The sequence below is a fragment of the Anas acuta genome, chromosome 1 (assembly GCF_963932015.1).
Source record: "Anas acuta chromosome 1, bAnaAcu1.1, whole genome shotgun sequence".
Taxonomy (NCBI): Eukaryota; Metazoa; Chordata; class Aves; order Anseriformes; family Anatidae; genus Anas; species Anas acuta.
This window is the reverse complement of record NC_088979.1, coordinates 152,899,113-153,043,291: the sequence shown is the minus strand read 5'-3', so window position 1 is coordinate 153,043,291 and position 144,179 is coordinate 152,899,113. Positions and strand designations below refer to the sequence as shown.

Sequence of the window (144,179 nt, the reverse complement as noted above, 5' to 3'; positions counted from 1 at the left end):
GAGTTTATGAAATGTGTTCAGAGTTTGGCAATGGGCAGACCAAAATACACACAGACAGCAGAGGGCAAGATTAAAAACAGAGGGAGTGCAGGGCTGGAGTGGGCTTCCTGCTGTGGCTGTGACCATGGCCAGTACCCATTACACATGATTCTCAGTTTTCTGGTTATGTTCCTCTTGGGGTGCTTCTCCCACTGTTCTTATCTCAGGCCCCAGCACCTTGGGACATTTCTGAGAGAATTTAGTGAGCTCAGAATTACAGAGACATGTCAGAAGTCCCCAGTTTGCTGCATAGCTGTTAAAAATCATGTCTTCCTAATCCTTTTGTCAAAATGGAACCAGACAGGTCTTTGCCACAACTAATGCCTTGCATTTTCCACAGCCCACTTTCCTTATGAAGCAAAGTAATGAAAACTGTTGAGAAGGCCTATGAAGCTGAGCAGCAAGCTCAGCTGTTCATCCCAAAACTAGAATGCACTTACCACCACCAGAAAAAGTAGTTGCTTGCTGCAGTACTTTTAGAAGATTGTAAATGCCCAGAGCACTGCACTGCAGCAACAACCTTGTTCTGCTTTAGATGAGAAATAACTATATGTGGCTGTACCATTTTAGAGGGGAGCAAAAATTACCTTTTTTTTTAAATTTAAAAATAGCACAGAAATTTAAAAAAAGAAAAAGAAAAAGTAAAAGAAAAATAAAAAGAAAGAAAGAGAAAGAGAAAGAGAAAGAGAAAGAGAAAGAGAAAGAGAAAGAGAAAGAGAAAGAGAAAAACTTAAAATGCTTCCAAACTAACCTTTATTACAAATGAAGGGAAGTGACTAAATAGAGTTGAGGGCATGGTGGCCTGCCCTTTGCATTAATCACTTCAGCTGGAAAGGTAGTGAGGGGAGCACACAGTCATTAATCCAGAAACAGTGAGGGGATGGCATCCTAGGAAGGGCACCAAAGTCCCGGATCCAGAAGTCCCTGGGATACAATGCAGGATGATATCACTTCAGTAGAGAGCTGCAGTTCAATGGTGCAGTCAAATCTTATTCTGTAAGTATATAATGCAGCAGACCAAGAAAGAAGCATGTTATTCTTTCTAAATCATAGGGATTGAAAGGTAATCATTTCCTCTGTCTGTCTTTCTTTCTTTCTTTTTGATTGCAGCATTCTCTCTCCTCAAATACTAAATAAAGGCACAATAAAGCCAGTGGTTTAGAGAGATTTCCAAAATGCCTTTGAAGAATTTTAGATGAATTGATGAAGGAGTTTACTTTCAGGCGGTATTTTAAGTTAGAGACATTTCATAACAAAAAGAGACCATGTTTGTTAGCAGGTGCAGAGGATAACTGTCTCTTTTCACTCAGAGGCTCCCCATCTATTTCCAATCTACTTTCAAGTTTGTTTGGGATTATTTTACCAGTGCAGGGACTTAGGAGGCTTTAGAAAGATTGTATGTTCTTGCAGTTAAGAATATATACTCTGGTTTCGGGTTTTGGATCCAGTGGAATTTGCAGTTGTATTTCTTCACTTTTTCTGTTTATCCTGTTCTTAATCTGCATTGATTTTTCCCCTATATAGCAGGGGAAAAAAATCAATTTTCCATTATGTTTTTTAATCAGTCATAGTAAGAGTTAAACAGTCTTGGGCACTGCAGGTAAAACAGCTGATAATCAGCTCGGGAGTTATCTCATTTATTACTCTGAGTTGACAGGGGGTTAAATTATTCCCTTAGCATCCAGGCTAAGGCAGCATCTTGCATCCAGGTATGGTGTGTGCCAGAGCAAAGCCCACCCCAGAGGCTGTGCCAGCTGATGCTAGTTGCAGTTCTGCCATCCTGGGGGACCTCAGGTAGCTCATGCTGATGGCCACAACATCACACAAGCTAAATGGAGGCAGTGGCATGCTGTCAGCAGACTTTGGGGTGAAAAGGTGATTTTCTGATCTAAGCATTTGCTGGAAGACCTTGATCTGCCACTGCATTACAGAGGAAAGAGAAGTGCTGAGAATGGAGCTGCCCATTCAGTGACTCACCCAGGGCCTGATTCAACTTTCTTTAGAATCAGTGGGAGCCTTTCTATTGGTTTTGCAGCACGAAATTGTTCAACAGTCACCATCGTGTGCTGGGAATTCTTTGTCTGGTGGAAAGTGTGATGAAAAAAATGTTCCAATGTTCATCATCCTCAACTGATAAGAAAAGACAGGACCCTGGTAAAGCAATGCAGATTCAAACTGCAAAAAGACAATTAACAAGTCTGAAGACTGGGATATGCAGATCTTTCTCTTCCCAGATTATTAAAGTACGGGGTCCAGAGACTGCTCTGTGTAATAACTTTCTGTGGTCGCAGCGTCAGTTTCACTACTATGACTCACCCGTGATTGCTCTTAGGTAAGTGCCAGATGCCTTCTTATTGCTCTCAAGCTTCAGTTCAGCAAAACATACAAGCACATGCCTAAACACTTTTCTGAATAACAATAGCCTTTGCACATAATTAAAATTCATCACACATTTAAATGCATTGCTGAATCAGGGCCTAAATGCTCAATATGGGTGATTAAAGGATCATAATCTAATAGTTTTTGCTGACGATGTGACATAATTTTTCACTGTGCCTCTGTAAAACTGGGATAAAAGCTCAAAATGAAATTAAGGAGTACCTTTAAACTAGCTAAAAATTATGGTGCTGAAAAAAATCCAGAACACAGGTTCAGGTCTCTGCTGGAAGCAAGGGAATTTAATTGCCCCATTAATCACACGTTTACACTTCATCATGTTTTAGTATAAAATATTGATCAGTGGCGCTCTCCATTGCTCAAACTCCACAGTGTTAGTCAAGGGACTTTAGATATCTTCTCCAGACCCTGGGAGCCCTGTAACTGTGTCCCACTCCTAGAGAAGGGGCCCTAGCTCAGGACTGAGTGCCCCATCTTGAGTGGCACTTACACCAGACCTGGGGCCATTTTCACAACTGGCGTTTTACTTTTAGGTGTCTGAATGGTGATGTGGAGCTTGTAGGGCAACAGTTCTTAGAAATAACATGACAAAACTATTAGGAAAATGCTGCCCTTTGGTGGTCACTCCTTCCTTATCACGGGGGGCTGGCACAGGACTGGGTACCACTGCCTATCTCCATATCCACTGTGGTCTTTCAGCCATATCCAGCCAGTTTTGTACCAATTTTCAGTGTCAATCTCCTGTCTGACTCACATACAGATGCTGCCTATCCCCCAAACAGCACTCCAGGTCCATTATAAAAGTATTTGTGAAACACAAAGAGAGGTTCATTCTTCCAAGCAGTCTGGGTATAACACATGTCCCTTTTTGATATAACAAAATACCAAATGCTTCTGCTGCACATGGTTTCAGGAAAGACTAAGCTGCTAGTGGCTATCAAAAAAAGCCAATGTTTTTCTTTAGGGGTGTTCTGACATGTCCAATACTGCAGCTTTCCAGCCTCTCAGCCTCCTGAGAGAAGACCAAAATTTATGTTATTAGATGAACATGGTTACTGCATATACTGTGACAGTAGGATTACTTAAGACTTGCACAACAAGGCTACAAATTCCTTGTTCTCCTTACTTTTGCAATATGTAAGTTTTTAACAGAAAAGTATGCAATGCTCGTATGCTCTATGAATTTATCTTGTGCTGGTACACCCAGCGATACCTTCCATTCAGCCCTGTGCAGCTGTTACGCTGTTCCGACACTTCAGTCTGTGGAAATCTGTAGAAAGGGTCACTCTTTCTTCTGGCATTGAGTCATCAGGCTCATGCGAAGTTGTCCATTTGGACGACTTTGGCCCATGGCCACCATGACCCTCAGATTTTCTTCTTCATCATTGGGTAAGGGTGCTCCAGGGTGAAGACCTACAGTCTCCAATCTCTGTCTGTCATAAACCCAAAGATTCCCATTTTCCTTAACTGACAGAGAACCCTCAGCCAGCTGCCTTCCTTCATAAGGTCAGCTGAAGGACAAGCTGTTTTCAGCCTCCAAGTGCTCTTACAGACCAGTCTGTGTGATTGGAGATGCAGAACGGATATTTGTGTCTTGATTTGCCTTTCCCTCCTACCACTTTGCCTTCTCCTCTCGCACACACTCCACCAAGAAGGCTGCTTTCACTGACGGCATCTTTCCTGATCCACCCTTGAGCACAGAGAGCCAGGGTCGCCCACACAATTCCTGGTGCTGTATGAGGAAGTGTCTGGTTCCCTTCTGGACATCACTTGGCCATCACAGTGAGTTTCCACTTTCAGGCACTTCTTTCTCTCTGCCAACTTCTGCTTGAGCAAGGAAACATCACTGCTTTCTATATTTGGCAATTGGTCTAGACCACATGAGCTCTGCTATTGTTTTGCTGCCTTTTTTTAAGACCTTTTGCTAGAAGGCACTTACCACATCTACAGTTTGTTGACAATTTTTCATATCTTAAATGGATACCATTAAGACCATTACCCTAGGTTTTGCTCATGATTCATTTCTGGTCTTGTATTGCTCTCCCTTCATCAGGGAGTTAAAATGATCAGCCTCAAAACTATCTTTATTTCTATTACTTGAATTCTGCTTTGTGACCATGCAGCTCAGCACCTGCTACTGGGCAGGCTGAAGGTGCCACAGGCACAGGCTAACCCATCTCTCTGAGACAGCAATCAAAATGGTCAGAACTTCGTTCTTCAGGTCAAAATTAATCTCACTGTTCCACGGGCAGTTTTCCCAAGCAGATCTATACTACTTGTGGTTGCCTTCCAGCATAGTTTGGAGAATATCCATAGGCTCAGACAGCCCGGTGAAACTCAGTTATTAGTAACTGACATGTCTTGTCTCACTTGCAGGCTAAATAGCTTCCTCGGCTACTCTACAGAGATGCTACATTAGACAAAGGCTTTTTCTCTGGTAACCGCTTTAACAGTTGATAGACAGAGGTGTCCAAGCTTCCAGACTTCTCTGATGAGATGGGTAAATCATTCAGGCTTCTTGCTCCTGGCACCTCTACAGTAGAGTTTTGCTTACTGTGACAGCTAACCTCCTTCTACACACTGGTCCTGTCCTATCCAGTTTGTGGCATCCTTGTACATGGCTGCAGGATCAGTTCTCAGATAAATCACAGCAGCACTGTCAAATGGTTATGGTAAGTAGGGGAGATGATGGTGATGTAGGGAGAGAAAAGCAACATACTCCAGTGGTAGATATAAATTTTCACGGATCAGCACTTCTACTGGGATCTGCCTGGGCACCCCTTGCTGTCTAGGCACAGTGCATCATTCCCTTTTATCTGCCTTCAGCTCTTGTACCCAATCCATCCAAATATCACTGTCTTCCGGAGTGAGTTGAGCATGTAAAAATTTTAGTCAATCTAATATTAATTTAGTCACATACACTCAAACAAAAGCCTCTGCCATTTCCCATGGATTTAATTCCCTAATCACTCTTCATTCCCCCATAAAGAGTAATGCAGCAAAATATATGTGTATTTTTTCAAAATTCGTTTTACTTTAGCTAAGTTTAAGGTGATTTTTTTTGACAGTCAAAAAAAGCAAACACCATTTCCTAGTTCTCCTCTTCCACAGGGAGGTCTAACAGGCAGCAGCCCTTCTGAATTTTAGCCACTGAGTTGTCCAGTTATCAGTTAGAGGCAAGATGTCCAACACAGGTCTGTTTCTTTCCATGCCCAAATTTCAGCTGGGCAGCCCTGTGTAATCTAAGTATGGGCAAAAGAGCTAATTAGAAATGGCTCTTGACAGATGTAAACACTGAGAGCTGGGGTTTCCTCATTATGGGATAGGCCATGCTTTCTTTTCTGATGTGTACGGCACGTGCACATCTCCCTTACTCTTAAAACTGCATGGACCTAATATCATTACATTATGTAGGGACTGATGAAATCCATGCACGACAAACTGTTTAGAGCCATGGGGGCGTCCAAGGAGAGAAACAAGAAAGAAGATGAACATTGGAGTATGGCTGTAGGGGCTTTATGGACCTCTGAAGCGTGGCAGAAGTATGTTATCATTTCTGCATTTCCTGCATTTCCTGGGTTTAGTCTGTATCTATCAAAACCTTACTGACAAATATTCAGCCTAGCAGCTCATTTTCTCTATTAAAATGCAAGTGGCTGGAGTATTTCCTCTTGTACACCCAGATATACTGGCGGTATATCTTGGAAAACAAACCATGTTTTCTAAGGACTGATTCACATTTATTAATGGTATTGTATATAATAATATTTTATATATTGCCTAGTACATATTTTATATATTTATTATATGTAATAGTTTGTATTTACATATCCCCTTTCATCTATCTTCAAGCTTTTTCTAATTCTAACTCCATTTTAATGTGTTAGTTCAAAGGGAGTTATCAATTTGTTATTTTATAGATTGACAAATGGAAAAACTGATAAGTTAAATGACTTGTGCAAAAATTCTCAGGATCCCTCATTATTAATTCTAATATTGATTTAACTTAATAGAACAAACCACTTGATATGCATTATTAAAATTTTTCTAAACTAAGTTCCACTGTAAGAGGTGAAGACAACACTGTGCAAAATTTAGATCTGGACTATTTTTCACTGTTTATTTCAAGTAGAAGAATCAAATGCCCACATTTCCAAAGGTAATAAAATACAGAACAAAGCTGTGTCATCTGTGGTTATCAGAAAACCTATAGCTTTATTATTTACACCAAAATAAAACTCAGTTTATTAACCTGTAGTATTTGTGGTGCATATTACAGTTTTATATGATGTGCTTCATCTTGATTGTTTTTCCATGGAATGTTTACATGGACAGAAGAAGCAGACTATTGTAAAAAAGAATAATAATTTAAAAAATTAACATAACTCTATTGATACTATTTTGAAAGTGTTGAGGAAATGTAAGAAGATGGTGATTTTGCAAATTTATGTAATAACTTCAAAATTCTTGTCATATGATCAGTCTTTTATGTCAAACACATGAAATTTTTCCTGATTCACACAGATTCCACTCTCCAGCTTGCATTTTTGGTTTTAAAATAAAAGAAACAATTTGATGTGACCACAAATCTTTTTATTATGAATCAAATTAATAATTATTACCAGACGTGTTAAATGAGCAAATGTGTTAATAATAAATCTGCTGTGCACAAACACATGCCATTTTCTCAGATATTGTAAGAGTTATTTATGGTAAAACAATTTCTGCCTTCAACCAATTACTGCTAAAAGACTTGACAAATTAACTGATTAAGTGCACACAGAAGAAAAGCACAGAAAAAGCTCTCTACTGTACATTTCCTAACAGAAAATTTACCTTTGCTTTGGACTCATCTGCAGATTGAACTTTCCCACCAAAATGGTTCTGCCATAGAAAAAAACTCATCTCCATCTGTTGTATTAGGAACTACTCTCTTCTTACGCTACACTGATCCCATTTTTATGATCATGGAGTCAAATCCTAAGTAGGCGTTAATGGAAGTTTTGTCTAAATAGGACTTCACTGAGGCCAGGACACTTTGGATATGGCCCAGTTTCTTTTAGTAATTAATAAAGTACTATAGCTACAGTACTTATTTACAAAAAAGTCAGCAGGCGTCAGCAGGCAGCTGTGTGGAAAAGAAGATGGGGGAGAATCAGTACTGGCAGTACTCATTTTCCATCTCTCTGGCCCTGATTCAGCAAAGCACTTAACCACATGTTTAATTTTAGGCGCATGAGTAATCCCATCTCTGCAGAGCAAAGCGTGTGTTTCATTCTCATTGACTTTAATGGAGCTACTCATAGACCTGTCAAATCTTGCGTGCTGTGCTTGACACTTTCACAGCTGATTCCACCTTGCTCAGCCATGCAGCATGGCCTTTGGTCAGCGTCTTTGCAAAACACTAGAACTTCTATGGGCCTTATGGCCTTGTGTCACCTGTGTTTCTCTAGTTGTGTTTGACATGTGGGAAAATGGGCTGGCAGTAAGTGGGAACCATGCTATTTATTCAGAGGATTTGCAGATCAGCACCAACCTCATTTTATTATACAGCTTGTGGAGTCATGCTCAAGTATTTTGCTGAATTGGATTCTATCATCCTAATCAGCTGAGAAGATGTCTAGCAAGGGTGTTCCTTGATCCATTAGGTACCCCAAGCTGGATAAATATACAGTATGTATTGCTGATGTACAGGACATCCGCTGCTCAAGAAGGATCTTTAAAGTAGAATAGGTGGATGCCTAGGGCCTAGATCCACAGTCCAGTGAGCCCTAATTTAGGAGCCTAATTCCACAGCCATGAAAGTCAGTGGATGTTTCCAATAAAAATGGGATCAAGGTAGTAGGCCCTCATTCAGCTAAACATTTAAGCAGATGCTTACTTTAAGAACATGATTAAGTCTCTTTGAACTCCCTGGGAATGCAACACATGCTTAAGTACTTCAATGAATCAGGGACCTGTTCCAGCTTTGGTCCACAGCACTGGAAGGTATCTACAGAGGTAGTGCAGCAATTTCCTGTTGCTGCTTGAGTCTCTGGCTGCAGCTAAATTCTGCTTATTTTGATAAACATAATATTCTTCCCACTTCGGTAATTATTTTTTCTTTAATATGCAAGGCATTATAAATGTGTAATTATTGTTGAACTTTTATGTTTTAAATTGATTTTATGCATGGAAAATGTTTTATTCTACTGTAGTCTTTCTTTAGATTTTCGCTCTGGCCAATGGATTAAATCATGACAAATGATTTCTTGAGCATGCTGATGGCATTCAACTCCAATGACATTTCTAAAAACCTGTTTGTGATGGGTGATTTCATTTTCAAAACTTGCAGGCATTATTTATGGGAGAACAAAGGCCTTTTAACAGATACCTAACAATGCATTTATCTAGTTATTTCATCTACTGTGTAAAAAGGGAAAACACTCAGCATTTATTCCTGCATATGTACTCTTATGAAATACTACATTTACTTTTGAGTCATCTGCTTATCATTCTTTCGTGCCAAATTGGCTTTAGAGGTAAAGGCTAAAATCTTTACCGCAGCTGTTACGCAGTGCCAGTCAGAAAAGAGCCAGCATGGGAGGAATAATTTGGCATTTTGCAGCCATAGAAGGAAGAACTTTTCTCCCCTCAGATTCAAAAGTAGACTTTTTGACTAGAGCCTGGGGGGCCTTTGAAATGTCCAGGATCAACAGTCACAAAAGCCACTTTTTGTTGGATCAAGACCACTGCACATTATCCTAATGTCAGAGGTATAAAAGTGCAAAACTGTATATAGTGCATTGAAAAACTTTTCCTTCACTTGTGCACAGTTGGAGAATTGCTTGACATTGAAATTAGATCTCTTGATCAACATAAAAAATACTTGACATTTTGTTTGGAAATTTACTGTGTATGGACATACACAAGAGGCAATTGCTTAAAGTAAATACAAGTGACTCAAAGTCAATAAGCAGTATTTTCCAGGCTGACAAGGACTCAAGTTTTATAAAAGTAAAGCTGTCTACTAGGCACAGAAAAGGCACTGAAAATTAGGGATGGATGAGATCATTCTGTTTCATTTCAAGTACTACATTTTTGGTTTGAAAGTTCCAGCCTTCACAGGACTTCTCTTTCAGCTTATAAAAATTTGTGGGTATAAAAGGGGCAGAGACTGGAAGAGATTAAGAAAATTATTGAAAAAGTACAGTGCGTACTGTATGTGCAGCCATAAACTCAAGCATGCCAGCCTAGTCAGGGCATATGGCCTCCTTCTAACAAAATAGAAGTATATTTTATACAAAGAAAGGGAGTTTTCCAGCAGAAACTTCCCTCTCCCCTCAAAATAAACAAATAAATATATAAAAATGTTTAGCTATGACAGGAGAGATTTATAAATGTAAACAGATTCTGCAAGAGTAATAATCCATCTGTGAGATTAGTTACACTGAAGACAAACAAAACTATTCAAAATACTTAAATACTTTGGTTTTTGTCTCAAGCTAACAATGGTAGGTAAGGTTTTGGCAAGGACAGGTAGAATAAAAGTGGATAACATCAAACCCACAAGCTAACATTATATTTTCAGAGCTAAAGTGAGTTTGAGACCCTATGCACAAGTTGCAAAGAAGTTTGTGTGTCTCACAGCATGTGGTATTAATGGGTATTATGCACCTAAGTGCTTCTAAAATGAAATGCAGAGATTCAAAGAGTTGTGGTATTTAAATGACATTTAAATTATATTATATAGCAAAGACACTTCCAAGTATGAATTTCAGGTTCCTCTGTTATTCATTTAGGTGCTTTTTAAAACAGTGTCTGATTAGTCACTTCTTCCAAGGCCTGTATTCTCATGTAGATTTCACATCAACTGACTCACTTCATCAATAAATACAGATTTTATCCTTTCTAAATATTTAAGGATGTCATGTTGTTTACTCGTACTAGGTTCAGGGGCAGCTTTGGGTATAAATGGAAAAGGTAGCTTCCTACTACACTAGTACAACTATTGTACCGTTGCATGCCTCGGCTGTTCCAGAGGCAGAAGAAGCTCAAACCATCGATACATGGAGAATCTCTTTCTGCTTTTGCCTCCTTGCACCATTTCTCTGCAGCAGCAGCAGAAATAGGAAACCCAGGTATTTTGTTTCAGTGTTGTATTCAGGGCCTGATGGTCTGAGGGTGAAAGTGCGTTACTTTCAGAAAAATCTCAGAAGGAAGACTAGCTGGAAGACAGGGAGGGAGAGGTCCCTTGTTCTCCCTAAAGTGTCCTAGGATATCCCAAATTACTCTGATCACTCCCTCCCATTGGCATTTTGATGACAATACACGTCATGAGTTTATTGAGCTCATTCTCAACTCAGAGGCTTTGTTTAGAGATAGCTGGCAGAACAGGGAATATCTTATTTTAAATTGTCTTGTGGTAGAGAATGATATAGTGCGAACACCAGAGGAGAGGACTTTCCAAAAGTGTGCTGAGTCAAGAGACACAGACATGTTGTCAAATGCAAATTTTTTTACTGTCTCCTTACCAAAAAAAAAAATAAAAAAATAAAAAAAAAAATAAAGCTGTTGGCAATACACAGACCCTGAAAGCTGGACCAAAAATAACAATAATGCATAGACCCTCTGGCCACAGAATACTCTATGAAATATAGAGAATATAAATACTGGCATTCCTGCTTGGGCTAGGCAAAATGGTGAAAGATATACAAGGAACATAACTCTTTATTCTTAGGCTTTAAAGTATTACAACAAATGAAAAGCGTGCTTAAAATGCTTGGATTTGTTTGGAAACAAAACAGATCTAATTTAAGTGACTTTAGTCCACTGTGTCCCCCAGGGGGAGCAATGAAAGTTCAGGAATGAGGGCTGCACACCCTCTAAAATGTAACCTTCAAAATCTAAGGCTTCATCCTGAGATTTTCAAGCAATGATACATCCACAGCTACCCCATCACTGTGGTATGGGCCCCCCTCAGTTTGGATATGCTCACAGCACTGCGGTATGTACAGCTGTTTGCTTACAGTCTGTAGGTGCAGGATGGTGAGAACCCAGGGAGACAAGAAGAAAGCTGTGAACCCCATCAGCACACACAACAGGTTTTGCGGGCACTGTGAAGGATAGAAAAACATGATTGTAAAGATGAAAAGATATTCACAGCATAGTAAACTGACCTGGAACCTCCAACACAAAGATGGTCCATGTCCCTTGATAAAAGTTTCCAGAGCTCTCCTTCATGGGATAACCTGGTATTTTCTTTCCTTCTGTATGGAGATGTTAATCTGGCATGGAGAAGAAGTTAATCTGAAGCATGGAGGTAGGCTCAGAACAGGCCTAAGAATGGGTCACATGTAGAGGAGATTCTGAGCAGAAAATAAATAACACAAGTCTACATTCATAGACTCTTTGGACTTTCTAGACTTTATACTATATAATCTACTTATTCATTTTCCTTGAAGAGTCCTTCTTCCTCTAGACATGACCTGTGACTTGATACCCCTATTCTCAATGCATTCATTCAGGAAGCAGAATCTGAAAGAAATACTTGATTTCTGTGCTAATCTCTGCCCATTTTGACTAGACAAGAAAAGGAAAGTGATCAGTTCTGATAAGAGGAGACATGAATTTGGATCACAACAAATGATCTGTAGACTTCAGTAACTCGTCTGATTGTGGGGAATGGTGGAAGGGGGAAAAGAAGGAAATAGCGAACTTTGCATATGGAGGGGATAGCCAGGCTGCCTCACTGATGTACCGCTGCCTTTTCACAGCTTCCATCCTACTTCTTCCTCTCCAGGGTGCACAGCAAAGCAAGGCTTTGCCAGACTTCTTACTTGTTGTTGTGCCAGAATGATTATGGGACCTGGTTTCCAGACGAGGCTCAGTGTACCCTCCTCATTCACTGTAAAACTTCTCTGGCATTTTATGCCCTCACTTCAGCTCCCATAGTGTGCAAGCTGGGTGTGTTTTAATGAGTCTCAGCCTCATTACAAGCTTTCAGGAATGTGCAGGAACTGCTAAAGTTCCTGCTACACGAAACATTTTCCTATGTCCCTGCCCAGGAGTGGGCGAACATCTGGATAGCAAGAGACAGTCTGTTCAATCAGAGTGTTGGGCTCTTGGGCCCTGTAATGGAGGGTGGAGAAAAAGGACCCTTCTGGATTTGGTATGGAGCAATGACAGGAACAACGTTTTCAGAGCTCTTGTAGATTTGGTAAGGTCTCACCTTGTCTGCTTTGGGCAGCTTGTTGTCAGGACTTTGTCCTTAGCTGGGCTGTCAGCTTCTCACAGAGGATGCCTGTCCTCCCATGTGAGCAACCTTCCTATGGACTAAGAGACATGGAAGAAACCAGTTAGCATAGGTCGACGAGGGAACCAAGTGGGCAGACAGGTATGAGAATCTGCTCTGGGGTCTTGGGGTGGAGAGCTGCAGGCCCAAGTCCCACCAGAGCTAAGGGCAGAGCACAGGACTGCCACTGGTGCTGAGGGCTGCATGACAGACTCAAGGCGTGTGAGTACTGCCTCAACTCACCCCTTATGCTTTGCCATTGTGACCACCCAAACTTGGTTCTAGTGATAGCACGGAAAGAGGGATCACTTAGGGCTTTGGAGACGAGGAGCCTTATGGCAGCTTCAGTAACAAAGATTGCTCTAAAATTCCAAAACACACACACACAAATCTACAACAAATTAAAAGCCTGACCAGGTATTCCTATACTGACAATCCTGACTGGTAAAAGCAGAAAGTCAGGGACATCCCAGGTTCACCTGGAAGTGATTACTATGCAGATATTTTGCAACCAGTAAATGCAGATGGCTGCTCAGAAGGTGAATCCACCTCAGGAGCTCACAGAAAGAAAGCAGGAGAACCTGTGACTATGTATGAACTAGGCTAAGGACTAATCACTGCAACATAGCTCAGCTTGTACCCTTGCTCAAATGTGTTCTCGGAGAAGAGCCCACAGCAGAAATCCCTGTAAAACTAATGGTGGGTATCAGGGAGAATGAATTAATTAGAAGTATCTTATTGCCTAGTTAAACCTTTATACAACACTAAGATAGTTGTCAATCAAATAAGAATGGTATTCATTTATTACATTTCATGATACAATGTATAAGGTGTTATCAGTGGGACTTCAGAAGGCTGCAAGTGGGAAACACAGCCTAAAGCCAGTAATGTACTAAATAAGGTATAAAGGTATACATTCAAGATGCTAATCAGACAGCTTTGGGGGCTGGGGAGAAGGAAGAAAAGAAAAATGGAAAAGATAATCCTCTGCATTCTTATGGTGCACCCTAGAGTCATCTTAAGAAATAAGAAAGCAAAGTCTTAAGAGATATGTATTAAAGCTAAGGAATCCATGCCAAACACAGAAAAAGCAAAGAGTTGCAAGTCACCTGGAAGAAAGCTCTACAAATTATCTATCCTCCTGGAGTGAAATGGGCTGAAACAGCTCTCACCTAAAGCACAGAGTGCCTACAACGTCCGCAGGTCGTCACAGCTTTTTTTTGTCCAAGCTGGCTTTGAGTCTTGATGGCAGCACCAATGGCCCTTAGCAGTAAGCCCTTTGCACTAAGGCAGTGAAGGTCCACAAATCCCTGTCAGGCTTTCAGGATTCAGTTCATTTCCTAATGGTCATACTCTTAATTGGCCAAAGTCAGTGGATGTGCAAAGCCAGTACTTAGCAGCAGTGAGGTTGGACACCTTATCCTTCCCTTTCCCCCAGCCAGAGATGTTCAAATCACTCAAAAAGGAAGGAGGGCAGCAGTCCCACAAGAGCAAAAAGACTTATCACTGGAGCAGAAGCAGGCTACAGCTCTAATATGGCTAGAAAATATGTGGGTAACAGGCCTTGATAAGCTTAAATTTGTTCTCAAGTCAGAGGTTTCAGTACAGATATGATCCTGGGCATATGTCATTCCTGAGTAGCCTTTCACTGAGTGAAAGAATAATAAGAAAGTTTCTTTGCAGAGGTGTAACCAGGCTTAACGACACCCAGATAATGGGGAGTTTTGCAATGTCTCTGTGTAGCACTGACTTTGTGATGCTCTCTGAGGTTACAGAGCTCTCCAGTACCTCTCACTGTAATCCTTTTCTAAATCAAATAGTGTTATTTTCTAATGCATGAATTGTATGAGTCTATGCAGACTGAAAATACATGTCTGCCCTTTGTGCAAGGAAAAACAGAGATGAAAGAAAAAAATGTTAAGACAGTTCTCTCACTATGGATTCTCTTATGATTGTTTCTTGACAAACCATAACTGACCATGGATGCTTTCAGAGACCTGAGACATCTACAGTGGCATCACAGATGAGACTGCAATGCACTGCTGAAAAAGTTAGCTCCCCTTAACTTTAATTAAGTAGTTCAGATACAGGAGTAGCACTGAAAGCTAGGCATCACCAGTGGATAGTTTCCAGACAAATCTTTAGACAACAGCCACTAGCCTCACAGGAGGTTGAATAAAATTAGCACAATGGACCAGCTTGTTTTCCTTTATTATTTCTTCCTGTTACAGCCTTATGTGTATAAACCAAAATGCTTACTTTTATTCTTTGTTAAAAAACTCTAAATTAAGGAGAACATTAATCTGCATTCATTAAAGATGCAACCTACTTTTCTAACCTTTATTTTTCAACAATCACTGGAACTACTTCAGCATAGCTGAAGGACTGGTGTTCAAGGGGATGAATGGGGCTATTCCCCCGATTTCTTGCTTCTTTGCTGTGGTATTCTCTCTGGGCCCTTAAAGTGGTCCTAGAGACACCATGCCAGATGTCTAGGGAGGTAGGGAAGTCTGGTTCTCTGTGGCTGTCATATCCCAGCTGTGGCAGGTACTGCAGTGCAGAGTCATGGTATAAAGTCACGCCATCCACATCAGATCAGCTTGCATTGTCCAGAGAAGTGTCAGTTCCTGTGGCTTCGTGATTACTCCCATAACTAAGACTTTTAACTGAGAACACAGAACAGGCTTGAACACTGAGAACAAAGCACATTTGTTTCCTTATATATAAATAGTGTCATGTGTAATAATGAGATAATGGGAATAACAATAACATGAATATCATTTGAGAAGTAAATTTTTCAGCCCAGCTATGCATTTTATATCAGCTCAGTTGCTTTAATGGTAATCCTAGAAAAGGTAGTGATTTGTCATTTCTGAATCAGGACTGAATATCTAGGTCAGGTACAGGTCAGCTCCTTTTCTAGAGGCTCTGAAAATCTGACTGCAGAGCCACACTTAGCAATTAGTGGAGCCCACGGCTTCCACAGACTGTAGTATAACTTCACCAGGAGGACATGTGAATAGAGCCAAAGAGAAACCAAAATCGGGGTGGAAATCAGGTCTAGGTCAAGGAACTTTTCAACTATCATTCCTGTAGCTCATCAGCCTGACAACCAAAAATTTAGAATAAAGGCGAAGTAACATAATCATAGAAACATAAGGTTTATTAACACAGGAGCTCAGTCAGATCTGCTGACGTGTAACAGCTGGAGGTACTGAAACCCTTAATAAATAGACCCTCCTGATGAGATTTACAAGAGCTCTTGATCTGTCATCATGCCAGTTGCATCTGTCATTTGCACCTGGTATGAATATCTTAGTTATCTATCAAATATCACTTTCATGTGGTCCAGCAGGACAGCTGGAATCACTTCACCTTTGTGTTGAGGCCTTTATTAACAAAATGTGTTTTATAAGTTTCATTTGTGCCATCACCAGTGTTGTTTGGTGCTGGATTATCCTAAAACAATGGTCAGTGCACATCAGTCCCAAACATTAGTGATGCTCAGTTCACAACCAGCACTGTAAATTTGATGTGTGTTTCTTTCCTCCCTTTTACAGGCTGTTACATTAGGGCTTGGCTTTAGGAAAGGAATCATCTGGATACCTACTTAAGCCATCATGTGAAGCATATATTTTGATTTTAAAATTTTATATACATCTCTTTGTGAGCCACCAGCATTTCACAGGACAGTATTCCTTTACAGGTGTTAGGCTAGATCAGCATGTGAGCTGAGATTGCCATTGTGTTATCTCTTTTCCTATTCTGGTCCTACCATCACTACAAATACATGATTGCTAGGGGGTTTCTATCATGTATCTTTGCCCTGAAGCAAGGAAAATGCTTAGTTTCATAACCATATCTCAGACTGTGCCATCTTGGTCCCCTCACTCAGGGCCAGTTCTGTCTCCTAAAAGTTATCAAAGGCCATGTGAAAGTCAGGAGACTGACAAGGTGCCTCTTGCACTCGTGATCCAAAGGAAAGCAGTACATATAGGAACAGTTGCATAACTTAATAATGACTAGTAGTTAGAATGGTTGGGGCAGCTTTCTGCAAATGGAGCAGCAAGCAGTTATCAACATGGCCCAAGATCTGGATCTCTCTCAGGTTTTTATAGTTATTTTTAACACTTGATGGAGATCCTCAAAAAATGAAATTTACAAGTCTTTAACAAGTCTACCAGCCTATAATTTTGGGAAAGGGACACTACCAAGATTCTCTCTCCAGATTTATGAAGCACTTGCAGTTTAACTCAACATAATTACAAGATATGTCACTTGCAATCAATACAATAATCTGTAAAGCACAATTCGTGGATCTAGGTCACTTGCACTTTTATTCATTTTCCTTTGAAAACTATATATCAGACATAATATTTACATCCTTGCAAAAATTGAAACACCTTAGAAAGTATTTTTTATCTAGCCATTTTTTTTTCTTCTGTAATGTGCCACACAGTAGGCCAACATCTAATAGCAAAAGCTTATGGGCATTTTCAGCCACATAAAAATGCTCTTATCATATTCCCTTTTCCATGTTCATATGCCCTTAAAAATATTCCTTTAAATTTATGTTCCCTCAATGTAAATTCCAGATTCATGTATTATTCACCAGTGTGTGACAATGAAGTGTTGAATTTTATCCCACTCCCCCCCCCCCCAAATGTTTTTATCCTATTGCTTCCCAGTTTGAAATATTTCAGTGTCTCCTGTCTTTCTGTGTACTAGCTTAGTGAAGTCAGAAAAGGATTTTTAGGAGGTTATTTTTGCTTCCATCATGACTTGTTCTAGCTTTTCTTATTCTTTACTTGTCTTTTTTCCGCCCTCACTTTCTCTCGTGTACACACATTCATGTATTCATTTCTTATTCACACAGTGAAGCCTTTATTTTGCCAAGGAAAATGCACAGAAAGAGCTTGTGTCAATGAGAATAAAATCTCATTTTAGGGCAGGCAGAACAGGGGAAGACGGTGAAACCCAAAAAAAGAGGCAGCCTGAAGGATAGGGTGAATCGTTAAGGGCAGCAGTACTCTCCAGAGATGGCAACCAGATGGGCCAAGGCAGAGTGAGGAGAGCCAGAAGGGGCAGGTGCAGCTAAGGCTTGCTGGCTTCTGCCACTCAAGAAAAAAGTGGCAGTGACTGGAAGAAGCCCAAGGAAGAAGGCAGGATAGCTGGAGGAGGTGGGGAGAGGGAAGAGAGATGACAGTGAGCCTGAAAATCTCCCACTAAAGCTCTTGGCTGAGGAAGGGCCTGACTAACCCCTTCCATCTTCCCACTCGTATGGGCTGGTCCTGTCTCTCTCATCCAGCTGGCCTTTTGCATTGGCCAGGAAGTTTTATTGAGATGAGTACTCTATAGCTGAAGCCTTTTCATGAGAAATTTAAATTTAATTTTCAGGACATCTCCCCCTTATCTGTCTCCAAAGAACAGCCATGAAAGAGTGAACAAATTCTTTGATGTATGCTTCAAACTTACCTACCTCACAGTCAACGTCAAAGAAAAGCACCCATAAAAATACAAATGTCAGTGTAATGAGGCTCAACAAAAATGCATTGAAGAAGACAGCTTGGGCCACAGGTGAAATAAAGGAGGAAAAAGGAAGAGGGAGATGTAATAAAGCACTCAAGCATCCATAGAAAACATGTGCAGCTCAAGAACCTGCATGCAATAAGTCTTAAAAAAAAAAAAAAAAAAAAAGAGGGAGATGTTATTGTGCAACTTTATTGAGCTTTTCTAAAGCATTTGGAAATGATACCTGATGAAATAGAATGGAGGAAGAGGCATCCAAGCTCAAAATGGCTATAAAGCTGACAATGTTAGATTACTGCGGTGTTGAGAACAGGAGGAAAAGAAGACACAGAAAGAAGAAATTTCTCATAGAAGATATACTGACTACTCAAACTATCTGCTCTCCATTTACACAAGTTGAGAAGATGAATGAACTAGGGCCTTTCTTGCATCCAGGAGTCAAGCAGGGTACTCTGGTAAACTGCAGGTTTATTTTGTGACTAACAAAAACTGTAGTACAAGAAGGATTATACCCACAGGACCCTGGAAAACCTAATGAAGAAACAGTGAAAAATTAAAAGATATTAACGTTGACAATATGCTTCATTTGAATAAAATAAGATCTATTCATATACTGGAAGCCCTAGCAAGAGATTATTAAAGAGAATAGAGAGTCCTTTGGGAGGCACCTGTCTTTGTGGCATCTCACACTGAATTTCTCGAGAAATTTTTTAGCAATTTTTAGAATTTTTTTTACCTTTTTTTTTTTTTTATCTTTCTAGTGAAAAGATGCAAAATAGATAACAAGGTCACTTGCAATATGTACGTATATATGTTTCATAGAGGATGCAAAGAGACAAGACAATTACATTTCTGCTTTGTGATTAAATCAGTTTGTGGGGATGATGAAAATAAAACAGAAGTGTTGTTATTGACAAATTAAAATACTTGGAACACCCTTACACTTTTTTGACCACTTAAAAGAGAATGAGTAGATGTCTTCTTTCATCTGACCATGCTTGAATGTTACATCTTTTCTTCTAGCTCTTCATCATTCAAAGTACTGTAGGTATCTCAACTGACAGCATTTTTTCACACTATAAACCCCAAAAGTGTACAAGATCACTATGTAGCCAATGTAAATAACAGCAACAATAAGTAAGAGTAGTAATAATTATCACAAGTGAATTAATCTGCTAAACTTGGATAGAATTTTGTATTTTTATCATTTATTAAAGCAACATGTTCAACAGTTGTTGCTGAACTAGCCTGGCAGAGTTTAGGAAAAGCGTATTTTCCTAAACCCTTACAACTCTAGTTAATTTGTTAAAAATGTTTTCTATAAAACAGGCATAGCTTCTTATCAAAGTGATTTGAAAGTGAATGCATTCTCCTGAGCTTTCTTCCATGTCTAAGTAGAAAAATACTTATAGTCTAAAAGATCCTAACTTAAGCCCCTTTATCCATGATTTCAGCTAGAGGATAAGAGGTCTTTGTATGCAGTTTTCCTGCCATAGAAACTCAGTGATGAAATGTGATGTGATGGCAGGAGGGAGGTTCTGTTGTGTCAGAAAAGATTAAAATGTGAAAAGCATAACTATCCTGAAGTCTTTTGAAATCTAGGTCTCTCCTAGATTTCTTTTTACTATTGCCAGGAGATACTTCCTTACTGAGTAGCTGGTTTTGACGAGGGAATTCAAATGATACTTTGGCACATGTTACTCAGGGCTCACACTGAATGCAGTGTCCCTTCTCTCTTAGGGCAAAACTTTTGGGAAATTAGTACAAAAATGACTTCTGGAAAGTACTGCATTCCAGAATTAGAACATTGCTGGCAGGTTTGTTCACTGCCTGCAAGGAAAACACTTTATACCAAATGCTGGTCCAATGGATATCCAGGCTTCCTGATAGAGAGCCACCTTTGTTCAGCCACACCACATGGGCTGCTCCAAGGGAATAGACACCTTCCAAGCCCAGTGAAGAGACATGCTCCTTAAACAGTGATAATGTCTTTGAAGCACTGTGAAGGGATGTGCTTTCTTAGGATTTAAGACCAAAAAGAGAACTCCAGAACCATCTAGTCAAGCCTCCATTGGATCTTACATTTAATTTGCTTATCCCTGGGTCAACCCCAGTAACTGCAGCTTAACACACGCCTAAGCTCCAGACACCAATTTCTCGTGTTTACTATTTCAGTTTTCCTGTGGCTTGCCTCAGACCAAAAGAACCACAGAGTAAAAGTAGATTTCCATATGACTCTTGCCTCCCTTTCATAACTGGAAGAAAATGTCATAAAGTGACAGAGTCATGTTGAAAACCACAGATGAAGAGATAATTTTTTAAAATGTGGTTTAAGTAAATATCTATTTCCTAATTCTGCTCAGAGGCTTACCTAGTACTAAACCTAACTGCACAGATCTGAATTAAAGCAGACTAAATCCAGGGATTTCATTGAGTTCTTCTGTAATACAAGTGTTTTGTTTTTGATTTTATATTGCAGAAGTATTTCATACAAGCCATTGAGAAGAGAATCAGTGTGAAAGGGAGGATTGTTGCACATGCAAGCTTAGCACAAATATAGCAATCATAGCCATATCTCTCTGATTATATTCATCTGTATGGGACTAGAGATATGATCCAAGTATGTCCCATAGCAATGGACATAGAAGTCTCCAATAAAAAGTCAAAATCAGTTGGCAAGGGTACAATTAAAAGATATGATCAAGAAATAGTTGAATAGCCACTGTTTATACATAAGTGAACCCATAGATAAATTAGTCCCTTTCCTGCCTAATGCATATATTTAATGTTATCAAGAATACAGATTTTTTTCCAAAGGTCTACTGAACTGTAAGTCTTACTAGATTAGGTTCACACTGTTATCCCACTTGCCTCATGTGGCTAGGTTATACAGAGGATATTTTCACTAGGAAAAAAAACTCATGATGGATCCAGATATTTCTTCATAAAAGATAGGCAGCAGCAAGGAACACTTCTCATCCTGCACTGTCCAAAAGGCTTTTCTCTCTCCCCTCTCAGTTTTCCCTCTGTCCTCTGCACTTGAGCCCATTTTGTCTTCAGACTTGACCTTCAACTGATGTTTGATATTTCTTTCCTAGACCTGCCCCAAACAGTTTTCCATTGTTCCTTCTTTTGTCATAGTCAAAAAAAAAAAAAAAAAAAAAAAAAAAAAAAAAAAGACAGAAGTTCAGAAGTTGGGCCTCTCCTTTTCTCAGAAGAGGACATGGTCATCCTTTGTGATGGTACTGGCCTGGCAATGTGCTGCTCAGCATCCTTCAGCACCCAACTTATTGTTTCACTTCTGCAAGTTACAGCTTGTAACTTCAGGAATCTTTCATGTACTGTGGTTTCTGTTTGATGCTAATTTATTGAAATATATAGGAAATTGAGTTATTAATATAAGCCTTATTATACCTTTAAAACAAATACATTTCATCTTACACAAAAACCTGATAATGTGATAATTAAGATAAAGGTATTCCAGTTTAAAAGAACCAGAAACCACCATGTCCTTATCTTATGTAAATGCTACATTGTGCAAATCCTCTCAGGCTTAGTCTGACTTGGCCTGTGTAACATTTCAGCTGTTATATTTCAACTGTAATAACAAGCAAAATGTAATCTTAACAGATCTTATCAAATCACCACAATCCTTCCCCTCTGAAGGACGAAATGACTTCTCATCAATGATATATTCTCTGTAAGGGGTTCTTTTGGGCTTGAGACCTTTTGTTTCCCTCTCCTTCCCTTTCTGAGGGAACAAGAGTAATATTTGCTAAAAAATAGCCCAGTCTATGTTCCTAAGAGCCTAAGAACGCTGTCTCCTTGTGGATTACAGCTGGCAGCTGTAAGGTGTAAAGTTTTACAATTTACAGTGCTGGGATTTCTTCTTCTTTTTAATCTCTGCTACTCTAAAACCTTTAGTTTTCTTGGCAAGATGTGAAACTTTAGATTGCTAGTTAAATACAATGTTCTGCCTGCAAATATTATAATGTATATATGGACTAGAGGGAGCATATAGCAAGTGAATGCAGAATGCATTAATACTGTCTAGTTTGGGGATAAAGCTTGAAAGTATTGGAAATTTTTAACAGCTACAAGAACTGTCATAAGGATGAAAGATCACTTAAGATGTGAATTAATCTTTTACTCTATTTATAGAAAAGTCCTGCTACAGCTAATATAGAATTATATTGCACTTTTAGCAGAATGGGTATATTTCACCACTAAAATCTTTAGATTGATTTTAGATGTCTTCAGAAATTAGTTCTATAATCTTTTAAAGTACTAGTTTTATCAGAGAGTATAAATTAATTCCCATGGCAGCGCACTGCATTTATTCCATTAGATTCATTATTATTATCATTATTATTTCATTATGTTTTACAATAGCTGGACCACATCATCCCCTTCTGAACTACAGTCCTCAGGAGGAGGTTCAAATAGAAGAAGATTTTGTGAGGACCTCATTGAAGAGACGTGTACTCTCCCGCTGGAGGGCCCTGGTTTTCCTCAGTCCAAAAAGGGCACTGCACTATTAATTTGTTCAAATTCTTAAGCAGCTGACTTTGTCTATTCTTGCTTGGTTTGGCCTCAGGCAAGCCTTCTGGCTTACTGGCAACGTTGCTGTATTGTACCTGTGCTGTATGGGATTTCCTCTGGCTCTGCCTGACCCTAATAAAAGTCCGAAGAGGTAGAGTAGAAATAATAATACCAGAACCCTAAAGCAATTTTGGCTAGAGTGGATGCTTGCCATTTCCCTAAGTCCCATCCACTTCACTTCTCCTTTAGCCTGTCCTATCTTTCTTTAATCCCCATCTAGGAACCATGTCTCCACTTGTCAGCCCTGTCAGCAAATAAGTGTATAGGGAAACCTATCACTTAGAGAAGAAAACCTCTGTGTAGAGATCCTGTGTGCATAGGGAAAGTACCCAGTCCCCAATCAGAGTTTCCACTGGAAAAACAGACGTTCCCCCTCCTTTCTCTTTTAGGAGAGGGATCCCAATAGCTAATTTCTACAAGTCCAAACTGATTGTTAACAGACTTTGTACCGATCCCAGCTTTACCTTCATTTAAAGGAATGTTTCAGCAGTGTGCAACCTGGGGTTACTACAATGGCAAAACAAAAAACATTGGAGACAGGGGTTCAGAGAGGCTGGAAGCAAACTGTTACCAGCCATTAGGCTTTGCAGCCTTCTGCACTGAGCCATAAAGTAGATATGGAGGAGTCACTGTCTTTGTTAGAACACACCACACACAAACCATTTAATCCTCACCTCCACCCCACCCCGCAAACTAGCCATGGCTACAAATCTCAAAGTTTGTCTATGTGTCTCTCAAATCACTCCCACAAGGCTTCTCACTGAAGCATACTTGGTTGCTCCCTCTTCTTCATCCCTAACTGCTTGGCTTCTGCGCTAGTATCAAAACACTGCATAACCCGGGGACAGAATTTCAGCTCTACTTGCAATTTCCTCATCTTTATGAGATGAAGCCACACCTTGACTTCAGTTTAAAGTTAAATATTCTTTCATCTTATGCTTGTTTAAAATGTTATATTTATGAGCCTCTTTAATCCAAACAGGAGAGATTACATGTAAAATGCTTCACTCTAGTTGTTTCAGAAAACATACCACTTGGACAACATAACATTAATAACATTTTCATGGCTATTGTATTGAAATTACTACATTTCCTTTCCCTCCCTCTCCCTAGCAAAACATAATGAAGAATATATTGCACGTTATACCTTAACAACTGGCATAATTTCAAAATCATGAATTATTATACAATGTGACACGAAAGGAAATAAAACTGCAGCTCCAATGATTTAACCTTCCTTTTATACTCACCACTTCTTAAAACTGCCAAACTCATTTTACCTAATTTTAGGGAAACAATTGCTCCTATGCTCAAACTTTCTCAAAATTTCTCAGAATAGTTGAGCATAAGTTTCACCCCATTTAGGTGGTAGTACAAAGAATGTTCTAATGTTGAAATAATGACACTGAAAGGAGGATAATAAAGGTTTAATACAGACGCACCATTCTTCAAAGAATAAGGTTGAAATTACCGTTCTTTTAAGTTAATCAAGCTTCTGTTGGGTTCAGAGAAGCTCAAGATGCCATTGTATTCATTTCATACATAAACCTATACACTTTTGTTACTGTTATGGATGTGATGTAGATCAGAGCACAATTTATAACTGAAGATATGATAGCAAGAATGTTCTCTATAATTTGTAGATATTTAAAGTCACTGTTGTTCTTAGTCTGAGAACATTTCTTCTCTAGACCATCCATGGAAATATCCAAACACTGCTGAGTATATCCTGGTATCACCAGGAACTTGTACACAGTTCAGAAGGCAAGATGCAGTAGAACAAGTTTTAAACTTTGCTAGATAGTCACCAGCTGGACATCTGCACTTAGTATCATGCTAGTTCATATATTATTGTTGTGCTCAAAATGGAGTTCAAGCTTTACTTCAGAGCTAAAACGACCACATTTGGATTTCACTTTATTATTAATGAGTTTTAAAGGGCACAGATCAGTCATTTTACTTCCCCCACCCCACCCCAATCCCCAGAGGCACTGGATAAATTACAGGGATTTGTTAAGCAGGGGTAGTTTTCCAAAATGCTTCAAATTAATGGTAAGCATCTTGAAGTGATTACTAATTACAATTATTTTAATGTTTGTATTATTTTTCCTGAAGTTAGTTATTCCTGTAGCAATTATAAAGTTACCCCCACCATATGCAGCCATTAGCTCTCTCGAGCTCTTAAGAGTTTTACATCACTTTCAGCCAATGTTTTGGGAATCGTTACCCAGCCCGGTTCCTAGATGAAGCCTTGGAAGTTGGTGGAGCTGGTGCATGGTGACCTCTACTGCTTGTGTAGTGCTATAGGCATAAAGGCTCACTGAAAGAGAGCATTGCACCAACTGTATGTATTTCATTATGGAAATATGGACAAAGTACTTTACTGAAATGCTAGCTTGTACTACACTGGGACTGTATCAGGCAACCAGCTGAACAACAAGCCACTTGAGTTTAGAAAAAAAACAGTGTATATAAGAGGACATGTTCCACTTGCACAGATTTATAACATCACTATATAATTTCAGCTGAAATACTGTTTATTTTAACTCCAGATGTTTGGCTGCATCAGCTGTTTACCACGATGAACACTGTGCGTATTAATTGAACTATACTATCTGTCATTTCACTTTGTGGGGAAAAAAAAAAAAAAAAGGTAAAAAAAAAGTTTATTATTAGTTTCTAAAGTTCAAGTACCAGGATTTAACATGCAATAACATATAGAAGCATGCTAAAACGTATTTTTCACTGTGAAAAATGTTATCAACAACTTAACAGCAACCCACAATTCCTCCATGCAGCCCTCACCCTTACTTCACAAAATGACCATTAAAAGTAAATTTTACCAGTAGACAATTAAGATGGCAAGGACTAATACAAAGCCTAACACAAAGTATGGTGACATTTGCCAGATGCATGATCTGTTTTCACATGTGTTCTGGTGCAATTGTCAGTCCCCCCCTTTAAAAAAAAATAAAATAAAAAATGAAACAACATCTGCACTGGAAGATGGAAGCATCCTAGTCAATATAAACAGTGCTACTATTTCTACCCTCTTCCTGGAACAAAAGACTTTTTCCAGGCTACATTTTGTGTTTCTTGTCCAGTCAGTAAAGCTATTTATAGCCTCTCCCAGAAGGTATGACACCATCAGCCAGATTCAGTAGCTGGGACTGTGACATTTGCCTGGGGCCCTTTGAGAAATTCAAGATTAAAAACCTCTTTTCACATGTAGTATCTTTTCCAGGCATATTTTATAACATGCAAGGCCTGGACAATGTCATTTGATGTTGGTAGAACCCAAGAAACAAAAAGAATTGGATTAAATTTAGTTCAAATCAAATATTGTGAAGAATTGATGTTCCCAGCTTTGACATTTGACAGCTTTTTCCTTCTACCCATTCCTTTTCATTTTTTAAGTGACAAAACAGAAAAACATGAGAGTCAGGAAAGGAAGAAGAAAGAAGAAAACATCTCTAAATCCTGAAATTCCCAGAGATGAGATCTTGAGATGTATGAATGTTTCCACAACTTCCGCAAGCTAGTCCTTTATCTGTGTTTTAACCTCAGCCCCATTTCATCCAGTAAGAAATAATCCTTAAGGATTACTACACCAAAACCTCAAGATTCCTGTAATCCTGCAGACCCCAAAGGCAGGTTTGAATGTGCAGCATCTCTAAAGAGCTAAAAAACATGTCTGGGTCAAATCGTGTCCAATGGGTAATTCCAGGCTGCAACATGGTTCATGGGAGAGGCTTGCCCAGGAGCACTGGCACTGTGTGCTATGGTATAACCCACCCAGCATCAGAGTGACCCAGGGCTGAGAGAATATAAAGACAAAATCTCAAGGAATATACTGTACCCAGAGATAAAGAGTTCTAGTTCTCCTTCAGAGATTCTGCAAGGAAGCTTTAGAGAGAGGGAGGGAAAAAATTGTTTTTCAGCTCAAATCTTGGTGTTTCTATTTTTTCCCCACAGATTGGGTATGCACAGTTAAATCATACTGTGAGAGGTATAGGGGGAAAAAGCCATGTCATACAGCTACGGAGATATGACAGAAGAAACTTCTCACCTAAAGGCACTGTCTGAACAGCAAATGAAAACTAATCAAGAAAACTTGTTTTAGTTAAACCTGCTGTAAACGTACAGTATCACAACTAGAGCATAGATATTTTAACTAGGCTACTAAACAACATTGTATATAACTGTTATTGCCTCTCTCTTTCAGAATAGAAAAAAAAATCTCTATGGTTTTTCATGAATCTTTATATAAGTCAGTGCAAAAATACTGCTCTAAGACACAGCAATTACTTTTGATTAATACTCTGCATTTGAATTAGAAAAAAATTTGGGGAACATGCAGTTAAAATACAAGTGCTCATAGTTAAACTCAACAAACATTTTCTCAAAGAGAATTTCAAGTCACTTTTAAAATAAAATTACTTTTAAAATTAAAAAGATGTATTAGATTGCAAGACTGCTCCTGTTAAGCTTCCCATTCAGACTTTCTCATGCCTGCTACTGTTTAGGCAATGAATATTCATGAACATAAACATGATTTGTAACATCTGTATACCAGTGGCAGAGTGTTAGCAAGACTAAGACACTCTTTTGTTTGGGATATATACGTGTATACAGAAATAGAGACTTTCCCTTGTGATCTTCTCCAGAGATGATTTCACAGTCCAAAGTCTGGCCTTAAAAAATTATAATGCATGTCATATGATTCTGCAGAAACAGAAATGGAAGCAAAGTGTCTCTTAGCCCACAGCCAAACCCTTCTACCTTGCCAGAAAACAGAAATAAAAGTTTAGTCTGTGAATCCCTTTAGCAGCCTTCACTCTACTTAAAAAAAAAAAAAAAAAAAAAAAAGTATATTGTATCTGGTTTGTCTATGCTGAATCAATTTGAGTTTAACAATACAGATGGAAAAAAAAATCTTCAGGATTAAAATTCCCCTTGTATATAGCATTTCTTTACTCCAGTTGGTCCAGTTGACTTAAATGATGTGGCAGGGCTTGTCACATGAGAAAGTCAAACTGATTTACTCAATCTCTTTTAAAATTCATTAGTGAAAAGAGTATGAACAAAACACTTGTAACCCATATGAAGTCTATTATTTCAGTTTTCCTCTACCTTGTTTTGCTTCATCTTAAATTAACTCAAAATTCTAAACTTAATTCACCAATTTAAGTTAATTCCTATCCTTTTGTGCCAGGTCTCATAATCCATTTAAGTTTGTACTTTAGTTAAACTAAGAGCTTACCTAAGTGGAAAGTTCCTTGAGACAGAAATCTAATTGAAACCAATTAGACAACAATCACAAGAAAGGGTGGTACAACACTTCATGGTGTAGTGTGTGTTCTGTGAGGAACATTTCTAATAAAAACTAATACAAAAACTAAGATAACAACCAACTGTGACCTGACAACAATATATTTATGGACATCTGGTTCCCTGCTAAGCACTTCACAAAGCTTTATCAGCTCGATAATGTCTTCTTCAAAGACAGGCATGGATACAGACCTGGACTTCTCATCTGCTGCTGAGTTATTTAAAACTACCTGTCTAGAACAGCATCCTCCTCAGGACACTTTCTTACTTTCTGGTCACTTTGAATTATGTTCCCCTGCTTTATTTGCCTGTAGGAGCATAAAGAATTTTTCCTCTGACTTATTACTTCCCAACTGTTGTTCTAGGCTATAACAGAAAGCATAGAATTGCATATTTGTGCAACGCCCAAATTACATAACTGGAAGTTTCAGTCAGAATGAAGTTAAACTGGTCCTGAGTAAGCTGCATGCCTCAGGTTCCTACCCTAATATATAATTCTTTGTGTGCAGGTCACCCAGCAGCTCAAAAGAAGCTCTAATTTGGCTATTGGCTTTTAGCAGTTCAATTGGTAATGTGAATTGAATCAGTAATTAAAGGTCAGTCACTCAGCTGGCACTTATTTCCAATTCAGAAATAAGAGACCTTGCAAATTCAGGATTCATGGAAAGTGGAATGCATGGAGTTATAAGATACTGCTTGTACACACAAATTTATAGAAAAGTGGAACACTTTTTATCACTTGCTTGAGTAGTATGAATTATAGTCTGTGATGCACCAAAAGGCTTCCACGAGCAATTTGGAGTTTTACTGCAAAATGTATGTTGATGAGATAATATGCAGTCTTCCTGTGGCAGTTTTGTTTGACTTTTTTTTTTTTTTTTTAAACTGTACTGTGTCTTGTATTTTTGTGGTCTACTGTGTCATTCTGCAGTGCACTCATCCAGTAGCCCATTCAATTTCTTTCGAAGGAAGATTCTTTTTGTGCATTAATCTTAATTGGTATCTGAGGCATTCTTCTTTTGGGTTGAGGGCTTTTGCCAATGTGCAGAAAAATGCTATTAGAAAACTCTTTCATCATATTCCTAAATCTTAATCTTATGAATTGTCATATACACAGACCTCTCAGTCAGCATGAAAACAGCCCATCTCAGTCTCTGTGTTGATAAGACAGGTAGTCTTGAGTGGAACATTACATCTTTTGCTGGTTCTTAGGTGTTGCTGCATACAAAATACAGATTGTTAGATATAAATACATGCTATGAAAAGTCAAAAGGCTCCAGTTATCTCACTGTGTCCACATTTCAGAATGACTCAAAACTCTTCTTCTTGGAAAGCCTGTAAAAGAAAGATTAATGGCAAATAGGAAGCTTTAGAAAACACAGACATCTGGAAGTAAAGATATCATAGTGGTGTAAGCCACAGTGGAATAAAACATTTGTTTAATTCAACCTTTAGTCTCTAAGGCCAGTCAATAAGGAAAGACAGCCAACAGTTTAATGGCACACATTTGTTTATGTAAGGTCTGCTGTATAGGAGAGCCATCCAATTTAGTTTGCAAACTCTCCAAAACAGCATGTGCTGGGTGTTCTGAGCTGTCAGAGCACCCAGTTCCCAGGGGCAAATTCATATCATCACTCACATAATCCATGAACCTCTTCTGTCTGGCTGATGATCTGTGTCACCTGGATGAGACCCAGCCTCTCACAGTAATGCAGGAGCAAGGAGAAAGCCAGCAGTGCCAGTTCCATAGGGATAGCACACATCCACCCTCCACTCCTGTTGACATGAATCTTACAACATATCTCATCTGGATGTGCAGCTGCTGCACTATGGCAGTAGTTGGTATAGGTTCCTGCAGAATTTCACATGCAATAGTGTTAATATAAAAAAGCTAGTAGTAAACACTGTGAAGTGTTTTGCTGGTGATGTTTACATTGTGCTGATTTTAATTTCCCACTCAGCAGGTTGAAATACTTTCTTCCAATCTGGCTTTCTCCTTAATCATGTAAGTCTGTTTTTAATTGAAGCTGATATTAAAATAAAGTTGGTTTTTTTTTTTTTTTGTTGTTTTTTTTTTTTTTCTTTTTCTCCCCTTAATGTGATTTCATGCAGTGCATTAGTATTCCCAAATATCTTTGTACAGTAGCATTGTCAATAGGTCACAAAACAGCCTCAAGGACAATATTTCTTATCATTATGGTTTGCAAAGTATTGCAAGAATAAGAAGAATCTCCAAACTCATTTGCCACTGCATCATCCTATAGTGAAGAGTGGAGGTTGAGTTCAGTATTTTGTAGACTTTCTAAAAATGAAAAGACTTTATCTAGTAGATGACTTGGTAATAGAAAGTACATTAGAACATCAATAAATCACACTGATGGATGGAGCCTTGTCAGGTTCTGAATTTAGCTTGTGCTAAAGTTAAATCCAATTTAACTGTATGTATAGGCAAGGTTTGAGAGACCAACCATGAATTACCAAATCTTGATCCTGATTCTGTAATGTAGTGAGTCACCTCCATTTTCATTCAAGTCAGTATAAGTAAATAGTATTTAGCTCTTCACAGAACTGAGTAACATGTAGGATTATTCTATGAGGAAAGAAAAGTAACTTTAATCTCTATATAATTTTTAAAATTTAGCTCCCTGAATGTGCACATCTAAGAAAGAAATAGTGTTGGACAAAATCATCTTTGAGAACTGAGGGACAATAATGTGATAACTCAGTGTCATAAATTAGCCACAGAGTCTCTTTGCAAGGTATGTTTATACACTTACAAGAACCACAGCAGAGTTTCTTTATGAGATGAAGGCTGAAGAACTAGAATAATCCAAATTTCCCTTCTGCAAAAAAAAAGTCTGCTACACAAACAAGCTTTTGTATTTGTATGAAACCTTGCAGCCAGGGAGAGTCAGCTGCAGTCATATAACCAATTGCAAGTTTAGTTATTAAGTTAAATTGGAATGTGTATGGTCAGGTTGGGAGGGAGATTTCAAGGTACAAATACACGAAAATAAGAAGAATGCAACAAAAATGAAGGGAAATACTGGATTGGCAGCAATTTTCTAGCCTGAAGTTTGCAACAGAAGTTAGAAAATTTCCACGGTGAGCATACAAGCATTACATAGACATATAATTCCCATTTCCTTTGTTCAATTTCCTCCCAGCTGATTTTTCTAATTAAATTAGTTAGAGTGAAAGTCTTGAGACTTGATGCACATTGCACATTTCTAGGGTAGGACATGGTTAAACTATGAAATGTCTCTGTGATACTCATCTCTTTGATGGTACTAGAAGGAATGTGATACATTTGAATTTTGAAGTTCAAGAACCCTGGTTTTTACTTTGCTGAAAGGACAGTTCTCATCCCTCAGCCAACAGAAAAGACTGTGAGACCCTGCCTACAAGGAATGAACTGCTGTGTCTTCTGGTGTCAAGCAGTCAAAAACCTTCTCTTGGAAGCAAGTCAAAACTACAATTGATAAATCATAACTTCATGACATAAGCAGGATCTCAGTAGAAATTTTACTGCCAATTTTCTCTGCTGAGTAAAATGTCCAGTTTTATCTCCTTAAACAGACATAATGAATAGATTCTCACCCTCTCACCTCAACTTTTCTCACAGTTCATCTGAGACTGCTGTAAACTAAAAAAAAAAAAAAAAAAAAATGAATGTACTTAGAAATTATTTTTAAACTTCATATTGCTTCATTCCCTTTCCCTTCCATAATATTTCTATCTGCATAAAGTCTTCCACCATCTCTTGAGAGCTATTCTTGGGCTTTATCTTTCTAGAAGTGCTTATATCAAATGCTAATTGGCTTAATTAACTACAAGTCATAACTCCAACAAAAGCATTTCCTATCTAGTCAATGTGACCATTAAAAAGTGATTTGCATTACATTTGGAACAGCAGATACTGAGCTTGTGAAAGGGACTAATGAAGCATGTGTTCTGGGCACACAAATCAGGTGCTGGAAGTGTAGAAAGCAATACACAACCCCTTTGCAAAAGCAATTTAAAGGATTTAACTACTAGTCATCTAATAAGGACTGAAATAACTTTTTGCAATGATAAAATAATTAAGAGAAACGGAGAGTAGCATCTTTAAGCAATTCAACAATTACAAGAAGAAGCACAGTCTTTAGTTGTAGTAATTCTCCAGTGGTTCAGCGCATACTAGGTCAGAAAGATTATGTAAGCTATATCTTGAAAAAAGACTTTGGAAGGGCAAGTGCAGTGGTTAAGTATTGCTAATGACCTGCAGAGGCAAACCTGCACAACCACAGAGCTCTGCTCTTACATTCAGCAACAATGCAGCACCACAGGCACCAAAAAAGGGCATGGTTTCAATTGAAATTTAGGTCACATATAAGTGCCAATATACAAAAATATAATCCTGTAAATCTCTGCATGGCTGCTAACAAACCTTGAAATTGCTTAAGCTCTGTAGGCACTCTTGTTTTCAACACAGACTTTCTTTCCATCGATATCTGTAGCTCTTATTCTTGGCGTGTGCATATGTATTTCACGTTGGCAGGGTCGAGCAGCAGTGCCTGTGCCTGGTGCTAGATCTAAATTAGGATTCAAGGGCTGGGTTTCAGAGTCCCTGCTTTGGGGTCCAGCACTCGTCTAGGAGACTTTGTCACAGCATGTCTGAAATACCTGCCTTCTACACAGCACACAGGTGAATTAGGAAACCCATTCAGAATATGGCCAGGAGAAAGAAGAGTGCTTGGTTGTCTTCCATTGCTCTTCTCTTTCTGGTGTTTTTTGGCAGTTGCCACAGCCCTGCAGATGTGTGGAAAGCCAGACTGAGTTCCTGCTACCCTCTGTGGGACCAAGAGTTCTGGCCACTTGTTCACATCAGAAATGGAGACCGCTGCATTTTCTTCATGTAACTTTAAGGTTAGGTCTGCTTTGGGATTGACCTTCCAAAGCCCCTTACAGAGTAAATTATTACATGATTATATCATCTGCTACTAGCATTTTAAAAGATGGCAGTAGCCCCAACCAATTTTCTGCAAGAATAACTGTAGACCTCTTCTGGGAGGTGTATCCAGAATGAGTAAGAAGCGTGTATGAATTAAGAATAAGAAAGTGCAATCCATTCTGGCACTCCTTAAGTTTCTCAGGTACTGTTTAGGCATTTTCATTTTTATTTATTTATATATATATATATTTTTATTGCTCATGAGCCAGGAAAGCTCTAAAATTCAGGTGTGGCAGTATTGTCTCTGCGGAAAGAGAAAGAATTCCTACCTCCTTCCCCTTCTGCTCTGGTACCAGCTAGTGCAGCTGAGTTTCTTGCAGAGATCAATTACTGAGCAAGTGCTTTTTTTGATTTTATCATGGAAAAGTCTGGCAGAAATCCTGCCCTATTTCAAGGCAAGCAGCAAGGGATGAACCAGCTCCCAGAGCTTAGAGGTTATGTCTCTGACTATTAAAGAGGTGTTTGAAGTTCCAGTTCCTCACCTCTCTTCTTCCCCAGCTGAATGTAAACTGAAAATTAACAACTGAAAAACATTAATACAATAGAAAATTTCAAATCATTTCCCAGTCTACCCATAAACTATCAGCAATATGCAACTTGACTTGTGACCATGTCTGAATTAATCAACATCATTAAGAGGACATAGGTTCAAACTTAACACTGAATGATGTTTCCCTAGAGCTGTTTTGGACCATGGCAGCTGTCATAGGTTCAGACACCGAGCAGAGTGCCAGGGCATGGCAGGGCCAGGGCAGCAGGCTAAGGCCAGGCACTAGGGCCTGCTCCAGCCCCAGAGGGGCTGTGGGGAGATGGAGCCTGGCCCTGCCGTGGCCTGGCTGGGGCAGGGGCTGGCAGCCCTTGGGGGTGTGGAGGGGTCCTGAGCGTGGGGTGGGTGGGGGCGCCCCAGGGAGGGGGTCGGGACCCTGAGGACCCTGATGCAGTCAGGACTCTGAGACAGGGCCCTGGACCCTTCCAAACTGGAAAGGCTGGATGAGATGGCCAAAAGAGATGGCCATCTCTTTTGGTGCAGAAGGGAAGTTAGCCTTGTGAGTACTAGCTTTGCAAACCTCCTTCTGCACAGGCTTGAGCTTTACTTTTCCATAGAATTAAAAACAAAGAGACACAGTTAGAAATATGGACAATGTTGCCATGGACATGTCCCATGACAACAGCTGTTACTAGTTTTAAGTTTATATCCTCTCATCCAGACAAATGATATTCTCTTAATCATCTTCAGGCAATCCAAGCATGTTTTCTTTTAGTCTCATGGTAGCTTAGGCCTGGGCCTTCTGATAGTTTTCTATCATGTTAATCAGATGTTCCTTCTGTGTAATCACCTCAAACAACCATACCTTTAATCTCTTCTTCAGTAGAGGTCAGATTTGCATTTGGCTGTTGGGTTGTTCTGCATAGACACACTCTCCAGTTGTGGCACTGATTAGCTAAACCATGCACAAACTTCTTGGATTCCCACATGCCACTGGACATTATTAGTCTGATGGGGGCCACAGCTTTGCAAGGGTCTGTCTGTGTGTTTTAACAGGTTCATTCTTGCTTCTGTTTCTTGTGCTCAGTTTAAATATGGATGTTTTATATCTGTAGCTTTGGAAATGGCTGACATGATACTAAACTTCTGGTCATGTTCATGTTTTTTATTTCTGCAAGTTAAGGTGTCTTCAATGGATCCCTAACAGTAAGCAGAACTTTGTTGGAGGTGTGAACTGTAGGCACATCTGTAAGTCCTGGCACGCATTCCTCTGAGAAATCTTTTATTTCCTCGAAAGCATCCTTATATTCTTTCTCAGTATTTTCTTTCTTTCAAGAATGCATCTTCTCAAGATAGCCATTTAAAAAGTGAAAACCTTTTTTTTTATTTTTTTTTTCAGTAATTATTTAATTTCTAATATATTTTTAACCACATACTTAGTTAAGATCCTTCCTTAAAGGGCAAAAATCACTCCTTTTAAACCCTGAATCTAACCATTTAACTTCTGTTGACTAAAGCTTTTCGTTCAGTGATAATATCGTTGTTTCTGGCAACACACAAGCTTGTGCACCTGTGTCCAACTTAAAATGAATAAATGTTTCACTTGCTTTTGGATTGATGGTTAATTCATCTTCTGTTGCAATGATGTCCAAAAATTCCTGCTTCTTCATTCCCTCTTCAGACTCTCCTGGCACTGTTAAACTCTATAGAAAGTGATGTAATTACTTACAGTTTCTGCATTTTCTTCTGAAGGCCAGGCATTGTCTTGTTTATTGCAGTGCATGGAGATGTTTCATGTATCCTGATTTTCATCTCCATATGCTATCCTTCTCCTTTATTGCAGTAATTTCTCTTCTTTTCCATCTTCTGTGTCAAAATTGCCTTCCCCCTGCAAGTAGCTCAGCTCAGACTGGATGATAGCTTTGCATGCTCTGTTAAAAGAAAAAATCTAATTTATTTTTTTTAAGAGTTGAAACTACTAATTACGTTTTTTTGATTCAGATTTAAATCATGATTTGGTATACAGGAACTTAACCTTCAAAATTTGAGGTGCTTCAGCTGTCTGTAAGTCAGGAACTTATGGATCTTCTCTTTCCATTCTGTGATTAAGAAAATCCCTTTCTTATTTCCCATTATGTGGAGTACTGTGTTCCTCCATTCTGTAAAAGAGTTTCAGAGACAGCCATCTCTGTCCCGGTGCTTGTGAAGACAGTCCAGTTCCACACAAAGTACCCCACATCTCTCTAAAATTTCAGATCTGGTACTACTTTTTAATTATTTTATTTATTATTGAATACATACACACACACACACACACATATATACATATATATATATATATTTTTTTTTTTTTCCTTAGTTTGCTTCCTTCTTGGCATCCTGCATTGATCAGGAGTCATGAGAATCAAAGAGCTTGACAAATGTGTGGTTTAGGCTATAATATCCCAGCCATTAACACTTGATTGATGCATTCCCAGGTCACACAGTAATATACTTTTGATCCAAATCAGGTGTGGGCATACAACCACTGTTTTTTAAAATTAAAAAGAGTGCACAATAAGGTGCTAATGCTGTCTTTACACTGCAGGATTTTTGATCTCACACTATAGGATCTAAATATGACTTTAATGTGCAGTCAGACCATGACCTCAGAGCCTGAGCTGTAAGCTAACAGCACTGCGTAATGTGAGCCTCAGCAGAACACAATGCATTCCTTGTGGCTTTCGCAAGAGTATCTGAAATGTGTAACTTCCAACTTAGTTTAGGTGAGCTACCCAGAGGAACCATGGTCTAAGATGAAGTTGTATAACAGTACATTTTTGTGCATACATAATGATATAGGACCTCTTGATGTTAAATATAAACCTTTTATTTTATTTTTTTAAATTTTTATTTTTCTAGTATGCTTCTCATTATTTTGTCAGTTTTTTTCTGCTCACATTTTTCAGAGTCCAGAATTGCATCATTCCAATAAGCTTTGGATCTGAAAGCCAATTAACATATGCATTTAATGAATGTCAGTATATATTTATATTGATTTTCAAACACAGATAATTAAAATACTCTTTAAATATTACTGATTTTCTTGTGAGGTATGTCTTCAACGTATATTGTAGTTTTAGTCTATGAAGTCAATTCTAGATATGAGAGAATATTGCAGACTAACTAAAAAGCAGGCTTTACTTCAGAAATGCTGTCATGAAAAGAAACATGATTGTACTTAAAGTGAGCAAGATGACATGTAGGAGGTGAGTGTTTATACTCCATCTGTTCTGCAGACCAGAGTTGATCATATTGGTCTTTATCCTCTCATTTACAATCTAGGTTTGAAAATGTATTTAAATGAATGTGCTTAGGGTTAGAAACTGTGAAGAAACACCTGTGAACATATTCCTTATGTCACTGTGAATTCAAGTACTAGCCTATTATTTCATAATTTATGAATATAATATATAATAATATAAATCCTCAGAAGTAGTTGACTGGGGGGTTGGGAAGATTTGAAACCTCACATTTACCACTTCCAACATTGACAAGGAAATTAAAACTGTTAGAAAATGTTACACTGGGATAGAGATATAAAAATATGGATCTGTAAAGGCATTCAAGGGACTACTTAGCCCATATGCTTCTAGTGGATGAAGATCACCTGTTTGTTAGATTGGATGTGAAGCTTTCCCAGAGGTGTGTTGGCTCTGTGCCAACTTGCCACCATCTATGCCACAGTTTTTTCATGCTAATAAGTTTAAGATGTGCTAATACAGGGACACCTGCATGCCTTTGGATGCACAGGCAGTGGGTTCAGTGGGGCATGAGGATGAAGGGATGGCAGATTCATGAGCAGATGGAAAGTGGCAAGCGGAAAGCAGAGACAATGCTAGGGTGGAAGGGGTGAGCTGGAATAGAATCACAGAATATTCCAAGTTGGAAAGGATCCACAGGGATCATCGAGTCCAACTCCTAGCTCCACACAGGACCACCCAAAAATCAAACCATATGTCTGAGAGCATTGTTTTTTCCTTCCTTCCCCTGTTAGATGGTCCTATAGCATCTCCTTTCCTACTTTCAGAGAAAAGTTCTGCAGAATTTCTCTGAACTTAGCACAGTTATTCTGCCTGGATTTGGGAGAGAGAATTTGTGGATTTTGAAAAGGAAACTTTCAGTTGTGAACAAGATCCATGTTCAAATACTAAAATTTATATTCTTTGGGGAACTAAATGGATTTCCGAGGTCTGCAAACCTAGAAGACTGGGAAATTGCCAGAAACCTGGCAAGGTGATGTGGTCATCATTGTGCTATAGAGGAAAGATTTGTAGAGTTTGCAATTGCTGTGGTACAACACTGCCTACATTTTCTTGAGGGGAAAACAATCCGTACCTAACTTTTACAGTAAGCCTCTGTCAAGCAGTTCCATTTTCAGGAATCTATGGTGCAAACACTGCTTTGAACTGGAGAATGCTACGAGGTTAACAGAGGGCTCCTTAGAACTTGAGACCATGGTTAAACAATTTCCAGTGGACCAAGAGCAATCTCTAGTTCCACACTTCGAATTCATAGTTTTATTTTCCAGTAAGACTTTTAAAGTCCAGGTAGGACTTTAAAAATATATAATAATACCACACATGATCAGTCATACACAGGCACAAATGTGAAGTCTGAAGGAAGGGAAACCTACCAGACAGAATCTAAGCTTCTTTTGTTGGCAGATGTAAGGATTTTGCTTTCCTTTTAGGATAACTGTAACATTCCTTAGTTAATGTGGGATGATGACTTTGAAAGTTGATGCCTTGAAGGCTTGATACTCTGACACTGAACATTTGTTTTATATGGTGAAAGAAATATTGTGCCAAAGGGTTGATTTTCTACTTTTTTTTCTACTTATTACTACAATAAAAGGAACATTTGTATTAATAAAAAAAAAATAATTATTAATCTAACTTCCTGAGAAACTTGTATGAGAACTAGGTTGTTGATGCTTGTTTGTAATATAAAATATACTGGTGTCCATTTAACACTAAATATCTTATAAGTTGAGCTAATGTTGGGCAAATTCTTTGGATTTTCCACTGAGTGAAGGTAGTTTTATGGTCACACAGAGAAGAGCTATGTCCTTATCAATTTTAATGTTTCTTTTGCAAAAGCTGTACAGGAAATCCTGGACGGGTAGGAACACAGAACTGGTATTTCATTGTTTAATAAATGTCAATTATTTGGTTGGTATCTATTTTTATACTAACAAAGGAAAATGTAAAAGTATTCCAAGAAAACTTTAACAAGTTCACAAAGAAAAGCATGTATACAAAACTACATGAAACAAACATTTTTCAGATGCTTTTCAGATTTTCTTTCAGTACAGTTACTTAACTGGAGGACGAACCTGAACTGAGGAAACCATGAAGTTCAGAAAGCAGAAGATACATTGAAATGAAAAAATAACTGAATAACACTTTCTTGGCCTCACCATTTAAAAAATACCGACTTCTGAATGCTTGATAGTCAGAAAATTAGGATGGGATGAAGTAGTCTCTGTTCAGATGTGAGTGTGAGTAACGCTCTTCAGGTGTTTCACACTGTTAGTGCAGAAGGGCAATGTGAGAGCACTCTCTTGTGCCCAATAAATACAACAAGCTAGTACAACAAGGCTAGCTAGCCTTATGATTTTTCACAAAAGTGATTAGGAACAACAGTAGGCAGAAAATACATTCTAAGAAATCCAAACATGGATTTACAACACAGCTTCTTGACTGATCACTCCAGTATTAAAATAGGCTTGCATAAGGAGGTAGGAAATGGGAAGAAAAAGGCTCCTGGGTTACCATATAATGACTTTTAGATTTATATTAATGATTGAAATAATGGATTGTAATTGAGAAGATATTGCTTGCATGTCAGTATTACCTCATCTCACATTCAACAGAGAGCAGTGGGAATATTTACTAAAACAAAACAAAACAAAACGACAAGGTGACTTTCTTTTCCAGAATTGAAACATTAATATATTCGAAAACAGAGAAACATGGGAAAATTCAATGGAAGCATTCCTATGACTTTACCTAAATTGCAACTTTGATCAAATCCTGAATATTTCTGAAAACTGTGAAATATATATCTGGGCAAAGAAAAATCAGTGATAGAAAACCACTATTTTATGCTGTTCAAAGCATTGTGCTGCAAGGTATGTATTTATACACTATGATAGTACAAGCATAATAATTTTTGTAAATCGAAATTATGTTCAAGCAGACAAGTCAAACATGTTGCCTGACATCTTTAACGCCCACTGAGTTGGCTTAGAATTTTCCCATTAGAGATAATTATTTATAAAACTTTGTGTGTGTTGCACATACAATGTGTAAAAATAGATACACTAGCTGGAAACAATTCTCCTTTCCATTCTTTTTAATTATTTTGGTTTACATTTGTGATGTTTCCAAATGGTCACCATCTTTTTTTCATTAATTAATTAAATTGGTCTTGCTTTTGTTTTCTATTGTAGCTAAACAAAGTATAAAAAGTTTCCATTGTTGCTGTTGCTGTGTTTCCAAAACATTCCGTGGTATGTCCAATTCACTATGTATCTGACTATTTTTCATGTGCTTTCTTTGAATGTTCAGTCTGCATGTCATGCAATGTTCTCTCTGGCATCTCATGTTTGAATTTCTTTCCTAGTCTCTCTCTTATTGTTTTATGTTATACTAATTTGATCATGATATGAACATAAATATTAATTGTGTATATTACACATACCAAATTTATCTTGCAGAGAAGTCTGGCATAAATATACTTCAGAAATGTTTACTGTTGATTTGATTTTTAAACCATATTTCCTTGGTTTTGTTTGTGCCTATTTTATGTCCATGTTCCATAAACATTTTAGTAAATGATCTTCATTAAATGCACAGTTATAACAAACTAATTTTGCTCAGATGCTCTAATAGTCACCAGAAATATAGTTCATAATTTATATTCCGTCATCAATCCACCTTCAATTTACCATTCTTGTTGTTGTAGCTCATGATCTTCTAAGATATTCCCCATTTATTTTTACTACAGTACTACAGTGTAATGCCTCATGACCTAAACAGGACTAGAGTAGTGAAACTAAGCAGATGAGCCAATGTCTGCAGAACAGATCTCTCTGCTGCACAAATTATCCAGTGAGGAAACAAAGCAGTGGAAAATGTAAATACTCATTCCATACCATTTGTGAAGCATCTGCAGGCCAACAATTATTCCCTGAAGAAATTAATGTATATTTCAAGTCAATAAATATGAGAGATAAATATGATCTGCTAGTACAATTCACAACAGGGGGAATTCAGCAGTGAGCAATGAGCCCAAAATCAGGTTAGGCATCTCTGCAGCCTGACTTTTAGCTCTTGAAATAAGGTTTATATTAGGCTTAAGTAGAACATGTATTTTCCACCTAGAAGTGGAATTCACATAAACCAAATAAAGAGTTAAATTAGCTAATTAATCTGTCACAATGTTTTTCTGTTCTTTTTATGTAGCACATACACACTCAATGAAATAATATTCTTTTTGCAAAGAAAGATGACATTCAGTCCAGCAAACTGAATACATTGTCCAGCAAACTGTAGTATACTTCTGATAGTGTTTACTGAAGTATGCTTGTTTTGTTATGGGAAGTAATTTATTATCTGTGTTCATTACAGGGCATCTTCTTAACAACAGATTTCAGAGGTATGAAACCTGGCCTTTTAAGACCATTAGACAAATACAGAATTTTTTCAGGAACTGAATGTAAACACCTTAAAAAAACAAACAAACCTACGTTTCTCCTTTCAATGGAAGATATATTGATTAGATGGGAAAAAAAAAAAAAAACCTTTAAAATATTAATAATATTAATATATTAATAGGACTGTAGGTAACTTTCATAACAAATCTTAGGGATTTCATGAATTGTCATTGATAAGTTGTCTTAGAAACTGCCTGTCTAGAATAATTTTCCTCAGTTTTTGGGAGAATGGACTTGTTTTGTTTTTAAAGGCCATATAAACTGAAGAGAAGTGACTGTATGCATTATGTCACTGGAACTTTAGAAATCTAAAACTATTTGCAGCAGCCACAGCTGTTCTGAACACCTACAAAACAAATTTCAAATTTATTTTATATATAAAAGCTTATTTAGATTACTTGAAAATATATGTTGCATACTTTTAGGTCAACTGACAGGGGGCACTTTTCTCTCAGAGCACCACATTATCACACAACTGAATGAGAGTGAGAGAGGAGAGGAGAGCAGAGTAGAGACGAGGAGAGGAGAGGAGAGGAGAGGAGAGGAGAGGAGAGGAGAGGAGAGGACGAGGAGAGTGTGAGGAGGAGAGTGAGAGGAGAGGAGAGATGAGAGAGAGGAGAGGAGAGAGAGGAGAGGAGAGGAGAGGAGAGGAGAGAAGGAGAGAGAGGAGAGGAGAGGAGAGGAGAGGAGAGGAGAGGAGAGGAGAGGAGAGGAGATAGGAGAGAGAGGAGAGGAGAGGAGAGGAGAGGAAGAAAGAGAAAAGAAAAGAAAAGAAAAGAAAAGAAAAGAAAAGAAAAGAAAAGAAAAGAAAAGAAAAGAAAAGAAAAGAAAAGAAAAGAAAAGAAAAGAAAAGAAAAGAAAAGAAAAGAAAAGAAAAGAAAAAGACAAGAAAAAGGAAACATCAGCTGCATTTCAATCTAACCTTTGGGCAGAGCAGATCAGTATGCAGGCTGGCCTTGCATGCATTTCGACAATCACAGAATGCTTGTGGGGTGGAAGAGATCTTAAAGCCCATCTAACCCCAGCCTCTGCCATGGACAGGGACCCCTCCCAGCAGCCCAGGCTGCCCCCAGCCCCATCCAGCCTGGCCTTGGGCACATCTCTTTAAAGAACATTTCAATTTGAAGAGGACTGTCAGAATGCAAATGTAGTGATAATGCAGATAGTGTACATCAAAGGTGCTTTTCTGCCAGCAAGGGGGGATGTTTCTGATTTATCACACATAAAACAAGTTTTCTGAGCACAATTTGCGATTATTTATTTATTTTGTGGTTCTTTTTAATAATGTCCTCTAGGCAACCTGGGAATGACAATATGCACTGCAATGTTCAATGGCAAGTCTGTGAATTTGGTGCTTGATGGAAGCACACTAGTTCAATAAAAAAACACCCATAGTAGTATGGAATAGTATTCCCCACTGTATTCCAAAGCACAGAGTCACCTCTGCTAGAACAGAAGGCAAGTTCTGTAACAATTTTCTTGGGAAATCAAAAGGCAGTTGGAGAAAATGAAAAATCTTCCATTCTTTGCAGTGAAAACTTATCAGATTTTAGACAGTATTTTAATTTACCCCTTGGAAGAGGTCCACTTTAGTTTTGATAATACACAATTAAACTATAATACTGTGACTTTCCAGATCACCTTCCCTCACAGAATGTCACTGTACTTTGCATACTGAGCTCTGGCTGTTACTGCTGATACACAGTAGTGCTCATATCCTCCCCTATACTCCCATGACAAGAGTAAGTAGAAGAAATGTGAAGAAAACAAAAGGAGAACTAATTCTAATGAAGAAATGATGATCTCCAAAATGAAAACTGAGGTAAGGGTTCTTAGACCCATATTTCCCAATGGATACACTAAAGCATGTGTATTCAGTTTGAATCCCACCCTTTTATTCCAAGAACATAATTACGTTTTCTGACATATCACTTTGTTTTTGTTTTAGTGACGGAAAAGCGGTTTGATACTCAGACCTTGAAAATGCTGTAGCTGAAGTTATTTGGGTAAGATTGGGACCCTTTAGAACACCACATGTTCTGATTACAGTTTATTTGTGCTTCTGTCTATGGTGTTTAACTGTTTTGTCACCACCTGGACACAATCACCTGAGTGCACGTATAGAAAGTACAGAAAAAATATATATTAGTAAGGGAGTATGTAAGGTGCTAAACTTTCAGGACCCTTAAGAACCACATGCCAAAATTTTCCTGTAGCTGAGATGCACAAAAAGAAATTACCCTCAACAAGAGTTGAGAACAAGAATAGCTTGGGGAAGTTCAAAGTGGTAAACGAGAACATGACTGACTGCTCATGACTGACTACGTTAATAAGGCTACTCACTGGGATGACTAGACATGTCAGGCACAAATCAGACTGACTTCCTCAACTGGAATTACCTAGCATTTGGTGGCAGTGAATTAATTAGGCAGCATAGAATTAATTTGGATTATCACCATATTAACAAGCTCTCTGGGAACCAATACTGCATTTTTACATGGTGTAAAGCAGGTCCATCATTCTTTTCTTGAGTTGGAGAATCAGAACCTGAAGTTGGTTTCACAGAATCACAGAATAGCCAAGGCTGGAAAGGATCTCTGAAGATCATCAAGTCCAACCACCCTGCCGAGCAGAGTTCCCTATAGCACGTTGTGCAGGATGGCAGGTTTTGCATATCTCCAGAGAAGGAGACTCCACAACCTCCCCGGGCAACCTGTGCCAGAGCTCTGTTACCCTCACAGTGAAGATGTGCCAGCTCCATATTCAGCTGGAACCTCCTGTGCTTCAGTTTGTGCCCATTGCTTCTCATCCTGTTGCTGAGCACAACTGAAAAGAGACTGGCTCCATCCTCTCGATTCCCTCCCCTCAGATATTTATGCACACTGATGAGGTCTCCCCTCAGTCTTCTCTTTTCCAGGCTAACCAGGCCCAGCTCTCTCAGCCTGTCCTTGTATGACGGGTGCTCCAGTTCCCCAGAGCCATTACGGTTTCAAACCTTAACTGACCAGGAAACAATTAATAAAATTGACATTAACTTCCAAAGACAAACCAGTAACGAAACGTGCTTACTGTGAACTGTAGTCCCATTTTCCATGTGCCCAGACTTGTTTTGGCAGCTGTTTTAAGAGAGAAAAACTACATTATTTACTGTTATACAACACTCCAATTTCATTTGATAAAATTATAGAACAATAATGTGTAAAAGCATGCATGTTCCTAGATTTGCCTTTCTGGAAACTCAGGTACAGTTTGCCAAGGAAAAATAAATTAGCAACATATGAAACTACAATATTTCAATAACACACTAGAAATGAATGAATAATTGTAACACATTTTACCAGTAATTAATTTATGTTGTCTTAAAGCTAAATGCTAAATCACAATAACCAGGAAAATTTTAAGAAAATATTCCCATTGACAACCTGACATATTATTTTCATTCCTCACTGAGATCCTACCTCCAATTACATAACTTTTGAGCCCTGATGGAAAACATTTTCAATAAAATCGCATTCTAAAAATATTTTCCATGGAAATTCATTCTGAGCAATACATCTCAAGTGGAATTGTAAAAATAAATCAAAATGTATGTCTCTCAGTCTACATTAATGTGTTCTGTATTGAATTCATGGGCTGTGCATAAAGGGTTAATAATTAACATGACTTTCTTTAGTACATAGTTCATGAATAAGGAATATACTTTCTGCAAAGTGCTGATAGAGGTGTCTAATTGGGGAAATATACCATTTATACAAATTTGATTCTTTGTTATGTCCTATAAAATTTCTGCACAGAGGAAGGGAAGGGAAGGAAATACAAGTTTAGAGTGAAATCTTGTTATCAAGCTAACTCTTAAATTACTGTAGCAAATGTTGCCTTTTGAAGAATTAGGGCTAAATCTTACTTTCCTTTAGTCATAAAAAGTTATAATAGAGTTCATGGGAAATCTACCATTGGTTTCAGTGAAAGTACAGACTCTGACACTTGCCTTTCACTTGAGTCCTTCTTAGGAACAATGAGTGCCATTTAACTCTGTTTTACTGTAATCAGTGCTCTCATTGTTAAAGGACCAGTGAGTGGAGAAAAGAAAATCCTGAGAGTTTTAAAGCATTAAAAAGATGATACTTGAAATAAAAAAAAAGTACACAAAAAGCCATTTGAACTTTCTCTTGCTATATGTCAGGACGATTTCAGCGGTGAACCAGAGTTCACAATAATTTCTATACTGCTCAACTTCAATACATATAGATAAAGGAAGTGTACACAGTTTCCTTGCCTTCACAAATGTAAATTTTGAACTTGTTTTGTACAAAAGATATTTGATCATCGACACTGTTTGTCCTGAGTAAATGCTTTGGTATCCAAGCCCGCTCCCATGGAAATCAACAAAAAAATTGCTATTGGTTCAAATGGTGATGACCCAGGCGTTCACTGTGTAAGTATCTATAAAGGATGTTTTAGTATTAATATCCGTTAGTGTTTTCATCTATGGACATCTTGTACATAATGCTGAATGTTTGTAATTGCTGTTCTTTTCTATACAGAAAAATTACAGCTATTAAAAGGGTATGGGCATCTTGATAAAAGCAATAATTTCAATTTCAGTGCTATTTAAATGTTTGATTTAGATGATCTTTTCTCTTTCCACATAACTAATGATTGCAATAACTGGTGTTTAGACAGATGACATTAAACTTGATTTGTGTGATTAACCAGTACAAATTGAATCCATTACAGTTTTTACATTTTCTGTCACTTCTTTGGTACTGTGCTTAAGGGTAAGCACAAGGACAAAATGCTGTGTCTCAAAGTTCTTTCTTTACATATCTTCTTTTTCTAAATAAATTCAAATGAATTCTGTGTATTAACAAACAAGCTCCACATCACTACAGAAATGTGACTTTAAAAGAAGCGTGACTTGTAAATAACAAAAGAATAATTCTTTAAAGTGCTTATTGGTCAGAAGTTTTTTACTTAAATCAAGAATCCATCTAGAAACAATCTATATGACTCTGTACCAGTCTTCATATTCTCAAATTAAAGCTAAAATATCTAGGAAAGTAAGGGCTTACCTTTTTAAATTGCTTTTGCTTAAAATTTTTAATCATAAACAACATAGTGACAGTTTTAGTGAAATCACCCTTATAACCTTTGTTAGTTATTAATGAGTCTGCCAATAAATAACCATTCAAGAGCTTAAAATGATAAAATTTGGTTTATATGCTACCCATTGTGTATTTTGAGAGTTGTATTTTTTGAATTGATACCCATGTCTTTGAATATAAAACAGTTAGCAACTGGCACATTGATCCAAGTAACGTATAGCTCATTCTACACTTTATAACATCTGTGTGTCCTCTTGATGACTTCAGCCTTTCTAAGACTAACAAGTGAATTTAGGATTTATAGGTGCGAAACAGCATGGCTGCTTCAGCTGCCAGTCTTTATTCATGACTTTAATAATAGGAAGTGTAATAAACAATGTAGATTTATAACTGTACATTTTAATTATAGTTTCTGAAGGTTTATTTAATCAGGAGAGGTAATCAATGCTTCTTCTGATTTGAATTTTTCAAATTTGGTGCCAGACACTACCGAGTTATTCACTAAGCAGACAACTTTGCTCCTTTCATCAATGATTCGTGAAAGAGTTGACAGCTTGCGTGTTAAGGCAATCTGAGCTTCAGTCTAACAATCTGATTCGTTGGCTGAGTAGATTTACTGCATGTTGGTTTTCTTGATAAATTCTATGTGAAACACAATACAAGCTGCCCTAACAACATCTTTATCTACATGAAAAAATTTATATTGCTCCAGGTGGAAAGAGAAGGAGTCTCACATAAAACTAAGAATTTTGTAATGAAAAGTTAAAAGTTAGCACAGTTTTCATCTGAAGTTTTTAAATCTGCAGATAAGCTGTAATAAAATTAAGAAGTGATATTTTGCTTTTGGAAAGTCTTCATTAATTTTGAACAAAGATATTAAACGATTGTATCTCACTAGCATGTGCTGTATACACAAGGAAATTGAAAGTCCTTGCTTACTATACTCAGTGAATATAACTGCAAAGGCTGAAAGAGATAATTAAATTATAAACTTTAAAAAAATCAAAAAGGAAGCATAAAATGAAATTATGGATTATAGAGTAGATATAAAATAAATGTTATGTTTATTATAGCTTTATTTCCTAGGGTGAACAGTGCATCATTTGTTGTCCTAAAAGGATTTTTCACTTTTGAAGTACCGAGATTGTTAGGCAGGTTTAAAATCTCAACCCCCTGTTTAATTACCGAAAACTCATGCTTTCTTCTATTTTCATTGAATTAGATAATTACATTTCTTCCTATAGTTTATAAAGAATGGTTACATATTTTATAGTAACTGCAAGTCTCTGAGGTACTTTGTCTACATAATATTGCCTATGTGTCTTTTATTTGTGAATTTTACAGATTCTGGCCAACAGTGTGCCTCATAATGTTATCTATACATACACTGTTCCTTCTGACCCAAGAACAAATGCAGTACAATTTAAATTTCTACTAAATTTCAATGGTAATACAGAAAACATTTTTTTGATTTCTTTAGAATACACAGTTACTTGAAGTCATTTATTGTTTTGATGAGTGACAAAACTATATTTTGAAAAAGGTCCACCTGAACATAAATCACAAGACATAATTTTGTATACATATTAACAGTAGTCAATATTGACTGAAGTAGTAGTAACTACTGAAGTAGTAGTAACTGACTGAAGAAGTCTGTTAAATTGATTTCAGTAATGATATCTGGATATCTGGAAATATTTTGATGTTGGACATACCTTATGACTTATGTTGCCTTTTAACACAAAGAAAACCAAGAGCAGAGCGCCATTCTCGTGCAGATATCATGAGCAGCATCACTGGGATGTTGAGACGAGTGTTTTATTTATTCCTCTCTAGTTTGATACAGACATTGCAGACAGCCTTAAGGAAGATGTAGGTGAATGCTGGGAAGATTGGTGTAAAACAGCATGTTTTAACAGTTTGAGGCAAATCTTCATTATGTTGGATGGTTTCCTTGGAGGTTTGAGTTTAATGATGCTCTACCCTGGAGTTTCTGTGTAGAAAATGCCTCAGAGCTCTCCAATCTAAAATGACTCATGAAGAGAAGTAAGATATTGTGCATAGGATTTTTTAATACCCTACACCTCTCAGGGTGTCTGTTGGTTATTAATCTGCCTGATCTCCAGGAATTAATTTCAAGGCTTTAAGGGAGAAAGCAACAAGAATTATAACAGTAGTACAACTTCCTTGAGGTATCCTGAATCTCAGAAGGATTTTACACCTTTTCTTAAAGTACTCTGAAAGATAACATTGACAAAGATAACAAACATGGATAAGGAAATTCAAAGAACTTAGGCTTATTCAGCAGTAGTTTGGAGATAAATTATTTACAGCCACTGAACTGAGTTAGTTATTTCAGATGAACATGGTGACGGACAAGCAGCTGGATCCCAAAGAATCAGGCCACGCTCCCACTTGGAAGGAAGCATGGAAATTTTGAAAACTGCAAAATTTGAACAGATATCAGAAACTAAGGAAACTAAACTCAAAGTTCTAAGAGTTAGGTGAACAATTTAAATGCCTGGACAACCAACTACACTTCCATTTTGACTTGATTACAGAAACTGAAATTTCTCCATAGTTCATCTTCTAGCATCAATTACACTCCTTTCAGAGCACTAGTCATAAGTAACAAGAAGGGCATATATCAGTCCATATAAAAAGCATGTGAGAAAAAGGGATTTAAAATGGCAGCTCTTTATTTTTTAAAACTGTCCTAGTATCAGTGATCTCTGACGATATAATGACAGTTATGGAAAGCTTTTAGGAAAAAATACATCTAAACCAGTAAGTACTGACAGGAAAGAATACTCCAATCATCAGAAGGACATAGAACTGCCACCAAGACAGATAAATTTCACATGCTTACTCTGTGCAGACTGACATACAGATTTTGAGTCCCAAGATTTTAACTCCATCATGACATAGCAAAAAGTTTTTACATCAGATGTTGTTTTAGCAATAAATTAATGAATAATGCCAATGAAGAAAATTTGTAATAAAGAAAAAATAATTAAAAAGAGACTTGAAACTAAAATCAAAGAAACTAGATCAGTGCAAACTGTTTTATGACATGATGTTCTAATGCATGAATCTGCATTAGAATTAGGACCGCAGAATTTAAAATAAAATAAAATAAAATAAAATAAAATAAAATAAAATAAAATAAAATAAAATAAAATAAAATAAAATAAAATAAAATAAAATAAAATAAAATAAAATAAAATAATAAAAAAAAGCAGAGTTGGAGATTTTAGGGCTACTACATACTCTCAGATATTAAGGTTCCACACATAGTGTACATATCCTCTTGTTCTTTCATCCAAAAATAGCTTTCAGCCCTAAGAAAAATAAATAAATCACTCAATTTCTGCTACAGAATGCACAGATATGCCACAAACAGAATCAGGCAAGCACCTGAGGGAAAGCACATATATCCACAATTCTTTAGGGATTATATCAAGATTCATAGCTCAATGTCACGGTAAAAGGAAATGCAGATTCTTTTCTATCAAAAGACTTCATCATATTTAAGATATTGTTTGCATTATGGAAGAACTTCTGGCAATAACCACAAAGAAAAATTGTTTTATTCAATTTTATTACTGCTGGGGATTTTTCCATTATGTAAACAGTACCTCATAGGTATTCAGGCATCTCAAGCCTTGAAACAGCTTTGAAAGCAGACAGCAACTGATTTGGCTGCATGCAAACTCTTCATATAAATGTCTTGATAGTTATTATTCTAAGAAGCACATTGCCTCTGTCTTTGCCTGCACAGACTGCAAATTGTGTGAAAAGTAATGAAAAAGCCTGAGAAGTTGCTGGGGGGACATCCAAATTTTTCAGACCTTTTTGAATTCATGGAAAAGCATTTGGGCTAATCCTAGAGATGTGCTTGCTATTCTAAACTGTTCCAAATGTCTTCTTAAAATAGTAATAAGAATTTAACTCTGGATTTAGATATCATTATATATATCAAAATATCATACGCAATTAACAACAGTCAGTATATCCTACGTAATTTGGTCTGTGTTCAAATTAAACCAGGCAGAGCTTGCTGAAATGACTAGTTTTTGCTATGACTGGGTACATTTAAGCACTTGCTTGCAGTGAATAGCTGCGCTACCATTATTTGGATATCATATATGTCCAGCTTTTACTATTTGGGCTGAAAAAAACAGAAGAGTCAATTCATAACACAAAAAAGGCAATTTGATCCCCAAGTTATTTTTTTCCAACAGCACACAAGGTTGAGATGACAAGACTCTTAACACTTCATTAATTAGTCATCATGCTTTAGCAAAACATGATAATAACTAATTTCTTACATTTTTGTTCATCTTTTTTTAAATTATTATTTACTTTAGATTGCTTTCTTATACTGTATACTATTCATTTTTTTCCTTCCAGATGCTTAAAGATTTTTATTTTGATGCCTCTCCTGGGTAAAGAATCTACCAGGTTGTTAGTTACCTCATTACTCCCTATATAACAAAAAATCTCATATATGGAAGGCCCCTTTTTCTTTTCTTAGCTGCACTCCATAGATGCTGTGAGCACCTGCAACTTCTGTTAATTTCCTTGGGTATTGCAGGTGTTCAACAGCTCTAAGGATTGAACCTACTGGGACTAAATAAATATGAGAAGCTCATACTGGATTCATGGAGCTAACAAGGACTGAGAGTCCTAAAATAGACAGTAGTGAACTTACTCTTCTACTAAAAAAGCATTTCTTCCAAGTGAATACATCAAGAGAGATGTGGCTTATTAGAAAAATATCCTACTTCTCTTTTATTGAATGACCATGTTCACAAGCTCTCATTATATTTTGCAGTCTGAAAAAGATTTATTCCTACTAAGATCTGAATCTCAGTTTGATTCTTATGGCTATTACTTTCACTATAGAATTCATATACAATATTTTCTTGTTATTCTCATCTTCTGCCCACCAAAGTTGTACTCTTCCTTTTCTTCTTTAATCAGTATTTTATTATCTATTTGTTGTCCTTTATTTATTTATTTATTTATTTATTTATTTATTTATTTATTTATTCTATGCACTGGTAGTTAATTATGTTTTATATTCAGTGGAAAATTCTAGTAAAAGCACTAGAAGTTACAATAGAAAATTTTCTCTTTTTTAATTGATTGAACATCTGCAAGTTTATTCAGGCAACCCATTGAGATAAAGGCATCAACAAGTAAGTTTCCCACTCATGAAGTCAGTACAACCAGGCAGAAACTGCCTAGCAAGTTTCCACTCACCAAAGATTTATATTTATACCCAACACATTTGGCCCAGATAATAGCTTTCTGATAAAGCCCAAGGATTAGACAGTGAACCCCAGCACAGCAACTGATTCTTAAACATTGGCATCCACTGGACTAGAGCACACACAGTTTCTTGCCTGTCAGGCTAGGAACATGCCTGAAGGAAGAAAGGGTTAATATAAAACCACTCTGTGGGTATTTTTTATCTAGACTCAGAAGGTTCTAGTCTCTGCAAGGTTGCTCTATAACAAGCTGCTTCTGATGACATGAAGAACAGAGAAGTACAAAGTCTACTCACCTCTTGTCTACAGTACAGGTTAATTTTCTGCTTAAACTAAGAAATCCAGAAAAGAAAAAAGCAAGGCTAGTCAGAGACTGCTGATGCCAGCCATTGGAAAAAATTATAAGTTTTATGGAAGAATTAACTTGTGATTTAAAATATCAAGATGACAGGTATCAATAGATAATGCCTTAAAAGGAAGAAATATTTACATTATTTTAAAATACTCATCACATAACATAGCTCATAACTTTTATAATAAAGCCAAATGTTCAACATTATTTAATAACTGCCATGAGGAAACAATGGTATTTATAAAGGAGGTACGGCTCACTATTTATTTCTCATGATTCACAGAGGCATTGCATTTTTTATTTTTGCAGCTGAGAAGTAAATAGTTGGCAAACACTTCAGTATACTTGAGGAATCAATTAAAAACAACATTGAGAAAATAGCAGTATCAGTTCAGAGCTTTCAACCTATCTGCAATTTGCTTCCTCTTAAAAACATGACTATTTCTTCAGAGCAATAACTGCATAGCATCTGGGGGATTTCACAGGATCAAATAACTTCACAAGTCCTGACCAGGCAATGTTGTCCTGTAAAATGATATATGATTGAAGTACATTAAAACGTGTTTGACTTAAAAGTTAAGGCACGGTAATAGGTCCACATTTTGAAATGCAAAATCACCAAAAAAAAGATTATTCTTAATGCAAAGCAGAAAAAACACTTATCTAACAACACAACTATTGAAGATTTGTTGTGAAAAAGGGAAACAAACAAAAAAAAGTATGTATATTAAAGTCAGTTTATTTCTGTCACTATCAAATGACACCTTATCAACCCTTTAATCAATAAAGTTGTCTTTTTTTTTCTTTCTTTTTCTTCTGGTTGAACAAGAGAGAAGATACTAAAGATCAAGTTCTACTTGTTTTATGCAGCACATTCTACTACTGAAGCTAATTAACTGACTTTTCAAATGAGTAGGGCCAGCTGGATCTGGTCTTCATGTTGCATATGGCTTTTATCATTTCTATTTTTTCTTCCTAAACATATTTTGTGAATCAACCAGTACAAGATTGAATCAATGGGTATATTACATTTAGAAAAGGTAAATTAGCTCTAAATGCACAAAGTCTGATCTTCCATCCTGGAAATCGTACAGATCTCTGTGTGACTTATAACTGGTTGGCATTTGGGAAAATATATCATTATTTAAATATCTCAAATTGCTTCTCAGTAAAAATACCAGTTAGAATAAAAGCATACATTTGCTACAACTCAGTTGTTCCAAGTATACTGTGGTAGAGAGGAAAGTGATTTTTTACTTATGATAAAATGGAGCTATTAAAATGAAAGCTTTATAGTGGAAGAACAGTAATTCACATGAATTAATTTAAACTTTATTTTAAAATTTTATTTTGACTGTGGCCGGGCAGAAGCTGGAAAATGCTACCATGTCTTCTGATCACATTGTTACTTATCCAAAAAATGTCTGCTGGTGTAGAGATAGTGTGATTGATGATTCTAAGTTATCCAGGTCAAGCTCAAAATTAGTGTTAGTAGAAACACTGTAACATAAATCATTACAGAGTAAATATAGAAGCATTTGCTTATTAAATCCCACATCTATATTTGTAAAATATATCCAGGCTGTATGCTAGTCAAATATACTGCAGTTGACCCATACAGTTGGAAAAAGTGTACCCTCTCTTATCATAGATCTTAATTAAGAAATGATAACAACAACCTAATGGGACTTAACCTAAAACTTCTTTAATTATATGTTCTAAAACTTATTCTTTGGAAACTCCAGAATGTACGGTATAATGTTTGTTTAGCATTTCCATTTTTTTTTTAATTATTAAATATATGTCGTATTAAAAAAAAATTCTTGCATATTTAAATTATTTATTTTTGTATTGTTTATTGACTTGTAATTACCATACAATTAAAAGAACATAAGTTTTACTGTTGCTGCTTTGCTGAAAATAAAAACATCTGTTGGGCATATGTTTATACTAAATTGAATGAATGCTTATACTTTTGCAAATATGAGAATAATAATTCTGCAACAGAGACTTTTGGTCTGTGCAGTAATAAATTGGCTGAAATAGTCTCATTTCACTGATGTAGCCTTTAGGTACCATAAAACATAATGCAAAAATACCTGCTCCTTGAGGTAGCAAAGACGATCCAGAAGTATCAAAACTTCTATGCAGGGAGCCAGCACAACCTTTAACTGAAAGAAAGATTAGATGCTGTTATGATCTGGGGAAAGAGAGCCAATACACTTCCCAATGGCTACACTTCCACAAAACAATTCCAGGAAGGTCAATCATTTTCTAGTAGTTGTACAAATGTCACCTTGCCAATTTTCCCTGTGGGGTGGACATCTTCTAAACAGATTATATTAAAGATCAAAAATACATGGAATACCATAAAGCTAGAAAACTACGTTACTTAGTTGGTTTTGAGGCACTGTCCAACAAGAAAATGATATTATATGAAGCAGAACAATTTTAAAGAGGGAAATAATGAATTTTAATAAAAAGAATTTTTATGAAATAACTGTGTGGAGACCAGTCTAGGTTTAAAAGGAGACTGACATTTCATTTTCCAGGGTAATAGTCCCTCTTGAAAAAGAATCTTCCATGTGTTCACTTTATTATTTTACTGACACCTAATATAGTTTTGAATAGGATATGCTCCAAAGTTTGGAAGGGGGAGCTGCTTTGTTTTTGAGATTGCATACCTCAGTGTAAGACAGTCCACCTCCACATAAAACTTAACAGGGCTTTGTTCTAGACTAGCATATATATAATACAAGGTAATGGTATTAATCCTATAACTTTTACCATATTAAATGCTTCAAGCTCATTCATTCTGTGCTTGTATTTTTCATAGTAATCCATTATACAGCTGTCTGGGAGCTGTAAAGGATAAAAAAAAAAAAAAAAGTATCAGAGTCATTCCAGTTTTGAAATATGAAACATTTTTTTCCTAATCAAAAGTCATCCTACAAATGAAATCTGTGTTTTGTTTTTGAAATTAGCAGTTTACTGAGGTCTATAATAATTTTCCAATAACAATTTCTCAGTTCTCATTTACAATTACTGTTCTTCAGATGGCATTTTGCACTGACATGAAATACTGAGATATATTCATTATTCAGAAAGCTCTAGTCGTTCTTTAATGAACATTGCACAGCCAAATGGAGATAATATTCTCATTTCCTTTCCCATATGTCTTATACCTTGCACCCCCCAGCCCAAGAGATATATTTAAATGGCTGAAGAGTGGAGTCTGGTGTCAGAGTATCACGCTTAAGTCAGGACCTGGATGGTATTTCGCATTAAAGAACCTACTGTCAGATTCTGGACGTAACAGTTTCACTGTGTCACAAGTTACCCACCTCTGAAATAAAAGTTTCTCTGATTAATTTGAACCACTGCATGTTTCCCAATTACTTGATTCAACACTGCCAGCACTGACATTGTAACCGCAAATTTTGTGACTTTGGGCTGATTTTGATCCAACGCAGCTCAAGAACTTGACTATACCAAATACCCCTTCCCCTTTCAGCCCTTAGTGGCCACTGCACCACAGCAGGTAGCTAGGCCTATGACCATAACTGCACTCACAAAGCATTTTCTCTAAGGGCAGCTGGACCACAACATTTCCCAGGCTTTGTAGGTCCTGATGTCTCTACCCTTCTGATGTCCACAGTCCTGGATGCTAAAGAAGACAGATGAGCTGTCCACTTAAGAAGCCTGTCAGAGGAGTGGGAAGTAGGTCTGCAACATTACTGGTGACAGAGGGTGCTGGAAAGAGTGGGGGTGAAAGAGCCTGATGTATTGGCCTGATGCATTTCAGTATTGGGTGTCTGCAGTATGGCTACTCTGTTGTGGTTATGGAAAGAGCCCACAGCTTAGCAGAAAAGTAATGCTACTGACAAAAGACCAGGAAATATAAAGTGTCTAATACATTTTTGCACACTTTTATTAGCAAAGTCATCCGAGAGAACGTGGCTAATCCAGTCATAAAGGAATAAAATAGCTTAAAATAGGTAAACAAACTATAGAATATTTACATAACTTGTAAGTTTTAAAATCAGGTATGTATTATGAACTTCATCTTACGATAAGCAAGAAGAGAATGAAATGACCTCAGAACTATTACTGTCACTATTACTTTGAGAAGTTCTCAAAGATGGTGTGTCAGATTGCTAGTAGATGTGTGTCTTTCATTGTAGAGCAGTCTGATCCAACCCATTAAAAAATGCAAAGAATTAAAAAACACTAAACAGATAAGTAATGAATTTGTCAAGAATAAATCACAAGTCAGCCTGCTTGTAAGAAGGGTGGAAGGATTCATGTTAGGGAAAACCAAATGTCATATATTTTGACTTCAGCAAGGGTTTTGCACCATTTCACATAACAATTTCAACACCCAATATAAGAAACAAGATTTAGATTAAAGTATTATAAAGTGCGTGAATATTGTTTGGATGACCATAACCAGAGAGTTGTTATTAATGAGTCTCCGAAAAACTGAAAATACAGACCTAGTGGAGGTCTGTTAAAAAAAATGCAGAATGTTTTCATTAAGAACTCAGATAGAACAGAAACCACATTAACTAACTCTGCAAATGTGCAGCAGGAAAGTACAGAATTGCTAGAATTTAAATAATTTTTAGAAATTGGATCATTGCTTAGAAAAGTGTTTGAAGTGCTATATGGAAATGCAGGGGAGACTACACTCAGGCATAAATAACTAGCGGTTCCCTATGAAGAACTCCAAATGACAACCTGGGAGATGTAGCAGATCACAAGCTGAGCAAGAGTCACAGTTGTACTACTGAAAAAAAAAAAAAAAAAAAAAAAAAAAAAAGCAATCACCATACTGCGACATGTATGGGAGAACAGCTTGGACAAGCAGGAAGTAATCCTTCAACCCTGCTTGGCAATGGTAAAGCTCTAGCTGGAATGCTGTATCCATTCTGGTGCAGCAGATTTCACAGAAATAAATGAGCTATTTGAAAAAAAAAAAAAACATAAGAGAGAAAAGAGATCAGAAATCTAGAAAATAGGACCTGTGAAGACAGATTGACAGAACTGGAACCGATGAGTGTAAAGAAGAGAAAATCAAGAGCGGGCATAATACCAGCTTTTACAAAGCTGCCACCAAGAGTTAAGGAAGGTTGTTCTCTACATCTACAGTGGGTAGAAAAAGAACTCATGAACTTGCATTGCAGCAAAGAAAATCAGTCAAAAACTTGAAAAAAAATTATCTCTGTGAGGTTAATTCAGGACGGGGGAGGTTTTAAGTCACCATCATGGAAAAGTTTAAGAAGTTTAGATACTTTTTTCAGGAATGATGCAAAATTCTAGCTCTGCCTTAAAAGAAAGGGAGGGGTTAGAAGAACTTTTGTAGCCTTTGACTCTTTTTTTTTTTTCTTTCTTTGTTTTTAATTTAAAAAGAACTTTTTTTTCCCAAATACAGCAGCAAGGCTGAGAAGTTGATCTGACAGTACTAATGCACTGACTTTTTTGGTCTTGTTGATATTTTATTTCCAGTAAAGCTGTGCAAATATCGAAAGATCCAAACCAACTAAAATACATCAGTCATGAGATAAACAAAATAGTTTATTTGACCTCTGCTCTATAAGCTTTTCATTTCAACTGAGAATTAAAAGCATTTCAGTATAATGGATTTTTGAAATTATAGGCTATTTGGATTAAAATATAAAGATCTGCATTTGTAAAAATATGAACATTAAATCTTTCTACTTTTGCATCCTTTATGTTCTCCAATTTTCAACATGAAACATTCCAATTAACTGTGAAATGTTTCACAAATAAAAAGCTGGGTCAAAAATGTCTCCTAGCTGTAGCCATACTCAAGTACTGAGCCCAAATGCTTTTGCACTCCCTCCTTGCTTAACACATTTTGACAGAATGCATCCTGCTGTCATGGGTAGATTAGGTGGTACTCCAAATTGTAGCTCAACTGAAAGTTTGGTTTGTGACCCAGCTGAATATAACAGGCCAGATGAAAAAGAGAGAAAGCGTCTGCAAAATAATACATTGATAGAAAAGGGCATTAAAAGGAAAATGGTCCTTAGCTCTGTGGTCAATTGACTGGAAAAAGATCAAAACTTGGATTATGGTGGTTTTGTTTGAAACTGCAACAGTTTGCTACCTGGCTTCAGTACTTCCTAGTCACCCAACAGAATCTTCAGCTATCCCTCTGAGGTGAAGTAGGACCAAATTATTTGTTGTGTTTTCAGGAAAAGATTGGACTTACATATGTAAAGCAAGCCCCATTTAGCCACCAGAGTTGTGTGTATAACTCTTCTCCAGAGAAACTTGCCACAGATTTGTCTCTCTCTCTCTCTCTATATATATATAACTTTAAATACATGTACAAAACTTACATTATGATGCTGATACTACGAACTCATGGCATGACTTAAAATGAATGAAAGAAACTAAATACAATATCATGCCCTTGTCTTAATAAGACACTCAAAGATCTAGATTATGCTACTGATGTTGTAGTAAGGAAGACTCGATGCATACGGAGCTTTTTTGGCTAGCGTACCTTAGTTGATTTAGGTCCTGATCTTTACCAGGTTGTGAACAAAAGTGACTCTCTGCACCGTGATGGTGGTGCATCCTTTCTTTTAAAGTAGTTTATTGGTGTGATGGCTGAAACAGCCAAAACAACCAAGAGTAACTAGAGGTCAGTGAGATTCCCATTGTCCTAGTTATAACAATGCCACATGCTGGAGGTGGCACATACAATAGACTCATCTGTAGTGAGCATGAGGAGGCTGTCAACAGATCCTTGAGAGCAACTGAGGTGCTGCATGCTTGAGCAGACCCAAGTTATACTGGAATCTCACAAACGTGCTGATTGAGCACGCTCTGAAAACAGAACATGCAGGCACAAGGTGGGTGACAACTAGTAATCCCACACTTGAAACTTCTCTAGAGAGTGTTTTTTTTTTTTTTTTTTTTTTTTTTTTTGAAGCTGTGACTTTCCCTAGGCTAAAAAAATTATGACTGAATTAAAGAAAGCCTCTTTTACTGCTCAATCTGCACTCTCTCTACAGAAGAGAGCCAGATTCTAGAGACCCTGCACACAGTCAAAGAGACATAATGCTCTTTGCCACCTCCATGGGACTGTTTACCCCTGTGCTGGTTGCACATTTCCATGTTTCCTCTCTCTCCTTGCAGCAGTGCTGTCATGAACACTAGCAAGAGTACCAGAAGCTAATAAGGCAACCCTTTTAGCTGAGCGGTGTCTTAGGTCAGTTCAAAATGCTTGAGAGGCCATACCAGACAACAACTTTTTACAATTTTCCAGTGACTAAGGTAGTTAAAATACATCTTCCTGCTTCTCAAATAATGTAATTACTGAGAAGTCTTTGTTTATTTAGAATTTCATTTGAAACGCATTTCAAATAAATGCAATCTGTATCATTTATAATTGTATCTAACTGAAGTAAAAGTCACACTTCTTAAAATTACGCCTCAGACTAAAATGTTATGCTGCCATAATTGGGACAGTATTTTGCCTGTTTCAAAAATAATTATACTTGAAAACAGCATTATGCAGAGTATATATGCAGTGTATATTTTATACACTTGTGTTACCCACGTCTTCATTCAGTATTTCCCAAACTAACAAATGAACTTCAGAGTTTGAGGTTTTCACTGTCATTTAAAGACCTCAACACAGAATTTGGTGGGGGGTAGACATCAAGATCCTTCACAATTATAAGAAATCTCATTTTAAAAGTCCCTTCCTTTTCTGATTTCTGCAAAAATTCTCATTTTACTTCCAATTATAGTTATATATATTCAAGTTAGTTCATGTCTAATGTACTATGCAATTCCACTACTGATAGTTCCCCAATTCTAAGTATGTGGCTCTTTAACATTTTTAAAAATAACAGTAAAATTAAGCCATACAGTATGACTCCTCCTCTTATCTTGCTTTATTTGCCAACCACATTTTATAATATTCTAATCTATCATGTTAAGATAAGCATTTTTTAACTTCATAGCAGGACACAGCACAATGATGTTTCTAAGAGACACTGACAAATGCCAAAAAATGAGGATGGTGTTCTTATGTGTTTTAGTACAGCAAAAGCACCAGACACATTCTTTTCGCACTAGCAACTGTGTGATATACCTTCACAGTATTTAACTTCGAAGGAAGTTGCTTCTTCCAATGCAAGTTAGCAGACAGAAAGAGACGGAAGAAGGAGGGAAGGAAGGAAGGAAGGAAGGAAGGAAGGAAGGAAGGAAGGAAGGAAGGAAGGAAGGAAGGAAGGAAGGAAGGAAGGAAGGAAGGAAGGAAGGAAGCATTCACATACAACTGACAAGTTCATGGAAGACCCAAACATTCATTTAGCATTCTATTTGAAAACAACATTGGTTTAGTCTGTTGGCACATCAACTAATGTGCCACATGAAAAACAAAACAAAGCAAAACAAAACAAAATGTATTTTCAAGTAGTAATTCTGTAGTCAAGACTCCTAAAAAGCTACTATATGCCAAGTTTTGGAAACTGAACATTACATGTAGGAAATAGATTACATATTCAGCCATTTGAACTTGGGAAAGTATAAGAAATCCGTTTGGTTAAAGAGTTTTCATATTGGTGCTGAAATTAAATTTAGAAATTCATCACTCAGATAATCCTGTTGGATAAATTTAGAGAATGCCATGCTCCTCTGGTCAAAATCTTGTAACATTACTTATTCAGAAATTCATACAAAAAAAAAAATAAAGCAAAATTATAAATATATATATTAAAGGTGTAAGGACTAGAGTTCAGTCTATTACTTTAGAATGTTCTCACATGGTGTGGAAACATAATTTATTAATAACTATTCTAGAACGGATGGAATTTCCCAAATATGTTGCTCTAAAAAAGCTCAGTTTTCTAAATAATGAAACTTACCCTGACAAGCTCCATAAGGATGGAGGCTTTTTATCTTGTCCTGGGCTCACCTGTTCACTTAATTGCAATGTCGTTTGTCAATGACATGTACAGAGCACAGAGTCTCTTCATTATATGGTTTAAAACAACAAAAAACGTGTAAAACATTTTGTTCAACATATTTTGATACAACTGTGTTCAAGTTTAATGAATTGGAAGATCATTAGAACATCTGAAACAGCAGGTATAGGGACAAACTAGGAAATATAAGTGAAATTGCGAACAATATTGTTTGAGTAGAACAGATGTGGAAACGGGAAGGAACCTCCTCAAAGACCGTTTGCCATTACATGAGTAGAACATGGTTAGGGATTGAAATCAGGCCAGCTCATAACACAGGTTGGACAGAGAGCTAACATGGCTGGGGTGGGGTGGGGTGGGGAGGAGGGCTTCCACCTGCATGCTTCTCAGAGGGACCATAAAGCTTGAAAAGGCTTGTCAGATAGTCCCTTGTTTGGTCTGAAAAGGGGGAAGGTATGATATTAGGGATGGATCCCAAGAAACTCCAGAGGCGTTTCCAAACATTTTACCAGCCATACATTGTGAAGCTATCTGCAAGGTACATTTACCGCAGCATTTTCACAAAGAACTTATGTGATGGGAACTTCTAACTCTCTTAGGAGGAGTCTTTGAAAGTCTCATATTTAAGTTTTTGGCTTTGCTTCCATCTCATGCTGCAGGAATCTGAACACAGCAAACTGGAATTGTTTTTGTATTCATTTTAAAAAGAGTGCTGTTATCATGTAAATACGTGCAAGCAAGCAGAGCGTAAGTTGTGTCTGCTGAAAATTTATTCAGGACTGAGCTTGATATATTAAATATAGATTTAGCTAACATGAATAACTGGCTCATAAGAGAATACATCTCCTTAATCCATGTTCACTCTGCCATCTGAGCAATTATAAAAAGGAAATGTGTATTAAAACTGCAGTTCTGAAACAGTGACAAATCACATGAAACTTGGAATAAAAGTACATCTGTGATCCTTCTGCAAAACCAATTATTTTTAAAATCAGCATATCCTTATTTTATTTTAAAAATCAATAGAATCAGCTACTTTATTAGGCTTATTAAATTCAGACCTTTGACTTTCTTTGTTACTTGATATATCACTGAGAAATCACTCAGCTCAGCTACTTAGTCTTCAGACTTCATGTGTATGTACAGGCAAGTGTTACTGTTAGGTGTTTGCTTCACCAAAATGAAGTAAAAAAGTCACATATGCATGCTCTTCTGCTAGTTTTCTTAAAAATTATTGCCATTTAAAAAAAAACAAATGACCAAACAACAACAAAAAAAACACACTACTGCTGTATGAAACATATGTCAAATATTCACACTAACTATATAAAAACTGATCAAAGACATTAGAAAACGAATTTTGTCTGACAAAAAAGTAACCAGTTACTGAACAAAGTAATTAGTGTAATTTCACACAAAATCTATTTTTAGTATTCTCTCTACATGTTTTATTACTCAAATTAAATACTATGGAGTTTGCAAAAGCACAAAGTCAATGTATCAAAAAGGAAGTCATTTAGGAATTCCAGTAGAGCTGAACTAGCAAGCCCAGCATACTTCAGATCTCTTTGGATTTATTTAATGATAAAAATTCAAGCATAATTGCTAGAGGATAAGGATTATTTTATAAATGAATAATATGTAATAAATTGAGAAAATCTTACAAAAATATAGCAATCATATATTATTATGTATCCATTATCAATTATAAATAAACCCCAAAGTCTTGGTTATTGTAGCCAAATAAAGTACTAATGCATTCATTTAATTAAATATACTTCTAAATACATAACCTTTGCAGAATATATAGGATGATACTACTTATATCTATATTTAGCTACACAGCTAAATCAAGGCTTTGAAATATTCTAACATTGCTAGACATAACATATCAAATATCAAAGTTGTTTAAATCACTTAAGATGATAAATGAGTTTTCCACAGGACATGAGTTTCTCTTACTGTGTTATTAATTTAAGTGCTACTGTGATGGGTACAACACCTCACACATAGGTCTAGTGCCCTTTCCTGATCCACCAGTTCAGATTTGACAGCTGTAAATCTGTGTGAGATGCTCTACCTGAAGCACAGGATCAGAAAAAGACAAATGGGCAGCAGCTGTTTTTAGGAAGTCTGGTCAGGGTAGAGCAAGCAGGGATAGTGGAAACTGAGCAGTAACCATCTGTTTATTGTTGCAGATCTTATCTCAGACTGTTTGCCAAATAAATGACTTTTTTTTTTTTTTTCCAGGGGGAAGAGCAGCAGGAACTTCAGGTTATGTGCAGACACCAGACTGTTCAAAACTGAAAAATACCAGTCACAGGCCACCTGGAAGCTTGGATGTACAAAACCAAGTAGATCTGCAACAACAGGCTCACTGACAGACATTCTTTTGTGTGTGAAGGTTTACAGTGACCCTTCCTTCAAAGTTGCTCTTTCTTCTCGTGAGCACATGTATACATCTGAAAGGGTTACGTGATTAATGAAATATTTTGACTAAATAACTATCTTGTATGCTATTTGGCCATAGCAGTAACTCCAGTATTTGTATAGCAGGAGATGAAATCAAAGTGGCTAATAGCTTTCCTTTGCGGATGCATCAGGAGTGTTCCCAGCCCTGTGTATCTTCCTGCAATTGGATGTGGCATTAAATAGTGTTTTGTGCTTAAATGAATCCCAGCCAGCTTCTGTTTCCTAAATAGCTCCACCCACTGAGGCTCTCACTACCAGAACAGTTGTCCTAGCTGGACTGCAGATCCCCACGTCTCCCAGCCTTAACCTGGTAAGCCTGTAACCTTTAATCACCTTAAATCAAAGTAAGGTAAGCTCTAACAACAACATTTTGATAGTTTATCCCAATAATTACAGGACACTAGGCAATTTAAGAACATTTTTCTATCTTTTCTAAGACTAGATATACATGAATACTTACACAAGTACTTTTTGCTGTGGCAATGCCATTTGTAGCACTTATTGTCCTAAGTAGTAGCCAAATGACTTAATAAAGAGGCTTACTTTTAAGTGTATCTGCAATAAGGCTTCAAATAGAACTGAAACTCATTCTGATGAAGAAATGTGGCAACAGGCAGGAGTGACTGCCCTTGTTGCTTGAAAGAAGCAAGACTAACAGGTGGAAGAGCAGCCAGATCCTCCAGAAGAAAGAACAGACACAAACACTTCATTCTTTCAAGTGAGAGTCCCACATTTATGTTAAATTAGGTAAAACTGATTAAAAGGGAGAAGGAGTCTGATTGAATTTCTCCCGTAGATATCTAAGTTATGCTGAATGCTTTGCTCATACAACATGGAGCACACAGGAACAGAGTGAGCTAAGACAGAGAAAACAACCTGGAATAAAATTCTGCCTCAGTGTGTATCCACACTCATTACTGAAGACCTGTGCAGGGATCCTTGGCCCACAGAGCAATGCCATTAGTTCTAAATCTAGAAGCAATATAACCATACCTGCGAAGCATCAAGCTGACACTAAAAGACTCCCTCTCTGCCCTCACAATGTGTTCAGACATTCAAAAGTCATGGTGTATGCCTTAGTTTTACCACTGAGGTGGAGAAATGTGTGAAAAGAATGGTTCTCTACTAAAAGACAGAAAAAAAAAAAAAGTTCATTTACATCTCAGTGTGTGATCTGGACTTGACAGGCTCTTCTACATTGAAAAGAAAACACAGTGGGGGAAATTATTTTGGCTAAGGTAATGGGAAACTTCAGTCCATGAGCAGGAACTTGTAACAGTGAATGGCCCTATGTGATAGGTAAATGTTATTTTTTGTAGAAAAAACTATTTTACTATTTTGTCTCACTCTTACTCACTCCCGATTGACAATCTTTTCATAAAGGGTCTGGTTCTGATTTCATATAAGCAAAGGTCTTCACAACAAAAGAGGCAGAGAGGCTTGTTAAAATGAAGAACTGGTAGGACTGAAGTACCTAACCTTACTGAAAAATAATAGCAAAAATCAGTTTGCTGTTTGGATGTTTATACCTGAGAAAAGCCCTCATCTCTATTTAGCAAAAAGGCATGTATTTATGTAAATGAGCATTGAGGTGGGTCAGGTGTTTTATGCAGTTGCCCTCTTTATCCTACCTCTCTGTTTGTCCAGACTGGAAAATGGCACCGTGCTGGTCGTTATCTCTATTCTCTTGTAGAGACATATTCTCTTGTAGAGACAGTAAGAGAGTTTAGTCTCTTATAGAGAGATTAAATTTTCCCATTGTAAAAGAATTGCATTCCTATTTGATATTATGACTCTCAGTTTTCTGACTTTTAAAAATTTATTTGTTAAATATCCAGCATTTGCACTCATAAAGCAGAGACCACTATGTAAACAATATTTTCTTACAGTTCTCCCTGGTTGTATCACACTGCACCCCTAATTACTTCCCCTAGTGCCAGTGCTCTGTGGTGGATCACTTTTTTATCTCCAGATTTGGAAAAGTAATAAACTGAACACTTCTGATTTGACCAAGTCTTCCTTAGCTGCTTTTTTTTTTTTTTTTTTTTTTTCATGGAGACAATGATGAATGCCTCCTTTTTCTGTGGCTGATGGGCACATTTTTGATTATTTGGAAATATTATTATATTATTCATATATGCTTACTCCCGTCTTACATTCTTCCTAAGCATCAGTTTTTGGCGACCGTCAGAGACAGAGCAGACGTTTGGTCTATGCGGTGCAGCTGCTCTTTTGTTCAGTTTTTAAAACAGAACTAGAAAACAAATTCTACATAAATTTCTCTTTGATTTTTGTTGTCTTTGAGAGCAAGTGTTTAGCCTTCATCACAATTTTAGCTATGTAAGTATTTTTTCTGAAGAGAGAAATTTAACACATTCTCCATTAGCGTGTAGAAATAGTGCTGACTCCACCATGAAAACTGCAATGTCAGAGCCACTGCTGAGGAAGCGTTAACAACTTTCCTCATGCTAGCATCAAAATAGCACTGGTTTTGTCCTGATGCAGATTTGAATATAGCTGGGAAATAAAAAATAATATTATTTATGTCAGCATAAAACTCAGTTGTCACCATGCAGCCAGCTGCACATAAAAATGAGGAGCAATACAAGCAAAAATGAACATTTACTTGAATCAGATCTTAAGCATCTACGCAAATGTGTAGCTTGAAGTGGTGTTGCCAGACGTTTCTCTCAGGGCAGCCTTGCCCAGACCCTTTCTAGCAAAAGGCTAGAATCTTCTAAAATCAGACACATAACATGAAGTTTACATGTTCAATAATTTTAAAGGAAATACTATGTAACTCTCACCAGCAGCGTTTAATCAATAATTACTTAAATAAACTATTATACAATCAATCTACTATTGCGTTTGGATGATTGTACACAGAATAAGGAAGGTAGCATCTTACTAGTTGCTTTCAACTGAGGCAAATGCATTATGTTAGTGCCTATTTATCATGCAAGCATGATTCCAACATCATTTGCAGTTATTCAGTCTTTTATTTATGTTTGCATTTTTGTTAGGTTTTGCATTTTTCTCCTAGCTCATAGTTTGATGTATCTGGCAAATTTTAAGTGATTTCATACTTTGGCTTCAGATTGTAAGAGTTGAGTTACTGAAAGCTACTACATTCAACTTAAATACTTTACTCACTTGCCACAGCTATTGTTTCTTTGATTTATACATTTTTAAAAATAATCTAATACCTTCTAGTTTCTGTTACACAATTTATTCCCATAGCATGGTTATGACCTTACACTCACATAGCTATATTCCATGCCTAATGCTATGTTGCCATCTGTTGACCAATTTAACAGCTGTATGGTAAAGAACTAAGACATGACATTTGAGAACATGAAAAAAATCTGAAAGATTTTTCAATTTTAAATCTCAGATTTGTACCTACTTCTTTTTCTCTATGTAGGAAAGTTATTTTAAAAAGTTAACATTCATCCTTAACATTCATTAATTTAAATAAGAAAGTAATAGGTTTTTGTACACACAGAGGCTTCACAAGATCTTCAAAAGCTACTTAAGGAGACTGTCTGAAGGCTAAAATCAATAGGAGATACTTTAGGAACCAAACTGTACGAGAAAGTACACATGAAAAAGCGGTGAGTTTGTATTGGATAGTATTTCAGATGGATTTAAAACGGTGCAGGAGTTACTTTTATCAGAGTATACATTATCGGCACAGGCAAGAAGTTCTTCATGTTTGCTTCATTCAGCAATATTTATGGCTATATTTACTTCTAAATGACTGCATGTATAAAATGGAGCATGTAGCACTGTTTTTTTTTTTTTTTTTTTTTTTTTTTTTTTTGCCTCAAAGGTGATTTTTAGGATTACATTCATAAATACTGGAAAGGCTTTCAAAAATTCTGATCATTAGCATTATGTATAATAAAGGATTGCTTTATATAAAGTCATTAGAAAAAAAACACAAAACCTTTTAAAGGATTTATACATGGAAGCTGATTTCCAAAAAACATGAAACTCAGCTTTGATTTATTTCTTTAATATATCAGTATGGATTATTCTATTATTATTGCTAAGAATAAAACTACTTTATATTTATACAGCAATATACAAACTACACAACTCAGTGGTTTAAACACTGCATTGTGGTGTTGAGTTCAAGAACTCACATGGATATAAGGATTTCATACAGTCTCTCCTTAGTGACTCACCTTTGAATCATCCAGTTCCAGTTTTTTCAGAGACTTTCTGACATAATCCAAGAAAGAGGATGATTTGGAGAAAATTTTCCCAACATGTCGTTCACTGCAAATATAGTGTTGAGATGCATGCATTCCAGTAACAGAAACTTACACATTTTAAAAATAATTTTAATTGGATTTTTAATTCATGGCAAATAAAGCTGTTGGACAGCCACTACTGTCAAGTTAGTAGCAATATTCCTTTTCCACCTTTCACTTATAATAACTAGCTAATACTTGAAAAACTTTTTAGACACAACTTACTTTTGAAGACAGCTAAAATGTGGGTAGTTTAGTTTCATAAAATGTTACAATAATGTATGAAAATGTAACAAACATATAGAAATACTGACTCATAGCAGGTCACATACAATTTTTCCCCGCTGTGTTTAAAATATTTTGGAGAAACTACACACAGCTTTTGTTAGTCTGAATTCACCTTCTTGACTATGCTCTGCTGTAACACTGCTCTCTTCCAGTTTTGTTGTGTAGGAGTTACATTTTCAGCTACAGTAGCTGTTCCTGAGTATGCACTTCAACTAGTTAAGGAGAAATAACATTAAATACAAATATCTTCTTAAGAACAAACAAACAACACTTTTAAAATGTTTTAAACATTTTCCTCTCTTTAATAATAGTAATCCTCCTTACTCCTTACTTAAGCATCAGAATTAACATCCACTGAGGTCAACAGAAAGACTTTATTCAGTAGCAGTTCTAACGTTTTTTCAGTGGCAGGGATACCCACTCACTGAGAATCAAGTCATGTTTATTTTTAAAGACGAAATAATTTCTGTAGTCATATTTAATGTTGAGATGCATTTAAACATTTGGGCTCATGTGGTTTGAAAATCAGTTGATTATGCTGCATTGATACTGGAAGACAGGCTTCTGCCCTCTTAATTCTGCTATAGGAGGAAAGACATTGCACCAGGTATGGCTGGGTTAACTTTCTTCACAGCAGCCCATATGGTGCTGTATTTTGGATTTGTGCCTAAAAAAGTGCTGGTAACACACTGATGTTTCATCTGCTGTCACACAGCTCTGCCCTGTGGCAGGTTGGCTTGGGTTGGGCGGGGGGGGGACCTTGCCAGGACAGTTGACCCAAATTGACTTTAAGGATATTCCATAGTATGTACTGTCACACTCATCAATAAAACTATGGGGGGTAATCTTTCCATGGTAGCTGTTGCTTGGAGACTGTCTGGGCATCAGTCAGCTGGGGGTGGCAGACAGTGAGTGATTGCATTTGCTTTACTTTTTTTTTTTTTCCCTTTCTATTTACTTTAGTTATTAAACTGTCCTTATCTCAGTGGATTTTTCTCACTTTTGCTCTTCCCATTTTCTTCTCCATCCTGCTGTGGGGGTACTGAGTGAGCTGCTAGTGGGTGCTTAGTTGCTGGCCAGGGTCAGCAAATATACTACAATATATTTACTAGGTTCTTGATATATACAAGTAGTTTAAAAAAGCAAAACAGATTAATGATAGTTCAAGGTCTTACATCTAATGTAGACATAGGCAGTAAGCAGTCCTTTACAGCCATGCTAACTGTTGGTCATATACCAGATTTTTCTCAGGATAAATGAGAATGTCTTTTTGTCTTCTGCACTATTAAAGTTGCTAGGAATTCTGAATAACAAGGCAGACTAAGATTTTTTTGACTTTTAGTGAGTTTGCTGTTTGTTCTCTGTTGAAGACATGTTTTTTTCCATGCTTCTAGTACCAAGGAGGACCTTTTTAAGCTATGGGTAAAGGAAAGGTAATACATTTGTGATGTGGATGAACAAATGTATCCTTCATTTTAATACCAATTGATAGTCTATAGTCTAATGAGTCTGATTCTTAAACATGACTTCTTAAGAAATCTTTGGTTTGTGGTCTGTGAATTCAGAGCTTCCTACCTTTTGGTGACACCATAATTTTCTTCTATAATAACTTGAAGAACAGCTCGATAAAACAATGAATCTGTAGGCAGCTGCAAAATCAATAAATAAATACATATATACATTACCACAGCAAGGATTTAAAATTGGCATTGAAATTAATATCAGAGTAACAAAACCAGTATTGACTTCCTTAACTACCTATTGGCTTACATTCTTTACAATCAGTCATAACAACTTTAAGGGGACTATTCACTAATGTTCTTGCACACACTTAAATTTACATTTTTGGTCAGATTCTAACGTAACCATTAATGTGAGAAAAAAAAAAAAAAAAGAAACTTGGGCTCTGAAGTACAGTTCAAAGGTTGGCAGAGGGAAAAAGAACAGAGAAGAAAAAAATATACTGATCATGATCCAAATGCTACTATGCAAAATAAATATAACAATTTACCTAAACTGTTTTAAAGACAAAGGAATAATTCCCTAGCTGAATCATCATACACTGTAGTCGCAACCATGCAGAAAGTATTGTGCTATTAAAAACAGAATACACTGAAAACTTCATATCTTTGTGTTTGCATAAAATTAGTTAATACTTGCTGATTTAAAATTCATGGCAAAATGCATCTACAGTAGAATACTACTGGGATCAGGGGGCTTACATACAGAAATAAGAGTTCTCAGCCTTGCCTTTTAACTATCTGCACAGTTGGTGTCCACCATCCCTGATCGGATAACTTGTACAACAAGAATTCAAAGTATTCACAGAGAAAAAAAAAATACAGGGATTAAAAATGAGAATGATGATGTTTCTTACAGATTCAAGCTTTTGTCATAACAATTTCTATTTTTACATTAGTTGATATAACACTGGGATAGAGTGATCCAAACCAGGGATATCAGAAAGACATTTGGACTGAATTTATGTAGTTGCTGAAAGATAGTGCAAGAAGCTAGGAAGAGTATCTTAATGTCTTAAATTTTAAGCTGTGCTTTTTTTTTTTCAGACTCTTAATTGTCAAAAGAAAACAGATTCACTAGGTACAATTGTAGCAATAAAAATGCAATTTTGTGATGACACATGCTATCTATCAGGATTTGATGTAGTGTGTGCTAGTGTTTTAGATTCCAGAAATTCAGAAGTTCAATATAAGGTCATGGACTGAGAGCATTCAAAGGGGAAAAACACATTTTATCTTAGAATGGTTAAAATAAACAATATTACTTACCATTTGGCCAACTGCAATTCGCTCCAAAGCCTTTAAAAGTGAAGGAATTAAATTGCTGATATGTTTATTCTTTATCAGAACATTTTATAAACACATTGTATAAAAGTCAGAGGATACAACATTTTAAAAGATTAATGGTGTGATATAACATGAACTTGCACACTTTAAAGTGTTAATACCTTTAGGGACTCATAATCAGCTCATTCCTGTTATTTTGGTTTATTTATAGGAGACGTGATGATAACCAACTGAATGGAAATAGATGTGAGCAAATTTTTTTCCTTTTCTTAGTAGTCTAAAAGAATTTCAGAGAAATACGTCATATGAAAGTGTTAAAAAGATTTTTTTCTGTTTTTGTATTATACAATTATAATTAAATATTTTATAATGTTATAAATGCAATGTCATATATTTCTGTTTAATATTTTCTGTTTCTGCAGAAATACGAGTAATTCACTTTGCATAATCAGTACTTTAAAGTAAATATTATTTCAATGTACAATGTCTTTACTGTTACGCTCTAGTATACAGATAAATCAAACATCCTTATGTAAAGTTAAATAAAATAAAAATTTCAGAGGGATTGAAGTTTAAAAGGCTGTTCATTATCTTTCACAAAAAATTCCTCAGACCTTAAATCCTGATGCTAGTGTGAGAGTACTTGATTTTTATGATCCATAATAAAAAAGAATGGCAAATAATTAGAAGTATGAAATGTTTTTCTGCAGTTGAAAAGATACTTTTCCTGTAAAATTTTCAACTGAGTAGTAAAGACTGCACTAGAAATTAAGGTAAAAAATCAGTAAATTACCTGACACTACAATAAATTAGATAAAAAATCAAAAATGCCTCACTGCTTACATATTATCATCACCTTTAGTCCCCAGACTCCACCACAGCAAATAGAATTGCTTCTCTCTGAATTATCCATTTTTCCTTCTCCTAATTTGAGAACTGATCTTTCATTTCAAACTGTTCTTCAACCACTGTCCTAGTAGTTGCAGTTCCTCCATTCATGGATTTGCCCAAGTATCAAATCTGACTTTTGCTGTATAAACTTATACAGTGCACGTCATAGAAGATGGATGTGGGCTCTAACATGTACTGGAAGGGTCCAAAACTGAGTATCTCATCCAGACCCTTTGGCCCTTGGCCCTTTAACCAATTTGAACAACACATAATAAAGAATATATGTAATAATGCTGAGTATATTAACATAGTTCAGCACATTCCGTCTCCCCAAGCTAGACCGTTGGCCCTAGGAAGAAGGTAGGTGCCCAGCTGCACTGCACTGTCTCTCCCTTGTACCTCCTAGAAGGCGAGGAATATCCTAGTCATGTAAAATGCATACAGGAAATTACAAACATAGTAACAGTAGAAGTATTTAGTGACATAGAAGAGCTCCTTGCCTTTTGTGAAAGTTTAAACAACAAAAACATTTTTAACTGCCAAATTTCTGTGAATTCTATGAAATCTAAAATAGATATATATGGCATGTTCAGTATGATCTCTTGGGGGTCATTTGCTTTCAAAATTTATCCTCCTACCATTATTGAAAGACAGCCCAAACTTTCCCTTTTCAAAAGAAAGGGAATGAGAAAGGAAATAGCTGAGGAAGAAATGGTATTGCATGACATTGGCAACAAAAAGAGAAACAGGCAATTCCTTTCTAGAAAGCATTTTTGTGATAATAGTTTTACAACCATCATCTCTAAAAGTAGCACTTTTTTTTTTTTTTTTTCGAACCTTGCCATGGGTAACACATTTAAGCCTTAAGAAATATTAAATAACCATCCTCCTATACCTTCTTCTGATAGCATTAAATTATCATGTTAGCTCAAGTTCATATAACCTTGATACGTTAGCCTATACTGAGTCTTTAGTTTACACTATTCTCTCCAACAGAAGCACAGAACTAGCGCCAGAAGCTCACCAGAACCTCTTATGATTCATCTCAATACAAAAAATTAAAAATTAATAAAGCAAAGGAATACTACTCTTCTAACTGAAATAGTGGTCAAAACTTTTGATACATATCTGTTCTTTCAAATTAGACAAGAGTTCATCATCCTGTCTTGTTGAGGCTAGGTCATTAAGAGCATTGCATCTCCTGGTGCAATGTTAAAAAGATGTTTCCAGCCTGTTAAGCCACAAGGATTTTAGAGCTCTTCTAGTTTTTGGAAGAGGCAGGTTTGTTTAGGTTTCAAACAGTCAGAACATTCAATATTATGAATCATGAAGGCGTTGGGGGAGTTACTGATTGCAATCCTTCTACAATTACCTTCTTCCCCCCTAAGTCCTTGGCCAGGAACTATTACCCCGAGGAGTTACTGTGTTTACGTTTCAGCAAAGGGTTGGCCTCTCTGTCCACTCTTAAAATACATTTCTGTCAATACTCATTTTTTCATGCCTCCAGCAAGTATAAAATATATAACGCTGGAAGGTCAATACTATTTTTTTAGATACAATTCATCATGCTTACAACATTAATGATGTTATTCTGTAGAGTCTTGGATTAAAGTCATGGCTCTAGGATTAGAAGCCAAAAACAATGAATTCTGTAACATCTGGATAAAGCTCTCAGTAGGAAAAAGAAAAGAAGGGGAACCATACCAAACATGCTGACATTCTAGCATTGCGACCACAACACCAGCCCTTGTCCTTCAAGTACTGACACATGGGAAATCCCCACACTTCCTCTGTGCAGTCTGCAAAATGGGAAAAACACAGGCACAGCTTTCATGAGCTCTTTTACTTACAGAGTAAACAGTATATTGAGCAAGATGAACAGTAGTTAACATATGGTAGCAGAATCATTTAACTGTTCTAACACAGTACCAAAATCATGTTGGTATTAAAATTATGATTTTCCCCAAAGCGTGGTTGTTTTTTTTTCAAGTGTTTTTTATGAAAATCCACTGAAAAGAAGTTCTAAGGGATGACAGAAGGGCTTGCAAATACTCCTGGCACCCCACACCTGTGCCACAAGATACAAGGCAGGCAGTCGTTCTGTGCAGCAGGACTTCAGTAACACTTCTCGTTGGCTTCTTCTTCTATCATAAACATCTTTTAAACATCACACAGAACAATGTGTATTTGTTTATTTCAGTTCTGAAGGTCTGTGCTTTGCTGTGAGACAGAATGTTTGTTCTCCAGAAATGAGCAGCTGCAAAGGCTCTTGCTGTTTCTTCAAAACACTGAGAAGCATTTGCATCACAATCTGTGCTCAGTTTGTTTCAGTACCATTAATATTTTGAATAACAACAAAACCCTTCATGTTTACCACTAATGAAAATGTGGAAAAATTAAACTACAAGTTCAGCCTAGTTGTTCAAAATATTCATGTTTAAATGTAGATGAAATCTAAAACATTTAGAATTTTTATTAGTGTATTTGCCAGCTGATTTTTAAGAAGACAGAATAAGAATTAATACTTTCTTTAAACAACAACAACAACAGAATAACAAATTGGCCAGGATCCTGGCTTTTTAGCACAGAAAGATGACTCAGGCATATTTGGAGATAAATCAATGTAATGGGGTTAAAAAAAGGACAGCAGAAATACAACTCTTCAAATTTACCAGAAGTCTGGGATACAAACACATAAGCAGAATTCATTTTGTGAAAGCTAGGCAAAGAAAAAGGGAAATAGGAAACTCTAAAGAATACAGCCCTCCTCCCTGCAGCAGCAGCCCCCAGTCTTCACTGATCTCTAGACACTAACAGTGAGCGAGAAATCTTCTGCAGGCAACCTCACACTTGGCTCTCCTTTTAGCCCTGAGGAACATCAGATATTATGGACTGTGTACTGGTTTGAGGACCACTGTTGAAGAACTGGATGTTAATGAGGGATAATTAACAGACAGAGAAAGGAAGTTCCTTTAGCCATGAAGATTAGATTTGACAAAACAGATTGCAGGTGGTTTCAGCTCTAGGACCATATAATAATTTGTAAGTGCCTCATATTCAAGGCCCATCTGGATGCCTACCTGGAACCTGCTTTGGCAGGGGGGTTGGACACGATGATCTTTCGAGGTCCCTTCCAACTCCTACAGTTCTGTGATTCTGTGATTCTGTGATTAGTTAACTTTAAGTCTAATTACTGAGTACATGGAATGAAACTCTTGGTATTTCTACTACAGGGATTATAATAAGATCTTATTAAATATATATATTTTTGGAAAGCAAACAATGACTCCCATGGTTCCTATTGCAAGGGTCACATCAATAAACTTTTCTAATACACATTACATAGAATATTTCAAGTACATAGACTGCACAGACTATTTCAAAGTTAAAATGTGCAAACTGAGTTAGAAAGATGAAATCATCAATCTTTTCAAGTTATCCCTTCTATTTTACACCCTCTTCTCTAGGCAAACTAATCATCCAGGCAATTAAAATTGCTACCCAGTGAGCTACAATCTCAGTATTAGTGCACCGTACCCATGCATAAGTCTGAACAATTTATGACACCTTTGAAAAGATAATGAGGCAAATCACCATCTTCTTTATTAAAACTGTAAAGGGAGATAAACTAATACTCTAAGTTATATTTTTCTGTGTGTATTTCCAAAGTTGACCACATATCTACACTATTCCCTTAAGTTCTGTTTATTTTTCCATATCCAATGGATTCTCAAGCACACTGCTGATTTAAAAAAAAAAAAAAAAAAAAAAAGTAAGATAAATATACTGCTATAAAGTTTATCTGTTTATTAGCTAGACTTTGCAAATCTGGAAATTCTTTTAATGCCTTTAACTATTTTTGGATACACTCAATGATATATAGCTCATTATTTACCATCTTATGCTTCTATCTGACAACACAGCAGCTGTTCTAAACTGCATAAAACTCTAAAAACATTCAAACTACATTTTAAGTATGGGTATTCTATGGAAGATTTCACAGCAAACAGCCCAAGTGATCAACAGTGCATGAAGCAACTAATAAATCATGTCATAATTTAATACAGGGGAGCCAGCTGGACAGAATTCTCCTTCCAGGAGAGGTTAACAATATGGGAATTCTAGGCAATCAGTGAGCTGAACTGAAACTATGCTGGGGTAATCCTAGAACCTATTACTTAAATAACTATGACTTTACCTCCAAGCTAACCTCCTAAAAACAGCAGGTCACATATTTAATAAAAGGAATTGCTGCAAATATTGCATCAAAAAAAAAATTTGCAAAGGAAAAAACATCTGCCATATTTTAGAACAAAATCTGCAAACCCTGACATAAAAATGATAGAGTTAAAACAACATCATAACCAACATGAGAAATTTTACTCTAATTCAGTTTTTTTTTGCAACAGGATGGTTCATTGGAAATTATACAAGTAAAATCCTGACTAAGGTAGTTTGAAGATACTTGCTGTCATTTTTACTGTCACCACAAAATGGAGACATCAGCTAAAAGTAAGGAAACATACTCATCAAAATCACCCAGTAATGCACAGCAGGGTATAACAAAGCAGATTACACAGAAATGGACATGTATAATGCTAAATACCACAGTAAAAATTTCTATTATTTCCCTCTGAGTTCAGTAACATCCATAGCTTCATGGAAGAGTTGTTTATATGCACACATTTAAACAAACTAATCCTGTCCATACCATTCTTTTTTGACGGTAAATAATACTATTCTGATAGCCATGACATCTCTTCTCCCCATAAAAGAATTTAACTGGACCTTCCAAATTGTCACCACTTTTTTCTGTAACATTTTTTTTAAATGCCTTTTGAAAAACAAAGGAACATTATGGAACTTAAAGCAGCAGTCAGAGAATCCTTTGAAATATTTGCACAACTTAAGCAATCACTCCAAGGATATACTGAGTCTTCTTGTAACCACAAGGATGTCTCATGACTAACCTTTCAGCAGCTGATTTCTCACACTCCTCTAACAGGCAGAAATGCAATAGGTCTTGAAGAGAAAATACTATATGGAGAAGCTGTCTTAACTTTGGTTTATGACATACTCTAAATCCTGTGGAGGAGATGATTAAACACTATGGGAAACAAATGCAAACATATCCAGATGCCAGCCAGAACTGCAAAATATTCATAGAATTTTTCACTCAACACTGTCTAGCAAAGGAGAAGACAAAGCCTCAGGTAAAACATTTCACATTCAAACAAATGCTGTCTCATATTTTATCATTAACTGAGCAAGACCAAATTTTCTATAAAGTAAATCAGATTACCTCTTTCCACTTCTGGGAACCCAATGCTACCAGTGATTTTTAATGTTGTCAGAATGAATTTCTTATTTCTTAACTCAGTCCTGGAAGTCATATGTCATTACCTGTCCTCTATTTAGACCTTTGTGTAGCACCTTCAGTAAATTGCTGTTAAATTTTGGAGCGACATCAGCCTCCTTCCATTTTGTATAATTTTTGTGATACTGTGATAGTAATGGCATATACCATTTGCAACACCTGTACTATTCTGAGTTCTGTTTGTAATGTTTTTTTTTTCCTCACCGTACTTAAGTTCCAAGTGAAAAATATGACAATACATATTGACATCTGGCATATTGAAAACATTATACTGAGTAATGAAAAAGAAATCACAGAAAAAAAATAATAATTAGATCAAACAACTTCCTTCATCTTGATTTAATTCTGTCTGGATACAGAAAAAAGAATCAGGCAAGTCTTGTTGTTTCCATCCTATTCATGGACCCACTAAAACTCTTAGGGGAACAGGATTTCCAAATATGGAATACCAAATGTTCTTTATTAATACTTTTTTTTTTTTTTCTGTAGATAAAAAAATATATGGTAGTACAAATAACATTAAAGGATTTTATAGGCTAATCCCTCTGCATATGCACAGTGCTTTTCAAGATAGTCTAAGAGAATGGGACAAGCTCCTCTGCTATCTTTCATATTAGGCCTTACATAGCACTTCCTTCAACTCTAAGCAAGATACTATAATTTCTAGCATGTTAACCTTTAAAATTTACATTGCACAGCTTTATAGCAATATATAGTTTCTATGAAACATCATAGAATCATCAAATCACTTAGGTTGGAAAAGACCTCTTAGGATCATATAAAGAAATAGGTTTAATTGTTAGTACACAAACAAGCTCAACTAGGGCTCCACAAGGTCTTGTATTTTCTTGTTTATTTTCCTTTGTTAACACCTCATGAAACCATATTTGCATTTATGCTTCTCATCTTTTCACTCTCTTACTAGAAACTGTTTCCTTGTTTCCTGCTTTATTTTCTGCTAATTTTACTGAAATTATCTATTGAAACCATTTCTTAAATTCATCCTCGCAGAAACAATCCAGAACACAGATTGCCACAGAACAAGGCCTATCCCAATAATTTATGGAAAACAACAACAACAAAAACACCATGAACAACAACAAAAAAGCAAACACAACAACACAGGGCTTTGTTTCACTTCTGTGGTACTGTATAGACCGATTATAATGTCCATTCTGAAACTCTTTGTCTGGACTTTAAAACAAAGTAACATTAATAAGTAACAATAAATGACAAAGTACTATAAAATAGATGATTCTAGCTTTCTTGAAACATTTTTTTTTTATTCTATTTTTAAGATTTTAGGAGTTTCTAGTATATATATAACTACATCAGATGATATTTATTTTCTAGTAATGAAGTTTATCAGATTGTGAATAGTATGTGGCAAAGAGAAGGCAGAAATATGCTTTTAGTACACAGGCTAAAGTCCCCACTTCACTCACTATTGTATTTTGTTTAAGAAACTATATTCTCCTTAGAAAAACAACCAATGTTTGTTTAATTTCTAAACTTTATCTTAGGCAATTTATTACTGAAATGTTGTGAAACACCAGTCTCTTAAAGTGTTTCAGCATGAGAACATAACTTCGGGAGAATGAGAGATTATTCTGTTTATTTAGTGCTGTTATGATGATTGTTTGCCCACAGACAGTGCTGTATGAAACCACTCACACAATAGTTTGTGGTGACAGATATCTTAAAATTCCCTTAAAAATCACTGTTAAGACTGAAACCAGGCTCTGAACTTTACATACCATGTTTTGGCATTTACTTTAATACAGAAATGTATTAATGAATAAATAAATGTTACTATTAAAACGTTCACTTCAGAAATTTGAAATGTATTTCAAAATGGTGTATTATCACTAGTTCTTAATAATGCTATTCAGTAAATTATCACTGTAGTATTATCTTGTCAGTAATGAATGCTTAAATACTTGTTTGTCTGTCACCACTTATAAATTACATTTGATACAAATGTCTACCTATCCTTTTATTTATGAACTGTGATCAGTAACAGCTCATTTAAATACTGCATGTAGCAATGTAATCAGTTAATGTAGGAGAAGTACTCTTAAAAGAACTTCAATTTCCTTTCTATATCTTATCTTTTTTTATTACATTAAAACAGTGACATCTCCTAATTGACTTCTTTTATTTTAATACTAACATCTATTTCAGCTGATGCCTTCCTGATGTCTTAATGTCCCATCTTTGTCCATCCTTACGGTCTGTCTCTCCAATTTACAAATTCAAATACAATTATGAAGTTTAAGTTCTCAGTCTGCACCTCTACTTCAGTGTACGATTTATGTATTTAAGACACTTAATTCCCACTGATTCATGGAGCTGCTTTTTTGAAAGTTTTTTTTTCTTTCTTCCTTTCATTTTATCAATTTCAAAGCATGTGGAACCTGGAGTTCAGATACTTAATTATTAACTTTGCTTTCACTTCAACTGCATTTTTGTACTTCACATCCAATGCACTTGAGTGTCTACCATATTCTGTGATCATGAAAGAAAAAGAAAACATAAAAGATGTACATGTATATATAAAAAAAAACAAACAACAAGAGTATGTGAAGGCTCCATTTTGAACGACTTCTGGGTAGTTACAGAATACTCACAGAAAAAATTAAAGGAGTGCCAATTGTACAGAAAAAGCAAAACTGCCTGAAGATCAGGCACAGCTGTCAGCGTGAGGTAATTGTACAGGGACTGCCAAGCACATTGAAAAATCTCTGTATTAATCATATACTTGTTGGCCAACAACGCTTTGGGATTCTCTCCAAAGACAGAGAAGAGTAACGTGATATGGCACCTAAAACCCGTACATGGCTGAATCCACAAGGCTGGCACTAGGATCTTCAGCTGCTGAGCACTAAGAGCAATACCTGAGAGGTAACAACCACAGGAATCATGTCCTTGCTTGGGTAGTTACTGATATATTGATTGTCAAGACAAAAACAGCTGTAATAGACAGGAATAAATCATCCCCTCTGCCTTCATTCTTCATTATTCTTTATCTCATCCTTGTTATGTTAGTATTTGAAATCGCTTGAAAATCAATGTATCCTTTAGAATCACAGAATCATAAAGTATATTGTAAATGATCAAATTGCATAGAATCACAGAATGGTTTAGATTGGAAGGAAACTCAAAGATCACCTTGTTCCAAACCCTCTGCCTTGGGCAGGGACACCTTCCACTAGACCAGGTTACCCAAAGCCCCATCCAGCCTGGCCTTGAACACCTCCAGGGATGGGGCATCCACAGCTTCCCTGGGCAGCCTGTTCCAGTGCCTCAACAACCTTTATCTATATAAAAAGCTGTGATCTCCTTCTGTGTTCCTTAGAGCCTTTCTACTTCCAAGGAATACAACCAGCATTCCTAGAAGTTAACATCTAAAGAAAATACAAGGTTAAGCTCATTTGACTACTGTACATGGCATTATTTTCCATTTCCCCTCTCCTGTTTATTTTTTTTTCTTTTTTAACTAATCAGATTCTTTAAAATATTCTTTAAATATTCTCTGTAGAGAAAGTGACTTTTGTTTCTGTTAATAAGAACACAATAAAATGTGGTTAATAATAGAAACATATTACTGAAAACTGAAAGTAAACCTTCAAGGAAAACACCAAGTGAAAAACAAATAAATGGCTACTGACAATTTTGTTGGTAGTGACATTTCAGCAGGGGCTGAAATCGCAGGGAGGGATCCCCAGTCTTCCAGACTCTCTACCACTTGAAAGGCCTTTAATAATTTACAATCTAGACAAATGAAAGCAGCAGAGTGAGGGTGGAGATGACAAGCTTAGGCTCAGGAGCAGCTCAGAGAAGAAGCCTGGTCTCCCAGGAGAAAACAGAGTTCATTCTGGTACTATCAACAAACCCAAGAACTTCCATAAAAATTGAGGTTAGTAGGTGTGACAGGAAATTAAAGCAAGTTCTTTGCTAACACTGTACTAAAATATTGCTTCTTAGAACTGTTACTTAATTCTAGGAAGTTAGCACCAGTCATATTAAAAGTCAACAACAGAAACATGAAACTCTTTCTAATGATGGGGTGCACTATAACTCCAATACAAACACCAGGGGGATAAAAAATACATATGGCCATTGATTTGGAAATACATAGTATATAGTACATTAAATACTATGCCATCTCCATCTATATGAACATTCAAAAGAAATAGTCATTTTCCAAACAAACAAAACATTTGCTAGTAAAAACTAGCAAACATTTACTAGTAAATGGCAGTTTACTAGTAAACATTACTAGTAAAAACATTTACTAGTAAAAATATTATATTATAGTAATCAAAATTAAAACTAAAATATTAAAAATGTTACATTTTTGCAAAGTCCTAATTGTAATTATATTAACTGGAAAGGAAAATGACTCCTAATTTTTAAGTTAAATTACCTGGAAGAAAGCTCATCTTTATTGGTAAATATCATAAATACATACATGCTCTTCAGTGCACAAATAAAATGGAATTATAGGATACAAAATCCATAAACTGCCTTAAAAATGTAGAAGCTAAAGGAAGACTACTTTATATAAGCTCTTTATACTGTAATTAAATATTTTTTAAACTTTGTGGTGTATTAAAATATTTTCTTAAACTGGAGAACACATTATTCTTCAGTTGCTTTAAACAAACTCCAAACAAAAGAGAGATGATTTTCAACACTGCTGAAAGCTTTTTTATACACTAGACATGTATACTTCTTTTACTTAGAGAAAACTCCCACTGAAGCCAATTATTGCCTTTTCATACTACTGGACATCCCTCATGGCACTCAGTTAGCAGGGTGTGACACAAATTTAAAAAAGTAAAATAATGTATGTCTTAAATCATACATTTGTGAAGTAAGAGGAATAATTACAATATATACATAAATACAATATGTAACTATCCTTTTAATGTAACCAGTGACATTAACAGAATCATATTTTATACCTCCTACTTTTACTTCTCTTCATCCCAGATGTCATTAATTGGCAAATTTATGACTTATCTTAGTGGCAAAGGGTCTGTAACAAACATGAGCTATACCTAAATAACTGCAGGAGTGGACATACATGTACTGTTGTTATAATGCATTAGGAGTCTTCTATGTGACAAATCCTGGCTCATCCAAGTGGGAATTAGCACTCAAAAGTCACACTGTACATTAGATTTTTCTCACTAAGGCTTTGAAATCGTAATACTCACTGAGAACACTCTGCTTAAAAGGAACCCCACTGAAATCATTCAAATACTACAGGTTGTGTAGCTGGCTTAAATGCTGCAGAATGAAGGATTAGAGTATGTACAATTGCATATTTATGTTGATATTATGTTACAACACTGTATAAAAGGCAACAAAATTGAGACTTAAAAAGAACAATAATTGCCACTAAATTAAATAACTGCAAAAGATATATTTCAAGATGAGACAATTTTTTCTGTATTTGAAAATGGCATTTGTTTTCAAAATAAATCTTTCTATGTTTTATTTCAATTCAAGATGCTTTCTATTTGTTCTCCCTTGTCAAATATGAAAATGTGTTTATGTGACTAGTTTTGTATAGTCTATTTGCACAATAGAAGAGATTTTATGCTGAAATAATGCAATTTTTTGTTTTAAAATAGTAGACAATTACTTTATATTTATTTTTCAAAAGACTATTATTACATTCCTACACGTTACTGAAATCAATGGCATATCAAACACGTGTAGTTCATCATTTTCATGATATTTTGTTTCCACAGAGTTCATTTTAGAATCCTCACTGATTGCTGGAGAAACAGGCCTTAGTTCACATACCCTAGGATCTTTGCTCTTGACAAACAAAGGCTGTCACTACATACAAACTCTATTCTTATTGAAGCCCAGGAAGAATAACACTTATTCAGACAAGCAGAAAATAGACATTGTGCCTCAACAATATTATAAATACTACTATTCAAATAGAAAAGTAGTCTTGCTTACCAAAGATTTATAGCTTTAGTAATTCTTCTGCTCTCAGTGTGATTAATCTTTTTGCACTTTATCTCTATAACAGTCATTACAAAAAGAGAAAGGTTTTCTTCTCAGCTATGTAATTGATATTATGCTCTGAATATACTGACTCCATTTCAGAGCATGAAATTGTTAGGGTAGTATTCTGACTCTCCTTGAAAGAGCACAAGCACAATCTATGTATTGTGTTCTGCAGAGTGACAGAAGAAAAAAAAGGTTATTAACAGATAACTTTATTAGGTCAGTAGAGTAATCAGTACAGGCAAACAAAATGTTTTTCTTTCAAGGGTTATAAAAGTAAAAAGTAATTCTGTATGCTCTTTTGATAATAATTTGTATAGATCTCTACTTTTCTTAATTTTTAATCTCAAATCTCTTTGACCTTTTGCAGATATTTGAGTGTATACAGACCTTCTTGCAAGTAGATAGTGGTTACAGGACTACCGTTTTGATAAAACTATAAAGGATTGTTCAAGGAAACGAAGCATGGAAAAAAAATGAATGCAGTTCTTAAGCCACAGTATTGCTTAAGAAACTAAATATCCATAGAAGAAGCTATGCCTGATTAAACTAATCATAACTTTGTTGAAACACACTGGAAGACAAACAACCCAACCTGTTTTAGTTCCTTCATGGCTTCCAATGATGTAGTAGTATCTCAGTCTACTTCTAAGGTTCTGAAGAAAGGAGAGGAAGAACTTGAACTGCCTTTTCCTTTTTCCTTTATGGGAAAGACTAAATCTTCTTTTGATAAAGACTTCACAGTTCCTTGAATCTGTACTTTTCCTAAAAATCCCACCACTAAATGGGATTTTCAGGGGAGAGCAAAAAAAAAAATAAAAAATCCTCCATTTCAGGATGTAGCATCACTTGTCTTCTAAACAATTTTCCAAATTCAAACCTAGGGTATGTTGCAGTAATTGCATATTATAGAAGCCCTGGCTTTTTCAATTGTAATCTCCTACTTGTAAAACACCCTTACAATTTAAATACATAGTGTTGTCATTTAATGTTCATAAAACTTAACCAGTTAATATTTTTTGAAGTTTTATATTTTCTTCAGGGTCAGTTTTGATAGAAAATGTGGGTTTTAGTCACTAGTTAGGTCTGCCACAAAGTCATGGAAAGATGCTTCATGCAGCAATATCTAAAAATGCCCTGGAAAGGAAATCAAGCTCTTTGATCCTTTGCTTGCAAGTGTTTTCTTGTGTTGCCATGGTATCAGTGATAGCTATTTTAAGACATGGGATGTGGAATATCCTTGAAAATATAGCTAGGCAACATATAAATCATATGTACTCTAATACTTCTAAAACAGTGACTAATCTTTCCATATTTCAGTGGAATGGAGTAATATTATGTTTGTGTAAGGAGTCCTTTAGAAAATTCAGTTATGAAGTTTGTGTCTGCTGACTCCAACTTATTCAAAGCCTCCACAGTTTTCACAAATCTGATAAAATGCTGTACATGAATTGCAACTATACTTTGCATTCTTTTCAGATCCCTTTATTATCACAGAATCATAGAATGGCTTGGCTTGGAAGAAACCTTAAAGATCATCTGGTTCTAACCCCCCTGCCATAGGCAGGGATGCCACCCGTTCAATCAGGTTGACCAGGGCTTTGTCCAGCCTGGCCCTTGAACAGGGATGGGGCATCCATAGCTTCTCTGGGCAACCTGTTGCAGTGTCTCACCACCCTCTGAGGGAAGAATTTCCTCCTAACACCTAATCTAAATCTCCCTTCTTTTAGTTTAAAACCACTCCCCCTTGTCCTATCATTGTCTGACTGAGCAAAAAGTTGTTCCCCGTCTATTTTATAAGTCCTCTGTAAGTACTGAAAAGCTGCAATGAAGTTTCCCTGGAGCATTCTCTTCATCAGGCTGCACATCCCCAGACTTTCTTCATTACGTGCATTATCTTCTAAAAGTTAGAGCTTAACAAATGTAGCCAAATCTTATATTTACCTAACTTGAGAGTTATAGATTTTTACTTTTGTTAACTTTAACAGAATGCCTTGTAGACAAGCACTTCTTCACAATTTCAGGTAAAACTCTAGAATTCCTCTGTCTACCATTTATATTTTTCTTCCTAGACCAGTGACCTGCTTTTGGAAGTCCTTACAAAACTGGAATTTATAATCTGCAGTCCTCAGGATAATTTCAGGAAAGGGTTCTGATCAGACAGCTATCACTCAAGCTACAGTTATAACTATTTATATGATTTATTTTATATTTTAAAATATGTATACGCAACTACTTAGCAATAGTAATGTTTGTGTGTTCTTTTCTCAAAACAGAGGATAACAAACTGAAAAAATTCGCTGCTTTCTAGATTGGTTGTGATGTATTTCAGGGTATGGAGGATGGGAGGAAGAGAATTAGAATACAGAAACATATCCATTCTTTTTTAAGGGAAGTCAAGACTTAGAAAAATCTTAAATTTGCAGTTTCTGTCTGTTAAGTAATAATCAGAGTCCAACTGTTACACTGCCCCAGAAATGTGCTAGCTGAATATATGATAAAACAGCTCCCCTAAATCCCAAGAATAGAATCATAGAGTCATAGAATCATAGAACCATTTAGGTTGGAAAAGACCTCTAAGATCATCTTGTCCAAATGTTAACCTAGCACTACCAAGTCTGCCATTAAAACATGTCACTAAACACTACATCTACATGTTTTTTGAAGATCTCCAGGGATGGTCACTCAACTACTTCCCTGGACAGCCTGTTCCAATACTTTAAAACCTTTTCAGTGAAGAATTTTTTCCTAATATCCAACCTAAACATCCCCTGGCACAACTTAAGGTGATTTTTTCATCTTATCCTTTAGTGCTTGGGAGAAGATACTGATCCACATCTAACTACAGCCTCTTTTAAGGTAATTGTAGAGAACGATAAGGTCTCCCTGAGCCTCTTCTTCTCTAGGTTAAACAACCCCAGCTCCCTCCACTGCTCCTCTAAGACTCATTCTCTAGACTTTTCACCAGCTTTGTTGTCCTTCTTTGGACATGCTCCAGCACCTCAGTATCCTTGTATTAGAGTAACACAATATTTGAGGTGTGGCCTCACCAGAGCTGAGTACAGAGGGACAATCACTTCCCTAGCCCTGCTGGCCACACTATTTTCAATACAAGCCAGGATGCTGCTGGCCTTCTTGGCCACCTGAGAACACTTCTGGCTCATATTCAACCAGCTATTGACCAATACCCCCAGGCCCCCTTCTGCATGGCAGCTTTCCAGCCATTGCTCCCCAGCCTGTAGCATTGCATGGAGTTGTGCCCCAAGTGCAGGGCACAGAATTTAGCCCTGTTGAATTTCATACAGGTGGCCTTGGCCCATCCATCCAGCCAATCCTGATCCCTGTGCAGAGCCCTCCTACCCTCGAGCAGATCAACACTTTCGCCTAAATTGGTGTAGTTCTGAGGGTGCACGCAATCTGCTTGTCCAGATCTTTGATCAAGAGAAGATATTGAAGAGAAGCGTCCCCAGTACTGAGCACCGGGAGACACCACTAATGGCCAGCCTCCAACTGGCTTTCACTCAGATTCACAACATCTTTTTGGGCCCAGCCATCCAGCCAGCTTTTAACCCAACGAAGTGTACATCCACCCAAACCATGAGCAGACAGTTTCACCAGGAGAATGCTGTGGGAAATGGTGTCAAAAGCATTACTGAAGTCTAGGTAAACTACATCCATAGCCTTTCTGTCATCCACTGAGTGTGTCACCTTGTCATAGGAGATCAGTTTGGTCTTCTTGAAGTGTCCAACCTTTGCCCTTCAGGACTGCCTCCCAAGGGACTCTGCCAACCAGTCTCCTCAACAAGCCAAACTCTGCCCTCTGGAAGTCCAGGGCAGCAATTCTGCTAATCCTCCTCATTACCTTTCCAAGAATTGAAAATTCTATTAATTCATGATCACAAATAGTTCCTGAACAGTGAAATAGGGTTTGTTTCAACCTAAAAATCATTAGCAAACTGTTTTTTTCCAGAAAAAAACTGCCATAATGACTCACTACATAAATAAGTTTATGTAAAAAGTTTCTAATAGATTGAAAAATCCTTACTACTTTGATGTAATTGACTATCAGATGCAGTAACAGTGAAGAATAACTCTAAAGAAATCTATCACTTTAATAGTTTAGTGCATTTAATCCATAGCAGAATCTCTGTATGAACAGCCAATTCTCCTTAGAGAAAGCCAAAATAAAACTACTTAGAATTTTCCAAGAGCTGTCATAATATTCCATATAAACTGAAGTTTAGTATTAAGTACTGCTTATAACAGCAGTGACATTTAAAGACAGGTGTTAAAAGTCACTGGCCTCAATTTTTTTTATTGAATAGAAATTTGAGATGACGCAGCTCCTCTTGGTTGTTGTGTTTACTAATTAATCAAAACAATGGTTTTCATGTTCTTAAGACTTCAAAATTATTCCCAGCATAATTTGGATTGCCTCATTACAGAAAATTCCAGATGAATTCAGTTTATTTATAAGCACGTGGAAGAATATACTGTATTCTGACTGCAAGATCCAAGGCTGTGACTATGGCATCTACTTTCACTGCAAATGCTCCCAAAGTATTCATAGAAGGACCAATGGCAAACTGAATCATGTAATTTTCATTCATAAAGACCATGTCTTTAGTATTTTTAGAATCTAAGAGAAATGTAAGCTATTAGTCTTCATAGTCAGCTTCTCAGAAAGAAAAAAACAACCTTGCGATAACCAAGGTGACTTAATAGCCCCACAACAATAGCTTAGTAACATTTTCTTGATATTTTATCAACTCGTAATCTCAGACATATAAAAGGTATGTTAGACATTGAATCACGTAATTTTTCTTCCCATGAGTATTGTTTAGTCCCATATAATACAAAATGAAAAAGCAATTTTTCACTAGCCTCAAACAAGACTGACTTTGGTATTCAATAAAACATAACAGCCAAGCAACATACAGCCCAGCCTTTTCAAGTTATGGTAACTGTCAGTGCACAGCAGCTTTTTTGTGGGCTGGCACATCTGCTTCAACTAGGCTTATGAGAACAACCATCTGCATTTACATTAAAGAATAAGAAGCAGCAAAGATGGAAAATGTGGTCCTTGGGTTGGGGTAGAGCTTGGGGGGGAGGCAGTTTGGCAAGTTTTTTCTCCAGTGGAGAATAAGATAGGAAGAGGTTCTAGATGGACCTGCCTCAACATTTTCCTTAAGAGTAACCACCTCAAGAAGACAAAAAGCTTTTATACCAGGCAAAAGTATAAGTATAAAACAGAGCAATTATTTTTTTAAAACAGAATCCTCAAAGCTACTCAGTCAAAACAAGTATAAAATGCTTTATAACAGAACTTCCCACTGTGTCCTCACAGGCAAGCCCTTGCTTATTGGACTGATTTCAAACAATTGTGACTTGCTGTGTTCCATCAAATTCTGCGCAGTTCTGTTTGTTTCTTAGGAAGTTATTCTGTAACCACAGATACCTAGCTCAAAGTCTGCTTCCTAATACTTTAACTAGTCTTTTCACCTAAGGCCCTCATTAGTGAGTAGCTTCCCTGGTAGAGTCTGTGGCAAGTGAAGCACAACCTACAGAACAAATAAGACTGGTTCAGGGACCAAGTGGAACAGATGTGATGCATTTCAGGAGCTGAGGGAACTGGTTGGTGTCTTGTGAAGGCACTTGGTGTCTCTGTCACCTTTGAATGGTCACATCTATCAAGGGAGATTCCTGGTGATAGGAAAAAGGCAAAGTCTAGCCTCACACCCAGTCTAGCTTCAGTACTCAGAGGATTATGGAGCAAATCTTCTTGGAATTCATGTCCAGCTACATGAAGAACATGAAGAACAATAAGGAGATTGAGAACAGTCAACAGTAGGCTCAACATGAATCAGCACTGTGCCCTGCCAGCCAAATAGGAAAACTGCAATTAGTATAGCAAGATGGTCAAAAGAGGTGATCCTCCTGCTGCATTTAGCATTGATTGGTGTGACCTCACCTTGAATACTGTGTGCAGTTCTGGGCTCCACAATATTTCAGAGGTATCTGAAACGTAAGGTACCTGAAAGCATCCAGAGGAGGGCAACAGAGCTGGGGAAAGGGCTGGAAGGCATGTCCTATGTGGAGAGGCTGAGTACATTTGGATTGTCTAGTCTGGAGAAAAGAAAGCTAAGAGGTGATCTCATTGCTCTTTACAACTTCCCGAGGAGGAAAAATGTAGAGGGAGGTGCCAGTCTCCTGTATTTGGTAACCAATGATAAGACTGTGGTGTAAATGCCTGAAGTAACTAGGAAAATAAAACTAACATTCACACTTTTAAGGAAAAGGTACAGCATTGAAGAGGCTTTCAGGGTAGGGCATAACTGCATTATCTGAGCATTCCCTAGGCTCCCAACCTTAGATGCTATTGCGCTGGGGAAACTTGGTGTGCTAGCTCTAAGGAACACCACGGAGCGTAGAGTGGAGTGGAGACACCACGGCTAGGCTCTGTAATCAGGTGGGGCCTCGATTGTTCTTGTGCACAAAGCTGCACTTTTTGCCACCCTAAGCCAAAGACCTGTCATGTTTTGACAAATGCTGTACCCTAGTGTACTTTTTGCTCATTATAATATCATTATAATACCAAAACACACCTCCATCCCAAAAGCTACCCGCCTCCAAGGTGCGACCACCCCTCACTGAGCATGCGCTCTGAATTTCTCGGAGCCTATTACTTTAAACGGAAACGGGAAAACTTTACACCAATCATAACTAAGACATGCTTGACTAGAGCCACTCAAGCGCCACCTAAAAGATAGAAAATAATATAAATTGGCCCAAGAGAGAGGGGATGTTAGGGAAGATACCATCGTCAGGGGAGATACCATCCCAAGGACATACAACATCCTTAGGACCTCCTGACTCCTGGGATCAGTCGACGGGCTGAGCCTCTCTTCCCCCCCCATTGGGATGCCTTTGGGTGAGATCTGAATATTTGCTTATAAATCTCTATAGAGTCTTTGATCCTTTTAACGCGTTTATTTCTAGGCTGCGCACCTATAACACCTGTAACACCTAGAACCCACACCTAGAACCCACACCTAGAACCCGCACCTAGAACCCGCACCTAGAACACACCTAGAACCCACACCTAGAACCCGCACCTAAAACCCGCACCTAGAACCCGCACCTAGAACCCGCACCTAGAACCCACACCTAGAACCCACACCTAGAACACACCTAGAACACACCTAGAACCCGCACCTAGAACCCGCACCTAGAACCCGCACCTAGAACCCACACCTAGAACCCACACCTAGAACCCGCACCTAGAACCCGCACCTAGAACCCACACCTAGAACCCACACCTAGAACCCACCTAGAACCCACACCTAGAACCCGCACCTAGAACCCACACCTAGAACCCGCACCTAGAACCCGCACCTAGAACCCACACCTAGAACCCACACCTAGAACCCACCTAGAACCCGCACCTAGAACCCGCACCTAGAACCCGCACCTAGAACCCGCACCTAGAACCCGCACCTAGAACCCACACCTAGAACCCACACCTAGAACCCACACCTAGAACACACACCTAGAACACCTGTAACACCTGTAACACCTGTGTATTTCATGCATACTAGCTTGCTTTTGCAGATAGTCACTATCACCGGCAATCCAAAAGAACCTGATTATCTGTTGCTGTAATAAACCATACTTGATTGCATTGTGATAGCTCTCATTAATGCAACTAGGGTGAGGGTGGTTATCCGTGATAGTTCAGTGTTCTGAATCTAACCAGACCCCCAGACGGTTAATGCATTGTTGGTGAATGTCTGAACGGACCCCCAGGTGGTTAATACGTTTTTGGTGAATGTCTGAGCGGACCCCCAGGTGGTTATTACGTTTTTGGTGAATGTCCGAACGGACCCCCAGTTTTGGTGAATGTCCGACTGGTTCAGTACTCTGAATCCAACCGGGCCCGTAACGGTTAATCAGCTACACACCTTTAACGCGACAGTACAAAGACACTTAGGAATACCACAAAGCTGCACCAGGAGAGGCTCGGACTAGATATAAAGTACTTTACCATGAAGGTGGTCATACACTGGAACAGGCTTCCTAGAGTGCTGGCTGATGCCCCAAGCCTGTCAGTATTCAAGAGACATTTGGATAATACTCAATAACATGCTTTAACTTTTAGTTAGAGTGGTCAGGCAGTTGGACTTGATAATCTTTGTAGGTCCCTTCCAACTAACTACTCTATTCTAACAGGTGGCAGAGATTTATCAGGGACTGACAAGCTACACTGCCTTCTGTGATGCAGTGACTAACTCAAGGAATTCGGGGAGAGCAGTAATTATAGTTTACCTTGACTTTAGCAAGGCTGTTGGGAAGGTTTCCTTAGTATCTTTATGGCCAAATTGGCAAGATATGATTCCAGCAGGTAGACTACAAGGTGTGTAGAAAACTGACAGGACTCAAAGGCTCAACAGTGTAATCCACAGGTTAGGGACATGATTATTTCCCCTCTTTAACATTTGTGAGAACAAGAGTATCTAGAATGCTTCTTTGGGCTTTCCAGACCAAGATGCTGACTTACTTGAAGAAGTGGCGACTATAGGACTGCAGAGAAGATCAAGGAGGGATCTAACTGCTGTATTCACCTACCTAATTAAAAGCAAGTGAAAAGGTTAAGCCAGACTCCTTCTGGAGGTGCACAGTGAAAGGACAATAGATAACACATGTAAGCTGCAAACTTCAAATAGATACAGGGAAAAAAAATGTTGTTTAGATAGTCAAACATTGGAATGTGCTGCCATATCATTGTCCTTAGAGATACTTTACAAACATGACTAGACAAGGCCCTGAACAACCTGATCTAAGCTGGGCCTGCCTTGTGCAGTGATTTGAACCAGATTTGGACCTCTAGAGGCCACTTCCAATTTAAATTATTTCATCACAATTCTGTATTTGTTCCATTTTGGATGCAGAACCAAACTTCATTTGCCTCAGACAGCTGCAAGAGGAACTAGTTGATTTCTTGTACAGAGCGAATTGTTGGATCTGTACCATCTGGTTAGTTATGGAGTCAATAATTCTCTAGAACACTTTGCCAGTTTGAAATTTATGCACGGGATGTGTAGACACTAGCCCTAATTCAAGTGTTAATTCCTTCCATCCTTCCATTTTTTTCTTTGAAGAACTATCTCTTAGATGCTGTTGGTCCCTGTACTCTTACTCCACCACTGAACATTTATGATATCACAGTAATGTAATATATGTCATTAGCCGTGCAATAGATGTCTTTTCAACAGGAATATGACAATGACATTTTGATAATGCTCACAATAATGGTAAAAAAAAAACAAAACAAACACAATTCATTTGAGCAGCACTTGAACTTGCATGTTCTTTTCCCCAAAAAAGAATACTACAGTTTCCTTTTACTTTGCATAGAATTCTTCTTTAAGAGTAATAGGGCTACGAAGATGGCAAAGGGCCTAGAGGGCAAGACATATGAGGAGCAGCTGAGGTCACTTGGCCTTTTCAGCCTGAAAAAGAGGAGGCTGAGGGGAGACCTCATCACGGCCTACACCTTCCTCACGACAGGGAGTGGAGGGGCAGGTGCCAACCTATTCTCTTTAGTGTCCAGTGATAGGACCTGATGGCATGGTGTCAAGCTGCGACAGGGGAGGTTCAGGCTGGACATCAGGAAGAGGTTCTGCATCGAGAGGGTTGTCGCGCACTGGAACATGCTCCCCAGGGATGCAGTCACAGCACCAAACCTGTCGGAGTTTAAGAAGCGTTTGGACTGTGCACATAGTCATGTGGTCTGAGTTTTTGGGTAGACCTGTGTGGTGCCAGGATTGGACTCGATGATCCTTATGGGTCCCTTCCAACTTGGGATATTCCATGATCCTATGATTCTATAATTTGTATCCACCATGTTGAGAAAAATCAAACAGCTAGAAATTTCACCACACAATTTGGCTTCATTTTCATACTATCGTGAAACTGCAGTATCTCTTATCACTGTATGCACATCTGTTTAGTTGAATTTTTAACAGGTTATCACAGGTGATCCTTTGGTGTTGTCTGAAGAACAATAATTTAGTAAGGCCATATGCACTGGTCTGGAAAAAGTAATCATCCCACTGCTAGAACAGGAAGTTATATCGTGTTTTCAATAACATGAAATAAACAAATACTTTTGACACACAAACTTAATCTCAGGTATGTGAAAAGCTCACAGTTTTTTAAAACATTAATGTAAAAAGAATTGTCTGGTTTTTACTTAGTGTGTTTCTATAATGCAAATATAGGAAAATAAATTTCAATTGTATCTTCTCTCCCCCCCTTTTTTTGTTGTTAATTTGAAGTTTGTGAAATAATTGAAATAATACACTGCAAAATCTTTCAAAATTGTTGCAGATCTATCCTGAGTAACATAAAAAGATCACTAAAACAAGCAAGAGCTGGCATGTGTTGTGGTCAATCCAGAGCTAAGCCTCAGCTGGCTGAGCAGCCAACTGTTACAGAATACCAGCTGAGTTCCTCCTGCCTTTCTGTCCATGAAGTTCCCTGAAAGAGATGAAATAAACTTTGCCAATCCACCTCTCTCTCAAATTTGGTTGATAATGGTGATCAGTTTCTAAGACTTCAGCAGATGGTCATTTAGACAGCTCAGCTGCATTACACTTGTTTGCTCAGGAAAGCCAGATATTTAATACTTTTAATTATTCATTAAAAACAAATGAGCTAAATAGAAATTAAAATGTTAATGCATCTGTTAATCTGTACACTGCTTAAAATAATAGCAGAAGATGCTGTATAAAATTCTAGGGAAAACACAACATTTGGATGTTGAAGTAGAAAGTGACAAATTTTAGTTGTAGTCTATATCCTTTATTATTACTTTATACCAAATAGCTTTCAAGTTGATATACACAAAGTATTAAACCAGACAATAGTACTTCTGTTAGCAATGACTCCATCACCGTTAACTATAAAACATTAGACAACAGAAACAGCATGAGCTTTCCATGATAAACCCAGCAATCCATCAGTTTCATCTACTATGGCAATCACTACATTTGTGCAAAGACAATCTGTAACTCTGTGTTGTTTGAAAGCTGTACAGAAAGGTAAAGAATTTACTTTTCAGCTAAAGATACTAGCTTTCTATCTGAAATAATAGACAAGAAGGAAAATTTGCCTGAGGTGTGAATCCCCAAATAATTTTCAGCTTGTCACCCCAAGAAAAACTGTTAAACGTACTGTTCTATAATGTTCTAAACTGGCAAAGCCCCAGAGCAAAGCACTCAGATGAATGCTTTTTAGAGTAATAATTTACATTACAAGGACTTAATTCTGCTTATAGTTATACATGTACAATTCAACATAAATGGATGCTGCATGCCGACAGCCAAAGGCAAAATCTGGTACAAAATATTTCAAAAGGATGAAAACATATTGACCAAAAAAGCCTCAACATTTTACGAGTGAAGTAATGGAATAAAAACAGCTGTATTCATAACCACATAAAAACATTCTGCACTAATGTCCCTAATTTCAGCAAGAATATTAGCAATATTGGCATAACAGGAAAGCTACAGGGCATCCGGGAGTGAAATACCCACATAAAGTAATTAAAATCAGTATTAAATAAGCTATTGGAAAGGAACAAACATCAGGAGGTTATTAATTAAGAGGTATAATATTCTTAACATGCAAACTGGCAGCCACAAGTTAAACTCAGAATTACCTTCTTGGTTTTCATATTGTTCTGACAACAGATGGTAGCAGCAGCCTACACTGCAAACTGCTTTGATTTCAGGCTTGGCAGTAAATATTCGTAGTGTATTTGCAGCAAGATCACCACATGTATGCAGACCCACCATTATACAGTCCTAAGAAGAAAAAAAAAAAAAAAGGCAACAATAAAGCATCTCCCTGTACAACTGAAAAACTATGAATAACAACAACAAACTCCAAAACCCAAACATTCTGCAAATGGTTATTCACTTGTAAGGTTTAAATATACAACTCCATGACGACTCCTGGTGTTCTCTTCTGGAATTTTTCTAGGAACAATAAAAGCCCTTCAGTGCTAAGAAAACACAGTGTATTTCTTTTACAGGGAAAATGACTGCTCAGCATTTTGTTCACTTAGGAACTATACATCTCTCTATACTTTACCCACAGCGTCCAAGAGGAAGCAAAAGTTTAGGAGTGTGAACAGCAGCTGGTTTAACTGCATGGAAAGGGACATCTACATGATGACTGGACACTGGCCATTTTGTCTCATTTTTCCTCGCTTTCCTGTTATAATTTTTACTACTACTGATACTTCCTTTTCTTACTTCAGATTGTCTACCATAACATAAACAGATGGACCTATCTGTGGCATTTCTGATACACTGAACTGCTGAAATCAAAACCACTTCCTAAGCACTAGTGTAATTTGCAGAGCAGGCCCTGCTCCATCTGCTTTGCTATTTCCAGAACTATACTTGTACTGCAGTTTTGCAGTGTGCATACTATCATTCAACAACAGATTGGTATTTTGTTCCCTAAAACAAAAACCAAAGAACTTCAACTACTCTGTTCTGCCCATTTTACTTTCTGCTTTCCTTTTTCCTCAGTTTCCCATTTCTCTCTATTTCTCCATCACAATCAGTCCTCTTCTCACTGTTCAGAACAAGACTTCTCCCTTCCAGCATTAAGAATTGAAATCTACATGGTAAATATAGTGCTTGTTCCTTTGAATTTCAGCCTTATTTATTAAAGGCTATCAACAAATAATTAGCCAAGGTACATTCAGTTGTGGTGCCCTTCTGCAGTCATTTTGCACACATCTATTTTTATTGTCATGTATTACTTTGATTTTCTCTCCCTACTGTATAGCATTCGTACATATACCTCCCTTTATTTTCCTCTGTTTTTTTTTTTTTCTTTTTTTTTTTCTTTCTTCTTCCCATCACTTTTCTCACTTTCCACTTTGCTTGTGCTGCTTCTCTGTGATTGCTTTCTCACTGCCCTAGCACCCAACATTTTTAGGTGGCAAAAGTTCAGTTCCACTTCACCTTAGTTTTTAAAGATTTTTTGCTTGTTAGCCAGCTTCAGCTCATCATTGCACAAATCTTTTCTTCCACATGAAATAGAGTGGAACAATAATGAAGTTTGGAGACTAATAGAAGATACGCACCTGCAAAAGCAGTAGTTAAACTGCTGCTTTAAAATTAGATTCTTTCAGGGGAAAGGGAGTGGAAGGTGGCTACCACATGACATCCATTCAATGTTCACAGAACATTAGTGTGCTCAAAACTTCAGAACAATATCAGTGCAATATGTCTGTGTCAGGTACACTTCTGGACTGTCACTGACTTCACTGAGGTTGCCCGGGTATAACTGAAAGCACTTTCTGAATTGTTGGCTTAAGTGTAGTAAAATTTGATATCTCAGTATTAGTTCTGGGCCCGTATACAAACATGCATTTCTATCCTAATATTTCATTGGCAATTCAAATCATTTTCAGAACTTACTGCATAGATTAGTAAATAGTCATTTTCCCAAATTTGGAAAAATTGAGAAAAAATCAATTTATGGTTAAAATAAAAAATGATGATGTTTGTAAAGCTATTTGTAAAATAATTTTTTATTTCTAAATATTCACAGAATACTTTTAGAGCCATTTAAATGATTGTACTTTTTAGGCATTTTAATTATACACATTCATCACACATACTGTGCAGTTTGGTTGTTTCTTTTTTTAACACAATAAACCTTTTACTTTTTTACATTAATGTTTTTAAAAGCAGGCAGAGATGTAGGATTTCTTCTGCTTTTTATATCATGCAAATCATATGATAAATGGAGATGAAAACCAGTTGTGCAAATTTAGAGGCATATGGTTCACTTACTGTTTTACAGGAGCATAAACAGCTCCTCTATAAGTAATACAAACCTATAGTCTTGTATTAGAAATGAATTACACCCCTGAACACATACAAGTTTTCATCTTTGCAAAAGAGACTGAATATATCTACACAATCCACGTAAGTTAGCTCAGGCACAGCAACTAACCAGCCATACAGCTTCTAGATTTGTACCATTGCCTTTGAGCAGCTGAGCTTGTGCTTGTTTGTGTAGACACAGTCCTTGTCTGTGCAGATTACTACATGAACTTACAGTAACTCTGGAGAGCCAAAATATAAAAGCATTATTTACAAATAAAGCTCGTTACAAACTCTTTATGTTGACTTTTATAGTCAATATATTCTGTCACGCTTTCAAACTTTTACCAAGATTAGAAAAATATAAAACTTGAAAAATAAGAAATTTCAGGGAAATTTAAATTCCAGTGCTTAATATACTTGCCTACATGGTAAATTTAGTTATTTTCATAATAATTAGATATTATCTATATCCAGAATTGTGAAATACCTGAACATGCTAGTATGTATGCTGTTTACTTTGACAGCTGATTATTATCTACTGCATAAATTCTATAGGCTGCTTTACATCTTCAAAATAATAATAATAATAATATTAAAATAGAAAAAATAACTCTGTGTATGTTAGAAATACTAATGTAAACTGGCTGAAAAACATTTGGTCCGAATATTCACTGACCAATAGCATTTTATGTACACTCATCAAACATTATATATGTATGAAAACAGCAATATAAAGACAATGGACAATACATTTCAAATGAGTAACATAACCTCCAAATCTGTTATGATGTCACCGAGTTCTGTTTCTGCAGTGATGTAGGAAGTCAATGGAAAATAAAGGTTTGATTCACTTGACTTGCTCGCTTTGGCTTTGATAGATGCCATTTTTCTTTGGGCCTTTTCCTCTTCACAGAGCTCCTCACTGTTACACTGGGAGGAAGAAAAAATTTCTACAGCATCAGCAGGCAGAACATTGAGAATAGCAAGAGCCTCTTCAGAAAGTTCACTTTCATTGCATTGTGCCTGAGCCACCAAATCAATTTCTGTTTGTTTGCTGGTCTCAGATGTAGTTACTTCTGTGAAAACACAAGAAGGAACTAAGTCTTGGGTAGTCCTTTGGTCTTGACTTTGAAGACAGCTGTTATTTAAGGTCCTTTCATTGACTGCTTTAAATTTAATTTCATTTTGCACTGGACTGTCATTTGCCTTTTCTAATCTCTGGCTTTTGGGATTTGCTCTTGCTCGACTCTGATAAGCTCTCCAGTGTTTCTTCAATTTCCTGTTCCTTTCATGAGCACCATTGGTGTTGGTGTTTGAGGAATCAATTCCATAAACTTTTAAGTTGTATTGCATGGACAAAAATGAACTCAGGTAGCCCTTTCCAGAACCTATATCAATCACCTAGACAATGGAGAGGAAAAAAAAAAATAAAAAAGAAAGAGAAAAATAAAAATGAGAAAGATGTACTAAATTAGTAAGCAACAAGACACATTTCAATCAAATGAAAAATAATTGCTTAAAAAATTAAGCTTGAATTTCATAACTATTTTATCAGTGAAATTTCCGAACATGCTTCATCCATTTGCTTTTTGGTGCACTTTTTGACTTTAAAACACAGAATTAAGTCTAAATTGATTTCCTCCAGGAAACAGACAATACAAGACTTATGCATTATACATGTTCTGACACTTTTGGAAAAGACTTTCAGTATATATTTTGACACAGAACTGCCTTCTGTTAAAGAAAATAACCATAAAACACTAACACCACCACCTACCCTTGCTAAATTGCACCAGAACATAGAGTTAGGAAAGGAAGTGTTCAGAATATTAAGTTTAAGTGTTCACAGTATTAAGTTTAGGCACTTAGCTGCTTTATTTAGGAGACTACTACCACTAAGTATACAGAAAAAAGCATCTTCATGTTAAGTGCCTAACTTAATCACTTCAGACATGACCTAAAGATATGTGATATGAAATACTATCTCCTAAGTCAAAATGTTTATTTATAAAAGCTTCCTATTCTGTGAAAATGATCCATACATCCTTATGCGTAACATAAGGATGGTTTTGTAATAAAACAAAGGGCATCACATGTGCTTTCCACTGAGTGTTCTGTAGGAAGAAGTGAAAAGAGGGATAATTAGCTGAAAGTTTAGTTTCTCTCATAGCTGATAGCATTAGCTACTTCAGTGACTGACAATATGTAGGAAGGAAAACACTGTGCCGAGTAGTAGCAAAAACAAGAGCAACCTGAGAACTTTAATTACTTGATCAAAGTTTTATATCATGCATGCTTTAATTTATAATACAAAGCATATTTTACAATAATAGTCAGAGTGACATTTCTCTAAATGGAAGAAATTAAAATGCTTCCTTCTGTTCAGGTGCATATCTATGGAATAGCCATAATAACTTTCTTTGTAGATGTTCCCGAAACTGATTAGTTCAAGAATATTTTTTATGTATTGTTCTTGGTTTGTCACATATTCATAAAAAGCTTACATTGATTTGTGTAAGTCTAAATACCAGCATATATTACATGGATCTATCTCACACTCAATCACATTGTTTTTTACTAGGTAAGAACATGCAGCACATCAATATCTGTACTGAAATGAAAAAGAAAAACTTATTCCTTATTCTAAAAATGTTCAAGATGCATACAGCCATGGAGCTAGAAAGAAACGAACTACTTTTTCACTGAGGACTACTTAAATCAGTGGAGAATATACACCATTACGTAAAAATTGTCTATCTAGGCCACATGTAGCTTTTTCATCTGCATTCTTCATGTAATATTACCACATGATTGCTATCTAAATATACTACAATCTTCATATTTTTGAATGAAATCTGTACAGGAGAGGATTTAGAGAAATAGAATTGATATGTTCTAAGCATCTTTTGCATTTTGAAAATGTTTGTCACATTTATCACCAATAACCTCCCAGATCATTTAAAAGTAAAGATATAAAAGTGCCTAAGGAATAATTTTACCCACCATTTTATGTGACAGACCTATTATGTAGAATATGCACACCTCCACTTCTACAAGGTATTTTAATTATTTCTGTGAAAGTCAGTATTTGGATAGTAAATTAGTAAATTATTCCTAACTCATACACGTGAACTCCAGTGGCTGTAAAGACAAACTGAGAAGATTTTTTTAGTTGTTTACAAGCAAAAAGAATCATAGAATCATAGACTGGCCTAAATATAATCTAGCTCCAGCCCTCCTGCCATGGGCAGGGACACCTACCACCAGACCAGGTTGCTTAAAGCCCCATCCAGCCTGGCCTTGAAGGTTTCCAGGGATGGAGCATCCACAGCTTCTCTGGGCAGCAGTAATACATTGTTAAATTAGCACTGGGAGAACAGTTCTAAAAAGAGAGGAAATTTTGACTAAAAATAAGAAGGCAATGATCTTGTGCTAAACAAATAGACTGGATTAAATTAATCCTTGCTTTACCTTCCCTTGATTACATAAGGAAAGGTAATCAGCAATCCACAGTATATCTGCCAAGCATGAACTTTTAAAATGAAATTTCCATGATATAATGAACTCCAAAGGTCCTGTCCATGGTGAGTTGGGTACTATGTTTAAACACAGTCTCTGGCACTGCACAATCAAGAACTCCATTTCCAGAAGCATTCCAGCATTTCCCAGCATCAAATCACAAATTTAATGGATGCTGAATACAGAATTATATTACACTTAGGTTATACACTGCAACTCCTGCTGCACATGCTGTAATTTCCAAGGAAACCTTCCATAAATACATTAAAGAAAACAAATGTGCATTTAAGCAGAGAAGAGTTATCACTGGCTTCTTTTCCAACTTTAATCAAGAGCTACTTCCTAAGAAGTTCCACTTGTGTGATAAGAATGATATTTAAGAGGGGCAGTAAACAACTGAAAAAAAATGTTAAATTGGTTTGCTTTAATGTTTTAACTCAAATCATTAACCTAGAAGTGAATACTGTAGTAGTAAAATTTTTGCTTTTATTCTCATTTTTACTATTTACTATACTATATTGTAAAATACCACAAGAGGACAATATCCCCTACCACCCATTATACATCATGGTATGGAGGTGAAATGGAGGGCATTTTTCAATCTGTCAGTGATCTGTAATATCTGAAAGAAACACCCTGAGGACACGTGCTGTTGTAAAACATGTGTTGTGTTTTCATAGCTCTAGATATTTTAATTAAAAGCTACATACATTTTGTTTTGCTGAGAAGGACAGAAAGAAATCAATAAAGAAAAAAACTCCCCTAAAACTTTACAATTCCTGTATTTTCTTAAGTTGAAAGGTAACCAAAACAAAAGAAGTTGCTTTTTAATAACTGAGAAGGAGGAAGCTGGCTTCTCTTTTTTTTTTTTTTTTTTTTTAACATGTACTGGAAAGCTCTTTTCATATATTAGGGATTTGTAACTTTGAACAAATAATTCTGTTACAGTGTATGACTAAAATGGAAAAAAGTTAATATAAAGCAGTCGGCATTTCATATTCAGTGATATATTGCAATCATATTTTTCATTAAATGCTACATTTTTTTCAAAAAATAAACAGAAAATAATCCTAAAGATACTACAAGCTGTAACTACAAGTGCATAATCACAAGCTGAAATTGCAGCATATTGACAGATACTTAATAATGATTGGTTTGAGATTTTATGAGTAACCAGCTACATCGGGACTTAGGTTAGGTCATTAAGGTGGCTCCACTTTTTTCCTCTCTGAATATGGGTTTTCCTTTCCTTTCATTCCTGAATCTCAAAGGAACTATTTAAAATCTAAATGGAAATGCTATATGAAACACCACCAACTCACCTTCCAGCAAATGCAGAGAACATTTATTATTACATTATAAGAAAACTATACTTTTCTACAACTTTTTCAGTATATGAAAGTCTTCAACACTTGAACAACTGATTCTTGCCCAAAGCATAAGGTAAGCAAGGCAAAAAACATGGTAATTAATAGAGAAAGTTACTTTTATTTATCTACTACTTCTGCATTTTTACTCTTTGTGGTTGTTCAGGGCATCTGTGTTTGTCACTGTGTCTGGCTCCTGAAGGAGCTACTGGAGAGATCACGCTCCATCTCTGAACAATAGCAGATGCTCACAAATTGATCGTGGCTCATCCAGTAATATTTGGCCTTAATTGCAGTTCTCTATTTACTTGTGAATCCCAGTTGTATGGAGAAGATTGCCTAACACTTTGCCCTGTGCAGCTGTTCCTCACAAAACAGACACGTCAGAATGCAGAGTTTTGATCTCAGATTCCATGGACGCTGGATGCCTGACACAAACCCATGAAGAGTACTTCACCAGAACATATTGGTTATATTATCTAAATTAAACTCGGTCTGAGCCAAATAACTTCCAAAACAAAGTTCTTCTTCAGCTACTCAGAGCAAAATCCAAGTTTTGGACCTGCCATGGACTTCTGGTGGCAGCATCAAACTCTGCAGTCACATCCATACCACTAAGCAGAACATGGTCCTGTGTTCCACCACCAGCAGGCGATTACCCATGCCATTACTTTTTAGCAACCTCCCAGGTATGAAGCAGGCCAACTAATTGTCTCATTGTGAAGGCCAGGCACATCTTGGGGACAAGATATATCAGGAATCAAAACAACACAGACTTAGTCTTACACAGTGCAGCTATCTCTCTTCCTGTACCCACATCTGATACAGTAATTTTAACTAGACTCAGACATACTTTCTTTAAAAGCAAAAAACGCTCAGGGGGTTCAGCATAAAATCTAGGCAGATAACTCATGAAATCTAGGCAGATAACCTTATTAGAGTTGTGTTTATTGTTAAATAACTATAAAATGTGTCCTCCAGAAAATTTTCTGGGAATGAATATTAAGATGGAGGAAGTTAGTCTCCTAGAGCTAACACCTAAAGCTGCTCGCCTAGAAAGCAAATGCAGCTTAGATGTAGAACAAAATCAAAAACAGAGTCCAGGTTAACTAGTCATCTACAGACTAAAGCAAGAGTGAAGATACATTAGGCACTAACTAGTGTTACAGAGATTAAAATGGTTAAAACAACTCATTTCACTCAACTGCTTAAAAATTTAGTCTTATCTCAACAAAGATTGGCATCACAGAATCAAATAATGCTTCATATATAAAGAGTTCACAGGCAAATTACTCATATGGAAAATAAGGAAGTGTTACTTTTGTCTAATGTAATGTGAAATAAGGTAGCGAATAAAGTTGAATATTGTGATGCTTGTATTTTTGTCAACAGGCCTACAAATAAGCATCTACAAAGTTTTAATGCAACAGTGACTTAGAGAACTGTGCAATCATAACTATATATATATATTAAAAAAAAAAAAAAAAGGAAAGTTACAGTCACATTTTGAGAAAGGAATACTACAATTCTTCACCATCTGAATGATGAAGATGTTGCTAAAGGAAAGCCTTATAGCAACCTTCCAATACCTGAAGAGGGCCTACAGGAAAGCAGGGGAGGGACTCTTTGTCAGGGAGCATACTGACAAGCCAAGGTGTAACAGCTTTAAACTACAAAATATTTAGATTAGATATAAAGAGGAAATTCTTTACTGTGAGGGTGGTGAGGCACAGAAACAGGTTGACCAGAGAAGCTGTGGAGGCCCCATCCCTGGAAGTCTGCAAGTGTTCTCTGCAAACTGAACAGGTCACATCTAAACACCTACTTGAAGATCTCCATCCACATTAAAGAAAGCTGAACAACAGTATTAAAGAACAGGAAATAATTTAAATCCCTTGTTCCAGAATAAAAAAAAAAAAAAGAAAAAAAAAAAAAAGAAAAAGATCTGCTTAAAAAATTTCCCAGAATTTCAGCATCGGTGTATACCTGGTAGTCTTGTGTGTCTGAAAGAAGGATAAAGTTTTGCTCTGCTACTGATGTCTGTGGTAAATTGCCAGCAGTGTAATACAGATAAGTGAGACAGTATCAGTGCATAGCAAAAAACAGTACAATTTTTAGCTGTTCAACGTATAGAGGACGATTATATATATAAATATATATTATATATATATATATATTTTTTTTTGATCCATAAAATGAATATGACTCACTAAAAGGCAGTTCATTATACTGGTGCATCTGTAAACAAAAATGTCCTTCAGCTTGCACTGGAATGCTCTTCTTTAGCTACAATTATTTAGATAAAAATAAGAACAGCAGAGGCAGAATATCAAAATATGGTATTTGAACAAAATAAGGAGAATAATTTGGAAACTATACAGTAACATTCAGTACAAAATCCTTTCTTACCTGTTTTATACCACAGTAATTTGCTATTTTGTCCACAAGCTGAGACATCACTTGCACTTCATGTGATTTCTTATTATTCATAAACTCATCAGTTTTGATACCTGTATCATTTTTACAAAAATATATACATTAATAAAATTCACAATAATGAAAATTTATTATTAGTCAAAATAAATATCACCCTAAAACTATGCTTTAAAATTTTCTATATTTTATGTGCAGTAATATTTAATTAAACACCCACTATATAATTACAAGACTAAACTTCTGAATTACAGATAAATTAGTAAAATGCAACACACTTTAAATTTTAGTTCTGCTAGTGTATTTTTTTTAAAATGTACATATTTAATATCTGACCAGATATTAGATACAAGCTCCTACTACAAAACTACTACTTTTTCCTGTTCATTAAGAATATTAATTTTTATGTCACTTATCACATTTACCTTTACATATTTGAAATTTAAGGGCAAGGACAATTAACAATCACATAGTGCAGATTGTTAATTCTCCAGATTTGGTCACAGTACCAACTGGGAGACACTTGAAATAAAAGTTATGAACAATGCTGGTGAAATTCAAAAGAAGCTGCTTTTTTTTTTTCTTTAAGCTACAGATAGATTACAGATCTGCTATATCTTTCCAGAAAAAAATATTCAGATTATTTTGATGAGAGGTAGTCAACTTCTGCCACCAGTTTACATCTTTACATCCCCCAACTAATGAAGAGCTCAGAAGCGGCTTCCCTGTGAGAAACCCTGTGAGTTGAATTGATGTCAATTTTTGTATGTCTGGGTGAGGATAGAAGAAACCAGCCTGCTACTGGTGAGCATGCTCCTAGAAAACAAAATGTTTCCACATAGCTATGGAGATTAATATTTTCCCCTTCTCTGCTTTTTGCACAGTATGTGTTCATCTGTCCAGAATCTGATCGTTAGGCAAAAACTATGTTCATTCCTTGATCAGACCATGCTGGGAACACAGCCAAGAGCGTTACTTCTTTAAAAGAGAGTGGGGAATTGCACTGAGCTCATGAGAAACCTGGTGTTTTCTGTATTTCTCGCAAAACCCACAGGATCTCTCCATTTCTTAAACATCTGTTTTTTTTATAATAAACCGTTATGACAATACTTAAAATGTAATATAGCCTCTATGAACTGACAAAAGAAAATAATAGCCTAAAATATTTTTAAACAAACAAAAAAAAGCAGCAACAAGTGATCTGCTAAAGTGTTCACTAAAGATTCTCATTAACTTTAAAATTACGGAGATCTCTGTGGCCTCCTAAAAAAATCTGAATTTGTAACCATTTCAAATGAAAAAAAAAAAAGGAGAGAGAAAATATAGACCTTTTCTCATTTATCTGTAAACATTTTGCTATGTGGATAAGCTTATTTAAAAAAAAAAAAAAAAAGAGGGGGGGGGAACATGAGGAAACAGACTTTTTTTTTTTTCTTTACAAAAATGTAAGTTTTGTTTGTCTGGTCTCCAAAGCAGCACATTCACTCTGAACTATCACCACATATCACACCTTTTATACCTTGCAATAATTGAGTTCAATACCTTGAACTCAAATGACTGAACAGGGCAATGCTCTGCAAAGTAGAATTTCAAACAGTACTTAAGTCAAATAAATGAATGCATTTCAAACACAGAGGGGTAAATCCAGAAACAAGACCCAACTGACAAAAACTGAGGTTCCAGTTTAAAAAAAATACAGTTTGCTTACACCTACTTAGATAAAGTATTTACCACCTTAGTAACTGAAGTTTCTTAACTACTTGCTTATTTATCACAGAATGAACACTGTCTATACTTCAGCACATGGAAAATTACACTGTTACAGAAAGTTACCTACTTTTTATAAATTTTATTTTTGCTGAGTTTATGCAAAATTTTGCTTGGGATAGTTTTTTTTTTTATTTATTTTATTTTTATTATTTTGACAAACAAGCAAACACACGGCGATCTAACAGAAAAATCTCTATTTATGGGCTGGTTTATATGGCCAGAACTTCCTTTTGTGGCAAAAAAGAAAGTGAGGTTGAAATACTTCATAGAGTTTCTCTGGCTATCATAGAGTAAAGGAAAGCTTAATGTTTTAGTAGTACTCAAATGCTGCTTATTTATACTGTGAACCCCCTAGCATAAGAGCTGTTTTCCAGTTGAAAAACTGCTTTAACCCTATACAGTGCCATTTGCACCTACATCATTAGTTATGAAGTAGACAGAGTAAGGGGAGACTGTCTTATGGGCCTAAAGGAGGTTTTCCTAAGACCTATGGCAGGATGCAGGCTTTTTATACCATTTTTACTTGTGGAAATTCAGGTTTATTAGATAAAAATTCACAGTCCATGCCAAACCACCACCAGTGCAGAAGTTACAGTACTGTGATTCAATTCTCTCAGCCAGACTGGCAGAGTCTGGGATGACCATATGCTAAAAGACGTTAAGACAAACTGATATTTATAGTCCATGCAATTTAAAGATGGCTTTATTAACAGTCACTGCATGACTGTTACCTTGGCCATAAACATATTGAAAAGGTAGAGAGTACTCTAACTCCAATGTTCTAGTAATCCCCTCTTCTTATATCAGGTACATAAGAGAAATTCTCCTTGCTGACTTCTGTCCCTTGGGCCAGGTTCTTCTGGATCCTGTGTGCTCACTGCAACCAACCCAATGGGGCAATGAGGACCATAGCGAACTTTGGTAGGAAGCAATGGAGAAACCCCTTCACATTCAGATTACATTTAAATATTGGTACTTAGCTTTTCAAGAAATCATTCTAAGGAAGAATAGTAAAATGTCTATATTAATATGCTAAAGAAGTTTGAGAACTATGCAAGTATGCAGTCTGTGGGAACGGGCTTATAAGCATGCTTGTTTTAGAACAGGAAAATTTATTAAAAACATCTCAAACATAAATTGAATAATCCTGAAGCATATTTTTCAGAATATGGGCAAGGCCATCATAAAGTTACTAATTTCTCAGACTGACATGTCTCTTGATTTGCAAGGTTTAGTAAGTCAGGAAATGAAATATTTTCTGAAATACAGACTTAACTCCAAAATACCTAAAATAGTTTAAAGGATCAAAACTTTCATTTGGCAACTTTCATACTACAAATACATAATTTGGTATTTTGCTTTTGCCAAACAATTATCAGGAAATTCTACTAAGTTAATTTAACTGATACTGCCAATTCAACACAAAAGTTTTGAATTATAATACCATTTGGAACACATTTTATTTTCTAAGTACTACTAAGAATTACTACACCACAATCCCAGGCCCCAGCTACCCAACCAAACAGCACTCCTGAAAGACACAGAACAAAATAATCATCAATTGCCTTATTTTAGATGTTCCATTCTTCATGACAAAAAGATGAAAGAATGCTTGTATTTTTGTCTAAGAAAGCTAATCCAAGTATGAACTTAAGTACGTGTATAACAAGGCAAAACTACAGAATTACAAAAATTAGGCAGAACACAGGGAATGAGAACATAACAAAAATGGTAAGAGCTACAAAACAAGCAAAAGAAAAGCAGCACACAGCTGTCCAAAAGAATAGCCTGAGACTGAAAAATAGCAGAAGGGAAGAGGCCAGGAACTAAACTTATAGTAAGACCAATGCACAGCAGACCATTAAGACTATTTTAGCTACTTTTTTTTGTGATTTTGAAGAAACTGAAAACTGGGGGCCCAAACATGGAAAATGGTAAAATTGAAAACAGAAGACTGCTGTAGGAAATGGGAGAGATACCCTATGTATCTAATGGTGATATCACTTAGGATAGAAATGTCACTGGCATTTCAATGTATAGAGACAAAACACACTAGAAAGCAAAGGCAGATGAGCTTAGAGTCTGTCTCTGAAAAACTAAGGAGAAATCTGAAAGACAGTGACAAATCTGTGATGACTGAGGACTGCATGAAGATCACATTTTCTGTGAAAATGACAACAGCAAAAAGTAAGTATAAATGTCAGTTTACCATCTGAAACAATAAATAAAATCAGGGGTAAGACTTTCAGTATAAAGATGCCAACTCAAGAGTGTTTCAGTCAATATTTTCAACTATAGAAAATGAAATTACTCTAGTTTTTATGACACATATTTGGTATTGGTTCAAAAAATACAGATTGAATAAAATCAACTTATTTTGAAATATCAAGCACTTACGTGTCCATATTCAATTAAATGTCTAAGCACATGATTATTAGTAAACAAAAGTTGTAACAAAAAATACTACTCGTGGAGGTATGGCTGCCGGCTATTAGGCTTAGACTTTAAAAAAAAAAAAAAAAAAAAAAAAAAAAAAGGAAGACTAGCAATCGTGGCTGAGGAGAATATGAGAAGAAAAACAAAGGGAATAGATATACATAGAATACAGATGTTTCATCTGTATGCGAAATAATGATGTGCCCGCTTGCCTATTTCATATCCTTTAAAACTGAGTTTCAGGAAAGCCTTATATGACTGACTGTCATGACCTCTCTGTTGAAATTTTAGCAAGAGAATCCATTTTCTAAATTATGTTAATGAAGAAATTATCTAAGAACAAATTAGTTGAAGTGAGAAGCATGTAGGAAGGAAACTCATATAGGGGGAAAACAAAACAAAAAGAAACAACAAAACAAACAAACAAAAAAAACATAACCCCCCTCCAAAACACAAAAATCTGAAGACCCTGTAGTGAGAGAATAAAGATTGAAACATAAGTGTAAATATACCAGTTGATCCTTGGTTGTCTCCTCCCAGTGCTTTAAGTAGCTCTTCTAATGGGGTACACACTCCAAGGTGAGACAAAGAATAATATTTGACGGCCAGGGCAAACAAGTGTACATTGATAAGTTTCTTAGAGTTTTCACAAAACACGTTGGAAAATGTGTCATCATCTGCATGGAAAAGAAAAAGAAGAGATTTCTAATAAAAAGCTTAACACCTCCACAATAGTGTTGTCAGAGAACAACAAAGAATAAATTTGCAGTATCAGACAGAAATAATTTATTTTGCATAAGTGGGGGAATTGGTTATTTTTCTTCACCTGTATTCCCCTTTCAAAATTAAGGTCAAGTTTTGCTCTTAGCTGAACTAGTGCAAAAGTGGAAAACTACTATTTTAGCAGAGCTACTTTAGTATAATTGACAAGAGAATTCAGTAAACATTATCACTTTTCTTCTGTTTACAAACTTGCTCATTACACCTTTCCTAGTTATCCCCATTTGACAATATATACCATTAGATCTGATTTTAAAAGAAATGCAGCTGTTCAATAGATGAAATGTTTTGACTTACAATCATTGCATTTACATACACTTTCCTAGCAGCTTTGTAGCTGGTGAATCTGCTGGGAGAATCAAATTAATTTTTATTACCAATCAGATGTGAGCCAAAGTTAGATTCCTTAGCATATTTTCTTTGACTGAGGATGAAATGTTTCAGTTTGGCATTACTTAGTTCTTTAAAAAATGCTCCATTTTTAAAAACGAACTATTTCACTATTTTTAAGTGAAAGATACTGGTATGAATAATTTACTAATACTGAGATAACTTTACATTTTCTGATTCCTCTGCATTTGAGCTAAAACAATTTGTTGAGTTCTCTATAGTTTCGCTAGAAGTCATTTTAGATTTCTAAATACTTGTAAATGATTTAAAATAGATTAACGCTAGTGAGCCCAGCAAACAAACTGTTACACTGGTTTAGAAAATGTCTCCTGATTTACCTTTTCTCCCATGGGTAGATAGATATTGAGCAAGTGCATACCTAGCAGGGTAGCTCTCCAGAACTTCACCTCCCACCTGTATAACAAAGGATGCAGCTGCTTTTATTGACCCCACCCCTAATACTCTTAATTTTCTTGCATGACTACTAGTAACATATAAATTACAGTCTATTGAAAACAGACCCAGCAATGTCAACACATTTATTTTCACAGCGTAACATTACCAAGGCAAGAGTCCAACAAAAAAAAATTTGGGCCTAAAACAGCATTAATATTGTCTAAGCTATAACCAGAATTAATATCATTTCAGTGTCTGTATGGCACTCTAATTTTATATACTCTAATTCTCTCTAATACAAAATCAAAAAAGAAAGCTACCTTTCTCTATAAATTATTTTTCCTTGTTTGTACTTCTGAATATCAAGTAACTTTTAGTTAATGAAGCTTCAAGAAAGATAAGGGTGTAATATGAGAATAGAAAATAAAGCAAAACACTAAGCCAGAGTAAAGACTGTGAACCTTTTAGGGAGAAGGGGTTATTTTGTTTTTCAATGTCTCTGTAAGATATGATACAGGAAGATACGATACATGAAATTGGATGTGTATTGAAATGACTGAAGAAAAACAATGTTTTCTGGCAATATCTTCAAATAAAGCAAATAACGCATGAGTCTAATTGAATAGAAAATGGTAATTAAACAGTTTTAGGCAATAAAAGGAATTGTTATTTTTTCCCCCAAAGTCCTGACAACCATAAAAGGAGGTAAATAACTACACACAAGTATTTTCGCTTTCTTCTGGATAATTGTTGGGCAGGGAATTAAAAGTTTAAGTTTCTTCTTAAAAGAACAAACTGGCAAAAGAAGAAATTTGAGTTGTTGCCGAAGAAGAAAAAATTTTGTAAGGGACGTTCACTCATTTAACTTATTTTAGAGTTTCTGGGAATGAACAGCATGCCACAAAATATATAAATGAAGGTAGCCTAAATAAGTAAAAATACATAGAAATCTTTATGTCTGATACAAGGGGGAAAAATCACTAAAGAGTCAGGAAAGAGAACAAAGTTTAAGAAGAGACTCAACAAGCAAGTTCATGCCAGCAAGTACTGAGAAAATGATAGAGATGAGGCATTAAACCTACTTTGACCAGCCAGCTGCTCAGCAATCTTGCCAGGTAAAGAAAAAATCTACTTTTCCGATGAGAAGTGGGTGTTCCACTTGGTTTCATGTATAATAAAAACTCTTTTCATTAGTATAGTACTTGTGAAAATTCCTGCCCATTATAAAATATATGCATGTTCATTATTTCACTGGAGGAAATTTTATTTTTAGCATTTTAAAATGCTGCAGCACATAACGCTGAAACATATAATCTTTTTAGGAACTGGCACACATTTTTAAATATACTGGCTAATCTTGTATTGCAAACCAAAGCAAAAATCAGTCACGCAAAAACCTTTCCTCCTAAATACATATTTTTTTTTTTTAATGACATGACATTGTATGATATAAAGGACTTTTGAAAATACATTGGAATGTCATCCTATTACAAAATATGTCTTTAGCATATGTGAGACATATGAGAAACATATGAATAAAGTCACAGTCCAAAGGAAGCATCTATAAGGTCTAGGCCAGCAAACACATTCCCAATACATCCTCTTTTTCCAACGAGAAAATCCTGAGCAGTTGCTAATTCAAAAAAATGGGCACAAACACATACACGATTAACAAATAACAAGTGAAACCAAATCCTGCCATGCCAAAAAATAAGGCACATCTCTGCAGCCAACACAATCAGACCCTCTCCATATTATGTATCAAAAACCCATGGATGCTCTCATGCTCATCCCAAACCTCACACTGTTGTTTCTGACTCCTTAAATTTCTCTCACAGAAATCACTTACATGAAAACAACTGTCACAATGTACCAGAATGAACTTGCTCCATCAATTAAGAAAAATCAGTGTCAGAAATTGTTTCACAAAACCAAAACTAGCCTCTCAGTTTTGAGTTTAAAGGGAGCTGATTGTATTTGGGGTACAAGCAGGAAAATTAATATTTAGAACTCTATTGGACCATAAATTGTGTATTCAGTAAACTGGTTTTGTTATAAAAGAACATACCCATACCTACTTATCCCAATCTTCACCTTACCTCATGCTCATCCAACATGCAACTGTATCACACAAGTACAACTCATCCTGATACTTTATAACTTAACTAGGTTGAAGAGTGTTTACTGAAATTTACACTTCTCTGCTTCATTGGTCAGAATTTATGAAAAGCTTACAAACCCAAAGCTTGCCTGCTTTATCTTTTAGTATGTCAGGTGACAAAGAAGTTATCAATTCTCCTTACAAATCTCACTTAACTAGAATTAAAAGCAGTAATGCACGTTATAGAACTGCCCTGAATTCAGTTGTCCGATGGAAGAACATTAACAGGACTAGCAGGATCTCATGCAAGACAATAGGCGCACCATCTGTAATAATGCTCCTACCAAATTTCAGTTGTTGTCCCAGCTTGCCAGTTAAAAGGAAAAACCCATCTACATTAAGATATCCGAGGCATCCCTCCAAACTACAGAATGGCAGTTGTTGTACTACTGATTATTTATGAATGTTAAAAATGGTAGTTTTCTCAAATTGTTTCCTCTTTGGTGGCTCTCAAGATGAAATCTAATATGTCTTTTAACCAGTTGGTCCATACATTTGCAAATAAATCTTCAGCAGAAATAAATATATGCCAAAAAATGCACAAATAGTAGTACAAATGGTAACTTACAGTAAAATATGAAAGTACTTAGACATGGATTTTCTGTGCCTGTGACCAATCTGATTAAATCACATGATAAATAAGATGAAACATGGCAAAAGTCAACTTTTAAATGTATAAAATATATGAAGTGGTTTTCTGTATCTAAAAATGGATCTGAAAATTTTCTGTAGATTACAACTGGAAACCAGGGTCCCACTCTTCATAGGGTCATTATAATGAAATATTGTCTGAGGAGTATCTGAAAATAGTCCTTGAAACTGATTTACAGAACATGTAGTCATCCTCTTGCATACAATATTGTACAACAGAATTACAATTTCTTGCTCACCTAATTCTCAGAGAAAACAATTCAGCATGTACATTTAACAAAATCCCTACAGTAAAATAAAATATTGTACAGAATAACAGTTTTGTGCCAATCTGCAGTAATGTAACTTTTGAATTTGCAGACCTATGTGAATATGAACTGACTACTTTACATTTTCAAACCAATGCTGGTCAAATGTAACCCGTGCTTTCCTATAATTTCATTTAGGATCCATATTAGGACAGATTCTGGAAAACTTTCATAATAGTATGGGGACTGTGATTGTATAAATGAACAACTTCTCAAACTCTTGGGAAGCAAAGGTTTTACCAGGTGAAATCAATATGCCGTTTAACATATTCTTTGAGTAAGGTATTTTAAATTTCTTCTCACAGCTACAACCCAAACAAGGTACTTCTGTGAACAACTGCATGTTAGGAGAGCATTTGAGTACTCATTTCAAACTAAATGTATAACTAACATTTAAATATCTGACAATTTTGAAGAACCACACATACAGTTAATACCTCAGAGGAACATAAGGAAGAGCCTTTCTGTTGATGTTGGGTTTCAAGATACGTGTGTGATATCTATTGTTATCGAGTTGAACTAATGGACTTAAAGTAGCTCCCTCTCACATTATCAATCTTAATTTTAATATAGGCTATTGTAGGATATAGTGAATTCATTTTCAGATATAAGTGGATGTTTGCAGGTAGCTTCACTGGGAAATTTGTATTCTGTTACAATGGGTTTTCATCATATGACAGGGTGGACAGATAATAAGCAGGCGAACAATTCAGGCATCAGATCAGCAAGCACATACGCGTTTCATTACCAATGCTTCCAATGTTCTCACAAAATCCTGAGCGTGTCTCAAAACCTTCAAAATGTAAAATATCATACTATATTTTTATGCTAGAAAAGAGATGAAGTCTCTTTTTTTAATGAGTACAATTAATCTCTACAGAAACATAAGAAGAAATGTTCTATTTTAGCCACAGCGGGAAGGCTTCATATTCTTCTAAAACATGTGCTTCATTTCAGCCATAAATTGTATCCTTTGATCCAGTAATTTCTATATTAGATTCTATAACACACACTTTGAATATGGCTCAATAAATGATTTTCCAATTTTAAAATCTAGAAAACAATACTTTGTCTTCCTGACTCTTTCTACTTTTCAGGCCACCACCTCAGTATCTAAATCATTTCATGGGCTTTCCTACACGTACAGTTAGGATCAAGGTAATTTTCCTTTACAGTTCTCTTTTTGATGAGTTTATCCAAATAGTAGTTTTGTTCCAACCTCTATTTATGTTTAATTTTATGTTCCTGTTATTGCTTAGAATCAATTCTGACTCTGACATTACTCCTTAAATCTATTAAAGGTTTTTCTCGCTGCTTCCAAACACTTTTGCTTGCTGTCTGGATCATTGCCTTGTTTCCAGCTGGCTCTCAAAGATAATTCATAATCCAGTGTCTTTTTCATGCATGAATAAACTATGTTTCTTTTTCCCCTGATACCTCAAACTTTTTAAAAAGCAGTCTTACAGTTAATATTTTGAAGATCTTCAGATCCAAGAGACAAACGTTACAAGTGATGTCGCAGTTCACAGTTCTTCAATCATTTTCCAAAATCAAATTATTGTTTGCCATTTATGCCAAGAAGTACACAGCTCCACACGCTATTTTTCATGGACCCTTCCATTGCACTCAACATGTTTTTCTGTCTCATGTGTCACTGCATGTGCCACAACTAGCACTACATGAGAACTATCTATGCTTAACAAGCTTTGGCAGGATGCAGGTTGCTCCTCTGCTACCTTCTTTGTCAAAGCTGTTGTGTGAGTTTTGAAACCAATCTCTTTGACAGAACTCGGGCCCCCAAAATAAAGCACCTGTCAGATGCTTTATCTTCATTTCTGTACCCTGCCTGGAAGTGCATTGCTGGTCTATTTCCCTTCTACTTGGAGAGCGGTAAATCCTCTCATACAGTCTCGTAGCTGCCCTCCTCTAGTTACTTGAAAATTACTAAAAATATGAAGTGCTTCTTAAATAACTTGTCAGAAACAAAGCTGCTTTCTCTCATCCTGTGCCAGACGCTCATTATTACAGACATATAGGAAAGCAGCTTTTAAGTCTTTTCCAGCTGTCCTCCACGTTTCCAGCGTTTGGACATTTGGAGGACTTTAACCGTTACATTTTTCCACTTGTGTGTTGGGTTTTGTTTGTTGGTTGGTTGGTTGGGTTTATTTGTTTGGGTTCTGGGGGTTTCATTTTACTTCTGTTCTTCAGATGTCAGCCGGGGGGGGGGGGGGGGGTGCCTGACAGCTAGGAGTTTCGCTTTGTTTCTCAGCTTGAAATGGGATGAAGCTTTAATATGAGGCCACCCTCACAAGCGAACGCCTCCTCACGTGCAATTCCTCCCCGAAAGGCTCTGTTTTGTTTGAATCGGGACCACGCGTCCTGGGTAAGGTGCCTAAACCCCACTTTCTTCCAGAGACACCCGCACCGCTCAGGGCTGCCCCGCTCCATCCCCGACCCCCGGGGACCCCCGCCCTCAGCCTCGATCCCCCCCATCCCCCCCCCGGCCCCACTCACCCCACGCCCCCCCGTCGGCACCGGAGGGCTCCCGCAGGGGGCGCCGCAGCGCCCGCAGCACGGCGTCGGGCGGCGCCGCCACCAGGCGCTGCCACAGCCCCCCCGCGTACAGCTGCGTGGCGTGGGCCCGGCACAGCGGCAGGGCGCGACCCAAGAACGCCGCCAGGCGCCGCAGCGCCGCCGCCACCTCCCCCGCCGCCGGCTGGGGCGGCAGCGAGGCGGGCGGCCGCCACATGGCCCCCGCCGACGGCTCCGACGGCCTCGCCTCGGCGCGCCGCCCCCCGGCCGTGACGCGCTGGCGGCGCGACGCGGGAGGAGCCGCGGGGATGGCTGCGGAGCGCAGCGGGGCCGGCAGCGGCAGCGGCAGCGGGCGCGGGGCCGGGGCCCGCCGAAAGCGGCTGTGGAGGCCGGCCTCGCTGCGCGGCCTGCTGGGCAGCCTGCAGGAGGGTGAGCCGGGAGGGGCACGGGGGGGCCCGGCTTAATGGGAGGAAACGCTTCGGTACCGGGGGGGGGGACGGGGACAGGGCGCTGGCACAGGCTGCGCGGTCTCCTCCTCTGGAAGAGGAGGCGCAGGGGAGACCTCATTGCTCTACAGCCACCTGGAAGGAAGTCGTGGGGAGCTGGGGGCGGCCTCGTCTCGCAGATAACCAGTGATAGGACCAGAGGGAATGGCCTCAAGTTGCACCAGGGGAGGTTCAGGCTGGAAACGAGGAGACATTTCTGTCAGAAGGAGCAGCCAGGCACTGGGACGGGCTGCCCAGGGAGGTGGTGGGGTCACCGTCCCTGGGGGCGTTCAAGGAGAGGCTGGGCGTGGTGCTTGGGGACACGGTTCAGTGGGTGACATTGGTGGCCGGGGTACAGTGAGACCTGATGATCTCAGAGGTCTTTTCCAACCTTAATGATTCTATGATGCCACCTAGCCCACCATGCTCTGGGGCCCCCGCTGTGCAGGGACTGCAGCAGGTGACCCCCAGGTGTCCCTCCCCACCTCAGCCACTCTCTGGGCTGTGAGCACACCACTTCCAGCCACCTGCTCTGGCCGCTCGGTGACGATTCCCCATTTTTCCCTTTCCTACGCAGTTGTGTGTTGGAGAAGGAAGTGCCTTTAAGCAGGTTTGGATTTCTGGCAGTAAGCTATGCAAGCATAAAAATAGTGTCAGGTTGTGCAGCACATCACTGAAATTTCAGCCTTGGGGAAACAAAGGGCAGGTCAGATTTGGGCTTGCTGCTTTTAGAAGAGAGTTGGTCACTGAGTGTCATCAAAGGCAGTTCCTGTTAAGACTAATGCACTTACAGTAATATTAAGAAAAATATCTTGGACTTCAGGTTGATAAGTGGTTATGTATGAGGCTGAAACTACCGTTAGCTTTGTTTCTTTCAATGGTAAATAATTCTATGATGAAGCATACTTATGAAATTGTAGAAAAACTTCTTGGACAAACGTGGAAAGAGGGAAGCTAGGAATAAAAATACTATTTTTGTGGAAAGATCTAATGAAATATTAATATGGCATAATACAGTATTAATAGTTTAGTAGCTGAGTGACTTTTTTTCCTGGGGCGTTATGGCTGTGCAGGCTGCTTAAGCAGACAATATTACTCTATCTGTGTTGTCTTGACACTGAGTAGAAATGTATTTTGGAATTTATTTTGATGTTGTGTGTAAAGCTGCTACAAGTAGAAGAGAAGTGTTAGTACCTCTTTTCACTGGATTGAAAAAGCAAAGGCATATAATGTTCCATATAAATTGCATGTCATGTTTGCGGTGATGTGTTCTATTAAGAGATTAGGTGATAATTTTTAGTAAATCTGTAATAGCTACAGTGCTGCATTAGGAATCAGATTTTTATCAATGTTTTTCCTTGAATTTTTGAAAACTCCTAATTAAAATCACCAAAAGTAGTGCCTTTTTCTCTTTGGGAAACCACATGGGTGGGAAGTGGTCCTGACAAGAACATGGTTTGGTACTACTTCAGTACGGGTGTATTTGACTCCCTTTTCCCTTGTGTTTTCAGGACAAGGATTTGCATTTCGGAGAAAACAGAAGATTGAAAGAAAATACAGGAAACTATTGAAAAAGGAACGAAAGATCAATTCACCACAAGATAATCAATTTGTTGATACTTATCCAGAGCACTTGAAACATCTTTATCTAGCTGAGGAAGAGAGGCTTAAGAAACAGCACAAGAGACGAGATGATTCAGTTTTATCAGAAGAAAAACTTAACATAGCAGTAGAGTAAGTTTTTAAAATATGTCTCTAAAAACAAGTAATTGTTTTCATCCTTAAAAAAAATATCCTAGATTTTACACTTCACATGGACTTCATTATGGTGACATGCTTAATTGAAAATGCTGTCAGGCCTTACATGTTTTTCTGAATTGTTAGAAATAAAGATAAAAGTTTGTTGTGTTTGTGACAGAATCAGAAAGCAAAAATTGATTTTAGAGAAATAATACGAAAGTTACCATTGCACTTCAAGGGTTAGCTCAAGAGCAAGTAGGCATTGACCAATTTTTTGATGTTCAATACCATATCAACAAAGATAAAAGTCTGCGTTTCAGGTAGTGCTCATTTCAGTCTACAGAGAAATTTGGTACTGTGTGCCTTATGGCAGGTTTGTATCCCTAAATTAAGAGAAAAATAAATCCAAATTAAATAATTTCAAATACACATGCACTTTAAAGTACTAATACATCTCTTATTTTTTGGATAGTGGTAGTTGAAAGTGGTTGGTTTCCTTGAAATGGATTTTTAAATTGAGATTTTCTCAATTCTAGCAGTGTCCCGTGGTGTAACAGTCTAATATCAAGATCAAGGTGCACCAAAGATTAACTTTAATATTCCCATGTGGCCTTAGAAGATGAATATGTTTCATCATCATCTTCAAAAAGGAAAATGTGATGATACTCTGTTTGGTGTTATAAATGCCTGATATTTGTCTAGATTTTTTGCTTAAAATTAATTCTTGGTATTTTTAAACTAAAGTTATTTTTCATAAACATTTTTTACATTATCTCTGTTCTGAGTTTGATAAGTTGTCTTCTTCATACTGCATTTTCTTCTGCCAGAATAAATGATATTGTGTGCTGTTATCCTTTTGTGATGTAGCTTGTTTTGGGGGTGGGATTTTAACTACAAACTTAAAAAAAAATAAAAAATAAAAAATAAAAAAAGAGAGAGAAGATAGAGTAAAACCGTATATAACATAGTAAAGTGTTCCTAATCAAAATTTTCATTTTAAATAATAGAGATGTCATAATAATTTTTGAGTGTTTATTTTTTTCTATTTACTTAAAATAGTTTTCCAGTGTTTTTTTTTGTTTGTTTTTTGTTTTTAATTTACTTAGAATGAGTGAGAGAAACCAAACAGAGTGTTTCACTTGAGATCTAATAAATGTCAGGTGATTTAATGATGTATATTTCCTGTTTGGTTGTAATTCCCCCTGACATGCATGTACTTGTTAGGTTTGTCAGTAAAAGCAGGACTCATGCAGATCTAATGTTTTTAGAGCAGTGTTTTTAAACAATATTTAAGTATGGTGACTGAGACAATACCTTTTTGTCACTAGTGCAAGGAATGCTCTAAATCTTTGAATTCCAAGGTGTGCGCTTACATTTTCCTTATATTTAAACTTTCTGGGGAAGAATACATGAGAGAGAGGGGGTAAAAGGCAGTCGGATCTTAACCCTGTAGTGGAAGAAGGGTAGTGTTTTGTGTGGAATAGGCAGTTAATTCACAGGGGTATCTGAGATAGGACTGGTGTTTTTCTTCAAACCAGATTTTATTTTTTTTTCCAGTTTGCTTAATCTAAAGTTGTGATTATAAACCAAGTTAGTAATTCTGCATGAATGTGGCTGCTAATCTGGGAGCTGGGGTGAAGCGTATGGACTGTTAAATAGGCTTCAGTGTTCCGTGGGGATGAAAAATAGGACTTTAGCTGGATAATTCTATTAAAATATAGCGTATGTTGCAATTCAAGTAGTTTTGCACTTCTGAGAAGATGAAGTGTCATTACATGGTATTGCCACAAGATGGAGATAAGAATTTAATAATATTTATTTTTTCCCAAGAATAGGAGTATTCCTGTATGAAAGTATGAGCAAATGTCTTCACTTAGCTTTTTGATTTTCTGTCTGAGAGCTCCTAGATGATGATAGTAAATTTTCAGATTTTTTTAGTGAGAGCGGTGGACTAATCAAAAGCTCATTCTGTGAGCAGTTGTTAAATACCTAGCAAGGCTTGTGTTTTTCAGTTGTTATGTGTGAAATGCTTGATACCATACTGCTTATGTGATGGATTTATTGTGAATCATGAAATAAATAAATAGAGAAATCCACTCACAGTAGTGTGTAAATCTGTAAATGCCAGACCAATGGCATTTTTTTTGTTCCCTTTTGTCAAGGATACCTGCTTAGTTACTGAAATTGGGAATGGATATAAATTCAGCTCCTAATTTCAGAATTTTTTCCAATCTCCATGTCAGCATGACTTCTCAGGTTCACAGTCTTCTGACAGACAGTTGCCCTCATATCTGCAGTTGCATGCATTTGGACCTAAAAATGAGATAATGCAGCTCTAAGCCAGAGCATACAGTTTTTCAAGCTCAGAAGGTCTTGTATGATAGGGGAAAAAACTCTATAGGCAATGTTCTGGCTTCATGGGACACTATCCACGTGAAGATCCAGCAGATAATGTGTATTACTGAAAGTTCTGTGCAGTCCGGTCTCCAGTCTTCAGTATGCTCAGAATTGAAGGAACTTGGTTTGCTGAGTTGCTAGATGCTCACTGTGTGACATGCAATGCTGTTGAGTGTCATGGAACTGTATTGCTAGTAGGTATTCATACAGTATGGAAAGATGAGTTTTGCTTCTTAACATAATCTGTAAGTCTGTATATCTAATTGAATTAACCAAGTATGCAAAAAAACATTTGAAGGCTCTGACTGCGCAGTAGCTATGGGATATATAGTTATGGGCTGTCAGCAAGCAGACATATTTACATTTCATGTACTTCTTTTTACAGGTCAGTTACGACTGAAGAGAAGTTTAAGAAAAAAACATCAAATCAGAAGGCAAAAGAAGAGTATGAGAAAATAAAAGCTGAGCGTGCTAAAAAGAAAGAGGTAAATCTTAAACAAGTATTTCTGGATGGTAGAGAGACTAAATTACTCCAGATAGGACCATAGGAGGGGAACATAGGATTCTTCCAGGCTTTCAGCTTGCCAGTGATACTTAGGAATGCAGGTCTTTTGAATTACGACTCTTGAGTTCTTTCTCTTTTTGTCTTGCTCTTGCTGTTAGATGGATTTTATTAGGTTATTTGGTTCATTGAGAAATACTTAGACCTTGATTTGTATGTCCCAGTGGAACAATAATGTTGCCTTGTCATGAAATGCAAATTCTCCATTCCATTTCCAGTGGTCTTACTACAATGCAGTCTTTACCTTTTTTACATTATTTGATCAACAGTGAAACAATTAAATGTAACAGTATCCATGGACAAAATCTTTAGAACCACTAGTAATGCTTTTTCTCATTCTAATTTAAGGGGCCATATTCTTACAGGGAATACCTTAATGTTATCATTGTTGAATAACGCATTTCAGTTATTCAACTGAGACATCCTTATTTAGTCTTGGTCTCTTCTAGTACATTGTTGGTTGGACTGGCACCCATTATCAAATTGTAGAAATTGTGTAACTTCATGCTCACAAACTAAACGTTGGTAACTACTGTATAATAATTACAAAGAAATTATATAGTTGAATAAGAAGTTATTAGGGAGTGAATTACAAGTAAGCTAAAGTTGATGTTACTCTTATTTAAAAAAAAAAATAGTGTTAATCATTATTGTGGTAAAATAAGCAAAGCATTCTGAACAGAGAGATATTACCTGCTCAGAGTGTTTATTTTGTTTTATTTTTTCCCAGAATCCTCTTAGATTTGTATTTAGAAATATTTTGGGGGTTATTTCTAGATAATTTTATATTCCCACATCAGAGATCATTCTAACTAATTTTTGTACATCACTGAAGCTATTTGTGCCATGAAGACAAACATGATTGATAAACTGTCATCTATTAGGATGTTCTTCAGAAACATTTGCCTTTGTGGTCAGCATGGTATTGAATTTCAACAAATCAGCTTTATGAGAAGAATCCTTCAGTCTGATTTGTGATGACTTGCCTATTTTGGTAGGACATGATGCAAGTGAAGGAAGCTAGTTAGCTTGCTTGTTGTGAATGCTTGCCCAAATTACTTACTAAAATTACAACACTAGAGAAGGGGGTGTGAGCTCTTTGATAAAAAACAAACATAATATAATAATTATCCATATAGAGTAAGTGCCTCCATTAGTATTTTGGTTGCATGCATGCAGTGTCCTCAAGTAAAGTGTCTGTAACTGAAAATCGTGTTAGTCTTTTTTCTGTCTTAGTAAAGACAGCAATCTGTTTTACTTTGGAGAGGATGGGTCATGTCATTTTGGTCCTGTTAAGCTGCCTTTACATAATGCTTCTTGTGATGCTGTCCTGGTATCACTAACATGCCCACTTTCCAGATGGAATGTGTCCTATGTCCCATCTGCAGGCTCATGCACATGTCCAGTATCTTAGCACATCTTTGTCTTTGGCAAGAAATTTACGTGAGGGCAGCTGTATCAAACTCTTTCCGTCTCAATCAGAAGGAGAAAGTGGAAATTTTTTGGTACTCTAGCCATTGGAGAAAAAAAGCAAAGGAGTTCATTTGGCAGAAAGGATGTTGTACATTTTAAGCTGCAAATCTTTATCATAGGATGCTCTACTGAAGACAACCTGGCTCTTCTCTTAAAGCTTTAGACAATATAATACATTTTGATTTCACTGTGCTCCAAAAGAGAGTCTTAATTCAGCTTTTAAGAGTAATGGCCTAGTGTCAATACAATATCCAATTGCCAGGGTTTTTACAAAAAGAAATTATACTGCTTATATATGATGTAATATTTTCATAATCGTCATTCTTCATTTCATTTCAGGAAGCAGAAAAAAGAAGACAACAAAGAGAAGAAGCTCAACGGTTGTACAAGCAAAAGAAAATGGAAGCTTATAAAATATTGAGTAAGAAGACCAAGAAAGGACAGCCAAATCTAAACTTACAAATGGAGTTTCTTCTTCAGAAAATACAACAAAATACATAAACCTCTGCATAAGTTTTAATGGCAGGTTTTGAGTTGCCTGCGGACATTTTATTAAATGACTTTTAATAAATAATGTCTTTTTGCTTCTGATTTTGATGTTGGCTTGATTTATGTCATCGGTCCTATGGTGGAGGATATTCATTCTGAAAATATTTATTCTATCTTGAGAGTCAGTGAGACCTGGTACCTTGAAAATAAGTGGTCTGTATTTTTAAACGTAAATTCTGTTAGCTACATAATATCCCAAATTCCAAATCGTTAGAGCTTGGTACTGTCTACATCTGCATTGTGTAAAGTATTTTTTTTCTAGCAGTAGTAGTCACAATAACAGGAAGTGTTAGTCACAATTACTGGAGGGGAGTAAAATAAGAGCAGTAAAATGTGACATAGTTGATATCTCATGAACTGCCAAGGCTAGGAGTGTTTTGTGGACTGTTGGATAAGGTTTGGCACATGAAAGAACATAAACTAGACTCAGATGGCTATTTATCATTCCCTACAAAGAGTAAAAATTACCAAGGGTCAAAAAAGTGCTTTGAATTTAAAGATGTGGTAGATTTAAATAATTTTCGGCACAAAGTATATATGACTTTTTCCAAAAACCAAGTACATGTATGATAAAGATTATTTAGATAATAAAGTAATGATTGGCAGAAATTTCTCAGGACATTCCTATAAAATTTGCAATAATTATACAGTATTACAATATAATTATTTAAAGTCAAAGTGAATGCAAAAAAAACAACAACTTATTTAAAATAAAAAGGTATGAATAGAGATATAAAATGGTTTCAAATGTTTGAAAAGTGCTGTTAAATGAAGTTTGGAGATTGAGTTACCTAAAATGCTTCTTATTTCAGTATCCTGAGGGTTTTTCCACACTTTGCAAGGCTTTGCATCTTTTCTGTGTTATCATTTAGGAAAAATTGAAACCAAGTCCTAAGACAATGTTGGAGACTTTCTTGAAATGGACATGTCTGTTCTTCGAGGAGAGAAAGGGCATGTAAATGTAAACTGCCAATATTGTTCTATGCGTTACCTTCTATGTTTTCCTGATAACTGCTGTAATTGACAATGGTGATTGGTTCTGACCAAAAACACTTAAGAGGAAGAAGTACAACTATTCATTAGTAGTGCACAACACTTTCAGTGATAGCTACATGTAACTTGTGAATAACACAAAACAAATATCCACATGAATTTGTGGTTGAAGTTCATCCTCTTTGTTTGCATGTGTCTGTTACCCTGTATTATCTTTTAATACTCTAGCTAAGGAAATGTTAAACGCGATGTTAAGATTTGTCACCTTAAAAAGACCTCCTCTCAGTTTGCCGTCAGTTGTTACATCTGCTGGGCAGATATCTGCAGTGATGTCAGATTTCTACTTATATAGGAAAGATTTCAGAAAACTGCAAGCCTTACACTAGTAATTTGTTGATCAGTAGTCATCCTGGATTATTGTTATTACTCTAGACTGGTATACCATCTGTATACCAGTACATTTTTAGAGATGGTGTATAGCTGTAAAGCATTTTGATGAAGTTTGAATGATGCATTTGAAAACCGAACTTGTTTCATGTGTTAAATTTAGTGAAAAGTTTACTGACAAAGTATTCTATATGCTTGATTCTTCATGGGGAGTAGCGTAGATAATAGGAGGTGGTGATTTAATAGTTTATTTTATGATACAATTTCTCCGTATTTTGCAAATTGACTCAAATATATAATGTAACCAGTTAGCATTCATAATTCATTCAAATTATTTAATAGCTTTACATCCTACCCTCTTTAGCAATGAGAAGACTCAGTTTATGTGTGGGAAAGAACAGACTTCTCTCTAAAAAGCAAGCCCTATTTTTTCATTCATGTCATTCTTCTCTGCTTTTGTGAAGGATTAGCATTTTGTTAAGGATTGAGGAGGAATTCAGGATACATAGTGTCTGTTCCATGATATTGCTCATAAAAGGTAAAATGATGTAAGATTAAACTTTTAACTGTTGCCTTTCTCTTCAGTCTTTCTATTCTGAGTACTTGCTGATACGTAACAGGAAACAAACCACTGGTTTCCCTGAAGTGGCACCTGAAAATGCCTCCCTCTCTTCCAACAAAGTTTAAGACAGCCTGATCAGATAGAGCACCTTAATCAGGAACTGCCATGGTATCTGACCTTAGCCCCATCATTGCTGGTTTAAAGTAGGAGAGGGGGTTTGTTGTTTCTCCAAATCACCTTCTTCATACCTTTATTTGATTTGGAGGTAAGAGAGGCTGAAGAAGAAAGTTAAATTTCCATATTTCCTCACGCTTTACTCTGCTTATTACCATGAAGTAGCAGCCCAGGACAGTGGCAGTTAGAAGCAGGTACAGTCCAGTGTCTCAGCTACTCCTCGGCCTGCAGTGTGAAGCTCTCTGAGATAATTCAGCACCACTGGAAGGCAGAGATGCCTCACAGCACTAGCTCTGAGTAGCCCAAAGTCAGGCAGAGTAGGAACTTGAACTTTTGCTTTTATTTACAGAGTAGAACTGTAACAGCTGACCCATCATCTTTTTCTGGAGAAAAGTATTGAGAATGGGTGGCAGGAAAGGTTTGAGAAAGGAGATGATTTATTTTTTGATCTGGTCATCACTAAAAAAAAAAAGTCCAATGTGAAAGATAGTAGTTTATGGAGGCTGTAAAAGATACTGTTTTCAACTCTTAATTTGAAATGGATGAAAAGTTAAAAAGTTAGTTCAGTAATAAAGTCTCATAGTAGGCACAAATGATTTCCGATTTCTGTACCAAGAAATGTCCACTCCTTTTACTTTTTTTTTTTCTTTAAACGATGCTATGACTGTATTGGAGATGTGGAAACATGAAAAAGAGGCACGTAAGTCCTGCCACAGTTCTTTATCTTGTCACACTCAAGTTGTCTCTTCTCTAGCAGTTTGTTTTCTGCTCCCTGAAAGCTGCAGATCTTAAGTAGTTAAGGTCTCTCAAGTATGTCCTGTGAGTACAATGAAGTGAAAAGGATAGGGCTGCACAGTCTGAAATCTTACTCTTTAAATTGGGTATTCAATGAATGCAGGCAACTTTAGACATCTCTTTTTTCCTTTCATTATAGACTGGTGAAGCTGTGAATCAGAAATAATGGGGGAAGAAACCATTAGGTACAATGCATTCTTTTTTCTTTTTGGTTCTGTGGAACAGAATGTGAAGCTTTCCAGGTTATTTTGCAGGTAACTTCTTGGGAAATCACAACAGGAACATAAATGGATCATCTCATTAGCTGGCCTTGAAGGTACTAGGACTTTATCACTCTGTACCCATCTCAAAAGGTATATATTTAGTGCTACTAAGAGGAAAAAGAAAACAAATACTTTTCCTCCTTTAAGACACTTAGAGAAGCTTTGGAAATATGGGATGATCTAGATTTTTTTAATCTTTACAATGTGATAAATTATGCATACACTAAGATAAAGAACATGAAGTTAAAAACCTGAATGTAACCTTAAAAGTAGTTGTTTGAAATCACCATTCAAAGAATTTAGAAGCAGTTCTAAATAGATTAATAAGCAGAAGTATTGTGAGCATAAGAAAGGAGGAAAGGCACTTTATTTAATAAAATTAGTGAAGAGAGAGCTCTGGAATATCAATTTCCAGAATAATTTTTATTAGCTCATGTATGCCTTCTGGAAGCTGCTGAGTGAATTGTTAACAATGAACTGAGAGCCATGTAGCTAGCTACCTGTTTGGCTACTCTAAATAAAACCATTTGGGCATTGGAGGGTGGGTAAAAAAAAATAAAAATCTGAAGTGGTTCAGTCTGAACTCTTAGTAAGAGAATTGTTGGTCCATTCACAAAGCTCCTGTGTAACTGGACCCACAACATATCTTTTGTGCACGGCTTTTGGCATGAACTTTGTTGTCTTCTAAGTGGTTTTCAATTAACAGTGACCGGTCGCTATTTTCAAGACTGGATTTATTTCTCTATTTTCATAAATTAAAGATTATCCACACATTTGTATTTATTTATTTTTTTAATATTGTGATATCAATCCAATGAAGAAACATGCAAGTCTGCTGAGAAACTGTATTTGAGGATCCCACTTTGTGAATTAAAAAAATAAAATAAAAAATAAAAATAAAATAAAAAAATAAAAACTTATCTTAATGTTTTACTAACCTTTTCAGTCTACACTTAATCACTATGTAACATAAGAAGCGGCATATAGATTTAAATTTCAACATATGCAAATATACTGGATGTTATTTAGTCTTCTAACTGCTGTGAAACAGTTTGTATTACAAAAACGTCAATGCTATAAAGCAGTATGTTTCTCTAAGCAGAGACTTTGGCTTCTGCCCACAGTAGGCGCTCTGGTGCTGGAAGCAAGGACCTGCAGATGAAGTGGTTATGGCAATGTTGCACCTATCTGCTTATGGACTCTCAGGGTGGACTAAAGACCTGCTTGGTTTGCTCCTCACTGCATAAATTCAGAGCTGAACAGCAAACAAATACTTTTATTTTTGACTTTTATAGTTGATGGTTTATGAGAGCTGATACTGTGCTTTAAGACTGTCCCTCCAAGCTAAGGAGCTGTTTTGGGACATAGAAGAAATGTGCTGTTTGTTAAATATACACACAGCATCGAACATTGGTGTCTAGCTAGTGTTAGGAGGAGAAATGATGAGTTCATCTGGACCGTGATTTTATACTCAAATCATTTAGTTCGTTTTCATCTGTATTAAGAGGAACGTACACTCAGACGTAACAGGAGGCTGCTGCTGAGTGGTTCTTTTACATAGTTTTAGCATGATGATTGCTTTTATCAGTTATGTTTGGGTAGTTCAGGGAATTAAGGTGAATTCTGGAGATTTATAGTCAGAGCCTAACCTTGTCATTTGGGTCCTCGTATCTAATTTGATCGTAGTGGCTAAACCCTTTTCTTCTTGAAAACCATGCAGTAACTAAAAATTTTCAGTGACAAATATGACTTGTATCGTGAGATCATACAGCTCGTGTTTTCAGATGGGAAGCAAAACCCCAAGCGCACAGAAAGAAAATCGTCTGGTTAGTTGCAAGTGACTTCAGCCTATGCTGAGGATGACAGAAGCTACAAAATGGATATGAATAAGAGTAGCAGTTCTGTAGCTACCAGGAGGATTTCATTTTGAAGTAGCTGTAGCTGTCACTGATAATTTGGAAAGCAGTGAACAAATAGAAGCCTTATGGAAATAAAAGCAGATATGTGCATTCAGGACCACAGATACTAATTCATCTGTGGTACCCATAAATAGTACAAGTGTTCAGACATACAGCACACAGGAGTGTCTGTAATGCAGTAGTGTCTGTGCTCCATTCTGTGCATTGAAGGTTTAACAACATGTGAGATCCCAAAACAAGCATATGGTGCAGTACAGGCTTGGCTTGCCATATGGTATTGATTAATTGTTCATATGAAAATCATATGAAATCAATCATATGATTTCATTGTTCCTGTGTCTATTACTTGGAAAAAAACATAATGGACTGACAAGAATATTTATTATTTTTGTTTATTTTAGAGGTCAGAGGCAGGTAGCCCTGCCATGTAGTGAAAGATGTTCTGAGATATGAAAAGTGTAAGTGAAATAACATTCAAGGAATCCCTGAATATTTTTTGAGAAATTGAAGGTACATTTATTTGACCTGTTTTAAGAATTTAACAGAATGTAACATTCTTATTCTAATGTTTTCAAGGTTTTCTGTAGTCAATGATACCATCAAATGTCAAATAATCTCATCTCAACATAAATCACACATAGGATACCTATATATATACCCATAGGGAGTTTATGGTAACTAGTTGTAACATTTTGACTTCTAGAGTTAGGCGAGATGAATTCTACCTTGTGTCTTGAAGAAGCCTTTGCAAGGGTCATTTACAAACAACATTTATTTATTTCCATCTAGTTATTTCCAGTTATTTCCAAACAACATTTAGTTATATCCATAGTTTACGGTACAATTCTGTTAAAATTCATACTTAGAGAAAAAAAATGATTTTTGAAGGGTAAAACAGTCCTGGACCCCTGATGATTATAGAGGAGTATACTGTGTTCCTCAGATCTCTTTGAGCAGCAAGCTTTGATTTTTTGATTTTGTTAATGGCAGTTTTTCTCCCAATCCCTCCCCACCTCCCCCCCCCCCCCTTTTTTTTTCTTTTTTTTTTTACTTAACCCATAATGATTTACTACAAGGATTTATTTATTTTTTTAAGTAGCAGGACTTAAATTAACTGCCAGTTGCAGATGGAAAATACATGTCCTACAATTGCTCATCCTAATCTAAAAGTCAAAGACATGCTGATTTGAAACTGGAAATAACTTTCCTCCTTTTTAACATTAAAAAGACTTAAACTGTACTGTATATTGTAGGTCAGCAGCCTACTCACAGCAGTTACACATACGGCTTAGATTGCTTTAAGGAGACCCAGGTGGCAGAACCTGTACAGTAACCAGATAATGCTGGTTTGCAATAAGACCTTGTTTTAGCAGTTATTAGTATCTATGTTCAGTTTCTCCTACTGCCCAGTTAAGTTAAATGAAAAATAAGGTAAAATAAATTCTTTTTATTTGTTTATTTGTTTGTTTTTCAGAATAGAATTTGGTTGAAAACTTATCAATGGATTTTTCAATTTGTTTTTAGTTTCAAGGAATAGCTTTACTTTTATATGTAGAATTATCTACCAGACTTACCAGGCTGGCACTGTTAGGTGTTCTTTCCCTAAGAATTGCACACACAAATTGAATATTTATAATTAGAAGTCCTAATTTATGTTAGTTACCTACACCAGTTTGGGTTTTGCTCTCTGACAGCAGTACAGCTGTATTTTTGTTGAGGATATGGAAGAGAGGAATGGAAGTACCTGATGAAAGTACAGCCAGAGGTGGCTGTCTCATGGTAGGAAATTAATCGGGCTTTTAGGGTTATTGTGTACTTACAATTCAGTGCATATGCAGTGTGTCTGATCTTTCTGGCTCACCAGTCGTGGCAGTAAGCTTCATGGCTTATCTGTACAGGCATGGAGCATTAGGAGCTTTTAGAAATTCTACTGCACGTTTTACATACGTGGCACAAAACTGATTTTCTCAGCATCCCTGGCATGTGGCAACACAGCATTCAAGTCTTCATTCATGCTACTGGGTAAAAGATTTCAAAAAATACGTGAAAATGTTAGATCTTCATCATAATACTGGGTAGAAAATGGCCATAGTCACCAAATATTCAATAGTCTTTTCTGTTAATAAACAAAAATAAATGCTTATTTTTCATAATTGTATTTGTTTTTTCTTCAGTGCCCTTTTTCAGTTTCCATCATATTTTCTAATGATAGCTTAAAAAATAGCAAATTTCTGTGCTTAGGATCATGGTGCATATATCTGCTGGAAGTAGGACATCTCTCAAACATACAGCTATAATATACAATATTTTATATTCCACTATAATTGTTAATGTGCTTCTTTTGTCATCTCAGAGAAATATGCTGTAATATAATTTCTTCTTTTGAGTACAGCACATTAATTTCATTCTCCAAAGACAATGCAGTGAAAGCTTTTTTTTTGATGGTGTTTTGATTTCTCAAATTAATGGTCCATCTGTAGCAATGATAGGTTTGAAAAGCATAAATTTATTCTGTATCACTGAGATTTATGATTACTTATTATTAGATTACTTATTTCACTTTTGGTATTTATCATTTTTTCTATTTTTTCTTTATAGATAGTATAAATAAAACTGGGACCTTAGGTGAAGAATATAATTGGATTAAATTAGGTAGACAGAGATTCTTTTAAAATGCTTAATACGCTTAACAAAATGCTTTGATATGCTTAAGAATGTACTTAGTGGTTGATAAACCAATACACATTAAAAAAAATATATTTTAAAGTATGATTTTTTTAAATTGTTGTATATGTGTCAACGTGTTGAATTGCACTTCAGATCTAAAAGCACAGAACTGTATTTCATATGCACTCTGCTCAAGATTAAAAGAGTTATAAATTACACATCCGTATCTATATATAGGCATCTGTAAACACTGATCTAATTTTCAGGAAGAGTCAGACTTGCAGCAGTTCCTTATGATGCTCTTTTTTTAAAAAAAAAAGAACAAACCAAAAAAAAAAAAACCACACTTGTTTTCCAGATACCAGTGATTACTGTTGTGTCATTTTAAATTCAATTACATACACCAGTTTGTGATAATTTCACTCTTGGAGCCCAAAAGTGTATTAACTGTTGGTCCCCCATCCTTTTTGCAGTATTCTTCTCTGAAGCCAGTCTGTTCTTTAATGCATGGAGGTAATGTGGAGATACACTGATAAATTGCCTTTGCACTAAGAGCAATAAATCATGCTGAAAATAGAAAACGTTTTGTATTTAACAAATATTTTCACTGGGAGTGCACAACGAGGACAAAACACAGTGCCAGCATCTTCCACTTCTGCATGGTAGTTATCTCCCTAGTACAGCAAGTGCTCACAAATCCAGCTGCGTCCAGTGGGGGATGGAGAGCCCTTCCAGCCCACATCCACACTTCCCATCTCAGAACAAGCACACTTACGAAGGGACTTCATCACAAATTAGTGGGGCCTGAGCATGTTCTTCATGTTAATCATGCCAAGTAAGAGGAACTGAAAAGGGAAATGAAAGGCTACCTAGTCCATTTTACGACTTTTCATGTTTTTTTTTTTTTTTTGTTTGTTTTGTTTTGTTTTTTTTAAAGAAACCCAGTAAGATTCAGATTTCCATTTATTTCTGGCACATCTGCTTTTCAAAGGCACCACACCTGACTGCACCGCAGAAGAGAAGTTATGTGGTGGTCTGCAGGCACAGTGGAGCTCACCAGGAGCATTACCAGGGGCCTATGTTGGAAGCTGTCTGAAACACCAGATTTTTGGGTTTATTGTCAGATGTCAGAATTAAGCATATTTCTGTGGGAAACCTGAGCCAGTACTGGTGGTAAATTGAATAAAAGAGGAAGATTTCATGGAAGTTTTAAATTTGAAGTACATGTAAATTCTGAATAATGCTCATGCTGTCAACTTTTGCACTTGATGAAATCCTAAGGTTTTTGAATAGAAGTTGGACCTAAAATTAATGCTCTGTGGATTATGAAAATAAAGATTGTTTGCCAGCTTTCTGAAAGGTACTTTGAAAACAAACAACAACAAAGCATAAAGACGCAATTTTCACAGTAGCACTCTTTATTTTTTTAACATTTCTAATTTTCTGAAGATGCAGGGCTTTATTGTAAACTCTTTTAGGTCATTGTCTTCTTTGGCTTTGGATTCACAAAACAAAAAATGTTTGTGGTGAAGTTACAGTATTTACCATTTGATGAAAAACTTGTGAGTGAAAAGCAAAAATAAGTCAGAAATGAGTTCAACTTGAAAGTATAATGTGTAGGTAACACTCAAAATGTTTTATTTTTATTTGTTATTTTTTAAATTTTATTTTTTTAATTTTTATTTTCAGAATGTTATTTGGAAAGTGTGAAATTAAGGTGTCTTGGACCTTAGTCAGCTGTTAATAATAATAATTTTAAAAGTATAGTCAGTTTGGTAAGGGCTCTCTCAAAAAGTTGTAGTCTCTTAAAAATTATGAACTCGATACAAAAACATTCCTTCCATTCCTTCAGACTGTGCTATACAAAAGTCAGAGAAGATGATTATTGTAGGACTTCCGTGACTGCAGCTTGAATTATTTTCTAAACGTTTGTGGTATTACTCCTACTCTGCAAAAATCTAATTTGTGCTGAAGACTACAGACTTTTGCATCTGTTAATAGTTGCAGATTAATTACAGGCTGAAAAGCTTTTCATTATCCTTTAATTTCATTGTCTTTTAATTTCAGTGCTATGGTAGCATTAATAAATTGTAAACAGTGCTTTGACAACAGTACCAGGGCTAGTGAATGCGAAAGAAGAGAGAGATTGTGGGGTGGTTTTGGTATTAGACATAAGAGGTAAAGAAGATGCAGTCACGGCTGTGATGGGGCATCAGAGGAGTTTATTTTCTACTTCTCAAACCAACGTGGAAGAAGAGATCTTGCACTTCTTCCTGGAGCAGTGTTTCCCTAAAATGATTTTTCTTGCACAAGTGTTAGAAGAGTGCACTGCCTATACACACACCTACGTTCTTAATGAAAAGCAGCACATTTCAGGAAGCTGGGGACACAACAGAAAAGAATGAGACGCAAGGGGCAGACAAATGGGAGAACTAACAGCCGTGTGACTCTTAATATAAAAAATACCAAGAATATAGGTTTACATAAACCACTGCGTTACAATATCATTGTGTGTGTGTAAATGTTCTAAAATATTAATGCTTGGTAGTAAGGCCAGACCTAGTACTTCCACATGAAGTAAACCACCTAATTTAACAAAGAAACTCATGTTTATAGAACTTCTTTTATCATACACATTTCAGGGTATAAATCCAAGACATTTATTTCAGTTTAAAACAGCAATGCCATTGCAAATAGCTAAATGATCTCAACTGGAGAAAAAAAAAAAATCTGTAGAAAATACTTTTTCTTAGTATGAGTGTACAAAATATGTGCTGCAAACCAAAGGGTTATTTCTTACCAAAAGCCAGTAATATAATCTATTTTGTATTTATTTAAAAACTTGAAACGAGTTTAATTTTTTTTTTTAATTGTTAAAAAACAAAAAACAAAACAAAACAAACAAACAAAAAAAAACGTTTTCTCTGATGCCAACTGAATTTGGTTGTTTCACAATGACTGTTTCTATAGCAACAGCAAACTTACTATGTAGATAATTTTTTTAAACAATTTAAACATCTCAAATTTGTGGTAATCTAGCTTCAGAGGGTAAAATCAAATACATGTCTACATTTCAACTGAGCCAATCCATTGAAAAGATGGAGTAAAATAATTTCCAGCACCCTTACTTCCACTGGTACTCCACGTGTGCAAGCAGTTCTTTTGGTCTTGGTTAAGAAAAGGCCACTGGGTGGTGTCATGGAGCTGAATTTCATCAGGAGACAGCAATTCATAGGTTAATAAATGTAAAAAATAATAAAAATAAAAATAAAAATAAAAATAAAAATAAAAATAAAAATAAAAATAAAAATAAAAATAAAAATAAATAAAAATAAAAATAAAAATAAAAATAAAAATAAAAATAAAAATAAAAATAGGAAGGGGTGTCAAGATCTAAACTGCTAGACTTGTTTAATGAAGCCTTTAAGTCTAGATTATCATTTCAGGTTGGGCTCATCTTAAAACCCAGTGATCATAGTTTGAAATTAGTTCCAGTATTAGAGAATCCATGGAAAACTGTGAACTCTCTTGATATAATTCTTATTTTTCATTTTATGCTGCCCACTTACAACTTTGGCTAAATCTCGCTCTATCTTTGCTGGTTAGATGAACAATAGTGCAACAGTTACGTATAGACTCACATTTCATATAAATAGAAGAAACCATAAGGTTTTGCATTATAGAGTGAATTTTAGTAATTATTTTTTTTGTTCTCCTGAAAGCTAGTTGCCAGTTTATCAACACTTTTCTCTTAATGGGGGCATCAAAACTGAGCAAGACCATGTGTTCCACAAACCACTGAAAGCTGCACCACACCTGTCTTCCTACATGCTACACTCATCCTGTGCTGAATAAGGGACTCGGCCACTACCCCTCAGCTTCTCATCTGAGCTTGCTGCACTGTTAATAGCATAACCAAACACCTTTTCTTGCAGCAGAAACTAAGCAATCGCAACTCCACAACTCCCCTGAGCTCAGCTTTCTCCTGCAGGTGCTGCTGGCAGTGGCTGCACATTCCAGTGACACCAGTGTCACAGGCAGCCCAAATGCTCACCAGAGCCAGGGGGGCCTCTGCTCCTGAGCATCAATCTGGAATGACACATAGGATGTGTCTGAACCCTCCTGCAGAGGTTCAGCTGGAAGAGCTACCTCAGCAGGGCTGGGGACTTCACATACTGACATGGGGTTTGAAGAACCAGAAGCAGTCTACTGACATAAGCTCTTGATGGATCTGTGTGAGATACTGGTATTTGCTGATCTCTGCCAAATCTTCTGGTTCCCTGAGTTTTGGACACTGTTTCAGCTCAGCCCTATCTGTCAGTTGTAATGATGATGACAATCTGCCATCAACTGTTCCTTTTTTGATATATCTCAAAGAAACTTAGAATGAGGTCTTCTCTGTGAGAAGGAAACTGTATGGAAAGGAAAAATAAAGACCTTTTAGAAACTGGAGAAACAGACTTGTAGTCAGCTCTAGGTTATGAAAGTGCAAGTGTCACAAAATTGGGCCTTTTGTCTCTAGTTGGCTATTCTGGGCTCCTTCCTGAAAAATGCTTGGAGAAGACCTCCAGAGAAATTCAAATTAGTCGGTGGAGTCTTAGCAAATATTGAGGCATCTGTAAGATAAAAGTCAGTTTTCCAAGGTTAACCCAAGGAACTGATGTGCTCCTGCAGTGTTGTTATGGTTCTTCTTCCAGTTGTTTCGCTCAGACTTCTTAAGCTAGGCACAAAGACAGTCTGCAGTCAGGACGTGTGCACCTCCAGGGTATAAAGTAAAATTTATTTGCTAACATATAAAAGATATGGCCATTTGCCGAGGCGAACGGCTCCGGGGCAGACGCGTTCTGCAGCGGAGCGGGGGATCAGGCCAGGCAAGGCTAATTTTTCCGGCATTGAGCCTACTTGAGGGAGCCGCCAGGACCTGGCAGCCCTCGTGAGGGAGGCTGACGAGGTGTAGGCAGAGCCAGCAGCGCCCCCTCCCCGGCCGTTCAAAAGCTGCCCCTGGGGAGCGCGAGCAACCAGGATGGGCAAACAGGGCATGGTGAGTCAGAAGAGTGTGGCGCAGCAGTTCGCGCAGGCCGGGCGAGCAGGAAGGGCAGAGCGCTCCCCCCGCCCATACGAACACCTCTTAACGACAGCTGTTAGCCAGGCAATAATGGTCTTCACCAGGCACGGTGTGCTCTCCAGGAAGTCGATACACACCCAGACCGACTGCCCGTTAAAAAATGCAGCAGTTCAGGTCACGGGATGCAGGGAGTGTCTGAGCCTGTTGCTGCCATTGGCGGGAGGCAGAGAAACTGCGTGTGTGAGGTGCGAGCAGGTGGATGACCTGATCCGCATGGTCGTGGAGCTCAAGGAGGAGGTGGAGTGGTTGAGGGATATCAGGGAGTGTGAGCGGGAGATGGAGTTGTGGAGCTACTCTCTGCAGGGCCTCAAGGAGAGGTATCGAGGTGAGACACCCCAAATGGGGGTGGACCCCCTGCCCTGCCTCCGTTGGGCAGAGAGAGGGGAGCTGGGAGTTGAGGAGGAATGGAGACAGGTCCCTGCTCAACATCACAAGCGATGCCCTCCCCTTCCGGCCCACCTTCCCTTGTGCACCTTTTGTAGTTAATTCATTAGGTCAACTCTAACCACTAAGCCCCTTGTCAGGTTATTTCCACTAGTGATAAGGAGCAATTGACCTTAAAACTTTGAAGCCAGGTAGACGAGCTTAATCAACAAGGTCTCTTGGCGCCACCCTTGTTAAGTGAAACCGGCCAGGTGTGGGTCATTTGACCTTTGCTATATAGGAAGCCTGAGGAGGGATGGGGGAATTGCCTCCCCAGGAGAGACTGAGGCTTAGGTTGCCTAGGGTGTTTTTCTCTGGTGGTGAATTGCGCTCAGCATTCCTCAGTAGGCTGCTTTTCCTTCATGTTTTCTGCCCTTTCTGTGAAATAGCTTCAGAGACTCTATGAGGTAGTTACATTGGTGGTCCCTTCTTCACTAAAACCCTGGTGGCACTACTTCACTGCGAAGCGCTTTAGAAGTGACTTGAGTTCAGAAGACTACAGGTAAGTGTTCCCGGGTTCTGTGGTTGTTACTGTTGAGGAGTTTAAGTACTTCCTTCACCTTGTCTGTTTTCTGTGAAATTACTTAAGTGGATTCTAAGCTCCATTCCAAACACTGGGGGGGAAAAAAAAGGCGCAGCGGGGATGGGGCGCAGCGGGGGTGCCCTGGAGCTCGAGAGACCGGTGTGTGAGGAAGAGGTAGCAAGTGTTCCCAGGAGGATGCCTAGGGCAAGGAGTTCAACTCCAGACTTCAGACTGCCTCCACCAAGAAAGACAGAAGGGTTATTTTTGTGGGAGACTCTCTTCTTAGCGGAACATAGGGCCCTATTTGTTGGCCTGACCCTACCTGTAGGGAAGTCTGCTGCCTCCCTGGGGCCAGGGTCAGGGACGTTGCCGGGAAGCTTCCCAACCTGGTACGCCCCTCTGACTATTATTCTTTTTTGATAGTCCAGGCAGGTAGTGATGACATTGAAGAGAGAAGCCTGAAGGCTATCAAACGAGACTTTAGGGGGCTGGGACAGTTAGTGAATGGAGCGGGATTGCAGGTGGTGTTTTCGTCTATCCCTATAGTGGCAGGGAGGGGTACAGAGAGGACACGGAAAGCCCACCTGTTAAACACGTGGCTCAGGTTCTCTGGATACCCAGTGCCCTGAGCTGGTGGAAGGGGATGGGGAGCAGGATGTGGCCCTCACCATCCGCTAAGAACTGGTTGGTGACCTGGTACGGCACTTGGATGTGCACAAGTCGATGCGGCCGGATGGGATCCATCCAAGGGTACTGAGAGAACTGGCAGAGGAGCTGGCCAGGCCGGTTACCATCATTTATCAACAGTCCTGGCTATCGGGGGAGGTCCCAGTTGACTGGCGGCTAGCAAACGTGACACCCATCTACAAGAAAGGCTGGAGGGCGGACTCGGGGAACTACAGGCCTGTCAGTTTGACCTCAGTGCCAGGGAAGCTCATGGAGCAGATCCTCTTGGGAGTCATCACGCAGCACTTGCAGGGCAAGCAGGCGATCAGGCCCAGTCAGCATGGGTTTATGAAAGGCAGGTCCTGCTTGACGAACCTGATCTCCTTCTATGACAAAGTGATGCGCTGGGTGGATGAGGGAAATGCTGTGGATGTGATCTACCTTGACTTCAGCAAGGCTTTTGACACCGTCTCCCACAGCATTCTCCTCAAGAAACTGGCTGCTCTTGGCTTGGACTGGCACACGCTTCTTTGGATTAGAAACTGACTGGATAGCCGGGCCCAAAGAGTTGTGGTAAATGGAGTCAAGTCCAGCTGGAGGCCAGTCACTAGTGGCGTTCCCCTGGGCTCGGTGCTGGGGCTGGTCCTCTTTAATATCTTCGTCGATGATCTGGACGAGGGCATTGAGTGCGCCCTCAGTAAGTTTGCAGATGACACCAAGCTAGGTGTGTGCCTCAATCTGCTTGAGGGTAGGAAGGCTCTGCAGGAGGATCTGGATAGGCTGCACCGATGGGCTGAGGTCTACTGCATGAAGTTCAACAAGGCCAAGTGCTGGGTCCTCCACCTGGGGCGCAGTAACCCCAAGCAGAGCTACAGGTTGGGAGAGGAGTGGTTGGAGAGCTGCCTGGCAGAGAAGGACCTGGGAGTGATGGTTGATAGTCGGCTGAATATGAGCCAGCAGTGTGCTCAGGTGGACAAGAAGGCCAACGGCATCCTGGCTTGTATCAGAAACAGCGTGACCAGCAGGGCTAGGGAGGTGATCGTCCCCCTGTACTCGGCTCTGGTGAGGCCGCACCTCAAGTACTGTGTTCAGTTTTGGGCCCCTCGCTACAAGAAGGACATCGAGGTGCTTGAGCGGGTCCAGAGAAGGGCAACGAAGCTGGTGAGGGGCCTGGAGAACAAGTCCTACGAGGAGTGGCTGAAGGAGCTGGGCTTGTTCAGCCTGGAGAAAAGGAGGCTCAGGGGTGACCTTATTGCTCTTTACAGATACCTTAAAGGAGGCTGTAGCGAGGTGGGGGTTGGTCTATTCTCCCAACATGTGCCTGGTGACAGGACGAGGGGGAATGGGCTTAAGTTGCACCAGGGGAGTTTTAGGCTGGATGTTAGGAAGAACTTCTTTACCGAAAGGGTTGTTAGGCATTGGAATGGGCTGCCCAGGGGAGTGGTGGAGTCACCATCCCTGGAAGTCTTTAAAAGACGTTTAGATGTAGAGCTTAGGGATATGGTTTAGTGGGGACTGTTAGCATTAGGTCAGAGGTTGGACTCGATGATCTTGAGGTCTCTTCCAACCTAGAAATTCTGTGATAGTTAGGAGTTAATGAGCTCTTAGTCTAAGCATTAGCATGCCTACTGCCTCTGGTATGAAGTGGCTTTGCTGAGAAGCCAGCATCAACCAGGAGAGGGAAGGGTTGGCCACCACCACTTACTGGGACACATCCTTCATACTTTGCGTTCCTGTCTGTCACCACCTCCATCAACCCTGATGGCACTGGCGATTTGACTCAGTTCTTTAAAGTTAGTTCCCAAATAAATGCACTGGACTGGGTAGCCTCCTATTCCCCCTTTTTATTTATTATTATTATTATTTAGGACTTTAAACCTGCAAAGTTGTGTTTTTACTCTCTCTATGAGATTCTAATGATACTATCTCAACAATCCTACCCCTGAGTGAGACTTTTGTGTTTTCTCTCTTTATTAACTTTCTCACAGCACTTTCACAGCTGTCTGGGCCCAGGTTATTCTTCTGTGTCATGTGAGAATTTGATCTCGTATGCTTAGCCCACTGAAAAGAGGGGGGACAGTTGGTCAGGATTACAGAGAGAGGGTTTCAGCCTGTGCAATGACCCAGGGAAAGGTAGTCAGGCGCTCATCTGTCTGGAGAATGAAATTCATCATATTACTTGTTCTACCCTGCTGCTGCTTTTCAAGCCAAGTGTAGATTAGAAAAAGACTGAAAATTTTTATTGCTTGAAGTCAGTTTGGATGTTGGAAGCAGCATTTTCATCCAGGGCAGGATCGTAGAGTGTGGTATCAGGTTCTTCCAGCCCAGGACAAGGACTCACATTTGTCCTCACTGAATTTCACAATATTCGTGTTTACCTATTCTGCCAACCTGCAGATGGAATATGGGTCCATCTGAACCACAGCCCTGCCTTCAAGCACGTCACTTGGAATTTCTGATTTGGTGACTCCTCCTTCAAGTCAAGACAGTAGACACAACAGGTCCCATGACAGACCCTTGTACTTCACTTGTCATCAGCTCCAGGTAGAATTCCATGAACTTCTAAGCACAGGCATCCAACATGTTTTTACCCATCTAGTAACCTGTTAAGTAACATTTTTTAAATGGGAAATATGTAGCATGTATTTCTCTCTCTCTCTCTTTTTTTTTTCCCACCAGAAAATAAATATTTATTGAAACTATGCATTTTTTATTATTATCTTGGTGGTGGTGGTTTGTTCCCAAAATAGCATTGGTAGGATACCTTTCATCCTATATATATCTAAAATTAGTTTTATTTTCCTTATTGCCAACTGTAGAGCTTCCTTTTTATTCTTTATTTTTTTCAATTGATTTTCTACAACTTCTTATTGATATTCATTTCCACTACCATTCTTCTCTTCCTCTCTTATTAATATAAAAGGGTATTTTTATTAATCTGTACAACATCGTGATGTATACATGTAATAAAATTGAAAATGTAGAAGTACTAATTTGTATGCATAAATTCAATTAATTTAGCATTACTGAAAATAATGAGCTCCATAAAAGAGGTAGTGATACTCCACATAAAAAAGGTAATAGCTGTTATACTTAACACCTATTTACACCTTATTACACCTAACAATCCTGAAATGCAGGAGTATTTTCAAGAGTATTTTTTACTGTTTTTTAAAATCCAGTATATCATACTAGAGAGCATTAAAGGTATAACATCAAAGGAAAATAAGAGGTCCTTTTACTGAACATTTTAAACCTATCTGCTGTACCAAGATTTTTATAAAAATCATATATAATTTTTTGGAAAGAATTTCATTCATCTCAGTAATACTAAATCTTATCCTTCATCCTGACAGATAAAAAATTAGATCACAGAATTATAAATTTCTGTAGCTTAGCTCCAGTGATCATGATTATGTTTATGTGCAAAATACATACTAAGGCAGCAGTATGCTTATAATACTTCAAGAGATACAGTACTACCCTGATGTTCAACGATCTTTTAATTCTAACAAAATAATGCAGTTATTATACAAATAAATAAAATAAATAAAAAAGAAGAATAAAATAGCTAGCTAGCTTGTTTATGATACCTGATACTTTTACCTAGGAGATTTACAGTGAATAACACCAGTCTAGAAATTTACAAGAAGCACATTCATGCATTTATGCAGATTTTTTTCTAACTTCTCTTCTCCTGAGACATAAAGTGATTTATACATAAATTGTGGCATCTTACAAATTTGATTTTTCTCATGAGTTTTATGGGTAAATGGATGTTTTCCAAGTGAACTTGTCACCAAGAACTTGTTTACATAATTTGATTGACACATAGCTCAGTACAATTATTTATATACTGTGCAAAAATTCCTGGGGAAAAACATAATTGAGGGGATTATTTTGTTTGCTGGAGTTCTAACCATATTCTAACAACAACAGTGTATGTACAACAGGGGATATTTTATACAATGATGAGTGTTTTTTAAACATTAGGCTTCGTTCCGGATGTGGCCTTGGAAAACACAACCCTGGTAGATGATTGAATTTGAATTCTAAGGACCATAGTTTCTTGACATCCACCTATGACTGACAGCTCTGTTTTCTGTTTTTTTTTTTTTTTTTCCATTTAGAATCCAAAGGCCAGAGCCATACTTGAGAAACTAGAGCAGCAATTTGTGCTGGGCTGAAATGAGGTGTGAGGAGGAGGACCCAAGTATTTTAGATTTATCACATGAAGAATAACCTGTTCTACAAAGCAGTCTTCAACATCTGTTTTGACCTGCAAAGTAAGAGTACAATGAATATGTGTGTGTGTTTTACGTTTAAAACGTGAAGATTTTACATGCTCAGCAAATAGCATGAACTCTCCATTGTCTGATTTTACCCTGGCTCCATAAAGCAATTAATCAGTCTTAAGAATGATCAGTTCCAGGGAAGTAAGTGTGCTCATTATACTGAGGGACAATATAATTGTTTAAACCAGATAGTAAGAAACTGCTATGGAGTTGAAACCATAATTCTGAAGTACTCAATCTCTTCATCTTCACCCATCTATTCTGAAAGCTGTTGTTATTTTTGTTGCAGTACTTGATACTAATAGCATTTAAGATACTTTTCCCTTTCCTATAATACTGTACTGGATGTATTGTTTCCCTACCTGAAAATTGGAGGTAAGATTGCTTTGGCTGGGCTTGTCATAATCTGGAATTGTTCTGATGGTAATCAGGAAAACTGACATTCAAGACTGAAGATACTGCTCTCCCACTCTGGCCTTCATATGAAGAACTAGTTCAAACCTTTTCTTAGCCTGCCTCAGAGGAAAAGTAACTAACACAGCCTCACCCCTGGGGAACAGAAAAAGAAACCAATAATCTTATGTGATGCTTCTGGCAGCTGGCCAATTTTCTTGACTGAATAGAGTATCTTTCCAAGTCAATATCTTCACTATGCATCTTGATTGGGGGGTTTACTGGCCTCCAAGCTAAAAGAGAAGAAACAACAAATATTTTTCCTCAAAAAAACCTTTCTCATCAATAGTTCTTTTCCATAAAACTTCATGACAATCTTTTCCCACACAGCTTAACAACAATACTTTTTTTCCAGACTTCATTCTTCTTCTTGGTTAATCTTCAAGCCAATGAAGACTCTTTTCTTAGCTTCTGCCTTTTTTTCAATATGGAATAAAGAGAAGTCTCTACATAATGGAGCAGATTTATTTGAAATCAATCCTAATTACAATTTTAGCTTTGCAATTTAATGATGTGTGGCCTGATTCTTGTAGGGAAAAAAAAAAAAGGAAAAGCAGTGCTGTGGTTACCTTCAGTTGTTACTGCTGGATCCACCAGCGCTCCTCTTTGTAGTCACAAACATCAGGAGAGAAGTCTATAATGGCAGATCTCAGCATAAGATCAGGCAATTACTTGTAATCAGAAGATTTCAAACAGTGCAAATGTTACAGTAGGTAACAATGCTCAAGACAAGAAATTATCTTCTTGTTTAGTAATGAGAATACATAATAATTCTTGTGAATTTTACGCTGAAAACATCAGCAGCAGCTTTGCCATTCTCACCATTACCATAAGAGTAATGGTGAGAGGTTAGGTTGTATGTTCACATAGTATAACAGCTATGGTAGATCCCAGAAAATGAAGTAACCAAAAATAATTCTATTTTATTTAGATGCACTAGAACCACACTACAGAGAAAAAAAAAAAAAGATTTTTTAGAAGTTTGTTTTGCTAAAAGAAAATTCAATTTCTGCCTTATGGAGTTTGTAGTAGCTTTAGTAATAAAATTATCCAGTTACTTTAATATTTTAAAAATAAAAATGTGATTAGGTGTGCTATGATTAGTCATAATTGAAAGAGTTTGCATTAACTTCGTTGTATTTAATTGATTCCTGGAGTAAAATTTTGATATATTGTAGGTAATTGGATTTTCATCTTGCATTTCCAGCAAGCCAGTTTTTCTGCCCTCTGTTTCTTTTGTTAACCTTTTCTGCCCCCATTCCAGTCTTTCATTTCTTGAAATGACAGAGTTCAAAGATCTGATCACAAGACTGGATAGATCTTGTGGAGCATAGCCCTTAATTTTATGTGTCAGTAATTTTTAAGCTGTAAAAGCAAGCTTGTTAGATCTCCAAATGAACATATTTTATTTGTTCTTGCTAGCATGTGAGGATAGTAACACCAACACAGTGCCTCAAGACCTTGCTGTCTCTGTGACAGAGAACACACAGATCTTTATGACCTCAGAGAAAAATGCAGTCAATTCATGTTGAACTGCTGATTTCTGACTACTGCCCCCTTTTCATATAGCTGCAGCTAGAGACTTCTTCCTCTGTTTGGAAATATCGTGTATCAGTGCACAGGGAGTAAGTACATCCTACAATAAGCATAAATCACCTTCCATCAAGTATCAAGGAACAAATGCCTCACCTCAGACGTGTAACCAGCATTATGTCTTTGAAAGGCAAATATGTCTGGTGGCGTGACAACAGTACAGGAAAACATTTTGTAGGACTTGCTACTTTCATACAGCATGCAGAGTATATTTCAGGGCATCCTGGA

General features: G+C 37.0%; 2 protein-coding genes across 3 annotated transcripts; one reads left to right on the top strand and one right to left on the bottom strand.

Annotated features, from left to right (window-relative positions):
- Nucleotides 1-48,791: 48,791 nt before the first annotated feature.
- On the bottom strand, nt 48,792-116,340 carry METTL25 (methyltransferase like 25). Of its 2 annotated transcripts, none has more exons than XM_068667470.1 (12): nt 115,890-116,340; nt 109,202-109,366; nt 104,460-104,560; nt 97,936-98,565; nt 94,971-95,115; nt 73,540-73,634; nt 70,927-70,956; nt 69,713-69,786; nt 67,781-67,874; nt 54,934-55,008; nt 54,246-54,317; nt 48,792-52,671 (listed from the first exon to the last, which is right to left on the bottom strand). In XM_068667470.1, exons 1-12 carry the CDS (start codon nt 116,122-116,124, stop codon nt 52,585-52,587), a joined length of 1,803 nt encoding a protein of 600 aa, XP_068523571.1. In that variant the 5' UTR covers nt 116,125-116,340; the 3' UTR covers nt 48,792-52,584. The 2 variants fall into 2 exon arrangements, with proteins under 2 accessions (XP_068523571.1, XP_068523578.1); XM_068667477.1 differs by having other exon boundaries at nt 97,936-98,094.
- On the top strand, nt 116,123-123,065 carry CCDC59 (coiled-coil domain containing 59). The gene is made up of 4 exons (XM_068657628.1): nt 116,123-116,336; nt 117,904-118,126; nt 120,915-121,014; nt 122,904-123,065. The coding sequence occupies exons 1-4, from the start codon at nt 116,123-116,125 to the stop codon at nt 123,063-123,065; spliced, it is 699 nt and encodes a 232-aa protein (XP_068513729.1).
- Nucleotides 123,066-144,179: the final 21,114 nt, after the last annotated feature.

Excerpts from the sequence above, each read along its gene's own strand:
- METTL25 (XM_068667470.1), bottom strand. The coding sequence starts at position 116,124 with ATGTGGCGGCCGCCCGCCTCGCTGCCGCCCCAGCCGGCGGCGGGGGAG. Across the intron at positions 109,367-115,889 it reads TGCCGACGGGGGGGCGTGGG|ATGATGACACATTTTCCAAC; the intron begins GTGAGTGGGGCC and ends TTTTCCATGCAG. Across the intron at positions 52,672-54,245 it reads TTTGCTACCTCAAGGAGCAG|GACAACATTGCCTGGTCAGG; the intron begins GTATTTTTGCAT and ends ATCATTTTACAG.
- CCDC59 (XM_068657628.1), top strand. The coding sequence starts at position 116,123 with ATGGCCCCCGCCGACGGCTCCGACGGCCTCGCCTCGGCGCGCCGCCCC. Across the intron at positions 116,337-117,903 it reads GCTGGGCAGCCTGCAGGAGG|GACAAGGATTTGCATTTCGG; the intron begins GTGAGCCGGGAG and ends TTGTGTTTTCAG. Across the intron at positions 118,127-120,914 it reads AAACTTAACATAGCAGTAGA|GTCAGTTACGACTGAAGAGA; the intron begins GTAAGTTTTTAA and ends TTCTTTTTACAG.